The 102820-nt window shown below is 41.5% G+C and overlaps 3 protein-coding genes, 2 long non-coding RNA genes and 40 other non-coding genes across 47 annotated transcripts in view; 3 read left to right on the top strand and 42 right to left on the bottom strand.

The window, feature by feature from the left end:
- The first annotated feature begins 117 nt into the window (after positions 1-117).
- On the top strand, positions 118-12357 carry LOC119261566 (adhesion G-protein coupled receptor G5-like). The gene is made up of 10 exons (XM_037530866.1): positions 118-956; positions 2975-3103; positions 4680-4793; positions 6128-6179; positions 6386-6477; positions 7240-7355; positions 8447-8712; positions 11075-11165; positions 11266-11552; positions 11996-12357. Exons 1-10 carry the CDS (start codon positions 873-875, stop codon positions 12091-12093), a joined length of 1329 nt encoding a protein of 442 aa, XP_037386763.1. The 5' UTR covers positions 118-872; the 3' UTR covers positions 12094-12357.
- Positions 12358-14964: 2607 nt separating this feature from the next.
- On the top strand, positions 14965-32945 carry LOC108434560 (adhesion G-protein coupled receptor G5-like). Its single transcript, XM_017709769.2, has 12 exons — positions 14965-15069; positions 15460-15538; positions 18896-18989; positions 21133-21270; positions 23400-23513; positions 23707-23758; positions 23915-24006; positions 26493-26605; positions 27375-27640; positions 28834-28933; positions 29032-29339; positions 31778-32945. Exons 1-12 carry the CDS (start codon positions 15012-15014, stop codon positions 31876-31878), a joined length of 1515 nt encoding a protein of 504 aa, XP_017565258.2. The 5' UTR covers positions 14965-15011; the 3' UTR covers positions 31879-32945.
- A 5723-nt stretch (positions 32946-38668) lies between these two features.
- LOC119266093 lies at positions 38669-42514 on the bottom strand. The gene is made up of 3 exons (XR_005131848.1): positions 42396-42514; positions 38847-38959; positions 38669-38749 (listed from the first exon to the last, which is right to left on the bottom strand). It is a non-coding gene; the product is annotated as an uncharacterized LOC119266093 (long non-coding RNA).
- Positions 42515-48003: 5489 nt separating this feature from the next.
- On the bottom strand, positions 48004-48076 carry trnav-aac. The gene has a single exon. It is a non-coding gene; the product is annotated as a tRNA-Val (tRNA).
- Positions 48077-48124: 48 nt separating this feature from the next.
- On the bottom strand, positions 48125-48197 carry trnav-cac. The gene has a single exon. It is a non-coding gene; the product is annotated as a tRNA-Val (tRNA).
- A 671-nt stretch (positions 48198-48868) lies between these two features.
- On the bottom strand, positions 48869-48940 carry trnad-guc. Its single transcript has one exon. It is a non-coding gene; the product is annotated as a tRNA-Asp (tRNA).
- Positions 48941-49173: 233 nt separating this feature from the next.
- trnav-aac lies at positions 49174-49246 on the bottom strand. The gene has a single exon. It is a non-coding gene; the product is annotated as a tRNA-Val (tRNA).
- Positions 49247-49353: 107 nt separating this feature from the next.
- On the bottom strand, positions 49354-49426 carry trnav-cac. The gene has a single exon. It is a non-coding gene; the product is annotated as a tRNA-Val (tRNA).
- A 1241-nt stretch (positions 49427-50667) lies between these two features.
- trnad-guc lies at positions 50668-50739 on the bottom strand. The gene has a single exon. It is a non-coding gene; the product is annotated as a tRNA-Asp (tRNA).
- A 233-nt stretch (positions 50740-50972) lies between these two features.
- Positions 50973-51045, bottom strand: trnav-aac. The gene has a single exon. It is a non-coding gene; the product is annotated as a tRNA-Val (tRNA).
- Positions 51046-51152: 107 nt separating this feature from the next.
- Positions 51153-51225, bottom strand: trnav-cac. The gene has a single exon. It is a non-coding gene; the product is annotated as a tRNA-Val (tRNA).
- Positions 51226-52466: 1241 nt separating this feature from the next.
- trnad-guc lies at positions 52467-52538 on the bottom strand. Its single transcript has one exon. It is a non-coding gene; the product is annotated as a tRNA-Asp (tRNA).
- Positions 52539-52771: 233 nt separating this feature from the next.
- Positions 52772-52844, bottom strand: trnav-aac. Its single transcript has one exon. It is a non-coding gene; the product is annotated as a tRNA-Val (tRNA).
- Positions 52845-52951: 107 nt separating this feature from the next.
- Positions 52952-53024, bottom strand: trnav-cac. Its single transcript has one exon. It is a non-coding gene; the product is annotated as a tRNA-Val (tRNA).
- Positions 53025-54265: 1241 nt separating this feature from the next.
- Positions 54266-54337, bottom strand: trnad-guc. The gene has a single exon. It is a non-coding gene; the product is annotated as a tRNA-Asp (tRNA).
- Positions 54338-54570: 233 nt separating this feature from the next.
- Positions 54571-54643, bottom strand: trnav-aac. Its single transcript has one exon. It is a non-coding gene; the product is annotated as a tRNA-Val (tRNA).
- A 107-nt stretch (positions 54644-54750) lies between these two features.
- trnav-cac lies at positions 54751-54823 on the bottom strand. Its single transcript has one exon. It is a non-coding gene; the product is annotated as a tRNA-Val (tRNA).
- Positions 54824-56064: 1241 nt separating this feature from the next.
- On the bottom strand, positions 56065-56136 carry trnad-guc. Its single transcript has one exon. It is a non-coding gene; the product is annotated as a tRNA-Asp (tRNA).
- Positions 56137-56369: 233 nt separating this feature from the next.
- trnav-aac lies at positions 56370-56442 on the bottom strand. Its single transcript has one exon. It is a non-coding gene; the product is annotated as a tRNA-Val (tRNA).
- A 107-nt stretch (positions 56443-56549) lies between these two features.
- Positions 56550-56622, bottom strand: trnav-cac. Its single transcript has one exon. It is a non-coding gene; the product is annotated as a tRNA-Val (tRNA).
- A 1241-nt stretch (positions 56623-57863) lies between these two features.
- Positions 57864-57935, bottom strand: trnad-guc. Its single transcript has one exon. It is a non-coding gene; the product is annotated as a tRNA-Asp (tRNA).
- Positions 57936-58168: 233 nt separating this feature from the next.
- On the bottom strand, positions 58169-58241 carry trnav-aac. Its single transcript has one exon. It is a non-coding gene; the product is annotated as a tRNA-Val (tRNA).
- A 107-nt stretch (positions 58242-58348) lies between these two features.
- trnav-cac lies at positions 58349-58421 on the bottom strand. The gene has a single exon. It is a non-coding gene; the product is annotated as a tRNA-Val (tRNA).
- A 1241-nt stretch (positions 58422-59662) lies between these two features.
- On the bottom strand, positions 59663-59734 carry trnad-guc. The gene has a single exon. It is a non-coding gene; the product is annotated as a tRNA-Asp (tRNA).
- A 233-nt stretch (positions 59735-59967) lies between these two features.
- trnav-aac lies at positions 59968-60040 on the bottom strand. Its single transcript has one exon. It is a non-coding gene; the product is annotated as a tRNA-Val (tRNA).
- A 107-nt stretch (positions 60041-60147) lies between these two features.
- On the bottom strand, positions 60148-60220 carry trnav-cac. Its single transcript has one exon. It is a non-coding gene; the product is annotated as a tRNA-Val (tRNA).
- Positions 60221-61462: 1242 nt separating this feature from the next.
- trnad-guc lies at positions 61463-61534 on the bottom strand. Its single transcript has one exon. It is a non-coding gene; the product is annotated as a tRNA-Asp (tRNA).
- A 233-nt stretch (positions 61535-61767) lies between these two features.
- On the bottom strand, positions 61768-61840 carry trnav-aac. The gene has a single exon. It is a non-coding gene; the product is annotated as a tRNA-Val (tRNA).
- A 107-nt stretch (positions 61841-61947) lies between these two features.
- Positions 61948-62020, bottom strand: trnav-cac. Its single transcript has one exon. It is a non-coding gene; the product is annotated as a tRNA-Val (tRNA).
- Positions 62021-63261: 1241 nt separating this feature from the next.
- Positions 63262-63333, bottom strand: trnad-guc. Its single transcript has one exon. It is a non-coding gene; the product is annotated as a tRNA-Asp (tRNA).
- A 233-nt stretch (positions 63334-63566) lies between these two features.
- On the bottom strand, positions 63567-63639 carry trnav-aac. Its single transcript has one exon. It is a non-coding gene; the product is annotated as a tRNA-Val (tRNA).
- A 107-nt stretch (positions 63640-63746) lies between these two features.
- Positions 63747-63819, bottom strand: trnav-cac. The gene has a single exon. It is a non-coding gene; the product is annotated as a tRNA-Val (tRNA).
- Positions 63820-65060: 1241 nt separating this feature from the next.
- On the bottom strand, positions 65061-65132 carry trnad-guc. The gene has a single exon. It is a non-coding gene; the product is annotated as a tRNA-Asp (tRNA).
- Positions 65133-65365: 233 nt separating this feature from the next.
- On the bottom strand, positions 65366-65438 carry trnav-aac. The gene has a single exon. It is a non-coding gene; the product is annotated as a tRNA-Val (tRNA).
- Positions 65439-65545: 107 nt separating this feature from the next.
- Positions 65546-65618, bottom strand: trnav-cac. The gene has a single exon. It is a non-coding gene; the product is annotated as a tRNA-Val (tRNA).
- Positions 65619-66860: 1242 nt separating this feature from the next.
- On the bottom strand, positions 66861-66932 carry trnad-guc. The gene has a single exon. It is a non-coding gene; the product is annotated as a tRNA-Asp (tRNA).
- A 233-nt stretch (positions 66933-67165) lies between these two features.
- trnav-aac lies at positions 67166-67238 on the bottom strand. The gene has a single exon. It is a non-coding gene; the product is annotated as a tRNA-Val (tRNA).
- A 107-nt stretch (positions 67239-67345) lies between these two features.
- On the bottom strand, positions 67346-67418 carry trnav-cac. Its single transcript has one exon. It is a non-coding gene; the product is annotated as a tRNA-Val (tRNA).
- Positions 67419-68652: 1234 nt separating this feature from the next.
- trnad-guc lies at positions 68653-68724 on the bottom strand. The gene has a single exon. It is a non-coding gene; the product is annotated as a tRNA-Asp (tRNA).
- A 233-nt stretch (positions 68725-68957) lies between these two features.
- Positions 68958-69030, bottom strand: trnav-aac. Its single transcript has one exon. It is a non-coding gene; the product is annotated as a tRNA-Val (tRNA).
- A 107-nt stretch (positions 69031-69137) lies between these two features.
- trnav-cac lies at positions 69138-69210 on the bottom strand. The gene has a single exon. It is a non-coding gene; the product is annotated as a tRNA-Val (tRNA).
- Positions 69211-70451: 1241 nt separating this feature from the next.
- Positions 70452-70523, bottom strand: trnad-guc. The gene has a single exon. It is a non-coding gene; the product is annotated as a tRNA-Asp (tRNA).
- A 233-nt stretch (positions 70524-70756) lies between these two features.
- Positions 70757-70829, bottom strand: trnav-aac. The gene has a single exon. It is a non-coding gene; the product is annotated as a tRNA-Val (tRNA).
- A 6200-nt stretch (positions 70830-77029) lies between these two features.
- Positions 77030-93655, top strand: LOC108442932. 3 transcript variants are annotated; one of them, XR_005131855.1, is made up of 5 exons: positions 77030-77385; positions 79213-79481; positions 83010-83176; positions 89503-89544; positions 89622-93655. It is a non-coding gene; the product is annotated as an uncharacterized LOC108442932 (long non-coding RNA). The 3 variants fall into 3 exon arrangements; XR_005131854.1 differs by having other exon boundaries at positions 89503-93655; XR_001859088.2 differs by lacking the exon at positions 77030-77385 and adding an exon at positions 78693-79078 and having other exon boundaries at positions 89503-93655.
- Positions 93656-98361: 4706 nt separating this feature from the next.
- The window catches only part of LOC108442926 (ETS domain-containing transcription factor ERF-like), a 5933-nt gene continuing 1474 nt past the window's right edge, over positions 98362-102820 (bottom strand). The window contains exons 3-5 of the mRNA XM_017723241.2: positions 99383-99494; positions 99063-99141; positions 98362-98749 (exon numbers count right to left, since the gene is read on the bottom strand). Coding sequence (XP_017578730.1) covers positions 98460-98749; positions 99063-99141; positions 99383-99494 — 481 coding nt within the window. The 3' untranslated portion in view covers positions 98362-98459. The remainder of the gene's footprint in view (positions 98750-99062; positions 99142-99382; positions 99495-102820) is intronic.

Below are 102820 nucleotides of genomic sequence, written 5' to 3'. Positions count from 1 at the left end.
ATGGATGGATGGATGGATGGATGGATGGATGGATGGATGGATGGATGGATGGATGGATTTGGGTTTTATCATTTTATTTCTTTGTAAACTTTGGGAAGTTTACACAGCAGCAGCCAAATCACCGTAGCTGCTATTACAGTTAATAAAGCTATGAGATCTCAGCTACACAGAGTTAAACTACAGCAGAGCGAACACTAAGAGAAAAAAGGCCAGAATTCCCACCACTGGTCATTTTAATTAAAATACAGAATAGTTAAATGACCAGATTATATAACAAAGCATGGTTACAACTACCAATAAGATTTGACAATAATACAGGGTAATGAATGATTAATAATGAGTTCTTTAATGGTTATTGATTCGGTCATAAACACTGTACAAATAAATAAAAATGTCAGCAGTGAACTGAAGCTGTGGCTAACTGGTGACCATTTTCTATGTATTAGTTTGTGTTTTTCTAAAGTCAGCATTTTTAATGTCATCAAACATTCATATTTATCAAACAAAAGGTCACTACTGTCATTTTTCCTGAAGTAATACTACTTATTTTTACAAAGTATATGACCTAAGTAAAGTGTTGCCCTTCATGAAATTAAAATTCTAAACTTAAATCATCAACAAAGCAATTCATATAGTCTAGTAGACCTGGAGGGTATTTAAAATGCTTTAAGCTTTACCATCTGATTCATGTCCATGTCCCTGTGACCCGTGAAGACATTTTGGACAGTATGGGTTTATTCTTTTTTTGTAGGTTTGCATAAACAGCTTCTACAAGCTTCTACTACTGCTTTGTCAGTAAGAATATAGAATAGCATCTAATGACAATGATTCATTAATGCTGACAATCTGTGAACAGGTGTGTTGAAGACAGGATGAGGCATTGTAAAAAGGGCAAACATTTACTAGATGGTTCTGAAAAAGATTTCTATTTGAGGTCTGCAAACTCCTCCAGTGCGGTAAGAGCATTTTCCATATTTATTCACAACCACATGTGCCTTGCATTAATAACACTTGTTTACTGTAAAAACACTTGCTGTAAAACTGAATGAAGCAACAAATACACTACGTGATATGGAACCCATTGGATCCATATCATACGTGTTGAGTTATGCACAACTGTAATTTTATGAAAAAGCATTCATAGCAGATTGGGACCCTCTGGAGCAGCCGCACATGAGCCTAAGGTCACCATAGCCCATGCCAGGCACCAGCTAGAGGGGTATAAAGGTTTTCTAAGGTTATAGAAGTGTGTAATAAAACTTTGGGCCCACCGCTGGCTTCTGGGTGTTGAAAGGGTTAAACCAGAATTTTGCAGCAGCAGTGTGTTAAAACTTTTATAAACGTCATTATGCGAGTTGTTGAGCAAAAGCTTGGTACTTAAGTCCATTTAAGATAAGACACTGCCATATTTTTCACTGACAAGTATTTTAAAAGACTATTTTTCCTTTTTCTTTTCATGGACAGACTTCCAAGGAGTATCTTTTCCACATTAGTCCTGCTTCAACTTAAAAAGAGTTCAAAGGAATGCAATTAAGCCATTGCTTTTTTTTAATTTCCTGTTTTTATATCTTCAGATGAAAGTTTACATTACAGCAATTTCATGGCACTTAACCTTTTTGAGTCAGCTGTGTTTTGCAATGTGCAAATGGCAGTAATCTTTTCATTTCCCTAAGCCTGAAACTAACTCATTGCTTTCACAGGCCAGAGTGGACACACAGCACACTATCAACTAAGGCTCTCAGCTAGGCATTAGAAATGAAATTAGTTAATAAGTTTTCCCTTGTTTTTGTGTCAAATATTTGAATATATTCAAAATTTAAATATATTATTTTTCAAACACAAAGAAAATAGGGGGATACATTTGAATATATGCCATATTTCTAAGTTTATGCTGTGATTCCACAAGGAGGTCCTCAGCATAAATACCAACATCCGCAAAAACTCAGTGTTGTAAGTCAGTGGTTCTAAACATGGGGGTTGAGGACCTCAATGTGGTCCTCAAACAAATATGGGCCTAATCAGACATGCCTTTCAGAATGAAAATACCCATATGCCATAAAATATTCTGTCATTATTATAAGCTAAAACAGGTTGGCTGTGCAACTGAACACATATCCATACTGTGTGTAGCATATAAAAACCTGTAGTAGTGCTTAGTCAAGCAGCTAAATCAGCTGCTTACCTCACTACTTTTAGAATATTTCATGATTATTAGCATACTACATGAACAAGTGTCAATGGTTTAAGCATTATCTCATATGAAAACACGTCCGCCTAGCAGTGTCAATCAGCGTTTGTTCAATAAACATTGTTGTGTTCAAACTGACTGAGATGGTAAAGAGCAAATAAATTTACGCATTTTAAAACTAACTTTTTAAAATTTTATCTGGCAGCCGCAGACAGAGTTACTAAGTCCTGGCAGCAGTGAAATTGCACGGGGAATTTAACATTTGAATATTCCTTTCTACATTTGAATCTGAATTCAAATTTTGGTTTGACGGACCTGCTATGGATCTCCAGCAGATAATAATCAAAAACAGGAACCTGATCTGCAGGATTTAGCAACCAGACATGAACATCCCAGCACACAGCCTACTAGCACTGCAAAGTGCAGGATAATATTGTGGCAACGCTCAGAAGAAGTCAGGAGAGGCCATATTTTTACCTTGAAACATGCTTTTTTCATACAAACATGGCAGAAAAGCCACTAAAAGAAACAATTAAAACAGAGACGTCACTCAAAGCCAGAGGCTTTTTCTTTAAGCTAAAAACAAAGTTATAGTTGCTAAAAACACCACCCAACACAATAAGAACATAGAACACAACACAACTCAAACCTAGTACATAAAACGAGTGGGGAGAAACGCGTACCATGGGCCTCTTATGGCCCTTTTTATACCCGCTTGCAAGCTCTAATGCAGCACAGTTAGTCATGCATACATAATGAATTTTGTATAATTTGTTGCTTTCACAGGCGAGAGTGGACACAGTGTATGGACACATAATCCATATTCCCTCAGAAGCTGTCCTGAAAAGCACACTGTCAGACAGTGATCAAGAAGTGTACTTGATCGTATCTGTTCTCAACAGCAGCCTTTTTGAGGTTAGTAGCAGATTCCTGATTCAAATCATGGGCTAAAAGACCTGTACAGAGCTGTAATGCTTACTTGTGCATGACTTTTCAATCTCTTCCAATTTCCCAACATAGTCCACTACAGATGTGTCTGTGGTTAAACAGACTAATAACACTAAACCCACACTTACAATCTGCAGTGCTCTGGCTCTCCAGGACTGGACCCTGGCTCTACAGCAGTGTTTCTCAACACCAACCTAACAGACAGTCCACAGTTTTACTTTAAACTAGTCCCCAACACAGCTCAACCAAATCATTAAGCTTCAAATACATGTGCTACAGTTATACTGCTTTTACCTTTACCCTGATAAGGTCAGTTTGATGAAGCCAGTTTAGAAAATGTGTTCCTCAAATTAACTGTAAAATGAAATGAAACAAGGGTTTTATAGTTTCACATGAATTTAAAATGGAACAGAGCACAGAACTCAGTTCAGTTCAAACTACCAAACAAACATGTTTTTGAAACAGAAAGTCAGTATAATTACATACAATCTCTACTTGTATTCATATGTTAATTATGAAGTGGCACCTGTGTTCATTTGCATGAAAGTTCTTAGTAAATAAGCCACTAAATTACCCACCCCCAGTGACACAAAGTATCAATAATTAGTGCTTCATTTAGTAAAGCTGGCTCAAAGTGTAAGTATATATGACATAAACTATAGTATTGCAGTAGCGTGTGTTTTTAATATAATACATATATAATAATATATACAATGTACTAATTTTTGTTACGGCAAAAATGAATATGAAAAACATTAATCTACATGTTCACAAAAAAAAACAGCCAAAGACTACAGAGCAAGGCACTCTGTTACAGTAAAGTGTTTACTTCTTCCTGTAGCAATGTAGTGTATCTCTCTGAGAGAACAAAATTAAATACATGTAAAGCGTAAATTTCCTCTATATAGATTATCCATGCCGATATGTAACTTGCATGTGTGTTTGAACTACGTGCAAAAGCTGACTTAGATTGTGAATATGAGCAGCACACTGTGAGAACAGGAAGCAGCATAAACTCCACAATTAATCTGTCAAAGCATCTAATCCTACTAGCATAAAATTTAAGAACAGAGAAGCTCACCTAAAGAGGCGAGACTTGACTTTCGTTTAGTAACAGCTCTATAAGCTTGATTTTATTTCAAGGTTTTGAATTGTTTCTACTGGTTAGTTTACAGGTTTTCAAACAGCAATACACAATTAATAATTTTATTCAAGCATAAGTGGCTGTGTCTTGTTCAAAGGAAGGTAGTGACAGGCCTTTTATATGATGTTTACTGTGATTGGATGCCTCTTTTTAAATAAATATTGGGCATTCCCTTTTTCCTTTCTATTCAGTACAGATTCACATGTGCTTTAGAGAGTAAAATAGAAATAATGACAAGTGAGAACACATTCTCTAAAAAGTAATGAGTAATCCCATTACAGCTTGAGGTCTGCAATAGACTAGATTTTTCAAATAACTATTGTTCATGATGCTCTGAATTATAGTGACTGCAAAAACAGTTGAATCACACTGGTGTTCTCTACATGTATTTTGGCCCAGGCTACTTCAGACAAAGGATCTCCTCATGAGCAGGTCTTAGGAGTGTGGCTTGGCGATCAGGTCATCCACAACCTCTTTCATCCAGTTAGGATAGAGTTTGTAAATGTCAGTCAGGTAAGAAATTCTCCTGTTAATGCAAGAAACAAAATCACCCATTCACTGTAACTAAGCTGCTGGAAATTAAGTTTGTGATACAACTGACCCTTTAAAAATATTTAATTATCACTATATAATCATAATAAAAGGTATTCAGTTCATTTCTGTTATCTGAATGACACTAAACCTTTTTTTTAATTAGTTGTAAAAACTGTATTAAAGAAAAGAAAGAAAAAGTCTCCCTGCCTGTTGAGCTGCTTGTTAAAAGTATTTTTAGGGACACTAAAAATAAAGAATAACATTTTAGTTGTGAAAATCATAAATACAAAAAAAAAAATCAAGCTTCGACTATATGAATGAGACCACAAGCTAACACTAACAAATATAAAGAAAACAATCATAAAACAAAATTTAACTGTGTAGTCAATCCTGTATATTTGGGCATTTGTGCAAGTTACACCAAATTACCTGCAATATCATAGGTTGCAATTCATTTTGCAAGCATTCAAATAAAATACAAATGTCCAAAGCCCCAATTCTGTGGTGTAGTGAAAAAGTAAAGCCCAATCAATTATATAGTAAAAATGGCTCTCAAATCACCACAAAAAATGAAAATTTGTTTTCAAAAACCCCCATTTCCAGTGAACAAGAGTGCCATTTTCACAATTTCAAAAATATCCCAATACAGATGGACAGCCAATGAGCTGCAGAAAGCACTGCGCAGCTGAAGGCTAATAAGCTTCTCAACTGCACAGTCACACAAGTTTTAAGAAGGCTCACAGATATTTAGGCGCAGCTGATAATCTTTGTCATGAGAAGAGAGAAAGGTAGTGTAGTGAAAGGTGATCAGTGAGATTTAGCCAAAATGACTTGATTTCTGGGGAGCGTGTAAAGCGATTTTTTTTCATGAGACAGCAACATTGCTGTTTTTCATATGATCCTCAAAGTCATGTGTCAAATTGCATAGATGCCCTTTTGTGAATATATACTGATTAACATGCTCATTGTAATCCCATAAGTCGAAGTCAAACCTACTTCGTTAGACAGAACCCAAACTGAACTCTTCCTGCTGTCTGACTGCAAGCCAAAACAAATAATATAGCATTAACACCAGAAAAACAAAACATACCATTATCTTTAAGCTTTTTCTCTTCGTTTTTTTTCAATGGTACAGGGCCATAGGGCCCTCAGCAGCTGCTTATGTCACTTATTAGGTAGAACCCCCTTTGAAATGTACGTAACTACTGAGCAGCCTAATACACCAGTTAATACAATGTATAATTTTGATAAGTTCAGAATTGAAGTAATTTGCTTTAAGTTGTGTTTTTCCAAAAAACATTCATTTGTTTCAGAATGAGAGCAGAAAATGTGTCTTCTGGAAGATGTCACACAATAGCGAGCAAGGTCCTGAACCAAACTTTTAACTTTTTCAACTGAAATTTTTGAAAGAATCATTTCTTGTTGCAAGAAGCTGGTAATGAGAACATTACAACAAGCTGTGGGTCTCTTGCAGTGTTACAGTAGCAAGACATATAACTGCACATAAATTAGGCAGAAGTAAAAAAGACATACATTGATTTCCTGTTTCATGTTTGTTTCTGTACGTTTAGGTAGTTGGAGCACAGACGGCTGTAACACCATCCACAACAACACAGACATTGTCTGTGAATGCAATCACCTCAGTTTCTTTGCAGTGCTTGTTGTAAGTTCTGGCTTCCAAACAGACTATGATGGTCAAACACTAACTTTCTAAAGAGCACTTTGTAAGGGATCTGGGGTTCTTGCCCTTTCAGCTATATGTTATTTAATGGTTAATTAAAAAGAATCAGAAATATAATCATTACAGGAGTTATTTTAAAATGTGCCATTGCGTAGATGTTCTTTTGTGCCTAGAGTTTATCTGTGCAATGTTCAAGGCTGTTGGGCTCAAGACATCAGGACACACAGACACACACACACACATTATATATATATATATATATATGTGTGTGTGTATATATATATATATATATATATATAAGACACACAAAACCTATGCACAAATAGATGATGGTAATGAGGGCTTGTCTGGTGGGGGTTAAAAAATTAGAGAGAGGGAGGGGGGCATGTGGTTTTGGAGAAGACACAGGACTCAGTTCTTTTTGGGAGGAAAAAGGCTGGACAGATTGATAGCTCTCTCAATTCTGGGGCCCTAAAGGCTCTCAAGCCTTTTTTTTTCATTTTATTTCACTTTTGCTAAACTTTTCATATTTAGCATGATTTTTCTGTTTCGATTTCTATTTTTCATATTTCCATCATTATCATAAAAATATTTTTTTCATCCAATAAACTGGCAGAACTCCTTTTGTGTTTTTTTTTACACCAAAACAGATTTTTTTTCCATTTTCGCAATCTTACATTTTGATTCTTTCCATCATTCCTGATTCTTGATATAACTCTTGTTCACAATGTTGTTCCCTAACAGAGTCCTGATGCGCCAGATCCTGTTAATATTCATCGTCTTGAGTATATCACATACATTGGGTCATGCCTTTCTGTGGTATTCACACTCATCGCCCTCATGCTGTCTCTATGCCACAGGTGAGACAGCTCTTAAAATACACCCAAAAGTATGTGGACACACAACCCATACTATATGCTTCCAACTTTGTGGCAACAGTTTAGGGAAGACTCTTACCTGTTCCAGTTACCCCTGTGCACAAAGCGAGGGGTATGAAGGCATTGTTTGTTGAGTTTGGTGTGGAGGAACTCCAGTGACCTAAATACAGCCCTGACCTCAACCTCACTGAACTAGGTACAAAATCTAACATGGACTATCAAAATTCTTGTGGAAAGCCTTAGCAGAAGAGTGGAGGCTGTAATAGACACAAAGACAGGGCAACCCCATATTAATGCTCATGGTTTTGGGAGGAGATGTCCAATCAACTCATATGGCCGTGACGGTCACACATACACTTACATGCCATTTCCTTAGCTGTGTCTTATTGGATACTACAATTTATCACGCAGTTTCAACTATTCCCCTGAACACATCTTCTCCACTCATCTAATAATCAAGCACTTCCTTAAATATAGTCACTATAGATAGTAGCTAGTATCTAGCTTACAGTGCCAACTAATCAGTCAATTCCAGGTTACTCAAAGCAGAGTTGAGTGCTGCTGGAGGTTCACCATACTCTGCACTGAGCCCTGTTGGTGGACACATAATTCAGAAACACAACACTAGCAAAATAATTTACCCAGTACAAGTAATAGTTTCACTAACGTTTAGCTTACCATCTTAACAAGTAGAAAAGTAGCCTACTTTCTATCCCAAATGATCCACTTCATGATTAGAAACTGATGCTTCACCACAAGACTCTATAACACAATGCACAAAGGACACAGTGTGAGCGATGTTTAAAAGAAAATGCATGAACAATGGAATCATGTATCAATGGTCATTGCTACAGCATGCAAAATATACCATAGAGTTTGGCTTTGGTTTCCGACAGACTCAAATCCTTGCACTGTTGGACCACTGTCAACACTGCTAACCATAGACAATCTTGCTTTGTATGTACATCAGCTTATCAGCACTGTTAATGATAGACAAATGAAATTTTTCAAACTTTTAAAGGCATCTGTTTCCATTCTAACTGCAGCACAATGTATGGCCACTCTCTCCACAGGCAGGTAAAGGCAGATCACTCGGTCATCATTCACATGCAGCTGACAGGCTCACTGTTCCTCCTGCACTTCTTCTTCTTGGCTAGTTCCTTTTGGTCCAAAGCTGAGGGGGCAGCTTGCCTATCCCTGGGACTCTTATTGCACTGGGCCCTGTTGGGCACGTTAACCTGGACAGCTATTGAAGGCTTCCATCTGTATCTTCTATTGGTGCAGGTCTTCAACATCTATGTCAGGAGATACACACTCAAACTAAGCCTGTTAGGCTGGGGTAAGTTGTTGAAAATATGGTCTACCATCATCAAACTCTCTGAGGAATTAAGAAATCTCTACATGGTATGACAGTTTTGGCATGGATATTGGCCAAAAGTAGTTTGGGGCAAAATCCTCCTGGTGTAAGAAGCCTGGTGAGGTAATACAAGTAACATATAAAGAGAAACACTTTAAACGCCATTTTGGGTTATTTTGCCCCTTGTTGGGACTTCTTGCCCTAAAAGTTTAACTTTACATTTTCACTTCAAAAAGAAAAAACACAAACTTTTTTTTCTCCTCACAAAACCAAAAGTATTATGGCATAAGGAGCTCTCAGAAAACTGGGTAGAGACAAGGTTATGGCCCTGAACTCAGTCTTACTGTCTAAACTCACAGAAATCTAATGCAGCTAAGAGAAAAAGGGCACCTGGATCCAGGAGGTAGTGTCTTTCTGCTTTTGGCCCACTCCCTGCAGCCATCAGGGTGACATGGTCCTCCTGGGTTCCTGAGAGACTTCATTGGGAGTCCAAAACTGCTGAGGGGTTTTGTTGGTGCTTTGTCACTGCTGGCAGGGTTTTTTTGGGACAATAGCTTGGACAGGCAAAAGACCTCTGGGCTGACCATTGTGGCCCTGAGCATGTTACGATCCTGCTGGACCACAGAAGGATGGCAAGGTGATCCCGAAGCTGCTGGGGGGCTTTCACTGCACTCTGGCTCTGGGGAGCTAGGTGGGAATCTCTGTGTGGGTGAGGGGGCTTTGACTGTGCTCCAGTGTGGCCGAAAGCTCAGCAGGTTTCTCTGTGCAGCCTCTGGGGTGCAGAGTAAACACAGAGTAAACAAGAGTAAACAGTCCTCTAGCTGTTCTGCCTCCCCTTGTAACAGGACCCATCCAACACGTCCTCTCATCCTCGTGCTCACTCCCATTGCAGTCAGTGGAAACAAGATCATGGTCCATAACTCTGCTTTGTTGGTTTAACTCACAAAAATCACATGCAGCCAAGGGAAAACACATTACAGTCCTCTGCTATGCTAACTATAGCTTTATTTAAAAACCCACCACTATACCCTGCCCCACAAAGCCCTTGTAATAAAATAAAAGTCACAGACCAACTGAGGACACAGTGCCTAGCTACACCTAACCAGAAGCATGACAAACATTTTTTATATTTAAACTAAATACAACCCGGCGTGTCCCATGATGTGGCCTATGATGGCCACGATGTGTTAGGTGCTCCAGGGGAGGGTTTGAACTTTGGTCTCTTACATTGCAGTGCAGTCCTCCCAGAGTGGGGATCAAATCTAAGCTTCTAAAATTTTAAAGACTAACCACTGGGTCAGGATTGAGGTTTTTAAGCCAGGCTTGCTTTGAAAGATAGATACAGCACTAAGCTTATTTTAGAACATCTCTGGTCTACACAGTTTTAAAAATTCCTGGCCTGAGATGAGTCACAGGAAGTGCCAGAATAACAAGTCAAGGCTTCAGAGAAGGACATGTGTAATAGTGTCTAGCATAAATTACTCCTAGGTAGTGACTCTGTATCTACCTCTGGTGGCCACTTAGGACATTGCACCTTACCTTTTTAGTATGTATATCTCTCTTCACAACCCCGATAATTTTTTGTACAATTTAAGGTAAGAATTTAGATCAAATGACCCTAAGAATTATTGCCCCTGAATGTGTACTGTGCTATCATGTTCCAGCACAATAGCACAGGTACCTTGTAACATGGTAGCATCCAGACGAGTATGGATGAACTGTACCATGAAGGCAGAACTTGGTAGACTCTTCGCAACCCCCCATTTTTCTTGAATACTTTTCTTGACACAAAACTACACTTAGAGATTAGATTTGGCCCCATCATTTGATCAGAAGAGAAAATAATGGGGTTAGGGGCAACTTGTCCTGTGAACTGCATCCCCCCAATTTCCCTACACTGAAATAACTTGAGGGTAAAATGTAGCTCATTTAAGACAAAGCAGAATATGTGGAGTGTTCTAGGATGACATTCTTGAAATCAAGATTCATGATTATGCCCAGGTCACAAATTTCACTCATTTTGCCTAATCCTGCCCTAACTGATGCCGGTCTGCCTGATTTGTACTGCACAGTGCTGTTACATGATGTATTACTTGTTTGAATGAACAATTTGTGTAAAGGTGGTACATCTTATAAACTGACAACTAGTAATGTAATTCCACTTGTCTCTACATAATGAGGCATGACTCTGTCTAGGCTTCTCTGTCATGTCATGTGTTATGTTTTCAGTTTTCTTGTCATAAGTGACAACCAGCCAGCTTAGTTGGGATGGCAAGATTATGGAATCATAACATAAAGAACAACTGCATGTTTAGACATTGAATTGATTTGCCTTTTACCATAGGAGTTCCTACAATTACTGTGATGATTTGTGGAGTAGGTGGTTCATATGGCAAGTACACCCTAACAGAGAACACCAGCAATATCACCAGCCTGTAAGCATATACCACTTGTTTCAAAATATTCTTTGTTTCTTATCTCTTCCAATCTCTGCCTTTTCTCTACTAATGTCCATATTGCTTCCTCAATTTGTAGCTGCTGGATTCCCACTGCAGCTGTGAGGTACATAACAGTAAATGGTTACCTGGGGCTGGTGCTGCTCTTCAATATAGCTATCCTAGCAGTGACAGTGGTGAAGATGCGGCAGCTGAGACTACGGACTGTGCAGGCTGGGAGAAAAGTAAGAAGATTTTGGAAAGACTGGGCCAACTTGCTGGGGCTCAGTTGTGTTTTGGGGCTCCCCTGGGGGCTAGCATTCACCACAAAGGGAGCCATTAGCCTACCAGGAATTTACATCTTCACAATACTTAATGCCTTTCAAGGTGAGTGGAATAAACTTGTTCTTAAAGCAAAAATTCAGTGAAAATTTTTTCCTCATATTCTTAAAGGATTTTTCCAAAACATTCGAATGCTGGCCTGATTAAAGACAATTTTTTAAAAATTTCCCTTTACCTCAAACATAACTTATCCAGATCCTATTTGATGTCTAAAGTTTGCTTTCTTAGTTCTGCACTGGAGCTATGAGGCTAACCCAGAAAATATAGCTTATAAGCTCTAACTGGTATTGTGCAAACTGCATTGGCTGCTGCTACTGCTTTTAGATACGCAATGTGCTTTATCACTTGTATAGATCAGCGAAAAATGTTACTTTGCTGTTGTAGATTTGTTTCCATTCCTTTAGTCTTCAAGGCACAAGCTGTCATCTGATGTTTCCTCATGTTAAAAGGAACAGACGAAGCATGATTTGGGTCAATTTATCTTCCAGGTGTCTTGATGGTTCTGTGGTTTTGGTCTATCACATGCAAGTCCAATCATGAGGAGCAAAGCTCAAAGGACATCTCCCTGAGCAACATCAGATCATGATACTGGAACTTAAGCACAATGCAAAATACGCTGGACTGAATGGCTGCGTATCGGACTGCTTGTTCATGACATGGTCCTCCTGGGTTTTATATGGCGTTTATATTGTTACCAGAACAAACACTTGCATCTCCAAATTGCTAACTTTACCGTAGAAGGAATAGACCTACTGTACTTTTAATGTAAGTCGATGGAACCAGACTTTTTTCCAAGTAATTTTGGGCCACTTCTTCTGGTTCATTTGTCATGAAATTTCCGTAAAATGTAAAGGACAACAGGTATTTTCAAATTATGTCGTATACTGAAAAACAGCAAAAATTTTGTTTCTTCTGACAACACATACACAAACCTTCTAAGCTGCTTCTCACTCAGGGTCGTAGGGGGTGCTGGAGCCTATCCCAGCTGTCATCGGACAGAAGGCAGGATACACCCTGGACAGGTCGCCAGTCCATCGCAGGGCAGACAGACATACATGCACATGCACTCACACCTAAGGGCAATTTGCCATGTCTAACTGGCCTGACTGCATGCCTTTGGACTGTGGGAAGAAACCCATGCAGACACGGGGAGAACATGCAAACTCCACACAGAAAGGACACTGGTTGCCCGGCCGGGGACTCGAACCCAGACTCTTCTTGCCTCCATGCTGCCTGATCTGACAACAGTGATATAGATATATATGTGTGTATGTGTAGAAATACATTTGTGTGTCAAAATAAAAAAATGAGCAAAAACAACTTTAATGTAGTTGCATGTGTTGATAGCTGTTCGTCCACACTATTAGTGCTAAGCAGCTTAATAATAAACCCTCAGCTGATTTAATGCATACACATACCTGTAACTGTTTCTGCCATGAAAAAGCTCCACTCTCCACTCATTATAGAGGCTGCAATCCAATGCCAGGTACTGCTACACACTGTAACCCATAAGTGCATGCTTTAAAACCAGCCAAGTAGCAGGCATACTCTGCAACTCTATGTTTTAACAGTAACTCAAAAGCAAATACCTGTATCTGGACTTCAACAGTGCATACTGGGTTCAATGGCATATACAGCAGTTCACTTCTCAGCTCAGTTCACTATAAAGCCTTTACTCCAAACCATTTCTAAACTTTAAGAAAGCTCCGAGCGGCGCAACCGTCTAAGCTTTGACCCTATCATCATGAGATCATGAGTTCGATCCCTGGTGATGCTACAGCCATCCATAGCCGGGAGTCCAAGAGAGCACAATTGGCCTCGCTCTCTCTGGGTGGGTAGAATGGGACATCATGTGAGGTCCAGTCGGCATGAGATAAGTTTCCAGTTGGCGCGCTTGTGTTTCTAATTGCTTTAAACCAGGTGTGTCAAACTGCACAGGGGGCCAAAATTCAAAACACACTTTAGTTTGTGGGCCGAACAGAATAAACATTTATTGAACACACTAAAACTAAATGTTTTTTAAACATAAATATGAATAAAAATAGACAGGAATGTTATTCTGGAATAAAAAAAATTCCACTCCAACTGCACACCTCACCACTGTCTCACTATCCTCACACATGTCCTTAAGTCTAATACACACATGTACCAGAAATAATACGTATGTGGGGCAGTCAAACACGCTAGAAATTTACACAATTATCTGTTATTAAACAGTCTGTACATTGTATATTCGGTTCTATACAGACCACAATTTGAACTCCTATAAAACAGGCAAATCAGAGTGTTATCATATCAGAACACCATATTCCTGAAGAACACCGTCTCAAGTGTTCATTGTATAAGGATGAAGTGATATTACAGGAATTTGGAGTAATGGGATGGCAAACTTGTGAAAAGTGTCTGGGTAATTCTGTATATACCACAATTTGAAGTACCATAAAATAGGCAAATCAAATTGCTATCAACTTAGACCACCATATTCCTGAAGAACACTCTCTCATGTACTCAAGGCATGAGGATGGAGTGATAAACACCAATAAGTTATTTCACAAACTTGTGAAAAGTGTCTGTTTAGTTGTGAATTTATCACAATTTGAGGTACCATGAAACAGGCAAATCAGAGTGTTTTGTGGTCTGTATACAACTGAATATACAATGTACAGACTGTTTAATAACAGATAAGTGTATAAATTTCTAGTGTGTTTGTTTCTTGTTTAGCCAGCTCACTTTAAACTTAGGTTGATCTAACCTTGAATTTTTCTGTCTTGTGATAGTGATTCATTTTTTATCAGACTACATCGCCATGGCAACTTCTGCTGCATGCCCGACATCCTCCACCTGAATTCAGGATTTGGACCCATCAGGGCTGAGCTTTATTATGTTTTTAAAAAATAAATTTTAGACCAAAGTCTTTTCAAAACTACTGCAAACAATGGCTTTGCATGGTTGTTAGGAGATTCATTTTCTTTGTATCATTTAATGAATCGTTTTTGAACATATCATTTGGTGAATCATTTTGAAATAACCTAAATGACTTTTGCCACTACTGTAGGCTTATATGATGTGTGCTCAAAGCCACAGATCCCTATGACTGACAGTTTTTGGCCTTAAACAGCATGAAGCAGTCAACTGTGCAATGATGCTTAATGATTATGATTAAAAAACGCTGTATTCAATTGAGTATTGTTTGTTTCCTAAAGCGGCCAGTCACAAAAACAGCTTTCGTTCCCTTCACTGTTTCTTCCTGTCTGACACCTTATGTATTTATAGCTTTATATCCACCCTATGACATGGTACATACCGCCGCTGATGTGCGCAAGATAGTAATATATTTTTTTCAGACAACGTAAATGCAGATAGTTCAAAGTGATGATATCGTGTGGTGACAGCTGACTTCCAGTTTAGTAGAAAACCACAAAGGCAAAACGAGCCAGTTCACACTGAGGAAGCAAGAAATAACGGTAGCAGCAGAAAAGCAGGGGGAGATTATATGCTGATGAAATGAGACCTTCTTTACTTCCCTTTTTCATATTCTTCTCTGTAATACCGGTTGAAGAAGGTAAGATAAGGAATATCTTATAATCTATGATTTCAGCTTCATTTAAAGTACCATCTTAAAGCTATCATGAGAAAGGAGTCCTCACACTAATTCCTGAGCTAAAAGTTTGTATCCCATAACCTGAAGCTTTTTTTCGGGCAGTGAAGTGTTTTGTGTGGGCTTCACTGTTCATTATATGTTAAACACACGATTGATTAGGCTCAGTTAATTAAAGGACATGATTGTTCACGATTTTATACATTTTTATACAGTATTAGGCCAGTTCTACATTTGTATATGGCAAAGAAGTCAGCACTAAAAAGGGTGTTCATCCCTACTAGTCTGCATTCCTCTACTAAGAACACATCTGGAGAATTTGAGGAAAACACAGTAAGTCTTTTTCATCTGCAGGTTCATTTGAAAATGTTTCCAGTCAATGTCATAAAGTTCTCAACGACTGTATGGAAATGCATTCCAGCACCATCCCTCAGTGAGTTACAGTATTTAAAAACTACACCTTTAAAAAGAGTAGATATCAAACCTACATGTCAATTAATGGGCATTAACCTCTTATCCTCCAAGATATATTTTGGTGTGTCCATCTGAATCTACATGACCAAATCGTAAGGCAAATTATTAAGTAACTGCATGAAATAAATGCAAGTTAACAGAAAATGAAATGTGTTTTATGATCTACACATATGGCTATATGTTTACAACTTACTGATAAAAGCCAAAAATCTTTAGACGCTCTTTGTATTGTTTTATGAAAATCATTTCTACAGAGCAGATCACTGAAGAGATGGCATCTGCTTATAGTTTATAGTCCAGATTTGTGGAAAAAATGGGTTAACTTTTAGTAGAAAAAAGAAACTGTGAGTTCAAGCGTCTTTTATTTTTAGGGTTTAAAATGACACCACCATCTATTTGACTGGAAAGAAGAGTTACAGCCTCATACGACACTCACCTTCTGAATGTAGCTCATGAAATATGAAAGTTATGAAGAATATGAGGTGCGTTTTGGAACCACCAGTGGTGCCAGTGGCTAAACCTATATGTGTACAGTGGTGCTTGAAAGTTTGTGAACCCTTTAGAATTTTCTATATTTCTGCATAAATGTGACCTAAAACATCATCAGATTTTCACACAAGTCCTAAAAGTAGATAAAGAGAACCCAGTTAAACAAATGGCACAAAAATATTATACAACCCCAATTCCAATGAAGTTGGGAACTTGTGTAAAACATAAATAAAAACAGAATACGATGATTTGCAAATCCTTTTCAACCTATATTCAATTGAATACACTACAAAGACAAGATATTTAATGTTCAAATGGATAAACTTTATTGTTTTTTGCAAATACTCACTCATTTTGAATTTGATGCCTGCAACATGTTCAAAAGAAGTTGGTACAGGGGCAACAAAAGACTGGGAATGTTGAGGAATGCTCAAAAAACACCTGTTTGGAACATTTCACAGGTGAACAGGATAATTGGAAACAAGTGAGTTTCATGATTGGGTATAAAGGGAGCATCCCTGAAAGGCTCAGTTGTTCACAAGCAAGGATGGGGGGAGGTTCACCACTTTGTGAACAAATGTGTGAGAAAAGAGGCCAACAGTTTAAGAACAACCTTTCTCAATTCAAGGAATTTAGGGATTTCATCATCTGCAGTCCACAATATGATCAAAAGATTCAGAGAATCTGCAGAAATTTCTGCAAGTAAGTGGCAAGGCAGAAAACCTGTGACCTTTGATCCCTCAGGCGGCACGGCATTAAAAACCGATATTACCGGATATTACCGGATATTACCACATAGGCTCAGGAACACTTCAGAAATCCATTGTCACAGTTTGTCTCTCCTTCTACAAGTGCAAGTTAAAACTCTGCCATGCAAAGCGAAAGCCATATATCAACAACACCCAGAAATGCCGCCGGCTTCTCTGGGCCCGAGCTCATCTGAGATGGACTGACGTAAAGTGGAAAAGTGTCCTGTGGTCTGACGCGTCCACATTTCAAATTGTTTTTGGAAATCATGGACGTCGTGTCCTCCGGGCCAAAGAGGAAAAGGACTGTCCGGATTGTTATCAGCACAAAGTTCAAAAGCCAGCATCTCTTTGGTGTGGGGGTGTGTTAGTGCCCATGGCATGGGTAACTTGCACATCTGTGAAGGAACCATTAATGCTGAAAGGTACATACAGATTTTGGAGCAACATCTGCTGCCATCCAAGCAACATCCTTCTCAGGGACGTCCCTGCTTATTTCAGCAAGACAATGCCAAGCCACATTCTGCATGTTACAAAAGCATGGCTTCGTAGTAAAAGAGTGCGTGTACTAGACTGGCCTGCCTGCAGTCCAGACCTGTCTCCCATTGAAAATGTGTGGCACGTTATGAAGTGCAAAATACGACAACAGAGACCCTGGACTGTTGTGCAACTGCAATTGTACATCAAGCAAGAACGGGAAAGAATTCCACCTATAAAGCTTCAACAATTAGTGTCCTCAGTTCCCAAACGCTTATTGAATGTTGTTAAAAGGAAAGGTGATGTAACACAGTGTAACGCGGAGCAAGGTAGCGGACACATGTGCGGAGGTAAGCGACTTTTATTGAGGGCAAATCCAAAATCAGGGTCATCACTGTCCAACGTCATTGAGCCAACATGAACAGAGCCGGGTGCAGACATGGCAAACAGTTCAAACAAAGACCAACACATCAGACAAATACCGATACATGAAACAAAGACCGGCAAACACTAAGGGCAAACACAGGGCTTAAATAACAAAGGGTAACGAGGGACAGGTGAAAACAATGATGGGTGGAGACTTGAAACAAGGGGGCCAGACTAGAGAAACCAAAACAACAACAGACATGGGCTAAACCAAAACACTAACACATGGACAGGACTGGGAGGGGCCAATCGTGACACACAGGGGTAAACATGCCCTGTCCCAACTTCTTTGGAACGTGTTGCAGGCATCAAATTCAAAATGAGTGAATATTTGCAAAAAACAATAAAGTTTATCCATTTGAACATTAAATATCTTGTCTTTGTAGTGTATTCAATTGAATATAGATTGAAAAGGATTTGTAAATCATCATATTGTGTTTTTATTTATGTTTCACACAACATCCCAACTTCACTGGAATTGGGGTTGTACTTGGTCATTTGTTTATTGAGGAAAATGATCAATATATCATATTTGTGAGTGGCAAAAGTATGTGAAGTCTACTTTTAGGACTTGTGTGAAAGTCTGATGATGCTGTTGGTCACACACACATTTTCTAAGCCTATCCCAGCTGACATTGGGCGGAAGGTAGGATTGTTTCAGGTCATATTTATGTGGAAATATAGAAAATTCTAAAGGGTTCACAAACTTTCAAGCACCACTGTACATGAACTTTAAATCTTCTTTGTATTCCAAAATAATAATAATAATAATAATAATAATACCAGTATTCATAGACAAATCATCAATTATTTAAAATCATGACGTTCCTAAGGATGTATCGTAAATGCATCCTATTTTCTTTTTTCTTTTTTTTCAGTTCCTCTGGGTGGCATACTTTTTTTTAAATGTAAAATTAGCTACAGTACTACAGGCAGCTGGTACTACAGGCCACAGAGAAATGTGGCTAAACAATTAGTTTATTTGTAACTGCTTTCCAACATATTTTCCAACAAAGTGATCATAACCAATATTTTAAATGTACTGCAATAGAACTGTTTACACGCTGCTGTGTTCATTGTAATGCTGACCAAATGAGTAGAGTTTAGTTTGTAGTGTAGATGTTATGGCTCTGGGAAAACGCTATGCACATTTTACAGTCAATGGTTGTGTTGATCAGGTGTCTTGAAACAAAGATGAGAAACTGCAGAAGACGTCGCACCAGAATAAACACCCCAGGCTTGTACATGAAAACTGTGTCTCCCTCCAGTGAGGTAAGACCATACTAATGTAGTATATTCACAAGATAAATGGCATTTACAGTGTCCACCCTAACATTTGCTATAAACCGCAAAGCTGTAATTTGCAGTAACATGTCTAGGTGTATATCACTGCTCTTGGAAGATAACTTCCTATCGTTTTTCAGTCTTTGACATAATTTGAAAATACCTGTTACCCTTTACACTGTTTGTAAATTTCATGATGAATGGACAAAAAGAAACCAGTGTTGTCCTCAACATTTAGGCAAGAAGTACCATGTATGCTTCCTAGAACTGTTTAAAATGGGCCAACACTGTTCCACCTGAAACATACCGTTGCAGCACTATTTCCAAATGTCACTGCTGAGGAAACAATGCCGTGTATTATGACACCACTAAGTGTGCTCCACACATTTTTCAAGAACATTGTTTTCATTTGGTTTGGTTGTCAGGCTTGTTGTGAGGCTCGTGCTGCTCACACATAATATATTCATCTTACTTCTTAAGGGTTTTTTAAGTATTTCAAAAGACCCCTTTCCCTGTTATGACATTCTTCCTTTGAGTTTCTTCTCCAATGAGACTTTACTTTGTTACTCAATGACGTTACGAAAAGGGAACTCAAAGACAAGGCATTGACCCATTTCTTCTTTTTTCTTCTCTGCTTCCAACTTCTGTGTCTTCTAATGTAGATTTATGTAACAGAAATTTCATGGTACTTAACATTTTGGAGTGATCAGTGCTGGGCCTTGCAATGTGTTTCGAGCACATGGCAGTAATTCTGTTATCCACCAAAGCATGTCTAACCTATTGCTTTCACAGTGCTGTCAGCTGGGAAATTAAATGTGAATTTTCCTCTTTTTTGTCAAATAAATTAATATATTTATTTTTTAAAACATGTTTATTGTGTATTATAAGCCTTAAGTAGGAAAATTGACCTCGGTCAAGCTGTCCTCCATGTGGTCAGAAATGGAATAAAAATACTACTATTTGTTTGTGCTGGTTTGTGCCATAGGAATCATTGTTTGTGCAGGCAGCTTTTTCAAGAAATTAAGCATTATATTTTATTACCCGTGATGTCACACAACCCCCCTGCCCTCCACAACATATAAATCGAACCAAAATGGTCTTATTTGTTTGTGCTGTTAAAAGAAACATTTGAGCGACTTTAATTCTCAAATTATACAGCCATAAAGTTTCGATGAGTGACATCACACAGCCCCCCACCAACGTCCAAATCGCATCAAAATGGTCCCATTCATTTGTGCTGTGTTTGTGCCATGAAAAGAAATGTTTGTGTGTGTGTTGTAAATCTTAAGTTACTGGATAAACAGGTTTTGTCACAAGCCATGACAGTATTTACTACAGGGCTGACACTGGTTTGATGAAGATCTGAGAAAGGCCTATTTACAACAGCATAAAACTTCACTTAACTACACAAACCAGCACAAATGTATAAGACCATTTCTATGTGATTTGGAGATTGAGGGGGGGGGGGGGTTTGAGTGACTTTACTTATTAAAAAAATATTTTTAGCCTATAACTTGATAATTAAAAGAGCACAAACATTTCTATTAACAGCACAAACCAGCACAAATGATTGAGACCGTTTTGCTGCAATTTGAACGTTGATGGGGGGCTGAGTGACGTCACTCATCAAAACTTTGTCTTTATAACTCGAATTAAAATAACAGAAATGGCTATTTTTACAGTACAAACCAGCACAAGCGCAGCACAAACAAATGAAACCATTTTTGTGCTATTTGGACGTTGATAGCGAGGCTGAGTGACATCACAGGTAATAAAATATAATGTTTAATTTCTCAAAAACACTGCCTGCACAAACAATGACTCCTATGGCACAAACCAGTACAAACGCATCACAAACAAATCGTAGTGTTTTTATTCCATTTCTGACCACATGGGATTCCAGCTTCATGGAGGACGCTAGAGTTGCTAAAGAGCTGTCAGATGTAAACAGAGCTATAAAAATTGTCAGCAGAAGTCCCAGCCCCGAAACTTTTCCCAAAGGTTTCCCATGATGAAGATACTCTTTCACCTGTGAGATTTAGCAGCTGAGCTGTCTTAGAACACTGCCTGTTAGCATTGCAAAATGTGCATGAATATATAATGAATTGTGTGTAACTTATTGCTTTTACAGGCCAGAGTGGACACAGAGTATGGACATGTAATTTATATTCCATCAGAAGCTGTCCAGAAAAGCAGTGATGAGCAGCTGAAAACTAGTGGCCGTCAAGTGGACTTGACTGTATCCATACTCAACCCAAGCCTTTTTGAGGTTAGTGTCAGATTCTAGCTTTTTTATTTATTTATTTATAATCAAAGGTGTTCATCTTCAGTTCTGGTGGGCTGCAAAAGTGTACAGTTGATCATTTTAACTCCAACTTCAATTTCAACAATGAGTTTGTTCCACCCTCTTTGAGCTGGATTAGTAATCTGGAACGTACTGTGATTTAAGTAATTGCTGATGAGATTTGTGATCCAGTGTTACATTCCCCTCAGATGTAGCTGGGGGAGAGGGGAAATGTCATGGCATGTAATGGGAGATGGGAGGGAAGGACACACGTACACAGTAGTGACGTTTGCATTCAAGACTTTTACTTCACTTCCCACTTGCAGTAGTGTATGATACAAGATTATTACTTATATGGACAGAGAGGTGGTGCAATACGCTGAGCGAAAACTAAATATAAATCAAAGAAAAGAAAAAGAATGACTAACTGTTCAGTATACAAAACATTAACTAATGAATCCCAACCAACCACAAGGGTGGACGATGGATGGTGTCAAAGAAATAAACCAAGGAAACGAATCTAACCTACCTAGCCATAAGTCTAATCCTCTCCAAAATACAGGGTGTGGAGAGAGAAAGCTAAAAAGAGACAGAGACCACAAGTGACTCATGTTACTGGCTACATCTTCACCACTAAAGTAGGACAGTTTTCCACTACAAGTCTCAAATACGCTAAATACTTTCTTCTTCATAACTGGCCACATGTCAGTCCTTTTATCTGCCAAGGCCCATCCCTCAGCAGAAATCAGCCATTCGAATTGGTGGAGAGAGCACAGCCAAGCATTCAAGATCCACATTAGTCCATTATGCACACAGCTGCACCTGATCTTGTTGGGGATAAAAAGGAGAGAGAAAAAAAAAACAAACAACATACGTGCAACGCTAGCATGTAACATCCAATATTAATCTGCAATGTCTGTAGTAATCAATAAGTCTGACAGTAATCATTCAGAAGTGAGCTCCTTCAGTGATACTAGCCCAATTCAAATCGACCTCACTGTAACAGAATAAAAAACCCACTACGAGTACCTCCACTTAAGTAAAAGTACAAAAGCATTTGCTTTCAAATGTACTTAAGTTTCAAAAGTAAAAGTACTAAAAGATTAATTATGGCTTTATGTCCTGTTATCATTTTTATAACAAGACTGGCTTCATGAACTCATTGTAGGTGAAAATCCTCCAGTGTCTCTGTTGGTAAACCAGGCTTTTAATAGAATGTCATTAATTAGTGACACTGATGTTTATTAAAATGATCATAAGCACAAAACACTGAAGGTAAACAGTTTCTATCAGGTAGAACCGAGTGGCTCTGAAATCACTTTTACACACAAGCAAAGTTTCAGTTTAAGATTTATTTACAACTTAGTTACAAGTTTAAGTTTCATAAAAACTGGCTTTAAACTCAGGTTCACAAATTAGTTTTCCTTTACTGTATTGATCTGTAGCTCTATGTTCATAAACATAAACCAGTCCAAACTAATTTACTATAAAATTAAATAGTGTTTGTATAAATGCAGAAAAAAGAAACAGGCCAGTCACTGCTGCACTTTGAATCGTTGAACCGTGTGCTTGCACTGAGTCGGTGTGTCCAACAGGTCAAAACAAGCTCAAGTGCCGCTGTGCCCTGATTGGTGTTCTTGCTTTGCGCTTCTTTCATTTTGACATGCTACATTTTTATACACACAAACCAGACGTAACCACAAATTTCGCAAAATGTAGTGGAGCAAAAAGTAAGATATTTGACTTTGAAATGTAGTGGAATGAAAGTAAAAAGTCACCCATAATGGAAAAACATCAGTTTTTTCAAGTACAGATACACAAAAAAGTACTTAAGTACAGAAACAAATTACATTTACAAATTACATTACATTTCGATCCATGTGGATTCGGGTCTAATCCATCCTTAGGGCCTACCATTCTCTGGTACCAGGGCCTCTGTGCTGAAAAAAACACTGATCTACATGCTACATGTTCTCAGATAATGTTCAACTTTCAGTGATTACCATGAGTACATTCATAATGCTCTGAACTCATGACTGCAAAAAGCAATTCTCAGTGAATAGAACATGACCTCTACATAGCTTTAATGAGTAATACTGGTGTTCTCTGCACAGGCACATTCAAATGAAGGATCTCCTCACGAGCAGATCTTAGGAGTGTGGCTTGGCAAACAAGATGTTCACAACCTTTCTGATCCTATTAGGATTGTTTTTGTAAATGCCAATCAGGTAAGCATTTTCCTACCATAAAATACAAGCAAATTAATCATCCAGGCAGAGGTGAACTAGATCTCTGGAAGTGTATGTTTAAACGGTAGTTGACACTGTGATAGCAGCTTTAATGAAATGTACAATTTTGTGCAGAATTGAAATGATTTGTTCTCCACTTATGTTCTGCCCAAAATGTATGCCTATGTTTCAGAATGGGACTGGAAAATGTGTCTTCTGGAAGCTGTCGAACAATAGTGAGCAAGGTCCTGAGCCAAACATTCAGCTTTTTAAAACTAAATTCCAAATGAATCTTCATTATTTTATCTGGCAAGACTGTAAAAACTGAAGAAAGGCCATAGGCGAAGTGCTTTGCGTCCTGTTTCATGGGGGTGTGTGTATGTGTGTGTGTGTGTGTGTAGGAAACTGGAGCACAGATGGCTGTAAAACCACCCAGAACAACACAGACTTTATCTGCGAATGCAATCACCTCAGTTTCTTTGCGATGCTTATTGTAAGTGTTTACCACACACACACACTGTATGACCTGATTTTCTGATTATCCATTTCGAAAGCAAGGTTTAAAGGGTCCATGACCTACATTTTGATAAGACTATAAAATGATGTATATATTCACTGATGTCTGTTCAGAACATTTCTACCTTTTAAATCAGCAGCAACAACAGCAATTTACCCAGCTTTGGTCTTTTTACTGTGATAAGTTTAACTGATCATTCATTATTTCATACAGAATCAGACATTTATTACTACTTTATTTGATAGTTAAACAGCTAAACAGCCTCTCACAGTTAAAGATAAACACCAAGGCAAAGAGATACAGGGGAAATATGTGGGGAAGAGCATGAGAGTGGGGGTGGGGAGGGGGAGTTCTTTGATGAACTGACTGAACAAAGTCTCTGATAATTCGGTATGATAAACGTTTTCCAGTTTTTCCAGTCAAACCAAACGATAATCTGAATATTATGGCTCAACACTGTGAGTGAGGATGTTTTATCGGTGTATGCTGAGCTCTCATTAGTCTGTGTACAAAAGAACTTCATATCAGATGTGGTTTATAAAGAGACTGGCCACTTCCTGTTTCCACCATTATATCAAAAATAGGACTGCAAAACAGCAGAGGGCACCTGTACATAAGTTCTTAATGAACTTAATGAAGTAGATGGGGTTAAACGGATAAAAATCACTCACCCAGAACTTTCTATTAGTTTTAGAAAGTAGAGGAACGTATTTCCTTAAAAAAGGCCAAGAAAACTTACCTGTATGTTGATTTTTTCTATAGCAAATGGGTTTTGGGCATCAGAACGCTGGCATTACTGCTACTGCATGCTTATTGGTTGGCCATCAGAGCAGCTCATTGGCTGTTCACACTCATAGACATCATGGACATACATGAGGCACCATTTTAAACTTCTATAACTCGAGTTAAAAAGCTCTTAAAAATATAACAGCGGTGTTAAAATGTTTTATCTTATTCAATATATAATTATTAAAATGTTTAAGCATTTAAAAACTATGATTTTGCTCAAATGCTCCATCTTAATACATTAATTTTAGACTATTTCAGGAGTGCCCTCTAGTATTTGAAAAACCCAGAAGATATCACAGAGATCATTCTCCTGTCTACAAGTTCTCTTTTCATACTCCATCCGCCGTCTGATCAGGTCAGGGGCTGGATTCACGAAAGTGTCTTAAGAAATAAAATCTTCTTTAATGTGTGTTGTTTCTTGACTTAAAAGTTATGAGTAATTGTTATTCTTCAAATAACTTCTTAAGAATGCTCTTGTTCTCTTTTCTTAACTGTTTTCTTAAAAATGCATCTAAGAATAAGTGCTATTCCTGAAAACATGCTTTCTAAACCTTACGATAGCCTCACAATTTGTCTTAGGCAGTAAGAGTTGACAAGGTCACCGTCTAAATTTATCACAGACGTTGTCTCTGCTTGAATTGTCCATCTTCTTCTTAAGAAAACTTATGATCAACATAAGAGAATACTTGAAAACTTTTTTTTTTTGCATTTAAGAACATTCTTATGAATGTCAATGTTTGTCTTAAAAGCTTTCACAAGAAAGCTTTCAGGAATCTGGCCCCAGATCAGGCCAGTCTGCTTAAACAACAACAGAGCGACAGAATCCTTGTACAGAGTTTATGAAAAGCCTGTATTACACTAGATTTCTTGTCTTAAAGCCGTTCACGACCATTTATCTCCAAAACCAAAAGAGGTTATATTTTAAACGGGTAAACTGTAGAAACCTGTAGTTGACAGTCGCTTATAAAGATGTACAACAGATTTCAATTTTAATGAAGAGAAACATTATAAAAGAAAGAGGAAAACTATAATTGCAGTACCTGTTTAGCTCGGATTAGCTAGTTCAGCTAATGCTGTCTCAGGCTTGAGTCGAGTTGTGAGAGCAGATCTGAGCAGGTTTCCTGTTTGGCTGCTGATAATAATGGCATTTTCTTTAGTTCATGTGAAAATTAATACAGTTGACCATTTGGACGTGGTCTGTTCCTCCTGTGTGCTGGTTCAGTCCTCCTCCGTCCTTCCCCACTAAACTGGACATCTCTGTAGTGTTTTTTCCCAGAGCTGCTGTTTTTTTGGTTGGTGAATCTTTTCAAATTAACTGTGGTTTGTTCTTTTTTTTTTTTTACTGTGTGACATTATTAGAAAATGAAAGTAGTGAAGTAAAAGTATTCCATTGTAAATTAACTAAATTAAAGTAAGAGTGAAAGTACTGATTTAATTCTTCTCCAAAAAGTACCGTTACAGGGAAACCTGTACTCAAGTACAGTAACGAGAATAAAAGTAATTCATTACTTACACCTCTTCGGTTACGCAACTAAGAAACTCCAATTAAGCATGTGGATGTGGGTCTCGTGTGCAGAGAGCAAAATACATGCACTTAAAAATCACGCTTGTAATGTTTGGGAAAAAGCTCCATAATTCCTGGATCTTTTGTTCTCTGTGTTGTTCTCTGACAGAGCCCTGATGTGCCAGACCCTGCTCACGTTCAGCGTCTTGTGTATATCTCCATCGGGTCTTCTCTGTCTGTGGTATTCACCATCATCATCATTGTGCTGTTTCTGTGCCACAGGTTAGACAACTCTTAAAATACATCCACACCACGTTCACAGTCTGCTGTGGAACTCACTGTTTATGAGAGGGTAGCAAACCTCCATTTAGCTGAAATAGATAAAAAATACTCTTATTCCTTGTGCTCCTTTGTGCCGTATGAATCGGTTTGTGCTGGCACCGTTTTTGAGAGATGAAACCTTATGTTTTATTAACTGTGACGTCACTCAGCTCCATCGTCAAGGTAAAAATCACACACAATGGGCTTATTTGTTTGTGCTGCATTTGCCTTGCTAAAAGAAACGTTTATATTATTTGAATTCTCATAAAGCAAAATTCTCTTATAAAACTTAAAGCCATACGATTTTGATGAGTGACGTCCCTTAGCCCCACATAAACGGCTATTCATTTAAGCTACATTTGTGCTGCTAAAATAAACATTTTAAAAGGTAATACTATAAGATACCCCTAGAAGAACATAATCTTAACTTTTGAGCTTTGAGTTTGTTAGAATGATCCAAATTGGTGTCATTTAACTTTAAAAGAATAATGTTCTGGTTTTATAGGTCAGTTTAAGCCAGTCTAAAAACTATATCTTGTGCTGTCATCTGTTAATCAGCCAGCATCTACTTGTAGAAACTGGTTTAAAACAGAACACCAGGCCAGAAAAAAGAACCACTTATGAACTGCTTGTGGGTCTAACAGGCAAAGAGGAAAGATGTGAAGTGAAATTTATAGTTGAAAAGCAAAAGTAAAAAGAATAACAAATTATTTTTGACCTCTCTCCATAGGAAGTCGAAGGCAGATCACTCAGTCATCATTCATATGCAGCTGACAGGTTCACTGTTGCTACTGCACCTCTTCTTCCTGGCCAGTTCCATTTGGTCCAAAACAGAGTGGGTATTCTGCCAGTCCCTGGGGCTCATGCTGCACTGGGCCCTGCTGGCCACTTTCACCTGGACAGCTATCGAAGGCTTCCATCTGTACCTGCTGCTGGTGCAGGTCTTCAACATCTACATCAGGAGATACCTGTTGAAACTTAGCCTGGTGGGCTGGGGTGAGTTGAGTTGATGAAGATATTGTCCACCATCATCAAGTCCTTTAAACAGGCCAGGACTGGCAATAGGAAGAACAGAGAACACAGAAAACTCCCAGTGGCCTGTTAGTTTTGGCATGTGCATTGGCCAGTGGTAGTTTGCAACACATATACAGTGATTTATATTAGCACATTATACATCCTTTGGCCTTCAGAGAAGCATGAATTTGCCTAGGCATGGAATGTACACAACACAATATCTGCACTTTAAAGCTGCTACAAATTTTGTTATAAACAGCATCCTATATCTTATCCAAAAGATCCTTGACAGGGTTTAAGGTCACTGCCATTTTTTGGGATAAACTTGATCAGCAACAATGTTCAGATACACCTAATCAGGTGTTATGTAGGTATAAGTAGTATCATGTGTATCAGAATAAAATTCCTGATGCTATTGCACTACCACCAGCCTGTACCACTGATGCAGGATGGCTCAATGGACTCATTGCTTGTACTGAATTCTGTGCAACTTTTTCCACTTCTCAACAGTCTATATTTGATGTTCCTGTGCCCACTGAAGATGCATGCTCTTGTTTTTGCTGGTAGCCTCAGGTCCCAACACGGTTTGGCTGTCATAGCTCATTGGAGACAAAGAGCAGACTTACTAAAAGCCAATTACCAATAGTCTACTGACACTTTGTGCTGGTGGGGGTGACCAATTTAGCATCTTACCTACTGACAACTTTGGTTTAATGCATCAGAGGCAAACAGGGAAAACTAACTAAGGCTTGATTAAGCATGTGGGTTTTTAGCCTAGACTTAAAGACTGTGTCCCAAACACCGACTGGAAGATTATTCCAAAGTTTCAAAGGCTTTGTATGAGAAGGATTTTCCTCTTGTGTAACTTTATTAATTCTAGCTACTAATAGTGGGCAGCACCTTGTGATCCAAGCAGGCGTGATGGTTCATAGTATGAGAGAAGTTCACTCTCTGAGGGGCGAGTCCGTTTAGAGCTTTATAGGTCAGTAGAATAATTTTGTAATCAATGCGAAAGTTAACTGGCAACCAGTGTAGGGTTGATAAAAGTCTTTTTTTCTGCTTGTCATAGTGAAAACTAGCATGCTTAATATATTATTTTAAAACGCAGTGACCCCTTTGTTTCATTCTTTATGACAAAGAATAACTCCTTAACACTGGCTTCTTTTTTGCTGTAGGACTTCCTACAATTACAGTAATGATCTGCAGAGTGGTTGGTGCATATGGCAAATACACGATCACAAAGAACTCCAGCGATATCATAGTAGCCATGGACCTGTAAGACCTATTCAGCAGTTCAACATATTTCTCAATCTCTAGTCTCTTTACCCCTGTGAGCCTCATCTCCACCATTTGTGTTTCTTCCCAACTTGTAGCTGCTGGTTTAAGACAGAAAATGAAAACAGCATCCATAGAGCAATGAGGTATGTAACAGTGAATGGTTACCTGGGGCTGGCGCTGCTCTTCAATGTCATTATCCTGGCAGTGATGGTGGTGAAGATGAGGCAGCTGAGAGCACGGAGCGTCCAGTCCAGAGGCAGGGTGAGGAGGAAGTGGAAAGACTTGGCCACCATACTGGGACTCAGCTGTGTTTTAGGGCTCCCCTGGGGGCTGGCGTTCACCATTTATGGGCCCCTGAGTCTAGCGGGAACTTACCTCTTCAACATACTCAATGCCTTTCAAGGTAAGGATCATTCCATGAAGTGTATGACACAATCTTGCTCTAAAAGGAATAATAAGTTAAAGAATTACACATTTTTATGATTACCCCAAATGTAGTTGACTTAGCAAGACTTTTACCTATAAAAATGACAAAAGTGCAGACAAAATTCAAGCTTTAAGATGGTTATTGCTGCAGATCTGAGCTATGCTGTATTCATTTTTAATGACAGCATTAACAGAAACCACCTAAGTCTATTTGAGGTTTGCGACAAGTGTGTTATGATCTTGCATGTAATCTGCACAATGTTAAATGGTGGATTATAATCTCATATCCTCAAATGTTCATAAACATATGGCTGTACTAATATGCTAATTTGGCATACCACAATATTTAATATGCTGTGATGATCACAGAGCCTTTAAAATGGTATCCCTGCATTTTAGTGTAGCAAAAGGTCTAAAACCATAGTAAACATACTCTGCATAAGAACCTGGGGTGTCACTTTATTTGGATACTCCACTATAGTTCTCTATAGATTTTCTACAGATCTTCAAATTGTTAACAAACTGTCTGTTGAAGCTCTGCTGATTCTACACAGAGGTGGGGTTAGGGTTAAGATTTGGACCAGGGTTAGGGCTAGGATCAGGGTAAGGGTTGGGATTAGGTATTAGGTTGAGGTTAAGGTTAGGATTAGAACTAGGTTTAGAATTAAAAATAAATATGGTAAATTTTGTAGATATTTAGTTAAACGTAACTTGGAAATAAATTAAGTATCTACAAACCATCTAAAGTGGACTATCCAAATAGCATGTTACCGAACCTGGTTTTAACAACCAGCTCGGCAGAGTGTTAGATTAGATTAGATTAGATTAGATTAGATTAGATTAGATTAGATTAGATTAGATTCAACTTTATTGTCATTGTGCAGAGTACAAGTACAGGGCCAATGAAATGTAGTTAGCATCTAACCAGAAGTGCAATATATAACATTATTTACATAAAGTGCGGTGGTAACAGTGACCAGTGCATAAATATAACTGTTATATACATGTGTGTATAAGTGAAATGTGAAATATGTAATATAAAATATGAGACATACAATATAAAATATACAGTGTTATATATGCAGTGTTATATGTATCTATCTATCTGTGTATTAAGTTTATATACAGGAATGTACATATTGAATATATAGTATATAATATACATATATACATAACACATACATAAAGTGAGATATGCAGTAATATGAATGTAGGTTATTATATACACATGCGTATACAAATATAAACATGTAGATGTAATAGATACTGTACAGATCAGGGAGCAGCAATACAAATGAAAGGCACCGATTTACCCATGGCCATGGTTAAATGGCTAATCGTTAGTTAGACTCTGAAACACCTTGAAATGTTTACCAAAAGACTAGACTGTAAAACTAGAACGAATCTTATATCTGTTACAAGCTTCATGTGTCACTTTTGGCCAATGATTCTAAGAATCAAAACGCTTGTAAATGACTCTTTGATGTGTTTTTTCATCATAATTGGCTTGAGGAACATTTTGATGGAGATGAGTATAATGCAGGAAAGAGTCTGAGTTTAAATAAGGCTGCAATAAACAGTTATTAGAAACAGTGCAAGAAATGAAACCTAAATCCAAAAATAAAGAGCTTTTTCCTTAGAATATTGTGGAAAAGAGAATGAAGCTGAAGTTGGCTTCCTATTTGCCAACGTCTTATTTTCCGTTCCACCTTAAAGGGTGGCTGCATTCTGGCACCTGCACACCATTAAGATATCTGCATCATTTAAGGTGGAGCAGAAACTTCAATTAAGAATCAGGTCGATATGAAACCTACTTCAACCCTGAGAAAAAAGGAACTAGATAACAACAAACTACTCCAGAATAAAAAGCTATTTATTTTCTAAAGAACTGAAAACGAATCTAAAAACAGTTCCTTTTCAAAGAAATCCCCTCATCCCTCGTTGTGTGAAACTGGCTGATAGTAAGATGTGTTGATCATCAATCCATCCATCTACATTTACATTTAGCAGACACTCTTATCCAGAGCGACTTACTCTTATCCATCCATCCATCCATCCATCCATCCATCCATCTTTATTGTTCAATCTGGTGCTATCTTAGTTTAAAGTGGAGTCAAGGAGAAAGCCAAGAGTCATGCATTACTAGTCTATGACAGGGGTTCTGTGCTCCACTCCAAACTGCAGATAGGCCTTCATGATAAATATACAGTTTTGTATTTATTTTATTTTTAAAGATTGCTACATATTGTGCATGTATAACCACCTACGTATTGCTGCTGAAGCGCTTTATAGTCATATATATCGTAAACCTACATAAAAGTCTTTTGGACATAGTCTGTTACTGATACTGTACTTTTACACATTGAAAGAAATAGGTGAAACATGATTTGACTCCCAGTGAAATTCACCTTCCAGGTGTTCTGATGTTCCTGTGGCTCCTATCTATCACTTGTAAATCTATTCAGGAAGAGCAAAAATCAACAAAGGACTTCACACAGAGCCACCTCAGCTCATGATACTGGATCTAAACCACAATGCAAAACCTTCTGTTCTGACATAATGCATAACATTTCATCAACGGTCATCACAGTTCAGACTTCAGTGCATTTTATTATACATTCAGTCTATTTACTTTGTATTTGTTTTAACTATACATAAATATTTTATAATATTTTATTGTAGATTATCACAACAGCCCGATTTTGAGTCACTGTGTTTACACATGAGCAAATATTTTAGGCAGTCATGAAAATTGTTTGGGATTATTTATTTGTTAAACTCAATATTATATGGGAATAAAAACATATCGCTGTTGTCGGAAGATAACCTCGAATCTCCAAATTTACGGGACAAGGAAAACAACATACCTTACTTTTAATGCAAGTCTGTGGAACCAGATGTCTTTCCAAGTAATTGTGGGCCATTCCTTTTGGTCCATTCTTCATGAAATTTACACACAATGTAAATGGTAACAGGCATTTGCAAATACTTTCAAAAAACAACAAAAACTGAGATAAAAGGTTTTCTTCCAACAGCAGCGAAATAAACAGTTCACTAAAGTTTCAGCGAAGTTACTGAACACACCTACTTTAATTTAATAAAGGACTGATTAGCCAAACTAAGCTTTGCATGGTACCTGTAAATACTGGGCTTCTTCAAGGAGAGCTTTGGAAATAGTTTAGCCAACTCACAACCATTAAATCACAAAGTACTATTTGTGTATTTGCATGTATGTTAAAAGCAATAAAGACTTATTGTCATATCTGAAATAATGTTATACAAAACCATTTATCTGGCCAGTGAGCATTAATTTACATAATCTGCACATTTTAATGCACAATTACTGTTACAATATGTTAAACACTGCAAAGTGATAGAAATTGCACATTATATTCACACACAACTAGGGTTGAAGTGTCTTTATCACATCCCCCATTTTGTCTTTTATGCTGTTTTTGTTAGATTTTTTATGTGTGTGTTTTAAAACAGTTTAACAACCATCTTTGGTTTATTTTGGGTATATATAATGAGTAGCCTACTATTTATTCTGGCATAACACAAATAAAACCATGAAAAAAAACAACTGATCATTTATGCAGTGTCTTCTTTGATGTAATCAATATCCCATATGCTGTACTAACATACTAAATAGCATTTTCAAAATAGTAAATGGCACCATTGGTGGTTTACCAATTTGACATGCCATATGTGCAACAGAAACATGCAAAACAGGCAAACATGGGTTGCCATGATCACCATGGCATCACATGCCATGATGTTTAGTGCAATAAATACCAGAACGCCTAAAATGGTGCATGTGTGTGTGTGTGTGTGTGTGTGTGTGTGTGTGTGTGTGTGTGTGTGTGTGTGTGTGTGTGAGTGTGTGTGTGTGTGAGTGAGTGAGTGAGTGAGTGAGTGAGTGAGCGAGCGAGCGAGCGAGCGAGCGAGCGAGCGAGTCAGAGAGAGAGAGAGAGAGAGAGAGAGAGAGCAATCATGAAAAGAGAGAGGAAGAAACACAATGACATGGCTAGAAGGGCAATGTATCTTCTTCAGTTACCGAATTGCATTTGGAGTGAGACAGTACCAAACCAGAAAACAGAATTCAAAACCAAACTGCTCAAGTCCAAAACTTTTGTCCTTCAAACTCCACAAAAAAGCAAACATACCAACCATGAACAGACAATATTCCATAGTAGCAACTGAAACAGCCTAAATTTTGTTTGTTGGAACGCCGAATGGGCTGGCATAGTAATGACCTAGTAATGTCGGCTAGCAAGCAGTGATCCAGGGACAAGAGGCAGGTTAGCTGAAGTCATGTGTCATTTACATGAAGATGTCTTTGGCAGTCTGTATAAACTTGCTGAAATACTCTATTTTGGAGATAAGCCAGAAATCAAATATAGCCAATAATGTATTACAACATTTTGGTTGTGTATTTTATGTACAAAAGTGGCCAAAGGTTTTGAGAATGGCACAAATTTTGGTTTTCACAAAGTCTGTCATGCTAATTAGAAGAGCAGACTGGTTGTTTTAAAAGGGTAGTGGTGCTTTAAAGTTTTCTGTTAACCATGGTTACCTCCAAGGAAACACGTGCAGTCATCATTGCATTGTATCAAAAGGGTTCACAGGCAAGGACATTGCTGCTTGTAGGATAACACCCCCAATCAACCAATTATCGAATCATCAAAAACTTCAAAGGAGAGTGGTTCAATTACAGTGGAAAAGGCTTCAGAGCGCCAGACCGTCAAGAAAGCATCAGGACCATCTCCTAAACAGTATGCAGCTACAAGATCGGGTCACCACCAGTGCAGAGCTTGGTCAGGAATAGCAGAAGGCAGGTGTGAGTGCATCTGAACGCACAGTGAGACATAGGCTTTTGGAGGCTTGGTGTCAAGAAGGGCAGCAAAGAAGTCACTTGTCTCCAAGAAAAACATCAAGGACAGACTGACATTCTGCAGGAAGTATAGGGATTAGACTGCAGAGGACTGGGGTAATGTTATGTTCTCTGATGAAGCCCCCTTCAGAGGACTACCATGAGTCCTGTGTCATGCCAACAGTGAAGCATGCTGAGACCATTCATGTGTGGGGTTGCTTCTCATCCAGGGGAGTGGGTACGCTCAAAATTTTGCCCAAGAACACTGCCATGAATAAGGAACGGTATCAAAACATCCTCCAAGAGCACCTTCTCCCAATGATCCAGGAGCAATTTGGAGATGAACAAAGCTTTTTCCAGCATGATGGTGCACCATGTCACAAGGCAAAAGTGATAACCAAGTGCTTTGGTGAACAAAACTCTGAAATTTTGGATCCATGGCCAGGAAACTCCCCAGATCTCAATCCCATTGAGAACCTGTGGTCAATCCTCTAAAAGAGGGTGGACAAACAAAAACCCAGAAACTGTGATCAACTCCAAGTACTGATTAGGCAAGAATGGGTTACCATCATTCAAGATTTTGTCCAGAAGCTGATATCCAGCATGCCGAGGCAAATTGCAGAAGTCTTGGAGAAGAAGGGTCAACACTGTAAATATTAAGTCTTTGCTTAAACTGGAGGTATTTGTCAATAAAAGGTTAACACACGTACGGCATGCTTATAATTGAACTTCATTATACCATATAAATATCTGACAAAAGGTTGTAAAAAAAACTGAGGCAACAAACTTTGTGAAAACCAAAATGTGTGCCATTCTCAAAACTTCTGGCCACGACTGTAGTTTCTGATATGTAATTCATTTGATTTTACTATGCCTTTTTTTCATACTTTCATACTAAGGCGAAACCCCAGGTAGCAGGCTGACCTAATAGTCAAAATCCAGACCAGAAGATCCAGTTGTTAGACAGAAGAATGTTCATAAGACAAAACATATCGGGCTCTGAACATTTGTATCTACCACAGGGTGCAATAGAGGGTGATTTTTTTTAAAAACCCTATTCATTCTGGCCATAGAGAAATGGAGCTTAGACCTGGAGTTCCTAATATGGGCATGAGGGCATAGCGCCGACTACAATATGATGGCAGACTATAGTGATTTATACAACAAAACAAATTACTATGCTGTTTTCATATATTTAATGCCTCTACTGTGTTGAACAATGAAATTATAAATAAGCATACTGCAATGACAATTAGAGTATTGTAGAATTATGAGTAACTGTAATTACAACTACCAGGGTCCTTTCTGTGTGGAGTTTGCATGTTCTCCCCATGTCTCCATGGGTTTCCTCCAGGTTCTCCCATTTCCTCCCACAGTCCAAACCACATGCAGTCAGGCCACATGCAGGTGAACAACAATGTTTCTCCAAACAAATGTAAATTTTGTTAATATGTTCATGAATTCACCAGTTTTATTTACTATACATACATACATACATACATACATTTTGTGGGTAATACATTTACCAAGAAAAATTATTTCAATCTATATTATTCAACAAAATATAATTTTTATTATTAATATATGTTCATTTTTTGTCCAATATCCTTCATTACATCATTACAAAAGTTATTAGAATGGATACAATTAGAGAAAATGTGTTCAATGTGTTTATTGCTTTCACCACAAAAGTGATATAAATCTGTAACTTGTAGGTTATATTTTAAGATGATCTTCTTGCAGGGGTCATATTAATGAATGATTTTGTATGTGATTTCTTTGACCTTGTCACTTAGTGTATGTTCCTTAGATACAGTTCATACCTTGTTCTAATCAACAGCAATGATTTTGAAGCCCTCACTGAGTGTGGTCTGTAGGTTCTCAGCTGTTCCTACTACCACAGCGCCATTTATCTCTGTGAATGAAAAAATTAGACAGAATTTGTCAACATTCCCATATTGCTTGCCATGTTGTGGCCAGTGAGCGGACATACAAGGCAGATGTTTCTAATAAAGCTGCCACTTAGTGGAAGCACAAGTTAAGTGTTTCTAATAAAGTGGCCACTGAGTGGAAGCACAACGCAGGTGTTTCTAATAACGTGGCCACTGAGTGAAAGTACATAGTACATGTTTCTAATAAAGTGGCGAGTAAGTGGACGTACACGGTAGGTGTTTCTAAAAAAGTGGCCACTAAGTGGAAGCACAAGGTACGTACGTGTCTCTAAAAAAGTGGCCAGTGAGTGTTGTGATTTTCTGCTGGCTTGGAAAAGTTCCTCAGAGTGTCCTGCAGGGGGCGCTGCAGTGAAGCGAGTCGGTTTGGACTGTTCCAAGACATTCCAAGACTCCAAAATGAGCTGATAGTGGATTTTTTCTTTTAACAGCAGTTTGGGTTTAAAATGAAGCATCAGCATGTTTACTTCTGCCTACAATCTAATAACAACAATAAAGGTATATTTATATTATGTTTACAGCTCGGAGTGCTTTGCAAACAAGTGCTTATTAGACTGAAATTGGTCATTATTGAAAATTAAATAGTGGCACTAATGAAAATGAATAAAATGTTAATGGTAAACAAAAACAACACACCACATTGTAGAAAGAAATATACAAAACAAGTAAAAAGTCACATTATTTGTCATTTTTGAAAGAGTAAACTGAGCTTGACTCTCTGCCCAAAAAAAGCAGAGCATTATGTGAAATGTAAACATGATTATGCTGTATATAACATGCTAACATAACGTATATAACATAACATATAATATAACATGCTGTACCTACAGTCACTGGCTGTTACAGAGTGAAGAATACAGTGTGTACTTTAGCAGCTCATTAGCCTGATCAGTAGGAGATAAAGGGGGTAAAGTTATTGATTCCTTTCACTACCGAAAAAAGTATTAAACGATTTATAATGCATTAAAGCAGTAGTAAAATCTATAATCTATGGGCAGGTGCTTTTTGCAGATTGGTCTAAATAGTGTCATAAACAGTGATGTGCACAGTTGTGTTTAAGTTTTTAAGTATATTAAGATATGATTATGAACAAACTTCTTATTTTATGATATTCAGTGTGTACATTCCATTTTAATTATACCAATGTAACATATATAAGTTTTAACCCTAAAAAAATTCCTATTAAATGCAGACAGTCATAATGTAATATTCTAATACACTAAATCCATCCAAATTATCATATTTAGCTTGTCAATTATTTTACAACCCCAATTCCAATGAAGTTGGGAAGTTGTGTAAAACATAAATAAAACAGAATACGATGATTTGCAAATCCTTTTCAACTTATATTCAATTGAATACACTACAAAGACAAGATATTTAATGTTCAAACGGATAAACTTTATTGTTTTTTGCAAATATTCACTCATTTTGAATTTCATGCCTGCAACCTGGACCTGAGCTCATCTGAGATGGACTGACGCAAAGTGGAAAAGTGTCCTGTGGTCTAAGGAACCCACACTTCAAATTGTTTGGAAATCATGGACGTCGTCTCCTACAGGCCAAAGAGGAAAAAGACTGTCCGGATTCTTATGAGCGCAAAGTTCAAATGCCAGCATCTCTGATGGTGTGGGGGTGTGTTAGTGCCCATGGGTAACAGACACATCTGTTCAGTCACCATTAATGCTGAAAGGTACACACAGGTTTTGGAGCAACATCTGCTGCCATCCAAGCAACGTCTTTTTCAGGGACGTCCTGCTTATTTCAGCAAAACAATGCCAAGTCACATTCTGCACGTGTTACAACAGCGTGGCTTCGTAGTAAAAGAGTGCGGGTACTAGACTGGCCTGGCTGCAGTCCAGACCGGTCTCCCATTGAAAATGTGTGGCGCATTATGAAGCTCAAAATACGACAATGGAGACCCCGGACTGTTGAGAAACTGACATTGTACATCAAGCAAGAATGGGAAAGAATTCCACCTACAAAGCTTCAACAATTAGTGTCCTCAGTTGCCAAATGCTTATTGAGTGTTGGTAAAAGGAAAGGTGATGTAACACAGTGGTAAACATGCCCCTGTCCCAACTTCTTTGGAACATGTTGCAGGCATCAAATTCAAAATGAGTGAATATTTGCAAACAATAACGGTTACTCCTTCCGACTAACAGACTCTAATTATATTGTGCATTTCTTATTCTAATAAACTGATTGTTCTTCCCACCCTTTCACCACAGTGGTCAGAGGACATAGAGCCACAAAAGCATCCTCCACTTCTTACCAACTAATGCTAGCATGTGAAAAGGACAAGTGGAGCAGATATAATAACACAATTCAGTCAGTTAAGCTACAGCAGTCTAAAGACCCCTGGTCAGATTCCATGTTTTGTTGATTTTCTAAGTGAAAATAAGTAAATACATCAATTACAGAGAACATACATCAGTGCACAACTACGGCTGTATTAAACAATTAAACATGTGCAAAAGTTATGGCACGTTTGATATTTCAGGGAATCAATTGTGAGTTGGATTTTATGTGGCTGTGTGTCATTCAGAGTGCAGAAAAACTTTCCTGTTCAAACCAGAAAAGCATAAATCAGATCGTGGCTTAGATACATTCCAGCACAACCAAGCAGTATGAACAGAGCGTTAGTGCCTGTCTGCTTCACCTGAAAACCTCCATGCAGCTCCACAGGTAGAAAACGTAGAACACCACACTTCGGCCCTGCATCTCTGATAGACTCCCGAAAACCCTGAACAGAATCACGTTCCTCCCCATCACCTGAAAAACACAAACACACAAACAGCAGGACAGGTTCAGCACTACAGGACACAACAGCACAAAAACACGAGCACCCACCTGTGTAAAATGATCTAATTGTAAGTCGCTATGCAGAAGAGCGTCTGCCAAATGCCATAAATAAAAAATGTTTGCAGACGAGTGAATAACCGTACCTATTAAAAAGGGATAATTGTTAGAACTGTTTGATGATGATTTTAGGTTCTATGGTTCGACCTCAATACCAAACCTGTTAAATTAGCCAGAAGCCCTCCGTCCTTCTGAAAGTCCAGCTGGCTGGGGGAAACTCAAATGATCACAGAGATAGGTCTGTACTCAGAAGGCTTTTCCAATTCATTAATCAGATATTTATATAAACACAAGTGGCATGACCATCACGTGATCATGCGATAAGACAATAGAGAGAGAGGATTGGATGAAATAGACATTGAGGTGGACAAAGGCCCTCAAGGACGTTTATGACGTCCAGGAACATACAGCCTAAACAACAGACAGTGTTAGAACATTGCTAATCGGATATCATTGTCACTATGAGTTACAACTAACCATATGAACGCACAAGCAGAGGTTGAGGCACTGACATTAAGCTCTAACACTAATGAAGTTTATTAATAAACACCACCGACAAAAACAATAATAGCACATATGTAAATATTCAAAGTAAGGGTAAGACGGGTGACAGTGATCAGGCAGTCTGTAGTGAAGACTCACTGTTCCTGCTCTCCACCTTCAGAACAGTCAGAATCTTCTCTCCAACCTGGAGGAAAAAGCTGCTTATGACTATGAGCTTCCATGGGACGTTTAGTCTGATTCACTTCTACTGACATCATCACCACAACAAACACTGCAAAACTCTGTGCGCCCCACTCAGCTGGTATATTGTTGTTGATTTTCTAAGAGTGAATAAGTTCTCCTCTACAGAGGCACAATTCTGCACATTTTAATGTACAATAACTGTTCATTTGAATACATTGTTAAAATAATGACATGCAATATAAAAATACAACAAGAACCGAGGTTGAAATTTGTTAAATAGCAAATTAATAGAAACTGCGCCTTTCATATATGTGAAATATGTACGTGTGAAAGTTTGAACAGCGCCTGGTAAAATGATGTGCTGTTGATTGTAAGTGAAAATAAGTAAACACGTCCTCTAAAATGATCAAATGTGACAGTGAGTTAATAGACACAGGAGAGGTGTTCCTAATAAAGTGCTTAGTGAGTGAATACAGAACTCATTAAATACAGTCACAGTTCTTTTATTGCACAGGTCAGTCTTTTATTAAAGCAGTGGGTCAGAAATGGAGTTGAGGAATGTGTGGTGGTCGCTTTTTGGCAGCGCTGGGGTCCTCTATCTAGTCTGCAACTTCTTCACACCCTTTAGTGTGCTTCTCACTGCCAGAGGTGCTCTTCCTCTCAAGAAGCGTGACGGCGCTGTCCTGAAGATCTCTGAGGTGGGACAAACCTCCCGGCTCTGCTGCTCAGGGGTTACAGGGTCTCTCTCTTTTGCCCTGTTCTTCACAGCCATTTGAGAGCGTCAGCACACTGTTCAGGTGGTCCATCATCCCTCGGAACAGGATGGTGCAGCCATGAAGGTCTTTGGACGGTCCAGGTTGTGGAGCTTGTGCAGCTCAGACAGCAAAATGGTTTTCCGCCCCACTCCATTTGTATGTTGTTTCAGGAACAACTGGCCGTCTTCATCTGGATGCACTCTCCTGCAGAACCACGTCTTTGTTTCGTGTCTGTTTCCGTGCACATATTCTTTCGCTGTATCAGGCTCTGTGCAGCTCATTCAGGTCTTCCTCATGTTCAGAAGATAAACCTGTACAGCAGCTTAAGAGGAGAAACATCCACAGAAGGGTCACCACCACCTGGCCCTTCTGCTTCTCCTTCCTCTGCAGTGCATTAACAGCTCTTTTACTGCACAAGTCAGTCTGTTATTAAAACTTCAGGTTAGAAAACAGAAAAATGAAGAGGTAAATGTAAATTGCTTCAAACAACACAATGCAAAAGCTGAACCACAGGAGGTGATAATTTGATGGAGTTGGGAGCTCTGTGGTCTCGTCCGTGGCACTGCTGGAGTCCTCTATGCAGATTGCTATTTCTTCAGGCACTTGAAGATCTCCAAGGTGGGACGGTTCTGCTTTCAGCTCAGGCTCAGTTTTGCTCTGTTCTTCACTGCTGCTGAAGACCATCGGCCCCCTGTTCACATTGTCCATCACCGAGAACAGGACAGTGCAATCTCGGTGGTCTTCATGCTGAGATGGTCCTGGTCTCGGCTCGTGCATATCTGGTGCGGAAGTGACTTTCTTCCAGTTTTCCGCGCTGCTCTGAGTCCGTGCTTCTTCAGGAACACCAGGCAATATCCAGTCGAATGCACTCTCGTGAACACTGGTGGATGTCTGGCTGCATGGAGGAGCTCTCTGTGAACTGGGTCCAGCGCCGTCATTCCATCCACTGTCGTCCCCTCGTCTTTCACTCTGTCCAACTTTTCCGTTCCATTTGGTGAACAGTCCGAGAGCTTTCTTGAGAAAAGACTTTTTAGGTGTCTTCCGTTTCTGTGTGCAAGTTGCATCGGTGTTCCAAGTGTGCCGAGTTCCATGGGACTCATTCTGGTCCTCCTCATGTTCTGTAGCTGCAACTCTACTGCTGTTCAGGAGGAGAACCGTCCGCAGAAAGGTGACCACCCTCCAGCCCTTCTTCTCCTTCCTCTGCTGAGGCAGTGGGTCCATAGTTATGAATGGGTTCTTTTTTTTTTTAGGAAAAAAAAGAACCTAACGAAAACGACTGTCCGTGCAAATGACGCTCACACCTCAAGTGTTACACTCGAAATGAAATGAAATCCGCGGGAGTCTGGTTTTTATATGGTACCCAGGGGCGTGGACACGATTATGACGTCATAAAGAACGCCGCGATGTGTGTTTATTTTCATCATATATACACACATACACATTTCTTGCCGCGATGACGCCACTGTCACCTGACAGAGGGTGGTACAAAAGAGCAGCCTATAAAATGTAAGCCCTTATAGTGACTCTATTGTAAAAAAAAAAAAGCATGTAAAACGCAGTGTAATTAATGAAAAGAGTAATTATTATATAATAATTAATCTAAATTAGTGAACATAGGAAATCATGAGCAGTCTGAGAGAAGTGGGTGAAATGTGCAGTGTTGTTTTAATTGTATAGCTGTGTCTGTGAAACTCGCTGCCGTTATTTGGCAGTAAATATGTTTCCCATTAGAGAAGCAGCGCAGTGGGATTTCATATCCAGACGACGTGATTTGAGAGTTCGGCTTTACCAAAAACCAGTGAAGCTTCATGGAAATTAAGTCAGTGTTAAACCCAAATTTTGACCAAAACTCCGCTGGCTAGCATTAGCTTAGCTACCCGAAATCTTTGCTTTAGTCACAAACTCACCGCGGATACACGAGGCTTAAGATGCTTCCTGTTCGCTAGTTCCTTATTTGAATTTTCCGGTCCACCTTAAATTGTCTTGCAGTTGCATTCTGGCGCCGGTGCGGGTGCCCGCTAAGTGCGGCACCATTTAAGGTGGACTTGGAAATTCGAACGAGAAGCTGGAGAAGAAGAAACTTCAGCTTCGTCGGGGTGACCGGAAGTATCTCCCGGTTGAACGAATTCACTCCGCAATCCGAAATTTTACCGGGAATCAAAGTCTGATCCTGTCCAGAAAAAAAACTTATGAAAGAAATGAAAAACAAGCAACCGAGAAAAGTAAACAACAACAATAACAACCACCTCCTACACAACAGTCTGTGCACGTCACTGTTTACGACACTATTTAGACCAAACTGCAAACAGCACCTGCCCACAGATTATAGATTTTATTACTGCTTTAATGCATTATAGATTGTTTAATACTTTTCGGTAGTGAAAGGAATCAATAACTTTACACCCCTTTATCTCCTACTGATCAATCTAATGAGCTGCTAATGGACACGTGGAGGCTGTACTCTTCACTCTCTAACAGCCAGTGACTGCATATAATCATGTTTACATTTGGACATAACCCAGTTAGCAACATTTCTCTGGCTCACTTGTGGGCCACATCCTTGCTTTGTTCTGCCCCAGTATATGGCTGGGTCCTCAGCCCAGATCTGGCCCACACACTATGAAGTGAGCAGAACTATATGTAGCAGGAGGTGGTTACATTGTTACACCTCCTGTTTAACAAACACCCACTTTAAATTGTTGGGCGGGTCCTTGGCACACTATATCTGGGCAGGAGATCGCTGCCTGTAGGTGCGCTACCTGTTGTCCCCCCCCCTCTCCCTTTCGGGCATTTTACTTCCGGGTCTACGGCATCCGGCGTGGCGGTGTTTGGCGTGGACGCATTTGATTCTCCTTTCTGGCTCACTCTTCAACGAGTATAAGTGCCGTTGGCTTGCGGTGTTCTTGCCGGTGTTGGTGCTCTGCGGCTTTGCCGGCACAGATTCACTTGCGAATCAGACACGTAAGGATGCTTTTCCTTTGCCGCGCATTGAGGAGAGCCTGGATGCACTTGCCGGAGCCCGCTGGTTTTCTACTTTAGATCTGGCCAGTGGGTATAATCAGGTTCCAGTGGCAGAACAGGATAAGCCTAAGACCGCTTTTTGTACACCTTTTGGCTTATTTGAGTGGAACCGGATGGCGTTTGGGCTGTGTAATGCTCCAAGCACTTTCCAACGGTTGATGCAACGGATGTTCGGGGACCAGCAGTATCAGTCCTGGCTTCTCTACCTTGATGATATTATTGTGTTTTCTTCCTCTGTTTCCCAACATGTGCAGCGATTGGAGGTTGTACTGGGGCGCCTCCAAAAGGAAGGCTTAAAGGCAAAATTGGGGAAGTGTGTCTTTTTTCCAACAGGAAGTTGGTTATTTGGGACATGTCATTTCTAGTAGAGGAGTTTCTACGGACCCTGCTAAGGTTGAGGTGGTAGCACAGTGGCAGCGTCCTCGGAATGTGTCAGAGCTGCGTTCTTTTTTAGGGTTCTCCAGCTACTATAGGCGTTTTGTGGAGGGATTTGCTCAATTGGCCGGCCCTCTGCATAAGCTGGTGGCTGCACTCCTGAGTACAGAGTCTAAGAAGGGTTCCAGACAGGGTCTGGGAGCAGCCTGGACTTCCCAGTGCGAGCAAAGTTTTGAGGCCTTGAAGGCAAAGTTGGTTTCCGCTCCGGTGTTGGCCTTTGCAGACTTTTCATTGCCCTTTATTTTAGAAATTGATGCCAGCCATAGTGGCCTTGGCGCTGTGCTCTCCCAAGAGCAGGAAGGGCAGGTTCGTCCAGTAGCTTATGCCAGCCGAGGTCTTCGGCCCTCAGAGCGCAATATGGTTAATTATAGTTCTATGAAGTTGGAATTTCTTGCGCTAAAGTGGGCCATGACAGAGAAATTCCGCGAGTACCTTTTGGTGCAGAAGTGTGTGGTATACACTGACAACAACCCATTGAGTTACCTTCAGTCTGCCAAACTGGGAGCCACAGAGCATCGATGGGCAGCGCAGCTTGCGGTTTTTGACTTTGAGATCAAGTATCGTTCAGGCCGTAGTAATAAAAATGCAGATGCGCTGTCCCGTCAGTATCTGTCAGGCCCCAGTTTGGCAGAACATGTTCTTCCAGGTACCTCTGTCCCGTTATTAGTCCAACAGGCCTCCCAGGTGGATTCAGAGGTGGTGGCAACTCAGGCTTTAGTCTCTGTGCTACCAGGTAGTTCTTCCCAGGACATTTGTTCCTTGCAGGACGCAGATCCTCTTCTTAAAGAGGTTCTGGTGTTTTGGAGGAATCAGGTCCAACCCTCCTCCACCGAGAGGCGTAAGGTATCTAGACCAGCAATGGCGCTGTTGCGCCAGTGGGGCCGGTTGGTGGAGAGAGAGGGGGTGTTGTATCGTCGGGTGTTTCGTCCCGATGGAGGAGAGGAGTATCTTCAACTTATCTTGCCTGCGGTTCTTAAGCAGGAGGTATTGAAACACCTGCATCAGGAACACGGCCACCAGGGTATTGAGCGGACTACAGAGTTGGTAAGGCAGCGGTGTTACTGGCCTGGGATGTTTACGGACATCAAACAGTGGTGCCAAGAGTGTGAACGGTGCCAAGTTGCTAAAGATTCAGGGCAGGTACCCCATAGTTTTATGGGGCATTTGTTGGCATCCAGGCCAAATGAAATCTTGGCCATAGATTTCACCATGTTGGAGCCATCACGGAATGGGATGGAAAATGTCCTGGTAATGACTGATGTATTTAGTAAATACACAGTAGCAGTCCCCACTCGTGATCAGCGAGCTTCCACTGTGGCACAGGTCCTGCTGATGGAATGGTTTTATAAGTTTGGTGTCCCAAGTCGGATTCATTCCGATCAAGGTAGAAGCTTTGAAAGCGCTTTAATTTATCAGCTCTGTTGTTTATATGGGGTAGAAAGGTCTCGGACGACCCCATACCATCCTGCGGGTAATGGGCAGTGCGAGCGTTTTAACAGAACCCTGCATAACCTTTTGCGTACCCTACCAACCTCTCGGAAGCAGGACTGGGCTTCCCACCTGCCACAAGTAGTTTTCTGCTACAATACTACCCCTCATCAGGGTACAGGCGAGTCTCCTTACTTTTTAATGTTTGGCCAGGAACCTAGGCTCCCTGTAGACTTTTTATTGGGTCAGGTGCAGGATCCTATGCCTGGGGGGATTCAGGATTGGGTGTTGGAGCATCAGGCCAGACTTAAGTTGGCATTCGAAGGGGCTCGTGAGCGGTTGTTGGTAGCTGCTGGGCGCTGGAAGGAAAGGTATGACCAGCGTATTCGGAACGTGCCCTTATACGAGGGTCAGTTGGTTTATCTCCGGGACCATAGTGCCCGGGGGCGCCATAAGATTCAGGATGTGTGGAGTTCTGTTGTGCATCAGGTGCTAAGAGCCCCTTCTGGTGAAGGAGCTGTTTATATGGTTGCCCCCATTAATGATCTGTGTAAGGTAAAGCATGTTCACCGTAACATGCTGAAGCCTCAAATTCAGAAAGGGGTTTCTACTACTCTTCCTAGGGCTTCCCCGCCACCAGTACCGATGGCGGCAGCAGACACCTCCGGTGATGGTGACCTATGGCTGTTGGTATCGGAGACTATACCACCTGTTGTAACTGTTCCGAATAGTTCTGCAGGGCTCTATACAGTGTCACCGGTAGGGGGGGAGCAGGTTTTAGGGGCATCAGCTGTGCAGGAGGGGCCTCAGCCCTTAGATTCTCCCTTGTCCCAGCCTTGTTCTAGTCTGACGTTGCGCCGTACTGCGCGCCCTACAGCGGGTCAGCACTCTAATATTCATCGTCTTCCGTGTACAGTACGTACTGAGGCCAATAGGGCAGAGGCACTACAAGAGTCTGTGTTAAGTGCACAGTCAGTATTGTTTAGACCTTGGTGCTAGTTTCATTAGGTTAGTTCATCGTCGGGGTGACAATGCAAGATGGTGGGGTAGATTGTAGCAGGAGGTGGTTAAATTGTTACACCTCCTGTTTAACAAACACGCACTTTAAATTGTTGGGCGGGTCATTGGCACACTATATCTGGGCAGGAGAACGCTGCCTGTAGGTGCGCTACCTGTTGTTCCCCCCCCTCTCCCTTTTGGGGCATCTTACTTCCGGGTCTACGGCATCCGGCGTGGCGGTGTTTGGCGTGGACGCATTTGATTCTCCTTTCTGGCTCACTCTTCAACGAGTATAAGTGCCGTTGGCTTGCGGTGTTCTTGCCGGTGTTGGTGCTCTGCGGCTTTGCCGGCACAGTTTCACTTGCAGTTAAGTAAGAATAAGGGCTGTGCTGCGCCGCTGTGGCTACTACTTGCTGTGGCTGGGGGGCCTGTGTTCCTATCCTTCCTGCGGGGGAGACTGTTGTGCTGTATGCTGGTCTTCTGGCCAGAACTGTTTGCTGGTGTCTCCAGCTCTCTGTGGTGCTGCTGTTTTGTCTGGAGTTTACGTTTGGGATTCAGATTCCTGCTGTATTGCCATGGGTTGGCTTAGGACTGTTTTTGTTTCTTTAATTTTGGTTTATTTTATGTTTGTTTAGTAATATTGTCCTTTTCTAATTTGTTTCTCTGTCTGTTTATTTGTTTTTTTTGTGTGATTTTTACTTTGTTCTAATTTGGCTCTTGGGCTGTAGTGTTGACTTGTTATAATTGCTTTTGTGTTGTGTGTGTGTGTGTGTGTGTGTGTGTGTGTGTGTGTGTGTGTGTGTGTGTGTGTGTGTTTTATGAGGGTTATTGGACGGTGTTGTATGAGGGGGTAAGGACAGTGGCACTTATTAGCCAATGCTGTTAGCCTTCCTCCTCAAACCCTGGTGTAAATATTTTTTGTTTTTTTTCTTCTGGCTGGACAGGAGCAGTGGGCCAAAGCGGGAGGCAGACTGATCTGGGTGGCGGAGTCCCTTTTTCACCTTCCCTGTAGTATAGAGCACTTTGTGTGGCGTTGAGGTGTGTAATGTGATCACCTGTGGTGTGTAGTGTAGGTGCTCCCCCCCTCTACTCTCATATTTTCTTCTGCTGTGGTGAGCCCCTTAGTCCTGTTCCGTTTGCCACCAGAATTTTACGAAATTGTATATGGATCCATAGGATATTAAATTTAATTGTATTTGTGTTTTTTTTATTGTGCCAGGGTCCAGTAGGGGGCTTGTGTCCTGACCTGTCTTGGGAGGGAGATTTTAAATAATCCTTAATAAACTTTGAAAGAACATTGGCATTACGTCTCTGTCCAAGTGTGTCGAACAAGCGTGTCCTTCTGCCTTGGGCTTATGTCCCAGGTATATTTCCTAGGGGTGAAATTCCCCTAGGTGGCGTAGTCGTGCTACTTAATTTACCCCTCCGTTCTGCCACACAAGCAATGGAACAATGCAGCCCTCTGGCCGGTCCTCCTGTACACTACGTCATGCAAGCCTGCATAAGGCTCTCCTTTCCCAATTCAGAAGCATGTCCAGCTTGGCTAGTGAAGTTGCGTCGGTGCACCTCCCCCAAAACAACGGCATTTCTTGTAAGATGCTCCCGCATCATGACCGAAAAGCATCCGCACCATGTTTCTGCCCGGTTTGGAACCGGGGACCTTTCGCGTGTTAGGCGAACGTGATAACCGCTACACTACAGAAACACTGAAAGGCCAGCGCAGGGAATCACGCAAATCCCAAAAGGTGCGCTTTGTTTCTGCCCGGTTTTGAACCGGGGACCTTTCGCGTGTGAGGCGAACGTGATAACCACTACACTACAGAAACCACGCGGCTACAGCAACATCCCCTTCCCCCTGCTTGACAGCGAATCTAAGGATTTTTAATACATTTGGGGAAAGGATAAAACTGCCTACCTAAGCTTTTAGCTCAACTACGCCTTTGGACTTCTGTGAATTTGCGTGCATGTGTTATCACCTGTGCGTTATAGCTTTCCTTCGGTTTACAGGCAATTGTGATTACGGCGGATGTCTGCGGCACAGCGTGGCCAGGCAAAGCGGCGTACACGTACTTATTGCGTATAACTGGCAAGTGGATCGTTCTCAGCGCAGCACTGGCTAAAGAGCACTGCTCACAGGACGCTGATGCCTGGTTTATAGTAAGTGTTGTGTATTTAGTGGGCATTATTTATGCTAAACTTAGCACTGAGGGTCAGTCAGTTAATCGCTGACAAAGCCCAAAGCTTTGTGCTTCATAGGTGCACAAAGAACGGATGGAACTAAAGTCATTGCGACAGTCATGTGAAAGTATCATGATTTCTTCACTGCCGTGTTTCAACATTTCTGAGAGGGTTGCGACAAATGGAGCAAACTGTATGTACTCTGCAGATCCTCTGAAGGGCAAAAGCGAGTGAGCGGCCAATACGAGGAACACACCGCTTTCAGGAAACTTTTGACACCTTCCTGAGCTAGGTGATGGCTTTGAAAAAATGGCAAAGCCTCCCCGTCGGGGAATCGAACCCCGGTCTTCCGCGTGACAGGCGGAGATACTGTCCACTATACTAACGAGGAAGACGCCGGTGCAGGGCATGCGCAGTGAGAAAATGAAACCAAGCAATGGAACAATGCAACCCTCTGGCCGGTCCTCCTGTACACTACGTCATGCAAGCCTGCATAAGGCTCTCCTTTCCCAATTCAGAAGCATGTCCAGCTTGGCTAGTGAAGTTGCGTCGGTGCACCTCCCCCAAAACAACGGCATTTCTTGTAAGATGCTGCCGTATCGTGACCGAAAAGCATCCGCACCATGTTTCTGCCCGGTTTCGAACCGGGGACCTTTCGCGTGTTAGGCGAACGTGATAACCGCTACACTACAGAAACACTGAGAGGCCAGCGCAGGGAATCACGCATACCGTGACGCTGAGGCGCGCTTGACATTTAAACCAAAGGGTTTGCCGGGTATTAAAAGCGTCCCAAAAGGTGCGTTTTGTTTCTGCCCGGTTTCGAACCGGGGACCTTTCGCGTGTGAGGCGAACGTGATAACCACTACACTACAGAAACCACACGGCTACAGCAACTTCCCCTTCCCCCTGCTTGACAGCGAATCAAAGGATTTTTACTACATTTGGGGAAAGGATAAAACTGCCTACCTAAGCTTTTAGCTCAACTAAGCCTTTGGACTTCTGTGAATTTGCGTGCATGTGTTGTCACCTGTGCGTTATAGCTTTCCTTCGGTTTACAGGCAATTGTGATTACGGCGGACGTCTGCGGCACAGCGTGGCCAGGCAAAGCGGCGTACACGTACTTATTGCTCATGCCAGTCGGTACGGTGCTTTTCTACCACAAATGCAAACCTACATTTGATGAATTTGTGTTACGAGTGAGCATGTATGTTATTCCTGCGTATGTGCGTCTCTCTCTGTCTCTCAAATCTGTCTTTTCAAAGGTGAACCTGCTTTTGCCATCGGTGATGTGTAGGGCATCTGACCAGTCAGAGGTCTGGCCGGTGTAATTGGGGCAGAGCTTAAATCTTAAAAAAGGCCTTCAAGATGACTCAATGGAAAGAGGGCCGCTACAAAATCTACTGTTTTTACTTGATTATAGTTTTCAATTTCTTGCGTCAGAAGTGTACTTTTGCTTTAGACATTTTACTGCCTTTTCCTTTAACTTAGTTTACAAGACCTTGTCTGTTGTTAGCCAAGTGCTTCAGTTTCATACTTTTACCTGTATGGTTTTTATCTTTTCTGCTTTGTATCTACACTCCTTTCACAATGTAGTTCTGGAATTCTACAATTCGAAAGTGTAATTCACCTGTGCCTGTGCTTAATTTGTTAGCTCCCTTCCGCTCTGTTCTCCTATGGTCAGGACCACCACAGAGCGGATAGTAACTGGCAAGTGGATCGTTCTCAGCGCAGCACTGGCTAAAGAGCACTGCTCACAGGACGCTGTTGCCTGGTTTATAGTAAGTGTTGTGTATTTAGTGGGCATTATTTATGCTAAACTTAGCACTGAGGGTCAGTCAGGTAATCGCTGACAAAGCCCAAAGCTTTGTGCTTCATAGGTGCACAAAGAACGGATGGAACTAAAGTCATTGCGACAGTCATGTGAAAGTATCATGATTTCTTCACTGCCGTGTTTCAACATTTCTGAGAGGGTTGCGACAAATGGAGCAAACTGTATGTACTCTGCAGATCCTCTGAAGGGCAAAAGCGAGTGAGCGGCCAATACGAGGAACACACCGCTTTCAGGAAACTTTTGACACCTTCCTGAGCTAGGTGATGGCTTTGAAAAAATGGCAAAGCCTCCCCGTCGGGGAATCGAACCCCGGTCTTCCGCGTGACAGGCGAAGATACTGTCCACTATACTAACGAGGAAGACGCCGGTGCAGGGCATGCGCAGTGAGAAAATGAAACCAAGCAATGGAACAATGCAACCCTCTGGCCGGTCCTCCTGTACACTACGTCATGCAAGCCTGCATAAGGCTCTCCTTTCCCAATTCAGAAGCATGTCCAGCTTGGCTAGTGAAGTTGCGTCGGTGCACCTCCCCCAAAACAACGGCATTTCTTGTAAGATGCTGCCGTATCGTGACCGAAAAGCATCCGCACCATGTTTCTGCCCGGTTTCGAACCGGGGACCTTTCGCGTGTTAGGCGAACGTGATAACCGCTACACTACAGAAACACTGAGAGGCCAGCGCAGGGAATCACGCATACCGTGACGCTGAGGCGCGCTTGACATTTAAACCAAAGGGTTTGCCGGGTATTAAAAGCGTCCCAAAAGGTGCGTTTTGTTTCTGCCCGGTTTCGAACCGGGGACCTTTCGCGTGTGAGGCGAACGTGATAACCACTACACTACAGAAACCACACGGCTACAGCAACTTCCCCTTCCCCCTGCTTGACAGCGAATCAAAGGATTTTTACTACATTTGGGGAAAGGATAAAACTGCCTACCTAAGCTTTTAGCTCAACTAAGCCTTTGGACTTCTGTGAATTTGCGTGCATGTGTTGTCACCTGTGCGTTATAGCTTTCCTTCGGTTTACAGGCAATTGTGATTACGGCGGACGTCTGCGGCACAGCGTGGCCAGGCAAAGCGGCGTACACGTACTTATTGCTCATGCCAGTCGGTACGGTGCTTTTCTACCACAAATGCAAACCTACATTTGATGAATTTGTGTTACGAGTGAGCATGTATTTTATTCCTGCGTATGTGCGTCTCTCTCTGTCTCTCAAATCTGTCTTTTCAAAGGTGAACCTGCTTTTGCCATCGGTGATGTGTAGGGCATCTGACCAGTCAGAGGTCTGGCCGGTGTAATTGGGGCAGAGCTTAAATCTTAAAAAAGGCCTTCAAGATGACTCAATGGAAAGAGGGCCGCTACAAAATCTACTGTTTTTACTTGATTATAGTTTTCAATTTCTTGCGTCAGAAGTGTACTTTTGCTTTAGACATTTTACTGCCTTTTCCTTTAACTTAGTTAACAAGACCTTGTCTGTTGTTAGCCAAGTGCTTCAGTTTCATACTTTTACCTGTATGGTTTTTATCTTTTCTGCTTTGTATCTACACTCCTTTCACAATGTAGTTCTGGAATTCTACAATTCGAAAGTGTAATTCACCTGTGCCTGTGCTTAATTTGTTAGCTCCCTTCCGCTCTGTTCTCCTATGGTCAGGACCACCACAGAGCGGATAGTAACTGGCAAGTGGATCGTTCTCAGCGCAGCACTGGCTAAAGAGCACTGCTCACAGGACGCTGTTGCCTGGTTTATAGTAAGTGTTGTGTATTTAGTGGGCATTATTTATGCTAAACTTAGCACTGAGGGTCAGTCAGGTAATCGCTGACAAAGCCCAAAGCTTTGTGCTTCATAGGTGCACAAAGAACGGATGGAACTAAAGTCATTGCGACAGTCATGTGAAAGTATCATGATTTCTTCACTGCCGTGTTTCAACATTTCTGAGAGGGTTGCGACAAATGGAGCAAACTGTATGTACTCTGCAGATCCTCTGAAGGGCAAAAGCGAGTGAGCGGCCAATACGAGGAACACACCGCTTTCAGGAAACTTTTGACACCTTCCTGAGCTAGGTGATGGCTTTGAAAAAATGGCAAAGCCTCCCCGTCGGGGAATCGAACCCCGGTCTTCCGCGTGACAGGCGGAGATACTGTCCACTATACTAACGAGGAAGACGCCGGTGCAGGGCATGCGCAGTGAGAAAATGAAACCAAGCAATGGAACAATGCAACCCTCTGGCCGGTCCTCCTGTACACTACGTCATGCAAGCCTGCATAAGGCTCTCCTTTCCCAATTCAGAAGCATGTCCAGCTTGGCTAGTGAAGTTGCGTCGGTGCACCTCCCCCAAAACAACGGCATTTCTTGTAAGATGCTGCCGTATCGTGACCGAAAAGCATCCGCACCATGTTTCTGCCCGGTTTCGAACCGGGGACCTTTCGCGTGTTAGGCGAACGTGATAACCGCTACACTACAGAAACACTGAGAGGCCAGCGCAGGGAATCACGCATACCGTGACGCTGAGGCGCGCTTGACATTTAAACCAAAGGGTTTGCCGGGTATTAAAAGCGTCCCAAAAGGTGCGTTTTGTTTCTGCCCGGTTTCGAACCGGGGACCTTTCGCGTGTGAGGCGAACGTGATAACCACTACACTACAGAAACCACACGGCTACAGCAACTTCCCCTTCCCCCTGCTTGACAGCGAATCAAAGGATTTTTACTACATTTGGGGAAAGGATAAAACTGCCTACCTAAGCTTTTAGCTCAACTAAGCCTTTGGACTTCTGTGAATTTGCGTGCATGTGTTGTCACCTGTGCGTTATAGCTTTCCTTCAGTTTACAGGCAATTGTGATTACGGCGGACGTCTGCGGCACAGCGTGGCCAGGCAAAGCGGCGTACACGTACTTATTGCTCATGCCAGTCGGTACGGTGCTTTTCTACCACAAATGCAAACCTACATTTGATGAATTTGTGTTACGAGTGAGCATGTATTTTATTCCTGCGTATGTGCGTCTCTCTCTGTCTCTCAAATCTGTCTTTTCAAAGGTGAACCTGCTTTTGCCATCGGTGATGTGTAGGGCATCTGACCAGTCAGAGGTCTGGCCGGTGTAATTGGGGCAGAGCTTAAATCTTAAAAAAGGCCTTCAAGATGACTCAATGGAAAGAGGGCCGCTACAAAATCTACTGTTTTTACTTGATTATAGTTTTCAATTTCTTGCGTCAGAAGTGTACTTTTGCTTTAGACATTTTACTGCCTTTTCCTTTAACTTAGTTTACAAGACCTTGTCTGTTGTTAGCCAAGTGCTTCAGTTTCATACTTTTACCTGTATGGTTTTTATCTTTTCTGCTTTGTATCTACACTCCTTTCACAATGTAGTTCTGGAATTCTACAATTCGAAAGTGTAATTCACCTGTGCCTGTGCTTAATTTGTTAGCTCCCTTCCGCTCTGTTCTCCTATGGTCAGGACCACCACAGAGCGGATAGTAACTGGCAAGTGGATCGTTCTCAGCGCAGCACTGGCTAAAGAGCACTGCTCACAGGACGCTGTTGCCTGGTTTATAGTAAGTGTTGTGTATTTAGTGGGCATTATTTATGCTAAACTTAGCACTGAGGGTCAGTCAGGTAATCGCTGACAAAGCCCAAAGCTTTGTGCTTCATAGGTGCACAAAGAACGGATGGAACTAAAGTCATTGCGACAGTCATGTGAAAGTATCATGATTTCTTCACTGCCGTGTTTCAACATTTCTGAGAGGGTTGCGACAAATGGAGCAAACTGTATGTACTCTGCAGATCCTCTGAAGGGCAAAAGCGAGTGAGCGGCCAATACGAGGAACACACCGCTTTCAGGAAACTTTTGACACCTTCCTGAGCTAGGTGATGGCTTTGAAAAAATGGCAAAGCCTCCCCGTCGGGGAATCGAACCCCGGTCTTCCGCGTGACAGGCGAAGATACTGTCCACTATACTAACGAGGAAGACGCCGGTGCAGGGCATGCGCAGTGAGAAAATGAAACCAAGCAATGGAACAATGCAACCCTCTGGCCGGTCCTCCTGTACACTACGTCATGCAAGCCTGCATAAGGCTCTCCTTTCCCAATTCAGAAGCATGTCCAGCTTGGCTAGTGAAGTTGCGTCGGTGCACCTCCCCCAAAACAACGGCATTTCTTGTAAGATGCTGCCGTATCGTGACCGAAAAGCATCCGCACCATGTTTCTGCCCGGTTTCGAACCGGGGACCTTTCGCGTGTTAGGCGAACGTGATAACCGCTACACTACAGAAACACTGAGAGGCCAGCGCAGGGAATCACGCATACCGTGACGCTGAGGCGCGCTTGACATTTAAACCAAAGGGTTTGCCGGGTATTAAAAGCGTCCCAAAAGGTGCGTTTTGTTTCTGCCCGGTTTCGAACCGGGGACCTTTCGCGTGTGAGGCGAACGTGATAACCACTACACTACAGAAACCACACGGCTACAGCAACTTCCCCTTCCCCCTGCTTGACAGCGAATCAAAGGATTTTTACTACATTTGGGGAAAGGATAAAACTGCCTACCTAAGCTTTTAGCTCAACTAAGCCTTTGGACTTCTGTGAATTTGCGTGCATGTGTTGTCACCTGTGCGTTATAGCTTTCCTTCGGTTTACAGGCAATTGTGATTACGGCGGACGTCTGCGGCACAGCGTGGCCAGGCAAAGCGGCGTACACGTACTTATTGCTCATGCCAGTCGGTACGGTGCTTTTCTACCACAAATGCAAACCTACATTTGATGAATTTGTGTTACGAGTGAGCATGTATTTTATTCCTGCGTATGTGCGTCTCTCTCTGTCTCTCAAATCTGTCTTTTCAAAGGTGAACCTGCTTTTGCCATCGGTGATGTGTAGGGCATCTGACCAGTCAGAGGTCTGGCCGGTGTAATTGGGGCAGAGCTTAAATCTTAAAAAAGGCCTTCAAGATGACTCAATGGAAAGAGGGCCGCTACAAAATCTACTGTTTTTACTTGATTATAGTTTTCAATTTCTTGCGTCAGAAGTGTACTTTTGCTTTAGACATTTTACTGCCTTTTCCTTTAACTTAGTTAACAAGACCTTGTCTGTTGTTAGCCAAGTGCTTCAGTTTCATACTTTTACCTGTATGGTTTTTATCTTTTCTGCTTTGTATCTACACTCCTTTCACAATGTAGTTCTGGAATTCTACAATTCGAAAGTGTAATTCACCTGTGCCTGTGCTTAATTTGTTAGCTCCCTTCCGCTCTGTTCTCCTATGGTCAGGACCACCACAGAGCGGATAGTAACTGGCAAGTGGATCGTTCTCAGCGCAGCACTGGCTAAAGAGCACTGCTCACAGGACGCTGTTGCCTGGTTTATAGTAAGTGTTGTGTATTTAGTGGGCATTATTTATGCTAAACTTAGCACTGAGGGTCAGTCAGGTAATCGCTGACAAAGCCCAAAGCTTTGTGCTTCATAGGTGCACAAAGAACGGATGGAACTAAAGTCATTGCGACAGTCATGTGAAAGTATCATGATTTCTTCACTGCCGTGTTTCAACATTTCTGAGAGGGTTGCGACAAATGGAGCAAACTGTATGTACTCTGCAGATCCTCTGAAGGGCAAAAGCGAGTGAGCGGCCAATACGAGGAACACACCGCTTTCAGGAAACTTTTGACACCTTCCTGAGCTAGGTGATGGCTTTGAAAAAATGGCAAAGCCTCCCCGTCGGGGAATCGAACCCCGGTCTTCCGCGTGACAGGCGAAGATACTGTCCACTATACTAACGAGGAAGACGCCGGTGCAGGGCATGCGCAGTGAGAAAATGAAACCAAGCAATGGAACAATGCAACCCTCTGGCCGGTCCTCCTGTACACTACGTCATGCAAGCCTGCATAAGGCTCTCCTTTCCCAATTCAGAAGCATGTCCAGCTTGGCTAGTGAAGTTGCGTCGGTGCACCTCCCCCAAAACAACGGCATTTCTTGTAAGATGCTGCCGTATCGTGACCGAAAAGCATCCGCACCATGTTTCTGCCCGGTTTCGAACCGGGGACCTTTCGCGTGTTAGGCGAACGTGATAACCGCTACACTACAGAAACACTGAGAGGCCAGCGCAGGGAATCACGCATACCGTGACGCTGAGGCGCGCTTGACATTTAAACCAAAGGGTTTGCCGGGTATTAAAAGCGTCCCAAAAGGTGCGTTTTGTTTCTGCCCGGTTTCGAACCGGGGACCTTTCGCGTGTGAGGCGAACGTGATAACCACTACACTACAGAAACCACACGGCTACAGCAACTTCCCCTTCCCCCTGCTTGACAGCGAATCAAAGGATTTTTACTACATTTGGGGAAAGGATAAAACTGCCTACCTAAGCTTTTAGCTCAACTAAGCCTTTGGACTTCTGTGAATTTGCGTGCATGTGTTGTCACCTGTGCGTTATAGCTTTCCTTCGGTTTACAGGCAATTGTGATTACGGCGGACGTCTGCGGCACAGCGTGGCCAGGCAAAGCGGCGTACACGTACTTATTGCTCATGCCAGTCGGTACGGTGCTTTTCTACCACAAATGCAAACCTACATTTGATGAATTTGTGTTACGAGTGAGCATGTATTTTATTCCTGCGTATGTGCGTCTCTCTCTGTCTCTCAAATCTGTCTTTTCAAAGGTGAACCTGCTTTTGCCATCGGTGATGTGTAGGGCATCTGACCAGTCAGAGGTCTGGCCGGTGTAATTGGGGCAGAGCTTAAATCTTAAAAAAGGCCTTCAAGATGACTCAATGGAAAGAGGGCCGCTACAAAATCTACTGTTTTTACTTGATTATAGTTTTCAATTTCTTGCGTCAGAAGTGTACTTTTGCTTTAGACATTTTACTGCCTTTTCCTTTAACTTAGTTAACAAGACCTTGTCTGTTGTTAGCCAAGTGCTTCAGTTTCATACTTTTACCTGTATGGTTTTTATCTTTTCTGCTTTGTATCTACACTCCTTTCACAATGTAGTTCTGGAATTCTACAATTCGAAAGTGTAATTCACCTGTGCCTGTGCTTAATTTGTTAGCTCCCTTCCGCTCTGTTCTCCTATGGTCAGGACCACCACAGAGCGGATAGTAACTGGCAAGTGGATCGTTCTCAGCGCAGCACTGGCTAAAGAGCACTGCTCACAGGACGCTGTTGCCTGGTTTATAGTAAGTGTTGTGTATTTAGTGGGCATTATTTATGCTAAACTTAGCACTGAGGGTCAGTCAGGTAATCGCTGACAAAGCCCAAAGCTTTGTGCTTCATAGGTGCACAAAGAACGGATGGAACTAAAGTCATTGCGACAGTCATGTGAAAGTATCATGATTTCTTCACTGCCGTGTTTCAACATTTCTGAGAGGGTTGCGACAAATGGAGCAAACTGTATGTACTCTGCAGATCCTCTGAAGGGCAAAAGCGAGTGAGCGGCCAATACGAGGAACACACCGCTTTCAGGAAACTTTTGACACCTTCCTGAGCTAGGTGATGGCTTTGAAAAAATGGCAAAGCCTCCCCGTCGGGGAATCGAACCCCGGTCTTCCGCGTGACAGGCGGAGATACTGTCCACTATACTAACGAGGAAGACGCCGGTGCAGGGCATGCGCAGTGAGAAAATGAAACCAAGCAATGGAACAATGCAGCCCTCTGGCCGGTCCTCCTGTACACTACGTCATGCAAGCCTGCATAAGGCTCTCCTTTCCCAATTCAGAAGCATGTCCAGCTTGGCTAGTGAAGTTGCGTCGGTGCACCTCCCCCAAAACAACGGCATTTCTTGTAAGATGCTGCCGTATCGTGACCGAAAAGCATCCGCACCATGTTTCTGCCCGGTTTCGAACCGGGGACCTTTCGCGTGTTAGGCGAACGTGATAACCACTACACTACAGAAACACTGAGAGGCCAGCGCAGGGAATCACGCATACCGTGACGCTGAGGCGCGCTTGACATTTAAACCAAAGGGTTTGCCGGGTATTAAAAGCGTCCCAAAAGGTGCGTTTTGTTTCTGCCCGGTTTCGAACCGGGGACCTTTCGCGTGTGAGGCGAACGTGATAACCACTACACTACAGAAACCACGCGGCTACAGCAACTTCCCCTTCCCCCTGCTTGACAGCGAATCAAAGGATTTTTACTACATTTGGGGAAAGGATAAAACTGCCTACCTAAGCTTTTAGCTCAACTACGCCTTTGGACTTCTGTGAATTTGCGTGCATGTGTTGTCACCTGTGCGTTATAGCTTTCCTTCAGTTTACAGGCAATTGTGATTACGGCGGACGTCTGCGGCACAGCGTGGCCAGGCAAAGCGGCGTACACGTACTTATTGCTCATGCCAGTCGGTACGGTGCTTTTCTACCACAAATGCAAACCTACATTTGATGAATTTGTGTTACGAGTGAGCATGTATTTTATTCCTGCGTATGTGCGTCTCTCTCTGTCTCTCAAATCTGTCTTTTCAAAGGTGAACCTGCTTTTGCCATCGGTGATGTGTAGGGCATCTGACCAGTCAGAGGTCTGGCCGGTGTAATTGGGGCAGAGCTTAAATCTTAAAAAAGGCCTTCAAGATGACTCAATGGAAAGAGGGCCGCTACAAAATCTACTGTTTTTACTTGATTATAGTTTTCAATTTCTTGCGTCAGAAGTGTACTTTTGCTTTAGACATTTTACTGCCTTTTCCTTTAACTTAGTTTACAAGACCTTGTCTGTTGTTAGCCAAGTGCTTCAGTTTCATACTTTTACCTGTATGGTTTTTATCTTTTCTGCTTTGTATCTACACTCCTTTCACAATGTAGTTCTGGAATTCTACAATTCGAAAGTGTAATTCACCTGTGCCTGTGCTTAATTTGTTAGCTCCCTTCCGCTCTGTTCTCCTATGGTCAGGACCACCACAGAGCGGATAGTAACTGGCAAGTGGATCGTTCTCAGCGCAGCACTGGCTAAAGAGCACTGCTCACAGGACGCTGTTGCCTGGTTTATAGTAAGTGTTGTGTATTTAGTGGGCATTATTTATGCTAAACTTAGCACTGAGGGTCAGTCAGGTAATCGCTGACAAAGCCCAAAGCTTTGTGCTTCATAGGTGCACAAAGAACGGATGGAACTAAAGTCATTGCGACAGTCATGTGAAAGTATCATGATTTCTTCACTGCCGTGTTTCAACATTTCTGAGAGGGTTGCGACAAATGGAGCAAACTGTATGTACTCTGCAGATCCTCTGAAGGGCAAAAGCGAGTGAGCGGCCAATACGAGGAACACACCGCTTTCAGGAAACTTTTGACACCTTCCTGAGCTAGGTGATGGCTTTGAAAAAATGGCAAAGCCTCCCCGTCGGGGAATCGAACCCCGGTCTTCCGCGTGACAGGCGAAGATACTGTCCACTATACTAACGAGGAAGACGCCGGTGCAGGGCATGCGCAGTGAGAAAATGAAACCAAGCAATGGAACAATGCAACCCTCTGGCCGGTCCTCCTGTACACTACGTCATGCAAGCCTGCATAAGGCTCTCCTTTCCCAATTCAGAAGCATGTCCAGCTTGGCTAGTGAAGTTGCGTCGGTGCACCTCCCCCAAAACAACGGCATTTCTTGTAAGATGCTGCCGTATCGTGACCGAAAAGCATCCGCACCATGTTTCTGCCCGGTTTCGAACCGGGGACCTTTCGCGTGTTAGGCGAACGTGATAACCGCTACACTACAGAAACACTGAGAGGCCAGCGCAGGGAATCACGCATACCGTGACGCTGAGGCGCGCTTGACATTTAAACCAAAGGGTTTGCCGGGTATTAAAAGCGTCCCAAAAGGTGCGTTTTGTTTCTGCCCGGTTTCGAACCGGGGACCTTTCGCGTGTGAGGCGAACGTGATAACCACTACACTACAGAAACCACACGGCTACAGCAACTTCCCCTTCCCCCTGCTTGACAGCGAATCAAAGGATTTTTACTACATTTGGGGAAAGGATAAAACTGCCTACCTAAGCTTTTAGCTCAACTAAGCCTTTGGACTTCTGTGAATTTGCGTGCATGTGTTGTCACCTGTGCGTTATAGCTTTCCTTCGGTTTACAGGCAATTGTGATTACGGCGGACGTCTGCGGCACAGCGTGGCCAGGCAAAGCGGCGTACACGTACTTATTGCTCATGCCAGTCGGTACGGTGCTTTTCTACCACAAATGCAAACCTACATTTGATGAATTTGTGTTACGAGTGAGCATGTATTTTATTCCTGCGTATGTGCGTCTCTCTCTGTCTCTCAAATCTGTCTTTTCAAAGGTGAACCTGCTTTTGCCATCGGTGATGTGTAGGGCATCTGACCAGTCAGAGGTCTGGCCGGTGTAATTGGGGCAGAGCTTAAATCTTAAAAAAGGCCTTCAAGATGACTCAATGGAAAGAGGGCCGCTACAAAATCTACTGTTTTTACTTGATTATAGTTTTCAATTTCTTGCGTCAGAAGTGTACTTTTGCTTTAGACATTTTACTGCCTTTTCCTTTAACTTAGTTAACAAGACCTTGTCTGTTGTTATCCAAGTGCTTCAGTTTCATACTTTTACCTGTATGGTTTTTATCTTTTCTGCTTTGTATCTACACTCCTTTCACAATGTAGTTCTGGAATTCTACAATTCGAAAGTGTAATTCACCTGTGCCTGTGCTTAATTTGTTAGCTCCCTTCCGCTCTGTTCTTCCTATGGTCAGGACCACCACAGAGCGGATAGTAACTGGCAAGTGGATCGTTCTCAGCGCAGCACTGGCTAAAGAGCACTGCTCACAGGACGCTGTTGCCTGGTATATAGTAAGTGTTGTGTATTTAGTGGGCATTATTTATGCTAAACTTAGCACTGAGGGTCAGTCAGGTAATCGCTGACAAAGCCCAAAGCTTTGTGCTTCATAGGTGCACAAAGAACGGATGGAACTAAAGTCATTGCGACAGTCATGTGAAAGTATCATGATTTCTTCACTGCCGTGTTTCAACATTTCTGAGAGGGTTGCGACAAATGGAGCAAACTGTATGTACTCTGCAGATCCTCTGAAGGGCAAAAGCGAGTGAGCGGCCAATACGAGGAACACACCGCTTTCAGGAAACTTTTGACACCTTCCTGAGCTAGGTGATGGCTTTGAAAAAATGGCAAAGCCTCCCCGTCGGGGAATCGAACCCCGGTCTTCCGCGTGACAGGCGGAGATACTGTCCACTATACTAACGAGGAAGACGCCGGTGCAGGGCATGCGCAGTGAGAAAATGAAACCAAGCAATGGAACAATGCAACCCTCTGGCCGGTCCTCCTGTACACTACGTCATGCAAGCCTGCATAAGGCTCTCCTTTCCCAATTCAGAAGCATGTCCAGCTTGGCTAGTGAAGTTGCGTCGGTGCACCTCCCCCAAAACAACGGCATTTCTTGTAAGATGCTGCCGTATCGTGACCGAAAAGCATCCGCACCATGTTTCTGCCCGGTTTCGAACCGGGGACCTTTCGCGTGTTAGGCGAACGTGATAACCGCTACACTACAGAAACACTGAGAGGCCAGCGCAGGGAATCACGCATACCGTGACGCTGAGGCGCGCTTGACATTTAAACCAAAGGGTTTGCCGGGTATTAAAAGCGTCCCAAAAGGTGCGTTTTGTTTCTGCCCGGTTTCGAACCGGGGACCTTTCGCGTGTGAGGCGAACGTGATAACCACTACACTACAGAAACCACACGGCTACAGCAACTTCCCCTTCCCCCTGCTTGACAGCGAATCAAAGGATTTTTACTACATTTGGGGAAAGGATAAAACTGCCTACCTAAGCTTTTAGCTCAACTAAGCCTTTGGACTTCTGTGAATTTGCGTGCATGTGTTGTCACCTGTGCGTTATAGCTTTCCTTCAGTTTACAGGCAATTGTGATTACGGCGGACGTCTGCGGCACAGCGTGGCCAGGCAAAGCGGCGTACACGTACTTATTGCTCATGCCAGTCGGTACGGTGCTTTTCTACCACAAATGCAAACCTACATTTGATGAATTTGTGTTACGAGTGAGCATGTATTTTATTCCTGCGTATGTGCGTCTCTCTCTGTCTCTCAAATCTGTCTTTTCAAAGGTGAACCTGCTTTTGCCATCGGTGATGTGTAGGGCATCTGACCAGTCAGAGGTCTGGCCGGTGTAATTGGGGCAGAGCTTAAATCTTAAAAAAGGCCTTCAAGATGACTCAATGGAAAGAGGGCCGCTACAAAATCTACTGTTTTTACTTGATTATAGTTTTCAATTTCTTGCGTCAGAAGTGTACTTTTGCTTTAGACATTTTACTGCCTTTTCCTTTAACTTAGTTTACAAGACCTTGTCTGTTGTTAGCCAAGTGCTTCAGTTTCATACTTTTACCTGTATGGTTTTTATCTTTTCTGCTTTGTATCTACACTCCTTTCACAATGTAGTTCTGGAATTCTACAATTCGAAAGTGTAATTCACCTGTGCCTGTGCTTAATTTGTTAGCTCCCTTCCGCTCTGTTCTCCTATGGTCAGGACCACCACAGAGCGGATAGTAACTGGCAAGTGGATCGTTCTCAGCGCAGCACTGGCTAAAGAGCACTGCTCACAGGACGCTGTTGCCTGGTTTATAGTAAGTGTTGTGTATTTAGTGGGCATTATTTATGCTAAACTTAGCACTGAGGGTCAGTCAGGTAATCGCTGACAAAGCCCAAAGCTTTGTGCTTCATAGGTGCACAAAGAACGGATGGAACTAAAGTCATTGCGACAGTCATGTGAAAGTATCATGATTTCTTCACTGCCGTGTTTCAACATTTCTGAGAGGGTTGCGACAAATGGAGCAAACTGTATGTACTCTGCAGATCCTCTGAAGGGCAAAAGCGAGTGAGCGGCCAATACGAGGAACACACCGCTTTCAGGAAACTTTTGACACCTTCCTGAGCTAGGTGATGGCTTTGAAAAAATGGCAAAGCCTCCCCGTCGGGGAATCGAACCCCGGTCTTCCGCGTGACAGGCGAAGATACTGTCCACTATACTAACGAGGAAGACGCCGGTGCAGGGCATGCGCAGTGAGAAAATGAAACCAAGCAATGGAACAATGCAACCCTCTGGCCGGTCCTCCTGTACACTACGTCATGCAAGCCTGCATAAGGCTCTCCTTTCCCAATTCAGAAGCATGTCCAGCTTGGCTAGTGAAGTTGCGTCGGTGCACCTCCCCCAAAACAACGGCATTTCTTGTAAGATGCTGCCGTATCGTGACCGAAAAGCATCCGCACCATGTTTCTGCCCGGTTTCGAACCGGGGACCTTTCGCGTGTTAGGCGAACGTGATAACCGCTACACTACAGAAACACTGAGAGGCCAGCGCAGGGAATCACGCATACCGTGACGCTGAGGCGCGCTTGACATTTAAACCAAAGGGTTTGCCGGGTATTAAAAGCGTCCCAAAAGGTGCGTTTTGTTTCTGCCCGGTTTCGAACCGGGGACCTTTCGCGTGTGAGGCGAACGTGATAACCACTACACTACAGAAACCACACGGCTACAGCAACTTCCCCTTCCCCCTGCTTGACAGCGAATCAAAGGATTTTTACTACATTTGGGGAAAGGATAAAACTGCCTACCTAAGCTTTTAGCTCAACTAAGCCTTTGGACTTCTGTGAATTTGCGTGCATGTGTTGTCACCTGTGCGTTATAGCTTTCCTTCGGTTTACAGGCAATTGTGATTACGGCGGACGTCTGCGGCACAGCGTGGCCAGGCAAAGCGGCGTACACGTACTTATTGCTCATGCCAGTCGGTACGGTGCTTTTCTACCACAAATGCAAACCTACATTTGATGAATTTGTGTTACGAGTGAGCATGTATTTTATTCCTGCGTATGTGCGTCTCTCTCTGTCTCTCAAATCTGTCTTTTCAAAGGTGAACCTGCTTTTGCCATCGGTGATGTGTAGGGCATCTGACCAGTCAGAGGTCTGGCCGGTGTAATTGGGGCAGAGCTTAAATCTTAAAAAAGGCCTTCAAGATGACTCAATGGAAAGAGGGCCGCTACAAAATCTACTGTTTTTACTTGATTATAGTTTTCAATTTCTTGCGTCAGAAGTGTACTTTTGCTTTAGACATTTTACTGCCTTTTCCTTTAACTTAGTTAACAAGACCTTGTCTGTTGTTAGCCAAGTGCTTCAGTTTCATACTTTTACCTGTATGGTTTTTATCTTTTCTGCTTTGTATCTACACTCCTTTCACAATGTAGTTCTGGAATTCTACAATTCGAAAGTGTAATTCACCTGTGCCTGTGCTTAATTTGTTAGCTCCCTTCCGCTCTGTTCTCCTATGGTCAGGACCACCACAGAGCGGATAGTAACTGGCAAGTGGATCGTTCTCAGCGCAGCACTGGCTAAAGAGCACTGCTCACAGGACGCTGTTGCCTGGTTTATAGTAAGTGTTGTGTATTTAGTGGGCATTATTTATGCTAAACTTAGCACTGAGGGTCAGTCAGGTAATCGCTGACAAAGCCCAAAGCTTTGTGCTTCATAGGTGCACAAAGAACGGATGGAACTAAAGTCATTGCGACAGTCATGTGAAAGTATCATGATTTCTTCACTGCCGTGTTTCAACATTTCTGAGAGGGTTGCGACAAATGGAGCAAACTGTATGTACTCTGCAGATCCTCTGAAGGGCAAAAGCGAGTGAGCGGCCAATACGAGGAACACACCGCTTTCAGGAAACTTTTGACACCTTCCTGAGCTAGGTGATGGCTTTGAAAAAATGGCAAAGCCTCCCCGTCGGGGAATCGAACCCCGGTCTTCCGCGTGACAGGCGGAGATACTGTCCACTATACTAACGAGGAAGACGCCGGTGCAGGGCATGCGCAGTGAGAAAATGAAACCAAGCAATGGAACAATGCAACCCTCTGGCCGGTCCTCCTGTACACTACGTCATGCAAGCCTGCATAAGGCTCTCCTTTCCCAATTCAGAAGCATGTCCAGCTTGGCTAGTGAAGTTGCGTCGGTGCACCTCCCCCAAAACAACGGCATTTCTTGTAAGATGCTGCCGTATCGTGACCGAAAAGCATCCGCACCATGTTTCTGCCCGGTTTCGAACCGGGGACCTTTCGCGTGTTAGGCGAACGTGATAACCGCTACACTACAGAAACACTGAGAGGCCAGCGCAGGGAATCACGCATACCGTGACGCTGAGGCGCGCTTGACATTTAAACCAAAGGGTTTGCCGGGTATTAAAAGCGTCCCAAAAGGTGCGTTTTGTTTCTGCCCGGTTTCGAACCGGGGACCTTTCGCGTGTGAGGCGAACGTGATAACCACTACACTACAGAAACCACACGGCTACAGCAACTTCCCCTTCCCCCTGCTTGACAGCGAATCAAAGGATTTTTACTACATTTGGGGAAAGGATAAAACTGCCTACCTAAGCTTTTAGCTCAACTAAGCCTTTGGACTTCTGTGAATTTGCGTGCATGTGTTGTCACCTGTGCGTTATAGCTTTCCTTCAGTTTACAGGCAATTGTGATTACGGCGGACGTCTGCGGCACAGCGTGGCCAGGCAAAGCGGCGTACACGTACTTATTGCTCATGCCAGTCGGTACGGTGCTTTTCTACCACAAATGCAAACCTACATTTGATGAATTTGTGTTACGAGTGAGCATGTATTTTATTCCTGCGTATGTGCGTCTCTCTCTGTCTCTCAAATCTGTCTTTTCAAAGGTGAACCTGCTTTTGCCATCGGTGATGTGTAGGGCATCTGACCAGTCAGAGGTCTGGCCGGTGTAATTGGGGCAGAGCTTAAATCTTAAAAAAGGCCTTCAAGATGACTCAATGGAAAGAGGGCCGCTACAAAATCTACTGTTTTTACTTGATTATAGTTTTCAATTTCTTGCGTCAGAAGTGTACTTTTGCTTTAGACATTTTACTGCCTTTTCCTTTAACTTAGTTAACAAGACCTTGTCTGTTGTTAGCCAAGTGCTTCAGTTTCATACTTTTACCTGTATGGTTTTTATCTTTTCTGCTTTGTATCTACACTCCTTTCACAATGTAGTTCTGGAATTCTACAATTCGAAAGTGTAATTCACCTGTGCCTGTGCTTAATTTGTTAGCTCCCTTCCGCTCTGTTCTCCTATGGTCAGGACCACCACAGAGCGGATAGTAACTGGCAAGTGGATCGTTCTCAGCGCAGCACTGGCTAAAGAGCACTGCTCACAGGACGCTGTTGCCTGGTTTATAGTAAGTGTTGTGTATTTAGTGGGCATTATTTATGCTAAACTTAGCACTGAGGGTCAGTCAGGTAATCGCTGACAAAGCCCAAAGCTTTGTGCTTCATAGGTGCACAAAGAACGGATGGAACTAAAGTCATTGCGACAGTCATGTGAAAGTATCATGATTTCTTCACTGCCGTGTTTCAACATTTCTGAGAGGGCTTGCGACAAATGGAGCAAACTGTATGTACTCTGCAGATCCTCTGAAGGGCAAAAGCGAGTGAGCGGCCAATACGAGGAACACACCGCTTTCAGGAAACTTTTGACACCTTCCTGAGCTAGGTGATGGCTTTGAAAAAATGGCAAAGCCTCCCCGTCGGGGAATCGAACCCCGGTCTTCCGCGTGACAGGCGAAGATACTGTCCACTATACTAACGAGGAAGACGCCGGTGCAGGGCATGCGCAGTGAGAAAATGAAACCAAGCAATGGAACAATGCAACCCTCTGGCCGGTCCTCCTGTACACTACGTCATGCAAGCCTGCATAAGGCTCTCCTTTCCCAATTCAGAAGCATGTCCAGCTTGGCTAGTGAAGTTGCGTCGGTGCACCTCCCCCAAAACAACGGCATTTCTTGTAAGATGCTGCCGTATCGTGACCGAAAAGCATCCGCACCATGTTTCTGCCCGGTTTCGAACCGGGGACCTTTCGCGTGTTAGGCGAACGTGATAACCGCTACACTACAGAAACACTGAGAGGCCAGCGCAGGGAATCACGCATACCGTGACGCTGAGGCGCGCTTGACATTTAAACCAAAGGGTTTGCCGGGTATTAAAAGCGTCCCAAAAGGTGCGTTTTGTTTCTGCCCGGTTTCGAACCGGGGACCTTTCGCGTGTGAGGCGAACGTGATAACCACTACACTACAGAAACCACGCGGCTACAGCAACTTCCCCTTCCCCCTGCTTGACAGCGAATCAAAGGATTTTTACTACATTTGGGGAAAGGATAAAACTGCCTACCTAAGCTTTTAGCTCAACTAAGCCTTTGGACTTCTGTGAATTTGCGTGCATGTGTTATCACCTGTGCGTTATAGCTTTCCTTCGGTTTACAGGCAATTGTGATTACGGCGGACGTCTGCGGCACAGCGTGGCCAGGCAAAGCGGCGTACACGTACTTATTGCTCATGCCAGTCGGTACGGTGCTTTTCTACCACAAATGCAAACCTACATTTGATGAATTTGTGTTACGAGTGAGCATGTATTTTATTCCTGCGTATGTGCGTCTCTCTCTGTCTCTCAAATCTGTCTTTTCAAAGGTGAACCTGCTTTTGCCATCGGTGATGTGTAGGGCATCTGACCAGTCAGAGGTCTGGCCGGTGTAATTGGGGCAGAGCTTAAATCTTAAAAAAGGCCTTCAAGATGACTCAATGGAAAGAGGGCCGCTACAAAATCTACTGTTTTTACTTGATTATAGTTTTCAATTTCTTGCGTCAGAAGTGTACTTTTGCTTTAGACATTTTACTGCCTTTTCCTTTAACTTAGTTTACAAGACCTTGTCTGTTGTTAGCCAAGTGCTTCAGTTTCATACTTTTACCTGTATGGTTTTTATCTTTTCTGCTTTGTATCTACACTCCTTTCACAATGTAGTTCTGGAATTCTACAATTCGAAAGTGTAATTCACCTGTGCCTGTGCTTAATTTGTTAGCTCCCTTCCGCTCTGTTCTTCTATGGTCAGGACCACCACAGAGCGGATGGGAAGTGGATCGTTCTCAGCGCAGCACTGGCTAAAGAGCACTGCTCACAGGACGCTGTTGCCTGGTTTATAGTAAGTGTTGTGTATTTAGTGGGCATTATTTATGCTAAACTTAGCACTGAGGGTCAGTCAGGTAATCGCTGACAAAGCCCAAAGCTTTGTGCTTCATAGGTGCACAAAGAACGGATGGAACTAAAGTCATTGCGACAGTCATGTGAAAGTATCATGATTTCTTCACTGCCGTGTTTCAACATTTCTGAGAGGGTTGCGACAAATGGAGCAAACTGTATGTACTCTGCAGATCCTCTGAAGGGCAAAAGCGAGTGAGCGGCCAATACGAGGAACACACCGCTTTCAGGAAACTTTTGACACCTTCCTGAGCTAGGTGATGGCTTTGAAAAAATGGCAAAGCCTCCCCGTCGGGGAATCGAACCCCGGTCTTCCGCGTGACAGGCGGAGATACTGTCCACTATACTAACGAGGAAGACGCCGGTGCAGGGCATGCGCAGTGAGAAAATGAAACCAAGCAATGGAACAATGCAACCCTCTGGCCGGTCCTCCTGTACACTACGTCATGCAAGCCTGCATAAGGCTCTCCTTTCCCAATTCAGAAGCATGTCCAGCTTGGCTAGTGAAGTTGCGTCGGTGCACCTCCCCCAAAACAACGGCATTTCTTGTAAGATGCTGCCGTATCGTGACCGAAAAGCATCCGCACCATGTTTCTGCCCGGTTTCGAACCGGGGACCTTTCGCGTGTTAGGCGAACGTGATAACCACTACACTACAGAAACACTGAGAGGCCAGCGCAGGGAATCACGCATACCGTGACGCTGAGGCGCGCTTGACATTTAAACCAAAGGGTTTGCCGGGTATTAAAAGCGTCCCAAAAGGTGCGTTTTGTTTCTGCCCGGTTTCGAACCGGGGACCTTTCGCGTGTGAGGCGAACGTGATAACCACTACACTACAGAAACCACACGGCTACAGCAACTTCCCCTTCCCCCTGCTTGACAGCGAATCAAAGGATTTTTACTACATTTGGGGAAAGGATAAAACTGCCTACCTAAGCTTTTAGCTCAACTAAGCCTTTGGACTTCTGTGAATTTGCGTGCATGTGTTGTCACCTGTGCGTTATAGCTTTCCTTCGGTTTACAGGCAATTGTGATTACGGCGGACGTCTGCGGCACAGCGTGGCCAGGCAAAGCGGCGTACACGTACTTATTGCTCATGCCAGTCGGTACGGTGCTTTTCTACCACAAATGCAAACCTACATTTGATGAATTTGTGTTACGAGTGAGCATGTATTTTATTCCTGCGTATGTGCGTCTCTCTCTGTCTCTCAAATCTGTCTTTTCAAAGGTGAACCTGCTTTTGCCATCGGTGATGTGTAGGGCATCTGACCAGTCAGAGGTCTGGCCGGTGTAATTGGGGCAGAGCTTAAATCTTAAAAAAGGCCTTCAAGATGACTCAATGGAAAGAGGGCCGCTACAAAATCTACTGTTTTTACTTGATTATAGTTTTCAATTTCTTGCGTCAGAAGTGTACTTTTGCTTTAGACATTTTACTGCCTTTTCCTTTAACTTAGTTTACAAGACCTTGTCTGTTGTTAGCCAAGTGCTTCAGTTTCATACTTTTACCTGTATGGTTTTTATCTTTTCTGCTTTGTATCTACACTCCTTTCACAATGTAGTTCTGGAATTCTACAATTCGAAAGTGTAATTCACCTGTGCCTGTGCTTAATTTGTTAGCTCCCTTCCGCTCTGTTCTCCTATGGTCAGGACCACCACAGAGCGGATAGTAACTGGCAAGTGGATCGTTCTCAGCGCAGCACTGGCTAAAGAGCACTGCTCACAGGACGCTGTTGCCTGGTATATAGTAAGTGTTGTGTATTTAGTGGGCATTATTTATGCTAAACTTAGCACTGAGGGTCAGTCAGGTAATCGCTGACAAAGCCCAAAGCTTTGTGCTTCATAGGTGCACAAAGAACGGATGGAACTAAAGTCATTGCGACAGTCATGTGAAAGTATCATGATTTCTTCACTGCCGTGTTTCAACATTTCTGAGAGGGCTGCGACAAATGGAGCAAACTGTATGTACTCTGCAGATCCTCTGAAGGGCAAAAGCGAGTGAGCGGCCAATACGAGGAACACACCGCTTTCAGGAAACTTTTGACACCTTCCTGAGCTAGGTGATGGCTTTGAAAAAATGGCTAAGCCTCCCCGTCGGGGAATCGAACCCCGGTCTTCCGCGTGACAGGCGGAGATACTGTCCACCATACTAACGAGGAAGACGCCGGTGCAGGGCATGCGCAGTGAGAAAATGAAACCAAGCAATGGAACAATGCAGCCCTCTGGCCGGTCCTCCTGTACACTACGTCATGCAAGCCTGCATAAGGCTCTCCTTTCCCAATTCAGAAGCATGTCCAGCTTGGCTAGTGAAGTTGCGTCGGTGCACCTCCCCCAAAACAACGGCATTTCTTGTAAGATGCTGCCGTATCGTGACCGAAAAGCATCCGCACCATGTTTCTGCCCGGTTTCGAACCAGGAACCTTTCGCGTGTTAGGCGAACGTGATAACCACTACACTACAGAAACCACGTGGCTACAGTAACTTCCCCTTCCCCCTGCTTGACAGCGAATCAAAGGATTTTTACTACATTTGGGGAAAGGATAAAACTGCCTACCTAAGCTTTTAGCTCAACTACGCCTTTGGACTTCTGTGAATTTGCGTGCATGTGTTATCACCTGTGCGTTATAGCTTTCCTTCAGTTTACAGGCAATTGTGATTACGGCGGACGTCTGCGGCACAGCGTGGCCAGGCAAAGCGGCGTACACGTACTTATTACTCATGCCAGTCGGTACGGTGCTTTTCTACCACAAATGCAAACCTACATTTGATGAATTTGTGTTACGAGTGAGCATGTATTTTATTCCTGCGTATGTGCGTCTCTCTCTGTCTCTCAAATCTGTCTTTTCAAAGGTGAACCTGCTTTTGCCATCGGTGATGTGTAGGGCATCTGACCAGTCAGAGGTCTGGCCGGTGTAATTGGGGCAGAGCTTAAATCTTAAAAAAGGCCTTCAAGATGACTCATTGGAAAGAGGGCCGCTACAAAATCTACTGTTTTTACTTGATTATAGTTTTCAATTTCTTGCGTCAGAAGTGTACTTTTGCTTTAGACATTTTACTGCCTTTTCCTTTAACTTAGTTTACAAGACCTTGTCTGTTGTTAGCCAAGTGCTTCAGTTTCATACTTTTACCTGTATGGTTTTTATCTTTTCTGCTTTGTATCTACACTCCTTTCACAATGTAGTTCTGGAATTCTACAATTCGAAAGTGTAATTCACCTGTGCCTGTGCATAATTTGTTAGCTCCCTTCCGCTCTGTTCTTCTATGGTCAGGACCACCACAGAGCGGATAGTAACTGGCAAGTGGATCGTTCTCAGCGCAGCACTGGCTAAAGAGCACTGCTCACAGGACGCTGTTGCCTGGTATATAGTAAGTGTTGTGTATTTAGTGGGCATTATTTATGCTAAACTTAGCAATGAGGGTCAGTCAGGTAATCGCTGACAAAGCCCAAAGCTTTGTGCTTCATAGGTGCACAAAGAACGGATGGAACTAAAGTCATTGCGACAGTCATGTCAAAGTATCATGATTTCTTCACTGCCGTGTTTCAACATTTCTGAGAGGGCTGCGACAAATGGAGCAAACTGTATGTACTCTGCAGATCCTCTGAAGGGCAAAAGCGAGTGAGCGGCCAATACGAGGAACACACCGCTTTCAGGAAACTTTTGACACCTTCCTGAGCTAGGTGATGGCTTCGAAAAAATGGCAAAGCCTCCCCGTCGGGGAATCGAACCCCGGTCTTCCACGTGACAGGCGGAGATACTGTCTACTATACTAACGATGAAGATGCCAGTGCAGGGCATGACATTTGCAAACCTACATTTGATGAATTTGTGTTACGAGTTAGCATGTATTTTCTGGTCTGACATTTCACAGATAAGCCTCTGTGTTGGTTTGATGGTTCTCCCAAATCTAGAGGAAACTGAAATTGCTCGGCTGGTCTGAGGCTGTGTGCAAACTCCTCCACCTGATCTATCTCTGACAGTGCCATAGGCTCACTACATGCGACAGAGTGCGTAACACCTAAACGTGTGCTGTGAACTGGGCCCTGAGATGTGCCATTTTCTGCCTGTGTACTGTTCTGATTCGCAGAGTCTTTATGACTATCAGTCGACACTTCCCCTGGCAGCAAGTCGTGTCCCAAGGCATCAAATGAGCCATCAACACAACCATCTGGAGTGTTGTCATTGTCCAGTTGGTCATTTTCAGGTGACTGCCCCAATTACACCGGCCGAGTGAGACGCACATACGCAGGAATAAATTACATGCTCACTCGTAACACAAATTCATCAAATGTAGGTTTGCATTTGTGGTAGAAAAGCACCGTACCGACTGGCATGAGCAATAAGTACGTGTACGCCGCTTTGCCTTGCCACGCTGTGCCGCAGACGTCCGCCGTAATCACAACTGCCTGTAAACCGAAGGAAAGCTATAACGCACAGGTGATAACACATGCACGCAAATTCACAGAAGTCCAAAGGCGTAGTTGAGCTAAAAGCTTAGGTAGGCAGTTTTATCCTTTCCTCAAATGTAGTAAAAATCCTTTGATTCGCTGTCAAGCCTCAGCGTCACGGTATGTGTGATTCCCTGCGCTGGCCTCTCAGTGTTTCTGTAGTGTAGCGGTTATCACGTTTGCCTAACACGTGAAAGGTAACCGGGCAGAAACATGGTGCGGATGTTTTTCGGTCATGATACGGGAGCATCTTACAAGAAATGCCGTTGTTTTGGGGGAGGTGCACCGACGCAACTTCACTAGCCAAGCTGGACATGCTTCTGAATTGGGAAAGGAGGGCCTTATGCAGGCTTGCATGACGTACAGTGTACAGGAGGACCGGCCACACTTTGTTTTGTTTATGGACTGGAACCTTATGGCCTTTTTCCCAGTATGGCCTGGTGAGCAAAGTAGTGCGAGTCTGTGTGAGGTGTAAATGGCAACTCTTTTTGTCTGTGATGAGTGTGGGACCTGGTACCATCCCATGCTCACACACTTCTTAGAGAAGATAATTTATTGTTGACGTTTCTGCACCAGTGCTCTAGACACATGTAACCCTGATAAATAATTAACAGTAATAAGTTCCAGAATAGTTATTTCCCTTAAATAGTTTATATAATTGTTGCGATAACTATACTCTATTCAGCCTCTGTTAATACATATTTTCCTGCTTTTATTTTGCTTGTTTGTCCCATAGCTCTCAGCATTTGTGGGGTCTGCCGGGAGAAGGGGGGCGGGGTGAGAGAAGAAAACGAAAAAAAAAAGGGGTGCGAGAGTGCGGAAAAGTTCTAGCTGAGTGGTCTCCGTGGTCAACGGAGCGAAAATATAGCCCTGCAGTTGTGTTTGTCAGCTCGACATCACACAAAACTGTAACTACGCCACTGTACGATGAGTGAAATGACGGTAATGTTCTGTTATCGCTTGTGTTTTACTGCGTGCAGGTAGAAGTTTAAGTGTCATTGAGGTACAGGTTAACCCCATCAGGGATAGCACTCAGCCTCGTGGGAATAGATAACGTGGGACTTGTTCGGTTAGCAAAACCAAGCTTTATATAGTCCAACCAAGTTCAAGACCTCCCCTGTTCAACGGATACTCAGAACAACCGGTTAGCCAGCGGTTAGCCAGTCCGGCCAGCCGAACCTCCACCAACCCCGTGGAGAACAGTACTGCTAGCTTAGCCACCCCGAGCTAACCCCAGCCGCCCGAGCAGCCTCCCCGCGCTGCTACAGCTGCCGAGAGAGGGAGAGAGACACTGAGAGAGACACTGAGAGAGACAGAGCATTCAGCCGAGTGAGGTTAAGCCACAGACTAAGGTGGAAAGTTTGGTGAGTTTTATTTTAAAACGATTGTTTTGGCTCGAGAGGATGAAGAGGCCAGTGTAGTTTTGTTTCTAGGCCACCACGCACGCCAGCAACGATTCCGGGCCCGCAATGAGGTACTTTAACCAGTTAAATGCCGCCTTAGGAGTGTGTGTGTGTGAGAGAGTGTGTGTGTGAGTGGGCCCACTACCAGTTAAGGTTAAAGTGTTGATGTTCCAACAGGTCCAGTACAGTATATCAGGAGGTTAAGAGTTACTATTCTACCCCTTGAGGAAGGTTTGGTTTAATATAAGTTGTATTATTTTACTGAGAGCTGAGACGGGGTTAAAACCTTTTTCTATTGTTGGTGTTACTAATTAATAATGCACTGAATATACTACATCCTGCTAAAATATATACCTAACTATATTATAAGAGAAATTCATAGTTGTTTCATTCATATTCATATCTGCTAATTGGGGTTATATTAAAATACAAGCCAGTTATATCCCATACTGTTTCTTTGTGTTTTATTTAGAGAAGGAGGACTAGTGTGCATACAGCCCTAGTAAAGATTGGAGGCACCGCCATTGTAATTTTAAAGTCTCTAAAGTAGACATATTTCGTATTTGACATAAACCTAGTGAACCCAGGGCGCTCTTATAGGTTATTTCAGTCACATGGGTAAAACGCTTAAAACCTGCTTTAGGAGCGCTACACACATTTTATTTTTTTTCTTTTCCATTTCATGTCTTATACTACATACTGCCTTCCCATTTTAGCAGAATTTCAGGGGGGTGTATGTAATAGCCTGTTTCCTTAGTTGTACGCTGACATAAGTATGAACAGAAACTTATACTGTGGTTGCCATACTCATTACAGGTATGTTCTATTCGTGTTTTGATGTATTAGAATAGTATGAATGAGCACAGCAATGCTAGCTGGTTTAACTAGCTTATTTTTAGTTTCACCATGTGGTCTGGATGCCATATTTTGTGTTCACCACCAGATGGCACTATTTCATATTTTACCTTTTTGTTGATGTTCCACTAATTTAAAAAGGGATGATGTAGCTTTAAAATATAGTTCATATTGATACTGTGACAATTGACCCTGATGTGAATGTAAAATGTATAATATGAAAACACAAGCACTTCTACCACTATACGATCGTAGCAATTTGTAAAGGTAATTGTATTATTTTCATGAATTATATGTCTTGTCATTGGTTTATTGTGGAGATGTATCTAGACTACTGTAGTCTCGGCAGTAGAATGGTTGCATGCTGCCGTGTTGTACGCTGACCGAAGTATGAGCAGAAACTTATACTGTGGTTGCCATACTGATTACAAGCTAATAAAAACTGCATCATCCCAATCCGGTGTCCATCACTGACCAGGGCAGACGAACACCCAATTGGTAAAACAAGGTAAAATATTACACAAGTGAAAGTAGAAGTTCTCCCTTTAGACCCCCACTTGAGTAAAAGTAAAAAAAATATTTGCCTTCACATGTACTGAAGTATCGAAAGTAAAAGTTGTAAAAGATTAATTATTACTTTAATGTCCTATGACCATATTTGTAACAAGATTCTTGCTCATTTTAGGTGAAAATCCTCTAGTGTCACTCTTGATAACCCAATCTTTTGATAGAATGTCATTAATCAGTCTGACATTATGTGTTAAAATGATCATAAGCACAAAACACTGAAGGCAAACAATTTCCATTGGATAGAACCAAGTGGCTGTGAAATAACTTTTTGAGAACAAGCAACGTTTCAGTGTAAGATTTATTTACAACTTGGTTTCAAGTGTAAGTTTAATGAAGAGTTTCTTCAAACGCTATGAAATAGTGTTTGTATAAATTCAGAAAAAAGACACATGCCAGTCACAACTGCATACGTGTACATATTTCTGTATTGTGGTCTATTTACACAAAGTTGGGTTAGTTCCATCAACTATGTTGGAATAGACACTCCCAAAATTTTACGCTGCTGCACTGACAGTAAACCGTATGAAAAAAAGGAAGATACTTGACTTGGAAATATAGTGGCGTAAAAGTAAAAAATTGTGTGTGTTTGTGTGAGAGAGATTGGTTTGCTTTGTTTTCTAGGCAGTTGTACCAGTGCTGTCCACCCCAGACATGCCTCCTGGAAGGCTTGGTGAGGCGGAATGAAAGGACCGTGTACCTGTAGAGCGACCACAGAAGGCGCTGTCCTGTTACAGCATCCGCCCGCTGCAAAGCGGTGTACGAGAAGCTATCGCTCTGGTCGTGATCTGGACGCTCCAGTATTGGGTTAAGTATTCAGGGCTATACACGTCATTTATAAACGCATGCTCAGTATTTCTACCTTTGGCTGCTCTGTCTTGTAGCGTGTTTACTTTATATTGCTAAATAAACACTGTGGTTTTATTAAAGACGTGTAGTTTGTTTTCTTTGTATTTACCTTGTATTTACGCTCCTTGTCCATTTTTGTCAAGTGTGCTTATCATATAGGTGCACTTTGGGACAAAGTACAGTAAAGAGCCAAAATTAATGAAATAAATAAAAAGTGAACATTTCACAGTACGCTGTTTAAATGCGTGAATAGAAGAGGTAAGTGTATGGAGTAAAATGTATGGGGGGTGTGTGTAATGTGCAGTGTAAAGCTTTGTAGTGATAAACAGATGAGCTGAAATTGTAGCTAGGTTTTTAAAAAGTGTGTGGTTCAGTGTTGGTTTTGTCGCTGTAAAAAGCAGCAAAACCCCCCCCAGTATTTGGAGTGTCCGGAAGCGCCGCAAGCCCCGCAAGCCCCGCCCCGGATACGACGTAGGGTAAACCAAGGGGCGCCTTTCATGAGCCGTAAAGCGAGAGTGTTTCTCATTGGTGGTGGGCGAAGAATAACGCCCCCAAACTCACATTCGCCTTCGACGGTAGGACGTAGGACCATGCTGAATGTTGATTGACATGGCATAATATTCAAGGACTGAGACGCAATTGGTGCTTTTGTTGCCGCCTCGTGTCATCCGGGATCTTTATGCTAATCAGAGCAAGAAGCAGCGGCTTGGATTGGCGCGTTGTGCGACGGCAAGTCTTCATCTCGTTCCTGCTGCTTGGGAGACGCTAGCAAACACGCTAAATTAGGCTTGGACCTGCTAAGACTCCGTTTTCCAAGTGCAAACGCCGAAAGGGTCGACGTTGACGGGATGTGCTCACCACCAAGGCGATGAAAAACACCGCAGAGCATCTCTACCGGCGGTAAGTTAACGTGAATACTCTGACTGACGGAAATGGCCGTCTAAGATCCGTGTCAGCGTGCGTGTAGAGGCGCTTGGTTTTCTGACTGACTTTTTGCTCTCATGCCGACTTAGTTTGATCTCAGTCGTTTTTGGCTAAACTTCTCTGCCGAACCTCTCTCCCCACCTCCGATCTGATGTCATTTACTACGCTCTGTGATGCGCGTGCCGTTTATGACGCGCGTGCCATTTAATAAAGACATTTAAAGCCTTTCACACTGATGGCGGGACAAACCAGGGGGCAGAGAGACTTGGGGACAGAAAGGAGCTTGCAGGGATGCTTTAATATCACGCACTCGTTAGTTTTTCATACCGTGGCTTAGCCATGGACTGAAAATGCATTGTCCATTTCAAGTGTGGAAGCACTCCATGCTTCTCTTCCTGAAAGGCAGGGTTGCCAGGTCCTATAAAAATATCCAGCCCAAAGTCAGTCTAAAACTCGCCCTTCAGAAGCTTAAACCAGCCCTGTCACACATTTGAAGCAAATGGGATTTATTATCAGTCTTGCTATTTATATTAAAGTCATTAATAATATTTTAACATTTGTGTTTTATTAGTTCTTTTATATCAGTTTTATATCCCAGTCAAGAACATTTAATATTAACATAATTAGCAAAAAGCAAACTTTTACTTATTCATTTCTATTCTTGCCCTTCCTGAACTCTCTTCTCTCCTCTGATCCTCTTTTAACATTTGTTTTCATCATCTTGTGATTTCTGGTTACATGAAGAGCTATTATGAACTTTTGGGCAGTTCTTTCCATGCCATGTTTGCCATTTTCTGTTATCTTTTTTCCCTTTTTTCTTGACTTTTAAGGGCTCCTGCATTTCAAACATTTTATATTACTGCTTTCCTTTAGATTTCTGTTTTCTGTTATGTCGTTATGTTCTACTGGTTCTTAGTGTCGACTTGTACACGTTTGCCCGCCGTGTTGACGTAACATCCAAGGCAACACCCACTTTTTTTTTTGTTTGTTTTGGCGCCCGCGGTAATTTTTAAAAATAGCCCAAAAAAACGCACCCCGCCACCCCTGAATTTTCAAACAAGCCCAATTTGGCGTGAAAACCGCGAACCTGGCAACTCTGCTGAAAGGTCAGGGGCTCACACGGGGTGTCCAATCTTAACAACAAAGGGCTTGGTGTGGCTGCAGGTTTTTATTTTATTTTTTAGCAGCAGTTTGAAGACTGAAACCAACTTAGTATTTCTCTTGCACACATTTGACTTTGTACTGCTTTCTCTCTACAATCTTTTGTCCTTTACTTGCTGGTGAAAATGAGCAGTAATTACAAATGACTTACTGTAGCGGTCATACGATATTGTATTGTTTTCTTAATGTATTGAAACGCCTTTTCAGAGAAATGGTTTGTTTATTGTCGTATGTGGTGTTGGACAATTATATTGTAATCATGTTTTTCAATGATAACATTGGGTCTGTCAATGATTAGGAGTAATAGCGGCCCCTACTGTTCAAACCACTGAGCTGCACTGAATGGGCAATATGCTGTGGTCATGTGATCAGGCCGACAGGTTGGAGGAAAATATGTAGGTTTGGAACTGCTGTGAGGAGCTGTGCGCAGTGTTTTGCCAAAGAAGAGCCTCCAGTTCGATATTAAAATTGTAACGACTCCTAAATTTCTGGTCAGAAGGCGCACACGGTATGTAGTTATTTGGTTTTGTTCACCTTTGTAATATATTCAGAATAAAATTGGCTACCCATGTTTTTCAGCTGAAATACACCCTTAGACTTCTGTGAATAGCTTGTGTGATTTTGGCTGTTTGTGTGTTGTAGGCTTCCTTCACCTTATGGGCAATTGTGCCAGTGCTGTGATTCCCGAGAGGCACACCCTGGAAGGCATGGTGAGGTGGAACGAAAGGCCCATCTAGCTGTGGACGGTGTTGCCTGCGAGTATTTATTTATTTATTTTTCTTTGGTTGTTTGTGTTTTGTGTCTGTCTGTCTGTTTTTGTCTCCCCCTCTTTTGGGCTCTCCATTCACAGGTGTACCTGATTGGACGACGCACACACATCATGTACTTGAGTTAAAGTTGAGCTACCCAAGGTAAAATATTACACAAGTGAAAGTAGAAGTCCTCCCTTTAGACCGCCACTTCAGTAAAAGTAAAAAAAAATATTTGCCTTCAAATGTACTCGAAAGTAAAAGTTGTAAAAGATTAATTATTACTTTAATGTCCTATGACCATATTTGTAACAAGACTCTTGCTCGTTTTAGGTGGAAATCCTCTAGTGTCACTCTTGATAACCCAATCTTTTGATAATGTCATTCATTAGTCTGACATTAGCCACATTTACATGCAGCCTGATAATCCATTAATAATCTGACTAATAGCTCAATCGGAATAGAATACGTCCATGTAAACACCTCAATCGGATTGAGTCCATTCGGAATACAATTTCTATCCGAATGAACGACGTGGGTAAACCTCAAAATATTCTGTTAAATAGAAGAATAATAGTCATATAAATGCCTGAATCTGATTACGCTCCAATCGGAAGGTGTAAGAACGTTCTGCGCATGTGCGTCACGTCAATTAAAATCACAAATGCGCCAACTGGAAACTCCTCTTTCGCCGACTGGACCTCACGTGATGTTCGCTGTCATGATAACGTTTACTCTAGTCTACTCTAACATTATTAGGCTTTATTACATTTTGCTAAAGTGCACAGTTTTATTACATTTCTGGGTGTTACATTATTGGGAAATGATTACATCATCAATTGCTACAGGAATTATAGACATTTTTTACATTATTAGGAAATGATTACAATATTAAGTGCCCCAAGAATTACAGACATTTTTTTAGTCCCTCTTTTTTCAAAGACTCAAAAGTAATTGGACAGTTGACTGGTTGAGCAGGTTTCTTGGCCAGGTGTGGTCTGTTGGTACATTATTTAAAAGATGACACAAAAAAGCCTGAAAGGTCACAGAAGACAATTGAAGTGTATGATCACAGAATTCTTTCTGTGCTAAAGAAAAACCCCTTCACAACACTCTAGTCAAGTCAAGGATATTCTAGAGGAGGTCAGGGCATCATTGTGTTAAAGTCTACAGTCAAGAGATGCTTCATGAATGTAAATAAAGAGTGTTTATCTTATGATGCCCACTAAAGAACACAAAGGTCAGATTAGACATTGCTAGAAAACATCTAAAAAAGCCTGCCAGGTTCTGGAACAAGATTATTTGAACAGATTAAATCAAGATTAATTTGTACCAGGATGATGGGAAGAGAAGCGCACAGAGAAAGAAAGAAAGGGCTCATAATCCGCACCCCACAATGTCATCTGGCCCAGTGTCCTAATGGATAAGGCATCAGCCTCTGGAGCTGGGGATTGTGGGTGCAAGTCCCTCCTGTGTTGTTGAGGTTTCTTAAAGTGGACCTTCGTGGTCAAAGCAATCAAATACTGTCAAACATCACAGACAGAGTGCTATGGCATGGGCATGTATGGCTACCAATGGAACTGGGTCACTGGTGTTTGTTCAAGATATAACTTCTGATAGACGTAGCAGGGGGGTGGCGTGGTGGGTAGCGCTGTCGCCTCACAGCAAGGAGGGCCTGGGTTCGATTTCCCGGCCGGGCGGTGTGGTGACTTTGATCTTATTAATTCTAGTCGTAACAATATTTTCTATCATAATGGTTATTACTGTGTAGATTCTGGTTGAGTTTATCCTGTGGGCCTCTGATTGAAATGGTAGTGGAGCTGATGCAGGAGGCAGCTGGACAGGATAGGGGCCTCCCTGAACGTCAACAGTGGGGGTTAGGCCACTGGGGCCATTTTGGAGAAGAACGTATGTTTATACCAAATTTGGCTATCTTAACAGAAACCAGATATGAGCTAGATGTTCACGGCAGGTATAAAACCTGGAGTTGGAATGTATGTGTCAGAGAAACTATTGGCTGTTCTCTCCAAGCTGTTTCGCGCAGGCTTGTCTGTGACTTCGACCTCTCAATGCTTTTGCTCTCAACATCTTTATATGCAAGAGACGAGTGTCACCGAAGAGTTTGTTCCTACACCTTCACAGCATCGCTACTAAAGAAACCACAGCGGTCCTCTCTGTGTGGAGTTTGCATGTTCTCCCCGTGTCTGTGTGGGTTTCCTCCGGGTTTTCCGGTTTCCTCCCACAGTCCAAAGACATGCAGTCAGGCCAATTGGACATGCTAAATTGCCCCTGGGTGTGAGTGTGTGAGTGACTATCTGTGTCTGTCTGTCTGCCCTGTGATGGCCTGGCAACTTGTCCAGGGTGTATCCTGCCTTCCGCCCGAAGACTGCTGGGATAGGCTCCAGCCCCCCCTCCGCGACCCTGACGGAGAAGCGGCTTAGAAAATGGATGGATGGATGGATAGAAGTAGCAGGATGAATTCAGGAGTATATAGAGCTATATGTTATGCTCAGGTTCAGTCAATTGCTGCAAAACGGACAGAACGACACTTCACAGGCCAGGTGGATGACAAACACACCATGAAAGCAACCCTAAAGCTTCTTAAGACAAAGAAATGGAATGTTCCTAAGTGGTCAAGTCTGTCACCTGACCTCACCCCAATTGAGCTTTTGACTTGCTGAAGAAAAAACTGCGATTGGCAGCTGCTGCAGTTAAAGCATATGAGGAATTTCATCAATTGGTAATATCCATGGGTTACAGACTTCTTGCAGGCATCGCCTGCAAAGGATTTGCATCCAAGTCTTAAAAACAATCATTGCATTTATAATTATGTTAGTTTGTTTGATTACTTTTGAGCCCATGAAAATAGAGGGACTATGTAAAAAATACCTGTAATTCCTAAATGATTAATGCAGTATTTTTGTTAAACCCCATGAATTAAAGCTGAACATCATAAATATCTATTGTTTCATATCAAATCCACTGTGGGGGTATACAGAGGCGAAATAATTGTCACTGTCTAAATACATATGAACGTGGCAGTGCAAATTATAGTTTGTAAGAGTTTGTGAATGCCTATATATTTACAACATAAATATGTTTTCTAATCTTTACCTCAAAGATCTGACTAACCTGGAAGCTAGAGCTGACCTGGTCAGTTTAGAAGGTCAGCAGCGTATAATAATAATAATAATAATAATAATAACAATAATACATTTTATTTCAAGCATCTTTCAGAGCACCAAGAGCATTCAAAAGGAAAAACATTACAATTGTAAATGTTTTTACAGTCATGATACAATCATAAAACGTAAAAGCATTAAAAAGAGTGCAAAAGTACTAGTTAAGTCTGCATAAAAGGAAAAGTCAAGATTTGAAAAACCTTAACAGTATCTGATGGTTTGAAGAAGGATGTTCCACAGCCTAGCAGCAACCTTGCTAAATTCTATCAACTGAATGTAACTTAGTGCAAGGAATATTGAGGAGAGCAGGGTCTGAAGAGCACAACGCAGAGGCAGGTCTTTATTGTTGAGAACTCAGAAAGATAGGAAGGTGCCAATGCTTTGTAGGAGATAAGCATTATTTTAAAACACATGCAACATTTAACTGGGAGCCAATGAAGATTGAATAGGTCAACACCCTGGCCACTGAATTGTGTGTGCATGTTTTCCTTTTTTCTTTGTATATTAGAAGTCCACAAGGAAGAGGCAGTTGACAGCATGGTTGGAGGGAACCCCAGACTCATGTATGCTCCAGTGAAAGAGGAAGAGTAGTGGGACAAGCTACCGATCATGAGATACCACAATGTCATCTAAGAGACAGAGATAGAGAACCTGAAGAACTGTTCAAGGCCTTGGGTAAACATTTATTTACAGTTACAATTTGATCAAATTTACAGTGTTCCCAAAACTGATCTATCTCTGCACACAAGTGCTTTCTTTTGCAGCATCAAGAGAAATTGATGCAGTCATTATTAGAGGCACTACAGAACAAAGAATTTCTCATTTAACATGTTATGCTGCTGGCTGAACAATGATGTTGTAGGTAGGTTGAGACTTGCTACTATACCAATGTTATGCAGTTACACAACAAAATAATTAAGAATATCTGTTTTCTAAGATAATGTCTTAGAATCTTATATATATAATCTTATATATAACACTAAATTGTGTTTTTTTTAAGTAATGCTGAACATTGACAGGAGCTTCAATGCAGCTTGCTTTACATTGGGATACTTCTCCACAGGCACAATTTTCCAAAATTTCAGGGTTCCCTCATTCAGAACAGACCTGAGTTTGTCATCTTCAAAAAGTTCAATCATCTCCATTTGAGATGTAGCTTCATCTGTCACCAATGGGGCTTTCAAACCATCTGAATCAGCAGCAAAAGGGTTAACAAAGAATGTAATTTGTGGCCTTTTCAGCTGTAGATCATGGAATCTGTCCTCAAAGTTCTGTTGCAGACTTTCTCCCAGTTGCAGTTCTCCCTTTTTAGGACCATAGCTGCTTGAGCACTTGCATTTGACAGAGACTGGAAATGTGTTAGTTCTCCCTTTTTAAGATGAGTTTTAAACAGCATGAGTTTGTTAACAAATGCAAATACTGACTGCTCTAGATCAAGTAGCATTTCCCCTGGAGATCAAGGTTCGGTCTGTCCAAGTGGTACAGCATGTCCAGCATGTTGGCATGCACTGAGGTAAAGTGGCGCTGAAGATTGGAAGCTTTAAAATTGGATAACAACATTTGGCATATCAAACAGAACGGCTTCCGTTTCCACTCAATAAAAAAATACAAATCCTCCCAAGGTTTTGTGTTCATCTTCATATTTTCATTTGGCTTTACATTTACCCAATGCTGTCATGTTTCAGCGGTTGGATAGCTAGTAGCCTGGCTCAGCATGCGGTTCTGCTGCGACGTTCTACTTACAGGGGGAGGGGTGGGGGTGTAGCATCACCGTGGCAACAGACTTTGGCTTCTTCCAGTGCAAAAAATATGCCAACATATGCTACAAGTGTGCAACAAAAATAAACACACACACACACATATATATATATATATATATATATATATATATATATATATATATATATATATATATATATATATATATATATATATATACACACAGTGGGTTGCAAAAGTATTCAGCCCCCTTGAACTTTTCAACCTTTTGCCACATTTCAGGCTTCAAACATAAAGATATGAAATTGTAATTTTTTGTGAAGAATCAACAACAAGTGGGACACAATTGTGAAGTGGAACGAAATTTATTGGATATTTTAAACTTTTTTTAGAAATAAAAAACTGAAAAGTGGGGCGTGCAATATTATTCGGCCCCTTTACTTTCAGTGCAGCAAACTCACTCCAGAAGTTCAGTGAGGATCTCTGAATGATCCAATGTTGACCTAAATGACTGATGATGATAAATAGAATCCACCTGTGTGTAATCAAGTCTCCGTATAAATGCACCTGCTCTGTGATAGTCTCAGAGTTCTGTTTAAAGCGCAGAGAGCATCATGAAGACCAAGGAACACACCAGGCAGGTCCGAGATACTGTTGTGGAGAGGTTTAAAGCCGGATTTGGATAGAAAAAGATTTCCCAAGCTTTAAACATCTCAAGGAGCACTGTGCAAGCGATCATATTGAAATGGAAGGAGCATCAGACCACTGCAAATCTACCAAGACCCGGCCGTCCCTCTAAACTTTCAGCTCAAACAAGGAGAAGACTGATCATAGATGCAGCCAAGAGGCCCATGATCACTCTGGATGAACTGCAGAGATCTACAGCTGAGGTGGGAGACTTTGTCCATAGGACAACGATCAGTGGTACACTGCACAAATCTGGGCTTTATGGAAGAGTGGCAAGAAAAAGCCATTTCTCAAAGATATCCATAAAAAGTCTCATTTAATGTTTGCCACAAGCCACCTGGGAGACACACCAAACATGTGGAAGAAGGTGCTCTGGTCAGATGAAACCAAAATCGAACTTATGTTTGGCGTAAAAGCAATACAGCTCATCACCCTGAACACACCATCCCCACTGTCAAACATGGTGGTGGCAGCATCATGGTTTGGGCCTGCTTTTCTTCAGCAGGGACAGGGAAGATGGTTAATATTGATGGGAAGATGGATGGAGCCAAATACAGGACCATTCTGGAAGAAAACCTGTTGGAGTCTGCAAAAGACCTGAGACTGGGACGGAGATTTATCTTCCAACAAGACAATGATCCAAAACATAAAGCAACATCTACAATGGAATGGTTCACAAATAAACGTATCCAGGTGTTAGAATGGCCAAGTCAAAGTCCAGACCTGAATCCAATCGAGAATCTGTGGAAAGAGCTGAAAACTGCTGTTCACAAACGCTCTCCATCCAACTTCACTGAGCTCGAGCTGTTTTGCAAGGAAGAATGGGCAAAAATTTCAGTCTCTCGATGTGCAAGACTGACAGAGACGTACCCCAAGCCACTTGCAGCTGTAATCACAGCAAAAGGTGGCGCTACAAAGTATTAAAGCAAGGGGGCTGAATAATATTGCACGCCCCACTTTTCAGTTTTTTATTTCTAAAAAAAGTTTAAAATATCCAACAAATTTCGTTCCACTTCACGATTGTGTCCCACTTGTTGTTGACTCTTCACAAAAAATGTCAATTTCATATCTTTCTGTTTGAAGCCTGAAATGTGGCAAAAGGTTGAAAAGTTCAAGGGGGCTGAATACTTTTGCAACCCACTGTGTGTGTATATATATATATATATATATATATATATATATATATATATATATATATATATATATATATATATATATATATATATATATATATATATATATAAAACTTGTAAATAGAAGAGCCGCACATGTGCAGGCAAAGAGCCGCATGCAGCTCACGAGCCGCAGGTTGGCCACTAGCTCAATTTTGTGTTAACCTAAATATAGTAAACACTTACATTACAACTGGCCTATGTATGACCTTAAGTATAACTGATGCACCCAGTCATTAAGAAGAGTGATCATTCACAATGATAAGTAAATATTACTTGAAATGAACAACTCTAAATTTGGATATTTTGGTTGAAGGTTGTGTTATACAATTTTCCTTTAGGTTAAATGTTTTGTTTTTTATTTATTTATTCATTTTTGCCAGTATTTTATAAAGCTTACCCAACCTCGTAACAGTTGCTATTATAAATTCTTTCTATTATAAATTTTGTTTGGTAAAAGTTTGCAAAACTTCTGCCTCCTTTAGTTATCATTGCAATGTCCATAGAAAGCTTACCTGGTTAATAAGATGTTCAGTGTAGCCATGTTTGGAAACTGACAAAATATGCATACAAGTTAAGCAGCAGGTTTTCTTTTTTGATAAAAAGTTTTAGTGACAGACGTTGCCCCTTCAGACGAGCTTTTGCTAAAGCTAACACTGGAGCTAGACAGAGCACCGTTCATTACTGAGGAGTACTGGATGTATTTTACAAGGTCTTTCAACAAACTTTTAAAGGAACAGTACAAAGAATGGCATATTATCTATACCATTGTCTTTAGACATCATATTAAATTGATGTTTAGCAAATACACCAAGCCACATACTGTCAGATGAAGAAGTACACCCCATGAAATAATTTATTCAACATATTCAGCTATAGATAGATTTATCATAAATAGATAGATAGATGGACAAAAGTGATACAGTTTAACAAGTAACACTTAAAAGTATTATTTTGTCATTGTGTATATATAATGGAAATAATATAAAGAAATGCAGCTTTTTTTATATGGAAAAAGTAAACACACCCCTTGTCAAAGAAGTACTTGCTGTCTAAAAAAGAACATCAGGGCAGGACTAAGGTTTGCTAATGAACATCTAGGTAAGGACCAGGACCTCTGGAACAATGTGTTACATACTGATGAGTCAAAGTTGTTTGGCCACAGAACCAGAAGCCATGCCTGGTTAAAACCTAAGAAAGCAAAAGCAGAAAAACCTTATATCTATAAAATATGGTGATGAAAATGTTATGGTTCGGGCTGCTTTGGTGCCTCAGGATCCAACTTGCAATTATATAATTGATTATTAATTCATTTATGTACTAGAAAGTGCATGTGAAGAGGCCATCTGTCTAAGCTTTGACAATGTGGATCTACCAGCAGGATAATGATTCCAAACATACAAGTACATTCAGGAATAGCTCAAAAATGTTTTTTTGGTCTGTTACATAAAATTTATCTGTACGTACTGTTTACCTAAAGATCAGATCCTGATGCGTCCACATATTTCAAAAAAGAAACATTTCATGTGGTGTACTTGTTTAGCTTATCTTAGAAAGGGCTCTGTTTTGATCTGTAAGTGTAGTCTTCCATGTAATTTAATTCAATATGTTTTCACCTTCCAGAATGAAATCCATATGATCAGAAAAACATACAGTATCTCACAAAAGAGAGTACACCCCTCACATTTCTGCAAATATTTTATTATATCTTTTCATGGGACAACACTATAGAAATGAAACTTAGATATAACTTAAAGTAGTTAGTGCACAGCTTGTATAGCAGTATAGATTTACTGTCCTCTGAAAAGAACTCAACACACAGCCATTAATGTCTTAATAGCTAGCAAGACAAGTGAGTACACCTTACAGTGAACATGTCCAAATTGTGCCAAATTGTGTCGTTGTCTCTCCCTGGTGTCATGTGACTCATTAAAGGTACAAGGTTCTAGGTGTGAATGGGGAGCATTGAATTGGGTGAACTGGGTACAATTTGCTCATACTGACCACTGGATATTCAACATTGCAGCTAGTGGCAAAGAACTCTTTGAGGATCTGAAAAATAGAATTGTTGCTCTCCACAAAGATGGCCTAGGCTATAAGAAGATTGCTAACACCCTCTAACTGAGCTATAGCACAGTGGCCAAGGTCATTAAGCGGTCCTCCAGGTTCCACTCGGAACAGGCCTCGCCAGGGTCAACCAAAGAACTTGAGTCCATGTGTTCAGATCCAGCGGTTGGCTTAAAAAATAGATGCATGAGTGCTGCCTGCATTGCTGCAGAGGTCGAAGAAGTGGGAGGTCAGCCTGTCAATTCTCAGACCATACGTCACACAATGCTTCCAGAAGGAAGCCTCTGAAGCTGACCTACAAGAAAGCCTGCAAAGCTGAAGACAAGCAGCCGAAGAACATGGATTACTGGAACTATGTTCTGTGATCTAACAAGACCAAGATAAACTTGTTTGGCTCAGATGGTGTCCAGCATGTGTGGTGGTGCCCTGGTGAGGAGTACCAAGACAACTGTCTCTTGCCTATAGTCAAGCATGGTGGTGGTAGCATCATGGTTTGGGGCTGCATGAGTGCTGCCAGCACTGGGGAGCTGTGGTTCATTGAGGGAAACATTAATTCCAACATGTACTGTGACATTCTGAAGGAACATGGCAGTTTTCCAACTCCATAACAACCCCAAACACACCTCCAACATGATGACTGCCTTGCTTAGGAAGCTGAAGGTAAAAGTGATGAACTGGCCAAATATGTCTCCAGACCTAAACCCAATTGAGCACCTCTAGGGCATCCTCAAGCGGAAGGAGGTCTAACATCCACCAGCTCCGTGATGTCATGAATGGAAGAGGATTCCAGTAGCAACCTTTCTGGTGAATTCCATGTCCAAGAGGGCTAAGGCAGCGCTAGATAATAATGGTCACACAAAATATTGACACTTTTAGGACAATTTGAACATGTTCACTGTGAGGTGTACTCACTAGCTATTTAGACATTAACGGCTGTGTTATTTTCTGAGGACAGTAAATCTATACTGCTATACAAGCTGTACACTGACTGCTTTATATCTAGATTTCATTTCTATAGTGTTGTCCCATGAAAAGACATAATAAACTTTTGTGATATACTGTATGTGCATGAATTAAATTACTAGCTTACTAGCACCGTTTCACCTGTTAAGCTAATAGTTATAATTTACTGCCACTGCCATTTTCACTTCAGGTTTGCTTTGAGGAGTTTTGTCTGAGATTTTTTTTCACTTGACAGAGGAAGTAATGTTTAGAGACAGTTATGATTAGCTAAGAGGTGTATCAATCATTATCAACAATCAGTTACCTGTATTGGCTGTAATTATATAGATTGAAAAACATGCTTGACTGGTTAATTGCATTTCTTTATGATAAATGTATTTTGGATTACTTCAGGTGTTGAATTATGGCATTGGTGGACCGCACTATGATACCGGGGTAAGGAAGAAATTTTAATCATCTGATGTAAAGCGATAAGCCTCTTCTGTCCACTAAAGCTGTTTTCACTACAACAGAAACTTGATGAAAGCTCTGATGGCTACAGGATTGCAACCATCATGATCTATGTAAGGTTTTATTTCTCCATATAGTGTCCACACCTCACATGTTTTTCTGTCCATATAGAACCTACATGATGGCAATTAGTCTTTTCTTTTAGATCTGTGAAATTTAAGCACATTTAAAATGTTCCTTCCTCCATTACAGCTGAGTGATGTCAGTGTTTCCCAACATAGGCGCTTCACTGAAACCACAGAAGGTGATTAATTATACTGAACCATTACAGTAGGTTAACAGGTAATATTGTTTCTAGTGCAGCACATGAAAATACAAAGAAATTTACAACAAACATTAACAGAAGGAAGTCCAGTGTGGATATACAGTGCTCTTCTGAAGTATGTAAGTTCCTCAAAAGTTCTCATAATTTTCCACACTACAAATATATCATTTAATAATTAGTATCTTAAGCACATGTTTGCAATCAGCATATTCATTTTAAAGTAATTGTCATTTTAAATTGTAATTGTAAATGAATTGTAAACACTTACAAGCTTTCTTGTTTGTCTTTGTTGCATGATGCTTGTGGACATTTTTCAAGTAGTGCCACAGATTCTCAAAGATTAAGACTTTGGTTGTGTCCTTCTTTTCTGCTGAAGAAAAGTGTCATAGCATTAGACTGCCACCACCATACTTCACCATACTGACTTTAGGGATGTTTCTTCTTATATTTCTCATCAAATGCTTACTGGGAGACAGTAAACATTTTTGAATGTTATTTTGTATACTGTCCTTCATTCTTCACACTTTTTCTTCAGGTTCACAACTTGACAAATTGCTTTTAATGCCTACACAAAGTGCTGCTACTTTAATGGTTCATAGATAAAAAAAAATCATTTTCAATTATAAGTGGATGTGATCCCCTGGATTGTTCGGCTTTGACAATTTAGTATTTCATAATAAATGCAAAAATGATACCTTTTAAGGGGTTTAACTATTTATTGAAAGCATTGTATATTATATAGACCAATGTTCCCAACCTGGCGCCCCATTGCCCTGCAAATTTTAGTTCCTTCCCTGCTTAAACTCACTATTTAACTCTCATGGTAAGGGGATGTTAATGAGCTAATTGGTTAGATCAGTTGTGTTGGGAACAGGACAAACACTACAATGTGCAAAGCAGAGGCTTCCGGAACCAGGATTAAGAAACACCGGAATAGGTGATGTATTGTCCATATTAACCTGATGTAGTTGGCCTGTGGTATCTGTGCGATCTGTTGCATTTCTTTTTCAGGGTACTGCAGTGATGTGGTACAATCTCTTACGAAATGGGCAAATAGATGAGCAGAGCCTACATGCTGGATGCCCTGTCTTTCGAGGAAGCAAGTGGAGTAAGCACCTCTGTTGGCATTTAGTCTGTAACATACTCTGAGTTGACAGTTTATTAGATATGCTTACCTTCTACCCACAATCTTTGGCCTGTTTATAAGGAACCCCTTCTATCCAGACTGAAGCCCAGTGGAAAAAGTAGATAGAAACTATACTTTTTGAAATATGAAAATATGTACTGTGTCAAAATATTAACCAATTAGAAATGGAGGTACAGAGCCTAAAGTGTTTATAATTATACATATTTAAGTATATAAAAGTGAAAATTAATACAATTAATACCTTCACTCGGTTTAATAACTCTGCCTTGACCTAACCCTTTTCAGCAAACTGGTTGGTAAACTTCAGAGCATACATAATATGATACATAACTCACAATGCAAAGCATGATCACACTCTCATCCTGTAGCTACACACTGTATTCCTGCTCCTCATCATTCTCAGCAGTGTAGGATAAAAGTGTGGTTCTAGCAAGGTATGAAATTGATGTTTTGTCAAAAAAAATTATGAATTGTGTTGGAATGCTTCTTGCAATAAGAATAATAATTTCAGTAATAATCTGTAAAGCACAAATCTTCCAAAATAAAACATAAGCATAGTAACAAAATAGTCACTTAGTCAACCCTAGAATTACTGGCACCATTCATGAAAATGAGCTAATGTTAATATATTAAATAAACCATACATGCAATGAGAGAGTGTTTTGTGTTGTGAAAAAGATTCCTTTAATAACATAGCTTGAAAACATACATTTAAAAAATATTAGCCACATAACCCAACTTCCCCCGGTGAGAATAACAGCACTGAGTCACTTTCTGTAATGCTTACAAGGTTGAAGAACACCTGTTGAGGGGTCTTAGACCAGTCCTCCATACAGGACATTTCCAGTTCCATGATTCTCATAGGTCTTTGCTACTGCCTTCAGACCTTCTTCAAACCACACCATATGTTTTCAATAGGGTTCAGATCTGGAGACTGAGAGGATCATTGCAGATCTTTGAATTAATGTCCTGCAACGATTTCTTTGTGATTTTGATGTATTTTTGGAATTTCAGCCTTCTGGAAAAGGCAGACAGATTTGGGGCTAAAAATCTCCTGGTATTTAGTAGAATTAGTTATGCTGTTTATTTTTCCATATGGAAAAAGATATATGGACATATATTTTGTATGTTTAAAATACATGTCAAATACATTGCAATCCATGCCAAACTACATTCTAAACACTAAGGTATTTCAAAGCAAATTACCATATTAACCAAATGTATTTCAAATATTTTAAAATTTTAAAATACAATTATTTCGCCTAGAAATGTACTATAAAAAACATGTAAATGTATTTATCAGATACATTTGAAAATGAATGACCATGGCCAAAACGCTTGGCTAATGCACTTTACTGTTATGAGCATCTTTTGAAATGAATTTGTATTTCACGATGTTAACTTTAAATAGCCAATAAATCTTTCAAATAACAAAACACCACCAAAACATCAATGGCCCACCACCATATTATATGGTGGATACCACGTGCTTGTTATTGTATGTGGTCCCTTTTTTTGCCAAACATAACAATGGTGTGTATTTATCGGATCTGACAATGTCGCAAAATTCCATTTGTAGTTCCAATGACATTCTTCTGCAAACCTCAGGTACTGCATTTTATGGCTTGCTCTCAGGAAAGTCTTCTTCATGGAACTCTTTCAAAAAGTTTCTGGTCATCTGACAGTGGATTTTGAAATTTGAAAACGCTGAGGTTCAAGTAAGCCGTGCAGTTCTGAAGCTGTGATCTTTGGGTTCCCTTGGGTTTGATTTTGCACTAAAAGTAGAGACCAACTAGTAATTTTATAAAGTTTACAGTGATGAGTTTAGCACCTAGCATGTGTTATAAAACTTGAATGACACACAATGATAGTTCAAAGAGTGCAATGTTGTCCTTGAAGCATGCCTTAATAAAAAAAAAACTTTAGCTTCTATAATGGTCGTTTCATGAGTAATTTATATTATTATATTAATAAATTATCATCTAACATAAAACTCAAACAAAAAATATTTGTAAGATGAAACTATTTCTGTTGGCAGTGTGTACGTTCATGACAAAGATGACAAAGAGAATAACATATATTTTGGTTTTTGATCATCAAGAATGAGCCATAGATGGCAAAGATTATGCTGAACAGTCACAAATGCTTCCTGCAACTTTGAGAATGCATTTGCTGGTGATAGGGCAAACAACAGATACTGGTATTATCAAAATAAAAGTGCTGTTAAAATCAGCTTTTAAAACATTATGCCATAAAATATTTTTCCCCAAGGATGCAAATGTATTTGACTTCATTTTAAATGTTCTTTAGAGGTGCCAATATTTTTACACCATCTGTTTTTGAAAGAATGCACTGTTATTAAAATATAACAATGCTCTTGTAGGAATTATTTCTATTAGATACAGGGCTGATACATACAGAAGCCCTCTGGATGTTTTCTTTTATGCCAAAAAAAAAGAAAATGAAACTGTTTTATAAGTAAGAATTGAATATTATTTACCTAGTATTCTAGTAATGCTTAGGGCTCCTGTCAGTCACAGGCCCTTAGAATCATCCTAACTCCCCCATTACAGCCCCTGGTTCCCCATTACCTAATAAATTCACAACAATATATATACACATACACATACACATATATATATATATACACACACACACACACACACACACATACATATATATATATATATATATATATATATATATATATATATATATATATATATATATATATATATATATATATATATATATTACACATACATACATACATACATACATATATATAGTGTGTATATATATATATATATATATATATATATATAGTGTGTATATATACACACACAATATATATATATATATATATATATATATAATCTCATTTTTTATGTATGTAAATCTATGTGTGTGTGTATGTGTGTGTGTGTGTGTGTGTGTGTGTATATATATATATATATATATATATATATATATAGTGTGTATATATACACATACAATATATATATAATCTCATTTTTTATGTATGTAAATCTATGTGTGTGTGTATGTATGTATGTGTGTGTATGTATGTATGTGTGTGTGTGTGTGTGTATATATATATATATATATATATATATATATATATATATATATATATAATATATTAGTCTATGAATTGACATATTTAGTTATCGGTATCAATAGTATGAAAATATGAATACAGTTTCTGTCTCTTTTTCCTATATTACAAAAAAACAGATGGTTATATCTTACATTTTTTGTATTCCTTGTTTGTTAACCTTTTTGGCAAAACAGTAGACATCAAAAACGGTTAACGTAACAAAACGGCTGAAAAAAATACAATAGCAATAATCCATCCATCCATCCATCCATCCATCCATCCATCCATCCATTTTCTAAGCCGCTTCTCCGTCAGGGTCGCGGGGGCGTGCTAGAGCCTATCCCAGCAGTCTTCGGGCGGAAGGCAGGATACACCCTGGACAGATCGCCAGTCCACCGCAGGGCAGACAGAGACACAGACAGTCACTTACACACTACAACAGCAATAATGACCCACTCAATTTGAACATCTTTTCTATGCAACTCTTATTTTATTTTATTTTATTATTATTTTTCCTGTAAATAGTCTAGAGATTTAGCTTTAATTTTTATTATTTATAATGTTGATAATGTTTATACTGTTTCCCATTTCTATTACTGAGTGCCTTACTCCTGTTACTCTGCTGCTGCTGTAATTCTGTGAATTTCCCTGCTGTGGGACTAATAAAGGATTATCTTATCTTATCTTATCTTATCTTATCTTAAATAAGCTCGGTCCTGAGAAGGCAGTGGTGTTTCTGGATCCTGTTTACATGTAGTTTCTTCTTTGCATAGTAGAGTTTTAACTTGTATTTTTGACTGCAGTGACAAACTGTGGTCACAGACAATGGTTCTTGAGCCCATGCAACGATTTCCACTAGAGAATTGTATTTTTTAATGCAGTGGTGCCTGAGGGGCCTGAAGATCATGGTTAGCCAATATTGGTTTTTGGCCTTAACCTTTGAAATCAGAGATTTCTCCAGAGTCTCTAAATCTTTTCATAATATTACGTACTGTAGATGATGAACCCCAAATTTCTTTGCTATTTCACATTTAGACTGTTTTGATTGTGCATTCATTCACAAAGTGGTGAACTCCTCCCCATCTTTACTTCTGAAAGAATCAGCCTCTCTTGGATGCTCTGCTACTGACCCAATATTTTAAATTCAGTAAATAAACAGTAATTGTGCATTAAAATGTGCTGAAATGAATTCTTCATAGAGAAGTAATTTTCACTTAGAAAATCAAGAAAACATGCAATTTGACCAGTGATGCCCACAGTTTTCCATATGACTGAAATAGCAGGAAGTATTGAGCATGTACTTGAACGAATGGGAAAACATGATAGAATGAAGAATGAGTCACTTCACAAAATAATATAAAGATGAGACAAAGCATATGATAATAGAGTGCTGGAATCAAATGGAGTGAATAGGGAGAGTATAGTGGTGGTCTGTTGGCCTGGTTTATTTTTATAGCTATAAAAGTAGAATAATTTATTTACAGTGTAAGCTCAGCATCACTTGACATTCACATACACCACAACTCCCTGCAAAAGACAACCTGGAACTAACAAATTTTCATTGACATTAAGATTTTCCGCTTGCTTTTACTATTATCAATTTGGCTTGACAAGGCCAACATATGCTGTGTCTACATGTTGGAAATAGATGGACAGTGGCAAACGAAATATTGCATGGTTAAATGGAGACACAATGGAAACTTCTACCACTGCCAGCATGAAGAGTTACATTTTCCCAACTTTGGCTGACGGCTGCAGGAGTGAAATAAATTGTATGTTGATTTTTTTTGAAGCCATGGACACCAAACATCTTTGCGAATTCCAGAGCCCTGCATTATACAACAAACATAAGACTGTAGACTGTCTTCTGTCTATTTCTACTTTAAATATATAATCTACACTGCCTAAGCTCTCCTCTGATAAACATCCATTTTGCTATTAATGTTGTCTCCATGCCAATATTTTGCATAGCTTCTTGTTTAGGAATGATCTCATGTATGATTTCTAGCATTTGCTCAAACGTTTTTTCGGGAATGCGAGATGGTGAGAAAATTCAGCTGCCACAAATGATGTCACAAAAGACACCTTTCACACTGCCCCCCCCTAGACATTACTTACAGACTCACATGCACACTAGCACAAATATATACACACATATTAGCAGTCACCATAACAACAGAATAGCAACACCTTAGTGTCACCTCAGTGACCTGGGATAACATAGCAATGGCCAAGCAACACCTTAGCAAACACCTGAGTTACCACAGCAATGGCCTATCAAAACAATAACAACCACCTGGGATGTAGCAGTGCCTAAGCAACACATTAGCAACCACTTGGGATACCATAGCAATGGGCCCATGAACACTTTAAGAACTCCCTGAATACCACAGCAACAATCCTAGTAACCACCTGTAATACCACAACAATAATATGACAATACTTTAGCAACCATCTGGTATTCCAAAGCAACAGTCAAGTAACACCTTAGCAATCACCTGGCACAATGCAGCAACTGCCTAGCAACACCTTAGCAACTGCTTGGGCTTCCATAGCAATGGCCTAGCTTAACCACACCTAAGTAACCACCTGGGATTCCAAAGCAGCAGCCTGGCTACACCTTAGCAACCATCTCAGAACGATGCCTTGGCAAATTTCATTTGCTGTCATCGTTGCAGGGCCCCTCTGGGCTGCAGTTCTTAAAGCCCCCTGGGTTAATACAGTCAGTGGCATAATAACACAGGATAGTGATCTGCTTTTGGACATATTTGCTTTTATTAATATAAGTGCTCAATCATGTAATGTATAAACTATAATTTCTTATACTGTATGTCTCTGATGAAACAATTACCTAATATCTAAAGACTCATTCAAGCCCAACACAAATAGTATCACAGCAGCCCTGCAGAAGCTTTGACAGTTAATGGTAAAATGATAAATTGAAAAAAGTGATGCATTGAATTGACTTCAATCAAATGTGTATATCTTATATATATATATATCAGACTACAAAGAGCAGAAAACATAAAAGAAACAAGGAGATTTGCCTGTGATTTTTTTAACTAAATCTGCCAGGACATTTTTCCACATCTCAAAAATTCAGTCTCAAGTAGGTTGCATTTCCTGCTTCTTGCAAATCTTATGGTGCCAAAACACAAATTTAGATTTGTCAGTCCATAAAACTTACAGTTTCCACAATTCAGATGTCCAGGTTTGGTGTTGTGGTGCAAATTTTGTGACTATTTCCTTTTTCAGTAATGGCTTTTTGACAACAACATATCCTTACACTTATTTTGCCTTTGTACACCTTGCACTGACATGCATTTTAGGTGATCAGATCTCAATTATATTTTATTTAACTGCATTAAAAGTCAGGTGTAAAAACCCCCAGGAGACACTGTGAGCGAATTATGATCATATATTCAGATGTGGTCAGAGATAAATGACCACATCTAACGCAAGTGTAAACAGAATGCCTTTTTCGCTATCCATATACAGTGACAGGCTCAGAAATATGCATGCTGTGCACTGATGAGCAGGTGCCATTTAAACAAGGAAACTACAGATACGAGGCTGAGGTTAGCGCCAAACCAAAAGCTTTCATGCTCTCCAGGCCAATGAAAGCTTCCACACCAAGCTTATCATAATGTGGAAAAGAGTAAATAAAAGTACAGAAATAAGATATGTGCTGACATGCTTTTTACCAGTGAAAACCAACATAGGATGTCATCTGGTCACACTGGAGACAGATTTTAGTGAAACATGTAAAAGGAATCTGACTAAAGTTATCCAGATACAATCCAGACATGTGACACATGTTAACGCAAGGCGTAAACAGGCTCATAGTGCAATGTGAAGCAAGAGTGTTGTTTATTGGATGGTGACAGTTTTAGTGGTCAGGTTTGCATGGTTGTTAGGAGTCCTTTTTTGTCTATATCTCTTGAAACATTTTTCAGCTCCTGTTTTGGATACTCCAGATTTTTTAAGCATTAGCCTTAGACTTTCTATTATCTTATATCTAATCTCTTCAGAAATATCCCCAAAAAAGTAATAACTTGCACTGACCTGCAATTTTGTTTTACATAAAAAGTGGTCACTGACTTTTGCACAATACTGTACATATAACATTTATAAGGATGTAACACATTCAAATAAAGTAAATGCAGTGCTTACTTTTCTCACTGTACATTTCAGGAAAAGTGCTGCTGCTGCTTCAAAGACTAAAAACTGGCCTGTAAATTGTAGTAATTCCTGACTGGAGCTTTAAATGTCATCTATTAAGTTCTGAGTTGCTTTTCCAGCTTCTTTCGTCCATCTCTCTCTTTCAGTCAGTTTGTCTTTTTTTCTTGCCCTTCTCTGGTGTCCCTCTCACGTGGTGCCATGGCTCTGTTCAAACACCAATCCATGCTGCTCTTAACTTGCCAGCCGTGTAAAGTGTGGCCAAGGTGCAGGGCAGCACTGAAAGGTGGCAGGCGGGAGAGCTCTGATAGGTTAGCCACTGAAGAAGGTGGGGTAGAAAAGACTGAGAATTGTCCTGGGATTGGATGGGTCTGAGTGAAGGGGAGGGGCTTTGGGAGGCAGTAAGGGAGGAGTAGAGGATGAGAAAGGGATGGCAGAGCTGTTGAGAGACACAAGCATTAGTGGCAATGGCTGTCAATGACTGTCGAAACAAAGTTGAATTTCCAAAATGGTGACTTTCCAGGAGATAACCCTCGAAATACGACTTAATGTTATGTGATCACCCCCCTCCTCAATTACTTTAAGACCAGTTGAATTTTGTTGTTCCAGTGTAAAGAGTAAATGACATTTTAAATGATGTTTGAAAAAGACTAAAACTGAGTTAAGAGATTTCAGTTAAATGCTAGAGGCTATATGTGTGAGACTAATATGTGTTTTCATGGTAGGCATTACAGGAAAATGGTTTTTAATACCCTTGTCCATAGTTTGGCTGTAGAGTGGCCCCTCAGAAGAAATGAAAGGAAATGGGAGTGAGGGTCCAGACTGAACCATCTGAGAAGAGACAGAGAGAGAAATTCTGTATTGTACAGTGTTTTCTAGGAAAATAAAAAATAAATAGAATAGGAAAATTTCCTGAATAGAAGAATAGATGCTGTAATACAGACAAAGAGCGGATACACTAAATATCGAAAAATGTGATATTTAGCTTCTATGTACTTTATAACCGTTTTGACTGGAAATTACATAAATGAAAAGTAGTCTCTGACTTTGGCCTAGTATTGTATATACAAACCTGGCAGGTATGGAGACTTGGGTAGTTCACCAGGATCAGTTTGTTGAAGTTAAACTTATAGGTGAATCTCTTTCCTTTGGTCTTGTGCAGAATCCGCTTATTGTAGTAATATCTGGCCAGTAAAGAACACAGTAATTAAATATACACAGTAATAATATTTGTTTATTCCCTTGTGTGTTTGCATTCCTAGTGTAATTGGTCATCTGCAATGTGAGATCTTCCTTTTGGTTTCTGTACACTGAGTATCTTCTTCTTCTTTTGGCTGCTCCCTTTAGGGGTTGCCACAGCGGATCATCTGCCTCCATCTTGCCCTATCCATTGCCTCTTCTACTTTCACACTAACCATCTCCATGTCCACCTTTACTACATCCATAAACCTTCTCTGAGGTCTACCTCTTCTCCTTCTACCCGGCAGCTCCATCTCCAACATTCTTTGCCCAATATATCCACTATTCCTCCTCAACACATGTCCAAACCATCTCAACCTGGCCTCTCTGGCTTTATCTCCAAACTGCTCCACCTTCACTGTCCCTCTGATCTGCTCATTTCTAATCTTGTCCAGCCTTGTCACTCCCAACGAAAATCTCAGCATCTTCATCTCCGCCACCTCCAGCTCAGCCTCCTGTCTTTTAGACAGAGCCACAGTCTCCAAACAATACATCATAGCAGGATGCACTTCTGTCTTGTAAACCTTCCCTTTCACTCTTGCTGCTATCCTTCTGTCACACATCAGCCCTGACATCCGTCTCCACCCACTCCATCCTGCCTGCACCCTCTTCTTCACCTCTTTTCTACACTGTCCGTTGCTCTGGATGGTTGACCCAAGATATTTGAAGTCATCCACCTTTACGACCTCTACTCCTTGCATCTTCACCTTTCCACCTGCCTCCCTCTCATTCACACACATGTATTCCGTCTTGTCTCTACTGACCTTCATTCCTTTCCTCTCCAGTGCAAACCTCCACCTCTCCAGATTCTCTTCAACCTGCTCTCTACTCTCACCACAGATTACAATGTCATCTGCAAACATCATGGTCCATGGAGCCTCCTGCCTGACCTCATCTGTCAACCTGTCCATCACCATTGCAAACAAGAAGGGGCTCAAAGCTGATCCCTGATGTAACCCTACCTTCACCTTGAAACCATTTGTCACTCCAACTGCACACCACACCACTGTCTCACTATCCTCATACATGTCCTGCACCACCCTAACATACTTTTCAGCTACACCTGACTTCCTCATACAGTACCACAGTTCCTGTCTTGGCACCTTATCATATGCCTTCTCTAGATCCACAAAGACACAATGTAGCTCCTTCTGACCTTCTCTGTACTTCTCTACCAACACTCTCAATGCAAAAATTGCATCTGTGGTACTCTTTCTGGGCATGAAACCAAACTGCTGCTCACTGATCTGGACCTCTCGCCTTAGCTTTGCTTCAACAACTCTTTCCCATACCTTCATGGTGTGGCTCATCAACTTTATACCTCTGTAGTTACTGCAGCTCTGCACATCACCCTTGTTCTTAAAAATGGGGACCAATACACTGCTTCTCCAATCATCAGGCATCCTCTCCCTCTCCAGGATTTTGTTAAACAACCTGGTTAAAAAGTCCACTGCCTTCTCTCCTAAACATCTCCATACCTCCACAGGTATGTCATCTGGACCAACTGCCTTTCCATTCTTCATCCTTTTTAAAGCTGCCCTCACTTCAACCTTACTAATTCTCTGCACTTCCTGATCCACTATCTCTCCCCCCCGTCATCCTCCTCTCTCTCGTTGTCCTCATTCATTAGTTCTTCAAACACTCTCTGTTCACTCACTAGTTCATTTCCCTCTCTATCCTTTATCAGCCTAACCTGCTGTACATCCTTTCTAGCTCTATCTCTCTGTATAGCCAAGCGATACAAGTCCTTTACTTCTTCTTTACTGTCCAGCCTTTCATACAGCTCATCATGGGCCTGAGCCTTTGCCTTTGTCACCATTCTTTTTGCTATGCGTCTAGCCTCACAGTACTCCTGCCTACTCGCTTCATCTCTCTGGTTATCCCACTTTTTCTTAGCTGCCTTCTTCTTCTGAATACTCTCCTGGACTTCCTCATTCCACCACCAACTTTCCTTGTCTTCTTTCCTCTGACCAGACGAAACAGCCAACACATTCTTGCCAGTTTCTCTCACCACCTTAGCTGTAGTTTCCCAGTCCTCAGGTAGCTCCTCACTGCCCCCAAGGGCCTGTTGCAATTTTTCCCTGAACTGCCTGCAACCATCCTCCTCCTTCAGCTTCCACCATCTAATCTTTGGCTCTGTCCTCACTCTCTTCCTCTTCTTTGTTTCTAACCTCATTCTACAGACAACCACCCTATGCTGCCTTGCTACACTTTCCCCTGGCACCACTTTACAATCTCCAATCTCCTTTAGGTGGCATCTCCTGCTAAGGATATAATCCACCTATGTGCACCTCCCTCCACTCTTATATGTCACCCTGTGTTCTTCCCTCTTCTGAAAATACGTGTTCACCACAGCCATTTCCATTCTCTTTGCAAAATCTACAACCATCTGACCTTCTGCATTTCTGTCTTTCACACCATACATACCCACCACCTCTTCATCCCCTCTGTTCCCTTCACCAACATGTCCATTGACGTCTGCACCAATCACTAATCTCTCCTCTCTAGGGACACCATCTACCACTTCATCCATCTTACTCCAAAATTGCTCTTTCTCCTCTAACTGACAACCAACCTGTGGTGCATATGAACTGACCACATTCAAAATCACACCATCAACCTCCAACTTCAGGCTCATAATCCTGTCTGACACTTTCTTTACATCCAGAACACTTTTCCCAAGCTGTTCCTTTAGGATTATCCCTACTCCATTTCTCTACACCATGAAAGAACAGTTTGAATCCACCTCCAAAGTTCCTGGCCTTGCTTCCTTTCCATCTGGTCTCCTGGACACACAGAATATCTACCTTCCTTCTCTCCATCATGTCTGCAAGCTCTCTGCCTTTACCAGTCATTATCCCTATGTCCCTGACATTATCATTATCCCTGAGTCCCTACTCTAACCTCCATACTCCTGCCTTTCCTTCTCTCTCGCTGCCGTCTAACCCGCCTTCCTCCTCTCCTCTCTGATGGTCTTCGACCTACAGTAGTCCAATTTCCACCGGCACCCTGCTGGTCAACAGCACTGGAGGCGGTCATTGTTAACCCAGGCCTCGACCGATCCAGTATGGCAATCATATTTGTGATCCGCATGATAGTTTTGGCACAAGTTTTATGCCGGATGCCCTTCCTGACGCAACCCTCACCATTTATCCGGGCTTGGGACCGGCACCAGAAGTACACAAAGTACACCCCTAATGGCTGGTTTTTCTGTACACTGAGTATATTTACAGTTAATTAGATATTTCGATGTGCTTGTACCCAATTACCA

Source organism: Pygocentrus nattereri, chromosome 19, assembly GCF_015220715.1.
Source record: "Pygocentrus nattereri isolate fPygNat1 chromosome 19, fPygNat1.pri, whole genome shotgun sequence".
Classification (NCBI taxonomy): Eukaryota; Metazoa; Chordata; class Actinopteri; order Characiformes; family Serrasalmidae; genus Pygocentrus; species Pygocentrus nattereri.
Note: the sequence above shows the minus strand (reverse complement) of the source record. Positions and strands in the feature narration are given on the sequence as shown.

Bases quoted from the DNA above. Each gene is read 5' to 3' on its own strand.
- LOC119261566 (XM_037530866.1), top strand. From the start codon at position 873: ATGAGGCATTGTAAAAAGGGCAAACATTTACTAGATGGTTCTGAAAAA. The intron at 6,180-6,385 runs GTCCTGAACCAA...CTGTACGTTTAG, and splicing joins GTCACACAATAGCGAGCAAG to GTAGTTGGAGCACAGACGGC. The intron at 6,478-7,239 runs GTAAGTTCTGGC...GTTCCCTAACAG, and splicing joins GTTTCTTTGCAGTGCTTGTT to AGTCCTGATGCGCCAGATCC.
- LOC108434560 (XM_017709769.2), top strand. From the start codon at position 15,012: ATGAGACCTTCTTTACTTCCCTTTTTCATATTCTTCTCTGTAATACCG. The intron at 18,990-21,132 runs GTAAGACCATAC...TTGCTTTTACAG, and splicing joins CTGTGTCTCCCTCCAGTGAG to GCCAGAGTGGACACAGAGTA. The intron at 23,759-23,914 runs GTCCTGAGCCAA...GTGTGTGTGTAG, and splicing joins GTCGAACAATAGTGAGCAAG to GAAACTGGAGCACAGATGGC.